This window comes from Festucalex cinctus, chromosome 3 (assembly GCF_051991245.1).
Source record: "Festucalex cinctus isolate MCC-2025b chromosome 3, RoL_Fcin_1.0, whole genome shotgun sequence".
Classification (NCBI taxonomy): domain Eukaryota; kingdom Metazoa; phylum Chordata; class Actinopteri; order Syngnathiformes; family Syngnathidae; genus Festucalex; species Festucalex cinctus.
Window position 1 is genome coordinate 15136940 of NC_135413.1, and position 144179 is coordinate 15281118.

At 40.2% G+C, this 144179-nt stretch overlaps 2 protein-coding genes and 1 long non-coding RNA gene across 5 annotated transcripts; 2 read left to right on the plus strand and 1 right to left on the minus strand.

Moving 5' to 3' along the window:
• Nucleotides 1–1065: 1065 nt before the first annotated feature.
• Nucleotides 1066–29507, minus strand: LOC144015732 (SITS-binding protein). Of its 3 annotated transcripts, XM_077516007.1 has the most exons (11): nucleotides 29157–29507; nucleotides 28429–28879; nucleotides 27004–27175; nucleotides 13787–13994; nucleotides 12448–12598; nucleotides 9417–9614; nucleotides 9040–9308; nucleotides 8831–8967; nucleotides 5726–5847; nucleotides 1906–2085; nucleotides 1066–1836 (listed from the first exon to the last, which is right to left on the minus strand). In XM_077516007.1, the coding sequence occupies exons 1-11, from the start codon at nucleotides 29159–29161 to the stop codon at nucleotides 1663–1665; spliced, it is 2067 nt and encodes a 688-aa protein (XP_077372133.1). In that variant the 5' UTR covers nucleotides 29162–29507; the 3' UTR covers nucleotides 1066–1662. The 3 variants fall into 3 exon arrangements, with proteins under 3 accessions (XP_077372133.1, XP_077372132.1, XP_077372134.1); XM_077516006.1 differs by having other exon boundaries at nucleotides 28429–29507; XM_077516008.1 differs by lacking the exon at nucleotides 1066–1836 and having other exon boundaries at nucleotides 1938–2085; nucleotides 8835–8967; nucleotides 28429–29507.
• Nucleotides 29508–35164: 5657 nt separating this feature from the next.
• On the plus strand, nucleotides 35165–85689 carry mrpl23 (mitochondrial ribosomal protein L23). The gene is made up of 5 exons (XM_077518018.1): nucleotides 35165–35321; nucleotides 36282–36404; nucleotides 49261–49343; nucleotides 57357–57430; nucleotides 83805–85689. Exons 1-5 carry the CDS (start codon nucleotides 35305–35307, stop codon nucleotides 83967–83969), a joined length of 462 nt encoding a protein of 153 aa, XP_077374144.1. The 5' UTR covers nucleotides 35165–35304; the 3' UTR covers nucleotides 83970–85689.
• Nucleotides 85690–134875: 49186 nt separating this feature from the next.
• LOC144016698 (uncharacterized) lies at nucleotides 134876–136928 on the plus strand. The gene is made up of 3 exons (XR_013282980.1): nucleotides 134876–135137; nucleotides 135551–135781; nucleotides 136053–136928. It is a non-coding gene; the product is annotated as an uncharacterized LOC144016698 (long non-coding RNA).
• The last annotated feature ends 7251 nt before the right edge of the window (nucleotides 136929–144179 follow it).

Here is a 144179-nt window from a genome sequence, read left to right on the forward strand (position 1 = left end):
GATCTCTAATAATATTGAGGCACTTACTTGTTAATGCACACACACATTGAGTTCCTCCACATATTGACTCACAAGCATATTACATTCCCCTTCATCTTACAATTAGCGTCGATTTTAAACATAGAAGGGCCAAAACATCCCTAATGAAAATGAAACACTTGCACTAAAAAAGTAGCCACCAGAGGGTGCTACAACTGCACAAATGGAAATCGACCTGACTTTTTTTTTTTTTTTTAACAGATGTCGCTTTTAAATATCGTGAACATGGTGACGACGATATTGTGGCAGTTTTAATATCACAATATCACAATATTGCCCTTGTCGTTACATCCCTAATATATACATACAATATATAAGGGTAGTACTCTTCATAACACACATTCCCACCTAATTTCTTCATTTTTATTTTTTCTGAATACTGTATTCTAATTTGTTGTGATGGTGAATCTTGAGTAAATGTGCAGTAAATCAATATTAATATGAGTTTCACTTTTGGAGCTGAACTTCTAAGATTAATCAAGTTTTCCATGTGAATGTAATTTAGTGAGATGCACCTGCAGAAAGTCTCTGTACAAAGTAGTATCTCAGTATGATACAGCTCAGTTCCACACCACCACAAAATGCAACCACGATAAACTGAGCATCATTTTCTTTTTCATGGCACACCATTTGATAGATGTCATTCAATTCGGGAAATGTACAGCAGAATTTGCGTTGTTTCATGCATTTCTGCTTTCCCACCGCTGTTATTAAGGGCCTCAACATAATATTGTGACTTATTATAAAATATGAAAGAGGGCTATGACAAGCCCTTGATGCAGCAAGTTAGTAATATCAGTGATATCACAATATCAGTGGCTTGGCCTCAGGTTCGTTTGGCCTACAGTACTACAGGACATTCAGATGTCAACAAAGTGAGACACTTTTATTTATATATATATATATATATATATATATATATATATACATATATATATATATATATATATATATATATATATATATATATATATATATATATATATATATATATATATATATAAATAATTAAGATTATGTGCCAAATCTGGCATGTCTATTGATTCCGAAATACAGTGGCAACTTGTGGGGTGAGGTCCATTCTTTCAAACATCATCCGTGTGGCCTAATAAGTTCAAGTAAAAGCCTTCTTTCATAATGTGTGAGCATGGATTGTGTCCGCACGAGCTAAAGTTCCCTCAATAGAGCCCATTCCAGCATCATATTCATTTCATTACACTTCATTTGGTCTTCTTGAGAGATTCAAATTCATTTTAAGTAAAAGGGCCTTGCTTTGCTGCTCCCGTTCAATAGACAGCAGCAGCTATTGCTTTATAAACTGTTACAAAAAAAGTATGTAAACGATCAGATCTCTAGTCTTTACATACAACGAAGCAGAAAAAAAAATCTAAATCATCCAAGAGGTAAAACTGATTAACGTTCTTCAAAAAAGGAAGAAAAATACACCCAAAGGAAAACAAAATTAGAAATCATGTAGAACTGTAAAGTGCAAGTATAAAGATATATTTTTACAAGTTGTCTCAATTCATGGCATTGAGGCAGGGTCAATGGTCTCTTGTGGAAAAAGTGCAAGTTTAAAACAGCACGTGTGTCAAAAATGACGGGAGACAGTAACAGTGTTACTCATCTTCGCCGTAAGAAGACACCCACCGCCTCCAAGGGCACAGGGTAGTCTTGCAGGAACGTCCCTCCATCAAACACCTGAGCGTTTTGGCTGTCCTGCCACTGGAAGCCCCCGTCAGGTAAGTAAATGTCCCTCCTCACTGCCCCCTTCTCCACCACTGGTGCCACCAGAACCTACAACGTGCACAAAAAAGCTCAGACGTTGGTTTAAACGCACTGCGCGAGATTCTGATGGAAGGTTACCTCGTCTCCGATGAGGAACTGGTCGTCAATGGTGAAGGTCGCCGGATCGTCTGGACTGAGCCACCACATGGGCCGATAGATGGGGCTTCCCGTCTCCTGCCACTCATCGGCGTACTTCTCTATGAGTGGTACCACATCCCTCTGGTGCTTTGTTATGTATATCCGGGTTAAGTTCAGCAACTGAATTAGAGGGAAAAACAAACAAACACATGATATAATGTTAGTATGAAAGCAAGTACACATTCCGTATCAAAAACACACGCATCAGAAAGAGAATGTTTTTTGAAATGGTTAATCCAAATAGTGTTTTTTCTAAAAATCAAAATGCCATCGAAGTTAGCAGTTTGTCACAAGTGTTGTAGTGTTATTAGGTACGTTAGCAACTTAGCAGCTGCTAATTAGGCCGCCAAGGAGGTCGAAAACTAGCGTTTATCCGTCAACTTTCCGCCCAAGAGCATTGACAGTCACTCTGATGAAAAGGACATAATATAGCCTACAGTATATGCGCGAGGTGGACATGTTGGATTGCCGATGAAGTGTCAGGAGGGTTTTTTCAATTTAGCGGCGCTGCTAATGTGGAATTACCCCATCAATCCAGATTTATTTCCCCTTTATGTGTGCTCAAAATGCCATCAAAGTTAGCAGTTTCACATAAATTTTAGCAGTGCTATTTAGGTACGTTAGCAACTTAGCAGCTGCTAAATTGGACGCGGCCGCCCTCATTTATACCGTAAAAAGTCTTCTTTATGGTGTTGGTCAGTTATTAAATTCAACTGTGTAATATCTATTAAACCGTAGCAGCACAAATGAACGAAACAAATTACTTGCCCCACATTTTGCGTGTGGTAACAGTTAGCATCTGCTGATTTAGCCACCATGAACAAAGTGCAACATTGGCTAGCATTGGTTCCGCTGCTGGTATCCTGAAACATGCGTGATCCTTTTTTTTTTTTTTTTTTTTTTGCCTCTTCTCGTGGCAGCTGGTCCACAACAGCTGTCAATCTTTGTTCAAGTGTGGTGTTTGCCGTTTACTCAAAGTGGCAGATGTGTTTTCTATCACGCCAAATGCTTGCGCTAACGGCCATTTTGGGACGCGTGACATCAATGTCAGGATCTCTATTGAGGTCCTCTTCCATGATGACATCCCAGACCTGATGTTAGATGAATGTTAGAGGCCATGTGCTTCTTCACCTTCCATTTAAGGATGCCCCACACATGCGCAATAGGGTTTATGTCTGGAGACATGCTAGGCCAGTGGTGATCCTTTACCCTCAGTCTCTTTAGCAAGGCAGAAGTCATCTAAGGAATACTGCCCGACAACCCATTCTCCAAGGACAAGGGATTATGCTCTGCTTCAGTATGTCAGTGTATTTTGGTATTTATGGTTTTCTCATTGACCTTTATCTCCCCAGTACCGGCAGCACCCATGAAGCATCAGATCACAATATTCCTACCACCATGCTTGATTGTAGGCACCTATTCTTCACTTGATTCTCACCACACATTCCTGACACCATCTGAATCAAATAAGCTTAACTTGAGTCTGGTCTCATCAGACCACAGTACCCGGTTCCAGTAATGTACGTCCTTAATCTACTTCTCTTTAGCAGAGTGCTGACAAGCTCTCTCTTCCGTCCGTCCATCCATCCATCCATCCATCCATCCATCCATCCATCCATCCATCCATCCATCCATCCATCCATCCATCCATCCATCCATCCATCTTCATACCACTTATCTGGAGCCTATTGCACTTGAATTTTGGTGAATGTCTCAGATTGAATCCCAGTTAGTCACAGAGCACCAGCTTTATGTAAAGCAACAATTATTTTTTGCTCGATGGATAGTCAAGCATGATATACAGGATGAGCCTTCTGTGAAATACCTCTTCTTGTATTTGTCCCACTGCGAAATGCAGGTTTTAATTTCCTGCTCCTCGATTATTGAACCCTCCCTGTTATTATCACACACACATCACTCGTGCTCGTCAGTATCGCCTACAGGTCTACATCCACTAGTGAGGAAATTATTACCTGAGTCAACATTGAATGGAGGCGGCACGGTAGTCGAGTGGTTAGCACGTCCGCTTCCCAGTTCTGAGGTCTCCGGTTCGAGTCCAGGCTCGGACCTTCCTGGGTGGAGTTTGCATGTTCTCCCCGTGCCCGCGTGGGTCTTCTCCGGGTACTCCGGTCTCCTCCCACATTCCAAAGACATGCATGGCAGGTTAATTGGGCGCTCGGAATTGTCCCTAGGTGTGCTTGTGAGTGTGGATGGTTGTTCGTCTCTGTGTGCCCTGCGATTGGTTGGCAACCAGTCCAGGGTGTCCCCCACCTACTGCCCAGAGCCAGCTGAGATAGGCGCCAGCAGCCCCCGCGACCCTTGTGAGGAATAAGCGGTCAAGAAAATGGATGGATGGATGGAACATTGAACGGAATTTAAAAGGATGGATGTCCTGGTCAGTTCCAGTTATTTGTTTGCCCCCCCCCAGATAATTCTGTTGGACTGCAAATATAAAACAATGCTTAATTGTACTTTTGTTTATTTGAACTTTGGCCCTTTTCAGGTTGTGGTTAAAATAAAACGATTTTATCAATGTGTGAATTTGTCACTTTGAGCACGAGACGTTCACACAGGCCTTCAGTGCTGACTTTGCGGTTTTGACAAGGTTCAAGTTGTTCTTCTCCCTCCATCTGGTTAATTTACTTGAGCATTCCATTAAGGGTCACATCGTCTACAGTATTCCATGACAAAAATAATAGCTGATGTGGCGTAAAAAAAAAAAAAAAAAAGGAGCCCATTTGTAGGAATGTGTTCTGCAAATAGGATGGAAGTTGGTTTTGTGTTGGTATGAGCTTTCACAACAGTTCATTTGAATTGTGTGACACCGTGAGTCGCACGCGATGTGCTCGGCATAAATTACTGCATGGAATGCCCACCAAAGAGCAGTGGTTTGTTCTCCTCTAAGATGTCTCCTCTGTCTCACCTCATCTAAACTTTATGAATTGAGAGCAGTGCGGAGGCCAAAATGGAAAACACTCACTAGCTTCCCAAAAGGTCTATTTTTATCTCTGACAGTGCAACACAAGTCACAACTAATATCATTTGCTGTCTCGCAGGGGAAAATAAACAAGTCGATTGTCACGATTGTCAAATACTCATGGAACTTTTAACTGGCACAATAAAACCATGTACTTTTCCAAGTGTTCTCCTTAAATTCATTATCATTCCTCCTCTGATGGCTCTCCAGAGTGTGAGAGCGCTATAAATCCAGGGCAGGCATTATAATTCAGAACAGATGGACCCCAAAACCGCAGGTGATGTTGGGAGATTGCCAGTCAATCACTCCAACTGCGTGCATGCGTCAGGAGGAAGACGTATCCGTCTCTTGACAAACAGTGAATGTTGTCTGTTCAGGACACTTGAACCCAGGTCTACATTGTGAGAAGTCATCAGATTCTGCAAGACATGTTTTGATGCCATGCAATGAACAGCATGAGGGATCAAATAGATAATTATCTCTCCTGCAAGGGGTCAAGCTCGTGTTTGGATGGGGCATCTTCTCGTGGGAACCAACCTGCACAGCAAAGGAGAGGCCATCGGCTCTCCACAAAATCAACATGATTCTTCACAATCAAATATGGATTATTATACCTATCATAACAAAAAGGGTTAATCTATGGTGATTATGCAGGTGTTGGATACCTATAAAGGGACAGTCCAAATGAGGATTGTTTGGTTCTGGGTGAGGACTGCCGTATGATATTATCATGAAAGTTAGTGCCTGGTTAATTTAACTGGAGAAAAAAAAAAGACATTTTACCCGGTCCTCTCCGCAGACCCATGGGGGTGTATGGAAGCTGATTACAGGAAGGAAGGACACAATTTCCAGCCAACGGATGTACAACTCCTCATCTGTGACCATGTCTCCAGATAGAGATCCACCTGTACGGACAAACATATGCAGGGGATTTTATCATGCACAGGACCTGTAAAGCTGATATTATTGCATGCATATAATATACTGTATACAATTCATTTGAACAGAAACAATTTTGGAAAAATCAGCATAATAAAAAGATCATTATAGACTACATGCATGATTTGATGAGCACGGAATGCCATTTTATTTTGGACTTTGTGCTGAGTAGTTCATTGGTTTTCTTTTTATTTATCTCACTATGAAGGGCTTATTGTTGATATCTAAATGTTTTACGTCTTTCCTGTCTGTATTCAGCCATTGTGAGGCATTCAATTCACTGGTCGTGCCAGCCATGCTATCAGCCCTTTAACCTGAGCAATTGTGCACTTGTGAATGAACCAAATGAACTGCACCAAAGTTGGAAAAACTTAAAATGGACATTACAGTCATCATGTAAAAAACAACTAACGCTCAGCACACAAAAAAATATTTTTAAAGTAGCACTAAGGAACTTTTCAACCTTAATAAAATATTTTCACAACTCTTTTGTTGAAACATCGTCTTAAAACTAATTAAAAGGTAACTCTGCCATGGCCTGAGAGGGTCTGTATCATTTTTACTGGCACTAAGCAACTTTGAGAAAGATTGTAGGAACACTGCCACACAAAAAAAACTACAAATGTGCTGACTGCTTTATGACACATGCCACTTCCCCGTTTCCCTATTCGTTACAAAGACGGAAGTCAATTTGAATGTCGACCCACAATTATTGCTTTCCTGGCAGAAGCTGCAAAACAATTGAAAAATTTTGTCTGAGGAGGCCAAAAAGAAAAAAGGAATCTGCCCCGATAAAAGGACAGTCAAGGATCAACATTGGCCTGGATTTCACTCAATGCGCAATGCGCTTGTCCTCATGGGAAATGTTGTCTGTCTTCCTTCAGGCATAACATTACCACTTTTGTCCATATAACAATGAAGAGTTTCACCCACATCAGATCAGCAGTCGTGCACGATCATAGGTAGGGGTGGGGAAAAAAAATCGATATCGCAATATATTGTTGCACTCTCTGTTGCAATAAATTATCGATACACTGACAGTAGATATCGATGTCATGTGTCCGGTTGTGCAGTGTTATAAGTGTTTATGCACTTTACAATGTTAAAAGTTAAAAGGCTAAGAGGCAGTGAGGCACAATGCAGAACTTTGTACATTGTACAAGTTTTGGCATTAAATAAATGCATAATTAGACATTTTCCTTTTTATGGGCATTTGTTTGGCTTTTTTCACTCACATATCGTGATATATTGTTAATTTTTTTTTGACAATATATCAAAAATCGTAGATATCGTGTATCGTGATATTATTGATATCGTGAGTCAAATATCGTCACAGTATCGAATCGTGGTTTACCCGTATCGTCCCACCCCTAATCATAGGTCACCTCAATGTTGTATCTGGACAGACCTCTGACAAGCAGAAACGTGCCATAGGGCATACAGGCTGCCGAAAAATACAAAGGAGTAATGAAAGTGATTGCCAAGGACCTATTGTGCAACACTCAATAGTTTGGGGTCTCACAAGGACGCACGGTCATGGGTGCAATGCGGTCTCCAGTTGTCCACGCCCCATGCACATCCCCGCCCCCCTCCCACCTTCACTAGCAGGCGTATTTTGATCATACCAAAACTAGAACTGCGTATGTGTCTAAGAATCATTGCTAATGTAGTCCTACTAGCCTGCGCTTGCTGGTTAATTGGGAGCATATTTACAATGTTACAATATGCGACCGAGGTAAATGCGACAGGCAGCTTCCAATAGCTGCCAGGACTGAGCAAAAAAGGTTGGAGAATGCCGAGCGCATTGACTAGTTTAGTGCCGTCAACCTGAGCTGTCAACCAAATAGCATTTAGCATCAGCTAAAGTAATAACACAACCACCGCGATTAAATTTGTTTTAACTAATTCCTGATGAAAATGTATAGTATACTTGATTTTTTTTTTAGCAAAATTATAGTGTCTGGGATTTTTTTTTTTTGAAAATGTGGTCACCCTAGGGTTAGCCCGCGTTTACACCGGATGCGGTTGCGGTGCGGTCGCGGTGCGTTCCCGCGACGCAAGCAATTAGATTCCATTCATTCCAATGGTGCAGTTTACACCGCTTGCGTGTGCGTTGCGTGTCGACTGCGTCTCAGCTGCGGCGTGCCGCAGCCCTTCCGCAAGATAGACCTATTTTCTATTTTTGCCGGACGCCGCAGCGGTAGGCCTCCGGCAAATGGCAAGCTAGCACAAAACACATCGAGCGGGACAGGAAGACCGACGCAGTTTCAACATAAATTTCCGGTTACCTTTCAAGATAAAACACTCGCCAGCTCCTATTTCGCAAGCATGCTAGCAAAACGTGATGTGGGCGTAGACGGGCCTGGAGTTAACGTGCGAGGTGCTCATTCACGGTTTAGACACCAGCGAACATGGACGAGGAGAGGTTTATATTGGAGGTAGAAAGCCACAAAATAATAAAAGTCCACCTCTCTTTCTGCTTCTCTGTTGAGCACAGACTTTCTGTGTGTTTGTCGTTGTTTTTAATGCCCCATGATCGCGCGCGGTCACACGAGACACGGCGTGAAGTGGTCGGCGACGGAGCTGCCGGACCGCAGCTGTGCGGAGCCGGTGTGGATTGGCCAAAAAATTGACGCGTCCGGAGCACGCAGTCAAGACGCACCGCACCGCACCGCAGCCGCACCGCACCCGCAACCGGTGTAAACCCAGGGTTAGGGTGATGCAGTACTTGGCATAAAGTGGTAGCTACATGATCAGCGCAAGGCCTTCTCTGCATGTCTGGGTTTCACACCTGTCACACAAATGTTAGTTGAGAGAGTCTACAGCTAACAAAGCCATGGATTGATGACTAGTGTGCCCACTTTGTACATTCCCTCTGGTAATTGTGCCCATTTTTCAAAAAATTTATTGACATAAATCAAACAAGTGACCTATAAGATGCATTATTACCTACTGCATCAGGTATGAGGAAGTTATATCCCAGCACAGTGTGGTGTAGAAGAGAGGGAATGATGCCCTTCAGGCCCATTGGGCTCCAGTCAGACTGTAGAGGGGTCATCCTGAGAAACACTGGTTTGTGGCTAGACCTGAGGAACAAACAGGGTTATAATAAGCAGAACTTCATGAAATAGCTTGCAAACAAATCTGACATAGTGCACCTTGTCCCCGCTGACATGATAGTGGAGTCTCCAATCCTGGCGGCCACGTCAGCCAGCAGGCTGATGTATGCGTCCCCACCTAGAGCCTCAGGTGGCCGCAGGGCTTGCTCCTCAAAGAGATTCCTCTCACCCCCCTCCAGCAGGATGTACTCCATTCCCAAATGGGCTTGAATGGATCCCACTCTGTCCAAGAACCAGCTCACCGCTCCTGGGTTTGTGACATTCAGCTTTACACAGAATTTCCCCCGCCACTGAGTCATCAAGGGGACCTTTCGAATGGAAACACATATCATCGACGGGCCTCAAGGAAGCTGAGAATAGCCGAGGATAAACAGCAATCACCGTAAACTTTTACGCGTACGCACGTTCCCACTCACCAGCTGTCCATGAGGCGCCGAGGGGAGGCTAAGCCAGAAGGCCTCGGTGCCATCCATGAGAGACGTATGGAACTGCGTGGTGTCCACGCTCAGGAAAGGGGACAGAGTGACGGAAATGTTAAGAAGCTTCACAAGTGGGAGGTCCCTGCTGATTCTCTTAGACGCCCCCCTCTTCCTGCTGTTGAGGTAGTCATGGTCCTATGGAGACATAAACACGTTAAGGATACAGAGGGATATTTAATGGACAAAAACATGTCTGCCTTGTGTATTTTCTGCAACAAATTTTGTTCATTCACAGAAGATTTTGAGAGGTCCATAAAGGTGTTCAGTTTGTTGTGGAAGAACCTCAACCTCATCAAAAACCTTTGGGTGAGCCAGACCCAAATGTCAAATCTTGGTGAAGTCTGACGTCACAAATGTTCTTCTGGATGAAAGGAAAACAAGTCTTGGGAGTCTTGCAGAAATTTTTCCTCAAATCGACCAAGCTGTTGTAGCTGCAGTTTATTTTCCATTTTCCAATAAATGTGAGGTATCAAAATACTTTTTTTTTGTGTTTTTTTGGTACTTTTGACTTTTGCCCGCAATCCGATGTTTGGTTCCATATTTGCATGTGTCTCACTTCGCATTGCAAGACTACGTCAAATAATCTCTGCCAGAACCATTTAACACCTACATTAATCCTTTGGAATGTTCATGTAATGTCAAATACTAATTCTAGATTACCTAATGGTGTGATTTAAGAACACAAAAGGCTAAAACCAAGTTGTGAAACAGCAATGGGAAGAAAAGAGACATTGAACATATTATGCAATAAACATTTTTTAGATTTTCTGCCACACTTTTGTTTCATAATTTGGATGTGCAAATGAATTTCTGTGCAAAAACTAAACCAATTGAGAACGAACTTTGCACACTTCAGTCATTAAATTTAGAAATGACGCAAAATAATTAAATGACCCACATTTTATCATGCCTGCAGTAATATAAAGTGTTTTTTTTCTCCATAAAACTGCTATGGAAAAGAACTGACCTGTGACTGATAATTTTGGAATACTAATAAAACTGGAGGGAAATAAAAGAATCATTGTTGCTTGTCCCATTGCAGTTGAATTATTTCCATCATCAACAGTGCGTACTTGGCTCACACTTTATGATAGGAACATAACTGTGTTTTATATCTTCAATGTACCAGAAAGGCATTTTCTTGTTGGTAGAGGAAATTATTTTAACCAAGCTAATGGATTATTCCTTTTCTATACTTTCATTCATTCACACCTCCTGAGCTGTCAACAGGCTCACATTCCAAGGTGGAGCGCGTGTGTTTGGTGAACTCAAGTGCTTTCATTGTCATATTGGGCTCTACTTCTCATGGCCAGAGTAAATCCAGCGAGGATCGTGGCATAACTGCGCGGAGGCAGGTTTGACTCGATGTTGGTAATTTCGCAGACAAGCGCAGGCTGAGCGGCGTTGCGGAAATGGTCACGGCCGACTTCACTCGTAGTCAACCAAAGCGGCTCCTTTCATTCCCTTTAAATGCAACGCACTAGTCATGTATAAGTCATGTAAAAGACATAGGTCTGCTCCCCAGTGGGATGAGTTAAGAAATACAATACGATGATTTTGATGTCTTGCTGTTCACTTCTGTATGAATGTAATACATTGTGGTACACCAGCTGTCTACTCTGTGCAAGATGTTAGATGTGATCTGACCAAATTGTCACTCTGCCAGCTGCGTATTCAAGATACGACTTCTACTGCGCTGGCCCAACTAACTTGGCGCAGACAGCTCTGGCAAAAGCGCAATGAACCCAGTGGTGATACAAAAGCCAGGATCCGCGGGCATTTGCACCAAGGTGCAGATGTATGTGCTGTCTGCGAAAACAAAACTCTAGGTTTTCCTGTTCTGAGGTCCCTGCACAGCACTGAGCTGGGGCGTCAGGTTCTCACCATTACGTAAAATTCTTTCCCAACCCGTGTTTCTGTTACATTCCCACTGAGCAGTCTGATTGTTATCACTTTTCTTTCTTTTTTTAATACCTGGTATTGCTTTTGATACACTGGATAGAGGTCCTGCTGATCTTGTTTTTAGGGAGTCTCGAAAAATATGCAGAGAATGAACACTTAGGGACGTAATACTGGGTGTATTTGTACAAACTAATAACCATCTAAAAAAAAAAAAAAAAAAGTAGTAGTAATTGTGAACAAATACTGCAAAATTCAGCTTGCTGGCAAGGTTTTATTGATTTTTTTTCTACATGGTTTTGAAAATACTGCACCATGCGTACAAAGCTGCTATTGTGGCCCATAGTTAGAAAATTGAAATTATTTGCAGCCCACTAGTTGGCGCTCGCTGCCCAAGGTTGGGCCATGGCCCAATGGTTAAGAATCACTGCACTATCTGACCATGAAAGCGCCACTGCCACCTACTGGAGCGGATGTGCAATTACACCTTATTCTTGTATGACAAAAATAAATGTTCCATTGCATTCCATAAACAACAACAAAGGGGAAACAAACACATTCCCAATGAGTAATGTTATGCTCTTCAAGTCACACTCTCGGATATAACGTGGCAAAGCCAATAACTGCACTCAAGACTCTGGCAAAAAACAGACCTCCCTCATCCTTGTTTCTTTGCCCGTCTCCATTTCTCTGAAAATTTACGATCTTTATATGACATGCTTGCAGTACCGCTTGGGAGATTATGTAATGTACAGTACAGCCGCAACATTAGTTGAAAGAGGCAAGACTAATTTTGCCCATTCAAGTGCAAAACCATTGTTGTCCAAAACAGTTTATGATCTTGAACACAATTGCTGAGTGGATAAAAAAAGGGCAAAATACATAGAAAAAGTCATTTCATTTCAGAGGAAAGAAAAATAATTAGAAATTGAACTACAAAAAAAACCGTTTTCCCCGCTCTATACATTTCTAGTTATGACTCATTCTCACAATTTAGTTTAACCCAGTGAAGATACGAGTCAAGCTGACAATATGTTTTGCACTATACTAGAGATAGAAGAGCATGTACCATTTCAGAGAGGAGGTTGGTGGAATGTTCATTAAGGCTTATGATTCCATCCCCGAGCTGGTGTCTTCTAAGACGATTGGAGAAGGTCCTCAGCTCCCTCTCCACCTTCGGTCCGGAATCCACATTGCTGAGGAGTTTCCAGGACGGTAGCCTGTGGGACACACAAAGGAATTAATCTGAGCATCTTGTACAGCATGAATTTTTGATGATGATGATGATGATGATGAAAGTGACAGACGAAAAAAAAGGGAATTAATCACTGAATGCAGTATTTTTGCAATTTCATTACAAATAACAATGGCAATTGTACGTATGACGTGTCGATGTTCAATGTGTTGTGCATTTATTGCTACCATCTGCCTTTGTTACCCATTGCACATAATCACATTTTGGGTATGTCAGCTGATGTCACTGGTTAAGCGCAGGGCTGCAGAGAGTCATGTGGGGCCCAACTTAAGGTAAACACAACAAATGCCTCGCAAACTTTTTGGCCTTATCCACTACACAATTTCCATCTCTGTGCTCAACCACATAGCCAAAATGATCTCATGCTGTTGACATGACTGAACTTGGAAAGGTTTGCATCTTCAGGCTTAATAGTCGACTAGCATTAGCGTTAGCCACACTTTGGTCAGATGCCTGTTACCTGCAAAAGTGGTCAAATGACAAATAGTTGGAGGATGTTTGCTATTGTCCACAATCTAGGTTCAGGTTCACTTTCAATTGTGTGACCTCATATGGCTGTAACTGGATTGGAGGAACAAACAATGGGAATAGGAAGGAGCGTGTCATGGCTTAGCTATTTCAAAAGCAGATCTGGCTTGTGTAGATTATCACTTTTTTTGTTTTGTTTCAATACTCTGTCGTTACAGCCCGAATATGAGGGGAGCTGTAATGTTGTAAATCTTGTCAGTTTATATGCTATACAGTTCTTATAGCAAATATATTCGATCACCACCCACTGAAAGGTGTACAGTATGTCACGACTGACCTAAATTAACAGAATTAGTAATCTCCTACCTAAATCATATTTCTCATGTTCCTCAATGTAGAAGCTCTTTATTGGAAATTTCCAATGCTGAAATAAACAAATCCTTCAAATTGAAGGTTTTTCCATTCAGTTTCTATAAATGTAACGGAACATTTCCAACCATTTGCATTTCTAACCGTACACCACTTAAACATTGAATGATGCTTCTTCATCTGCTATTGACTAGAACTATTTTTAATTCAAGTAGCAGCCTCACAAAATGGCTAAGCTTTGAGTTCTGATGGTCCACTCTATCAATCCATTGTTTTCTCTCTTTGCGAACGTCTCATCCTCTTCCAAAGCACTTACCACAGCGCCTTCATGTCGGGTATCTCCCGAGTGAACTGGGAGAGCTGCTGCATTGCTTCTTGGTGTACTGCCTTCACATTGTTGGCCACACAAACAGTGTACTGCAGCGGAAGAAGCGCCATACTGGGAAGTGACTGCAAGCAGAACTGTTGTCTGCTGTCCAGCCCCAGCTGCAGCGGGAGGACCGGAGACACCAGCACTGCAACACCTGCACGGCGGAAAACAGGAGAGAGTTTCATTAATTTATTGACTCTCACATTTTTTACAATCATTTTGATTCCACCCATCCATCCATTTCCTTGACCGCTTACTCCTCACAAGGGTCGCGGGGGGTGCTGGCGCCTATCTCAGCTGGCTCTGGGCAGTAGGCGGGGGACACCCTGGACTGGTTGCCAGCCAATCGCAGTCATATTGATTCACAAAACAAATTTTAAGATGTATTTTGAGGAACACAAGTGGAAGTATGACTTTGATGTGGAGGTCACTGATTGCAAACTCCTTCACTGTGTTGTGAGGAACACACTCTAGTGGTATACATTGTATGTGGTTTGATGAGTTTACCAAATGACATTTTGGCACCTTCTGGGGCTGTGGTGGCACTATAAACGAGGCGTTCTCAACTGGTAGTTCAAGAGCGCTGTTCTGGGTTGTAAACATTTCCATCTTATTAGGGCCACAGGTGAACAGGAGCAAATCGCATCTGACTTTGGGTGAGAGGCGAAGTACAGAAGGACATGTGGCCACACTGGCAGGTCAATTGCAATGCGCATATATAATGACAAACAATTAGGTTACATTATTAGCGTGGTGACATGAATATAATGTCGTTTATTGACAGTGAAAAGTTAAAAGTGGAAATAACGTCTATTTGCATCTGTGTTGTAGTTTTGATTGGGATATGGAAGTAACTGGCAGCTAATGTATGTAAACAATTTATCCTGAATGTTTCAGAAACCAGAAATTTCACCTTAGCCCAATTATTGACTGCATGTAAACATAGTCAATGACATACTGTAAGTTCTGGCGCGGGTACCAGATGTGATCGGGCTTCCAGATCGTGTCGGGTTCGCCTACCGATGACGTCAGGCTACAGGATTGGCTGGAAATTATCCAGCTGATGTCAAAACATTGGAAAGAAAATATTAATTAAATATGTAATTTAAAGGGATGCTTTTCTTATTTAGCCATTTTTGGCAGTCAAACATTAATATTTTGCCAATAATAAAATTTGACATTTCAATTATTTTTCATGTACAATTAGTACCTTTAAAAACACATTTTGCAACTTGCTGTCGACTGAAAATTATATCACAGGGGCTCAGGTAACCAATCACAGCTCAGCTTGTGTCACATGACCAAACCTAGAAAACAGGTCATCTGTGATTGGTTACCTGAGCCCTTATGATGTCATTTTCAGTCGACAGCAAGTTGCAAAATGTGTTTTTAAAGGTACTAATTGTACGTGAAAAATAATGAAAGCATCAAATTAATTATAGACAAAATATCAACTTTTTATTGCTATAATTGGTTAAATAAGTGAAGTATCTCTTTAAATAAAATGTATGGACTGAAATTGTAAAAACGTAAATAATAACTAATTAAGTATATAAAAACAGGATACTTTAAGATTGAATAATTAATTAACTAGATTGAATAAATAATTCATGAGGCAAAATAAAAATAAATGTAAAAGAATGGAGGTAAAATAGCACATAAATGTGAAAGTAAAACAAATATTGTTTAAAAACTACAAAAATAATTTATTGAGATGTGACAAATATTGTCAGTTTAGATTGATAATGTGTCCCTACTATCATTTTTGTGATGTATTCTGATTTGTGAACAGCTAAAAAATAAACCAAACCAAAGTGAACACATCTGACTCACGCATTTCTTTTAAGTCGCGCTGCTGTACTGACGTCATCGGTAGGCGCCACCGATACGATCTGGCAGCCCGATCACATCTGGTACCAACACCGGCATGTGTTCTATCACCTTGAACACTTCGGGCCAAATCCACAACGAATGCTGATTAATTTCTTTTCCTTCTTAATGTCCTTATTCCCAAATGATATTGCTCTAATTATATACCAGCCCAAACACGGCCACAAAGTTGGACAGCTGAATGCAGTTTGCACCTGATTTACCACACATGGCAATGCCGGATTTGTGCCAAGAATGACATGACAGAACAAAGGCAGTTAGGATGAGAAAGATGAAATGATCAGAACGCAAGAGCGGACCAGACAGAAAACAGTTTATGGACATAAGCGTTTTCCTCATGAAGCAACATTAAGATGTAGCGATGGAGAGGAATACAACATCATATATTCATCAATTTAATGTCGATAAACTAAAAAAATGTATGCGTGATTTTTAGATATTGATGTGGGTGTACCTAGAGATGTGCACATGGATTTTCATATTAGCATAATGGGAGTGTTAACGCAGCACGTGCAAGGGTTGATCGGTGCCGCCTAAAATCCACACAAACCTTTAGTGGATTTGGCCCTTGGTGCAGCTTTCCAGGGAGCATGTCAAATAAAAATTAAATAAGACTAAAAGAAATTGTGTCTGCAGATGAACGTGGCCTGCAAGGAATGTGTCTTTGGTCTCCAGTTACACTTCTAACCTGCTGCCGGAGGTTGGCGATACAAAAAAAAAAGAAAAAAAAAAAAAGGTCACAATCTTGTGGAAAAAAAATGAGCTCATGCTAAACAAAACCCCCACAATATTGTGCTTTTGTACATTACAGCAATGCATATAAACAACCTACAATCTCTAATAACAATTAAAATTGAGGCATTTACTTGCTAATGCAAGCACACATTGAGTTCCTCCACGTATTGACTCTTAACAAACATATTACGTTCTCCTTCATCTGACTATTAGCGTGGATTTTAAACATATACGGGCCAAAACATGCCTTGTGAAAATTACATTTCACTAAAAAGTAGCCACCAGAGGGTCCTAAAACCAGGATTATTATAGTTTTGGAACTTTTCATTTGAGTTAGTTTTGATTTCGTTGTAAGTTTTTTATTTTTTGTATTTTATTTTTTATTTTTATTTTGTTAGTTTAAATTTGTTTTCAGGGTGGTTCTGTTAGTTTTTATTAGTTTTAGTTATTTCATAAATGTTTCATTTTAGTTTAGCTTTAGTTAGCTTCAGTATTAGTTTTAGTTTGTTTTTTTTATGTGTATTGTGCACAATATTAAAATAAGACCATGGGAGCGACGTCATCTAAAGACACTTTTCTATTGGCTGCTTCTAGATGACGTCACTTCTGCGTGACACACTTTCAAACGTCCTTATTCTGGTTAATATCAGAATAAATCTACTTAAAATTAAAATTTTTGTTCAATAGAAAACAAAAATTTGTGTTCAAAAGAAAACAAAAATTGTTTTTAGAAGAAAAACGCTCTATTTCCGCGACGACAGCCAACATGCCGGACTACTGTCCTCTCGACCAACACTGGACCTGAACTCGTGTCACAGAACGCTGTCAGGGGTAAGTCAGTGCTGATCACACACACTGAAGGTGAGGATGAAATAGAGATTCATGTAAAAAAAATCCGAACGATCCCTTTCAATTCATCCCCAAAGGCTCATGCATTAAATTAATTGCCAAAGACTAAAATGAAGAACATTTTTGCTATAATTATAGTTCCCTTTGTAAATAGAAAATCTAGTTTCAGTTAGTTTTCATAAAAAAAAACAAAAACATTTTTGTTTTTATTTTATTTCATTAACGAAATTGTTTTTTGAATTTTAGTTTTTTGTTGTTGGCTAGAACTGCACAAACAGAAATCAACCTGACGTTTTTAACAGATGTGCCGCTTTTAATATCGTGACATGACGACGATATATTGTGGTAGTTTTAATATCGCAATATCTCGATATTGCTGATGTCATTACATCCCTAATCTTTTGTGGCTCTTTCTGTTCTCAGACAGCATCCACCAGATACCTAATCTGCGATTTCCACAATCTTGCCACAAGTAGCCAAAGCGGGATTTAGACTTTAGTTGTTAAACAGATTAAGATGTAAGAGTGTTTTCCGGAGTCGGCAGACCGTCTGAGAGCTTGGCTCACTTCTGCTGCCCTCTCTAGTTTCAATAGATGCACTGTTCTCAGGCAGGCAGGAACCAGGAGCAGGCAGCACACACTTTCTAATCCGATTCATAGTGTCACAGATCACACGGCGTGCAAAAAGGCGAGTGAGGAGCTTCGACCTCACTTGGGCTCCTCTCACATGTTTGCAACGGATAATGTCAAAGAGATACTTGTATCACGGAAGCTTCCTTCCTTTCCCACACAGGGTATCAGGTCACCATCTAACTCCTTGTCGCAGTTACTTCATACAGGTTGCGTTTGAGAAAACGACATCAAGTCAAAAGCTTTCCAAAGACGGAACTGTACGATCAAGTTGTAGCTGAGTGAAAAGTGGGCCAGTGGAGAAAACGTTACAGCTTTTATGGAAGGATGGAGGCGGAATGCAGGCAGTGGAAAAAGAGGCGACCGGCGTGCACCAGACACCCAGTAGCCTTGTGCAACGATGTGCAGCTACGGCACGCTGCGCCAGTGTGTTTTACCCGAGTGCACGCGAGGTGGAAAGTGTTTGCAAGCGCGGCTTCTTGAGTCATATTTAATTTTTATGGGAAATGACATTTGCGGGGCCTCACGGAAACTGGACAAGCTAATCAATAGGGGCTGTATAGTTCTTCCTTTTTTGACCACAAGACTCCAAAACATTGAAAGAACAGTATGGTGAGCGAGCGCCTATCAAGTCGTCAATCAAAAACAGCTACCACCTTGGATTTATGTTAGTGCAGTAGTGTGGATCACAAAATCACTAAAGTATCCCTCGATCACACACAGGAGTGGGACTCTGTTGGTTATTTAAAGAAAGGGAAGCGGGTTTGATCCTTGGGTTACAGCCAAGGTGGTGTGCCCCAAGAGTTTGAGGGGAAGCAAAAGGGGCGGGGGGCTATTTTTAGAACAATTCCTTAAACACTCCAAGCTTCCCTTGAATATTTTCCACCATCCCTCAGAAGAAAATCATACGCCTGACTGACTGTTTGCATGCCTTCAAATCTGCAGGTAATGATGGCAAAAGCCTCGTTTGGGGAACAACCAATTCATCTTTTCACACACAATTAAGAGATGTGGTCGCTCATTTCCTTTTTTTTTTTTTTTTTTTATCATAAAATGGCCTGTTCGCATGCTTGGCCCCATGCAGTTAAGGGGTCAACACAAATCTAACATGTCGTCTTGACCCTAAGACAGACTGCCGCCTGCCTCCCTTCTGCTTTGGACCAGATGGCCGACGCTGTTTTACCTTGTCGCAGGTCATTGCGTAGCGTGTAATGCACAACACATGTGTCCGCTTACAAACCAAACCGGACTGGGCTTATAAAATGCACTTTGAAATATGGGCGCACATGTGTGTGCTCAGCATGGATTCCCTTACAATGGAAACTTGGTCTTCATGCCTAACCTCAACAAATTGATGGCCCCATAACTTGGATAATGCTGCGAGTCTTACGTTTCCAAAGCCACTTATGGAAGAAATAGTGACACACATAATAGCATTATACTCGTCTCTGTTCCGATCATCAATCTCTTTTAATGTTCAAAGCGTGAGACTTTGGTTTCCTAATGCGGGATCACACAAGTATGTGATATAAGAACACTTTCCTTATCATCATTTTTTTCTTTCATTTGATCTTAGTTTATGATTTATCATGACGTTAATATAGCTTCTGCCTACAGCAATGTCTTACCTGGATTTTATTCTAAATGCCAGGTATGTTTTTCGAAAAGAAACAAAATTCAAAGTCCATTATTGCATACACATTTCTATATGAAGCGAAATGTATTCATTCATTCATTTATTTAGCTTATTATTAATAATGGAAACATTTTAATGGGCGTGTGGAAATTTTCTTACAGTAGCCTTCACATATCGGAGATGACAACTTGTGATGAACAAAGCATTGGCTGGCTAAATGAGTCATTCTTAAAGTGTTTTGCATCTCTTCAGTGGGCAGCTGCTCAGTGACCTTGTGAAAGACACGCAACACTTGCTTTGTCAGTTCGTCTTCTTGTCGGACTGCATTCTATTTGTCTTTATACAGTGCATTAAATATGTCCTAAGGCTTAAAGTTGAAAATTCCTGAAGTCACAACATTTCAAGTTTGACTAAACTTTTCTGGAAATATGTGCTTTGGGAACTTCCACATATCTCATGAGATGTCAGAGATGCCGTGGTCCCCTTACAATGAAATATAAATGACTATGATGCCACTGTCCTCATCACCCTGACAATTTTGACTTTTCAACATAATGAGATTCTCTGTGTTCTTCTGTATGTACTGTTGAAATTGTAAAGCCCCCCCCCCCCAAAAAAAACAAAAAAAACCACCAATATAAAAATCTTTTACAATGTTATGTTTTTTAATGTTCATTTGTACTGCATCAAACCACCCTCATTCACTTTGTTTGGAGGACGAGAGACGATGTATGATAGTAGTGAAGCTGACAGTCGACAAGCTTAGCTGATTAAAAGATATTAAAAGATATTTTCAGCGAATCACCAATAACCGACAATTGGCCAAAGTTGCTGTTAAATGGATGTTTTGAAATGTCAAATACCAATCCCATGCTTTTGATTGCTTTGCGAGCATCGTAGAACATTTCTGCTTTTACCTTGCTTCATGCTGTTCCAAGCTAAGATCAGGAGATGGTGGACATTTTAAAAACAACATACACATGACTTTGAAAAGATAGCTTCACATTTCTGTTGATAAAAGTCAGTAATTTAGTTTCAGTTGTTTGTTTACTGTTTCACTGTTTTTCGTGCTCCTTCAAAAAATGGCCGTTAATATGACATAAACATCAGTTAGTATTGATTCTGGTTTCACCAACTCGGAACGATATACCATAATATGTCTGGTTGGCCATAGTTTGGCTTAATATATACATTCACATAAATGGTGGCATTGCTATGTAGTGGCGACAACACTAAAATCCAGAGTCCCAATATCAATGATAGAGATGTCATGTATCGTTTGTGCGCCTATGTGCTTTAGAACATGAGAGTGCTTTGTCATGAGGTGCCATATTGAATGTACTGACCCTGTGACCAGTATGAGTGAGTATCAAAGTGATAATTAATTGAACACACCTGCTCCCCATTCACACCTGAGACCTTGTAACACAAACGAGTCACATAACACCAGGGAAGGAAAATGGCTAATTGCAACCAAATCTGGACATTGTGATACTTCTGGGTCCTTTTGTTGCCAGATGACAGATATTTATAATTGTGATTGGCTATTTTACCAGTGGACAGTACATTTACATACTTATACAAGCTGTACACTGTACACATGAGGGAAAGATCATCACCTGCCACCGTGGGTAAGCACATCCATCTGCAAGTTCTGAATTTGGGGGTTTGAATCAGGGCTCCCTGTGTACATTCCCAAATCATGCACATTAGGTTCATTGAAGACTAAATTATCCACAGGGTTGAATGTGAGTGTAGATGGTTGCTTGTGTGCCTGTGCTCTGCAAGTGGTTGGTGATTGTTCCAGTGTGTACCTCACGTCACCCAAAGTTAGCAGCGATAGGCTCGAGCAGAAATTGAGGACTTCCATTGTCTACCACAGACAGTCTGGAAGAACGAAGTTCAGGTGCTGTGTTGTTTTTTTTTTTTCAGGATCAGTGCAGAAGAAAGTGGAATTGACGATAAGAACGTTTGCTTACACCAACATATCGTACATGTTTTGGTGAGCTCACGATACATTCACACATTAAAAAAAAAAAAAAAAAAAAAAAACTAAAGAAACTGATCTCGGACTTGAAAAAAAAAAGACGTCTTGATCTGACTTAACACAACAATAAACACAGCATTCCCAAGCAAATGTTAGGAAATCCGCTTCTGTAATGCTGACATTTTTGTATTGGTGGATCTAAAAGTACTTACAGGGCTCGACACTGCGACCAATTCACTTGCAAATGCGGCCAACTGTACAGCCTGTGCTGGTGGAAAAATTAATCCAGTTGCACGGCACGAGTACATTTTAATTAGAGCTGTCAAACAATTACATCTTATAATTGTGATGAATCACAATGAATCGCTTAATTAAAAAGCCATTTTATGTTAGGTGCCTGTTAATTTAATTATTTCTACATTTAATGTTATGAGGTCGTCTTCAACATTTTTTAATCCATTGCACTCTCTCTTTTTCTAATCAGTTAATTACTTGCATAATTTTTAACATGAAAAACATTTATACCCCAATATTTTGACATTAACAAATTTTCTGAATGTTGTCCGCAAACATTTATTAAATGCTTTACTTTAAACCATATACAGGTAGTTATGTTTATTGCTCAAACACAACCTGCGCTACCTTTAACGTAACCATCCGATGTCAAGCTAAAGGATAATCTACGGTCAAAATTAAAAGTGTGATTATTCTGCATTAACACATGATTAATGCAATATTTTTTTGTGATTACTCAATGGGGACAATCAACGCTTTAACTTTGAAAACACTAGTTTAAATGAGTTGTGCAGCGGCTCATTGAGTCGGGGTCCGTATGCATCAAGCGCCACTATTCGGGTCGTACTTTGTCCGCTGAACCAACTTCAAAATAAAAGTCTTCCAAGTAATACGTTGACATCGATGTAATTGCCTTGATATTTGTATTTTGAAATTGAGCCATGCAGCATGTGGACGGCGTTGGGGCTCAAGGCGACCAGCTTGACTCGTTCTCACGCGACGGTCGACTTCCAACATCAACACAACGCCACCTCGAAATGATATTTATTGCCAATTAAGGACGCTAAGAAATTAATTTGTCTGTCCTTGGCTAATACAGCACAAGTCTCCGGCGTTAGCAACTAGCCGCTAACGGCTAACAGCGTTTGGCGAGCCTCACTTCAGCTGCATTGAAATACTGTTGGACATTTAAACTCACTCAGAAAAATTAACCGTTAAAATATGAACAATGTAGGCTTTCTATCAATCTATAAAAGCTGAAAGGTGGGTGTGAAATCACTGTTTGTTTGTTTGTTTGTTTGTTACTTAATTATAATCAATTGTCCAACTAGTCTTTTCTGTTTACAGTACCTAATTATCTACTCGCCTTAATTCTTATGACATTTACCATCAAAAATACTTTTACAATAGTCCCCTTTAACGAGGCATTAAACAAAACATTGAACAAAAACAATACTGAGTCAGTCATAGTATAGCAGTTTTATTTCATTTTTATCAGTTACCCGAGTTTATGCTCACATACTCATTGGATGATAAACACTGCGTCAGATAACCCAATACAAAGTAGTGTTGAAGGGCCAGATTTGACTGATAGGCAGGCTAAGAGGTGGACCCTCATCAATGAACTAACTAATATTCACAAAAGCAAAGCCTTTTTTCCATTGATTTTAAAGTAATATAAAATAGTTGACCGTTTTACTGCAGACAAAACTTGTTACAGGAAAATATTTTTCAGTTGTATACAGAGTCGCTCAATCTTTTTTTTTTTTTTTTTTTTTTTGTCGATGTAAATCTTCATGTCATCTGAAACTACGCTATGCAAATTGAAACTACACATTAGCCAATTCTTTCACGTTATATCTCTCCCAAAAAGGGTTAGACTACAACTTGTGTGGTGCGACCAACTGAAAAAAGGCTACCAGTGCAAAAGTTAGTGTAGAGCCTTGAATTACAGTACTATCAAACTTTACACTCGTTCTCTACTGCACAGCACCTCTCTCGTATCTCTGCTTTGCCCGTCCACTTGGACTTCACTTTACAGTATTGTGTCCCCTTCATTCGGTTTGCTGCCATTATTTGAGTCTGCTGCTCACTATTTTACATACTCTGCTATCTTTAGCTGATCCTCAAGTCACTTTATGGTTGTCAGGCACACTTTCTTCTTCCCTGCTGCATTGAAAATATCTTTCACAGTGACAACCTCGCCATTGGCGACAGGACTCACAGCAACACGGCGTCTCACATGTTCAGCGGAAGATATCAAATACAAAACTGACTCTGTTGGTTTTTCTCAATTAACAGCATTTCATTTGCACCCACTTGCTATGAATAAGATGTTTGTCTGTTTTTTACTGTTTCATTACCTGGAAAAAAACCAATTCTGTTTTATTATTATTATTATTATTATTATTATTACTTTTTATTATTATTATTGTTATTATTATTATTATTACACTTTCAATGTGTAGTATGAGCAATCAGTCTCAGGACAGCGTGTCCGTAACACTGAGCAGAGTGCCGGAAGATGAGTGATAGGAAATGGATGGATGTTCAATGAGTGGGTTTTTAATGGGCAGGTAATGCGGCAAAGGAGCAGAGGATGTAATATAATGGACTAATTGGTAGAAAGGTTGTTTTGAATGTTCCATCCATCCATCTTCTAGTTCAGCGTCATGGGTGAGCTGGAGACTATCCCAGAGCTCTGAGTTCGACAGACTCGGGTCAATTAGTGGAGCCCAGATTTCAAAGCAAATATGGTGAAGCAGCATTTAACTGTTACGCTGCTTTGCCAATGGAATACGCTGCCAGCAGGAGTCAAATAAACGTCAAGTGTGAATGCTTTTAAATCCAGGTAAAATAAATAAAAAAATAAATTAAAAAATGCAAAACACGTAAACATATAGGGACACTACATGTTCTGATGTGTCACACACTGACAGTGACAGTGTGTATAAACAATTTTTCCTCATGGACTGTATTATGCATGTGTCTGTACAGTACTATGGTGCAAATCATGAATGGTGGGGCACTGACAGTCAGATGTATAAATTTATGAGGCAAACAGAGTGTCATATAGACCATCAAATAGCTGCATGACATTAAAAACTGTTTTTAAAAAAATACATCAGCTTTAATTTCTTTTTGGGCAAACCTACATCCAATCCTTACAGGTAAAGAAAAAGAGACCTCTGAAGTTCCACTCGGGACTTTGAACTATGCATTATATCAGCAAATCTTGCAAGAGCTCAGCCTTAAAGGATTAACACTGCAAATGTGTTTTGTTTTATTTATTTATGTATTTATTTATTTATTTGTGGATTTAAAACTTATGTCAGTCTGTTTGAAGAAAAGCTGAAGGATATTATTGAAGAAGAATATTCCTTACATTAAGGAAACTCATATTTAAGGCAATATGATTCCCGCATGACTTCCACTGAAATTATTTTAACACTTGTGTGAAGATTTTGGTTTTTAAAAGTAGAAAAGTGGCAGTTAGGCCACTTGTCCAATCCTTACACCGTCTTCATTGAAGTTCCGAATGAAGATTTCGTTGTTTTATACTAAATGTAATTTAAATTTAGCATTGATTCAACTGAATTTGATCCTTTGAATGTTATTTTGCACTTTGACACCATTATGCGTAATTGTCTACTTTCAAATTGAGAATTTGTTTGGAATCAAAACCTAATTTTGAAGTCAGAGTTTGATTGATAGAACACGCCACATAACACTCACAAATAATAAACTATTTGAAGAAAATTCTCACGAACATATTGATGCCATTACTCTCTTATATCTGGAGCTACGCACTTTGTGTGCCTGCGAGTAGTTACTTGGTTACTAGTAGTGTTGTTCTGATACTGATACTGGTATCGGCAGAGGCGTTGATACTGCATTAAAACAGTGGTATCGGTGACTACTCACAAGTAACATGCCGATACCATTAATTCCAACACTAATATAGGATTTTGGATGCAGCATCTTGTGTCTTGCTCGTGCACGACATTCACTGATATGTGACATGCTCACTGCATGCCGATGTAAGATTTCCTGTTGGCCCTTGAATGCTCTGAACCAATGGCAGGACAGCTTTTTCATGTTGAGGAAAAAAAAAAACGTAGGTATCGATATGGTATCGATATCGGCCGATACTGCAAAGCTGGGTAACGGAATCGGTATCGGAGGCCAAAAAACGGTATCGGAACAACACTAGTTACTACATGGTTACATTCAAACAACTGTTAATGGGATGTTGTCTTGTCTTTATTCACGCTCTGCAAAGCTAAACTAAGAAACAAAGGATTAGAGGGTCGCACTCTTTAAAGTTGGAAAGGGGAGGTAAAGCATGTGACCCCTCGTTCAGTCTGTCACTGTATTACAAAACACCCCAACCATTTATGTGTGTGCATCATGTATGCTTTGCCTTCAGTGGTGAGTGTGCATATATGAAGCCAGGAAGGTTAACTCAAAGGATACATGTTTGTGTCTCTTTTTTTTAATTTTATTTTTTATTTTTTATTTTTTCTTGCTAAGGGATAAACCAATTTGCTGAGTTAACTTCACTGTGCATCAGTACATTGACAGAGGACTTGCGACTCACATGTCCGAAGCTGTTGCTGGACTACTATGCTCTCCAAAAAATTTGGAAACAAAGAAAAACATTCAAACAAAAATATCAACGACATGTTGACTATAGCAAAGCTTTAGTCGTTCAACCACTAATTCTCACCGATGTAAATTGCATTGAATCAACTACTTGAGATGGATAGATATCAATTCAGCCTTGATTGACGTCCATGAGCAGCAGTTTAACTGTGACAGTTGCATACATTTTTTTTTTTTTAACCACAATTATAAGTCACACGTGCACATTAAACAATTCATGTCCACTAGTGGCCCACATAACCCCCTCTTTACCACCAGGATAAAATTTAACACCTCTAAAATAAAAGGGCTCCCATCCAGCCTATTCTTTTAATAGAAACAAAAGGCAATTACCCCCATGTCTGTTAGAGTTGATTTAAGATGCAAATGGTTACTTGCTTGCTTCTCTTTGTGCTATAATTGCGAAATTAATAAACCAATATGCCACAGACAGGATTGTCTTTCAGTCTATTTATGGGCCACTTCCCCATCCAGTGGGTTATATTTTGGGCACGCTTTTTCCAGGAGCCACTTTTATTATTTATCTACACTTGCACACAAACAAGTTTATAATGAAGAGTGGGGGGAGTGGCGTAAACGTAAAATCCTCAGGGGGATTCCCTCACACCCTGGGACGCCACTGGGGACACTTTGTGTGGCCCCTGAAGTGGGGTCACATTTCCAAAGAGTACCATGATGCACAAAATACTGTGTCACTGTAAAGGTTAGAGGCCAACTACGCATAAACGTAAAATGACTTACATTTAGGAGCTCTTACCTGACGAGCCAAGAAAGTATCGCTCCAGAGCTGAACCGAAACCTGAGGGATTCTCTTTGAGGTCGCTGACAACAAAGGGCTGCATGGTGGCGTTTTGATCATTTATAGGCCACGTCTGACCATTGACACTGGCACCGCCGTACCAGGATACGTTCGTCATGGAGAAGCAGTCCTGAGAGAGGCCATAAAAGTTGTCATGTATGAAAACCAAAAGTATAAATTGGTTGCACTGTGTATATACAACCAAAGCCGTTTATTGTCAAATGAATACTTCAATGAAAATTAAACCGTATTATCTTTGGAAAGGTTTCTCCCCTGAGACAAAAACAACAAAAGCTCCGTTATATTGTTTAAGTCTGAGTCCTATTCAACACTTTTAGGAGGGACGCCAAGTGGTCACCTGAGTGGCACCCAGCAGGATTTTGCAAATTGTGTGTTTGGAAAGATTTTCTGAGCCCATGCAGTCACGCCACATGACTGGGAGTTATGGTGGGGACAGATTAACCTTGCCAAGTTTCCCAATAGTGAGGTGTGTTTGAGAATTAAGCAGAGGGAAATTACAGTATTGTCAAAAACTTAAATGCTTTCATACAGCATGCTTGAAATCTTTAATATAGAAGACTTGAAGCATATAACAATGGATTGTGGTTAATGAGACACCATTGCAAAATATGCTTTAAATTAACATAAATTATGATTGCTACATACATACATACATGATTTTACATACATACATACATACATACATACATACATACATACATGATTTGACATACTCTGCTAGAGAGGTATTCATTTAACAATAATAAACCCATAAGATACAATTTGCAGCGGTGGTTGTAGTTCAATTTCATATACGAATGTAAACAACACCAACAATAATAAGCACATTATTTATTAATTAATTAATTAATTAATTTATTTATTTATTATTTTTACAGCCCATTACAACTGAAAATTATCTTTTATGAACATTTTTTTTATTGATTGATTCTTATCAGATACAATAACGTTTTTCATCTTAAGAGCTAAATACGTTTTTTTTTTGTTTTGTTTTTCTGGAGACAAAACAAATATATGAAACGGCAAACATGAGTTAAAAAAAACAAAAAACAAAAAAACACCCAGCCCAGCCTGAACAGCGTTGTCATGCACCTGCATGAGGCTATGATTAGCCTAATCTCTGCATTTCTCTCCACTGGCACCTTGACTCAAAAGGTGCACCTAATATTTTGGCCAGTGAGTGGATTTATGTTGCATCATGCTGCAAATGACTGATTCAATAACTTCAGAAATAATTAGTTTCAGAAAAAACAAACAAACAAACAGAAAACAATATATTTTTTTTCAATGCTTTCACGTGAAATGAGGTGCGCAAATATCGCCTTGCTCTAATTCAAGACAAATGAGTGAGAGCAAGCCTACCTTGAGCTGCACATGGCACTGCACCGGCGTCCAGGTCATACTGTAGCATTCGGTCTCGGTGTCCTCATTCACATCCAGGGAGATTTTGATCTCAGCCACCGCGTCCCACGTGTAGCAGAACTCGGTCTTGTTGAGCCAGCACAAGTTCCTCACAAAGGGGACCTCCAGGTCAGGGTTCGCCACGTTCCCGACGTCTATCTCCACGTAGGTCTTGTCCTCCGTCAGGGTCTGGATGACCAGCGAGTGGGTTCTTCTCTCCCAGATCAGTCCGCTTAAAGTCCCCTTAAGGATCCAGTTCTTGTTGGGCTGGTCCACAACTTGCCAGTATATGATCCCAATGGTCATTACAAAGAAGACGGCCACCCCGAGACACGCTATCGCTCCTTTCCACGTCTCGTTCATCTCCTTCAAGCCCGTGTCCCATGTTACCTCTGGAATGGGGCTAGGGTTCCTATTTCGAGCGTGAGGCATGTTGTTTTTGAGATCAGCAAAAAAACAAACACCAAGAAATACTGCAGAAAGCTCTGTGCGCCAAACGACTCTGTTGCTGCTTCATCATGCCATCACGGTGTAAGTGTATTTATCTTTTTGAACTTTTCTTTTCTTATCTTATCTGCACACGTCCTGCACCGTGTGGCACTTTGTCAATTGCACCAGCAATAGAGACATGCCATGTGAAGAAATCGGTGTGGGTATAGCAAAACAGCAGGAATGGATAGTTGACTTACCACATAGCGACGCTGCTTTAAAAAGCTTGACTTTTCGATGTGCATTGGCCGCAGTAAAGTGTTGAGCTGCCCCAAGCGGAGTTTGGCAGCAGTACCCACGAATAGCCCCAAAGACGCGCTGTCGCTTGCCCCGCACTGTGTGACGTAACGCCGCGCTCTTTCTTCACATGAAAGGTGGAGAGAGGCAAACGGGGGGGAATCGGGAGGCTTTGCCAGAGTAGCGGAGCTTCCAGTGTGGGCGAAGCGGCCAAGGTCGACTCGGAAAGGGAGCGACCCCCCATGCGTGGTCGCGCACTATCCGTGCGCTCTGCGTGCGTAAAGAGTGTACAGTTCAACTTGCAAGCAACTGGAGACAGGGGCGCGTTCGTTTGCGTGCAGGTCACACGCAGGAGTCATGCGGGAATTGACACGTCTGGACACTTTCCAAACATTAGCCGTGCACATTTGATCTTGTGGCATTCTGCATTTTCTTGGAGAGCAGAGGAAGTTAGCTTGACAAAAACATGTCAGCGCTGAAATATTTTAGACTTGTGGCTCACCAGGCTCAGTCAATCAATTAGTAGGCTATAGCCTATATTGTGTCATTTGGTACAACAAATTACACGCCAAGTGGACGGAGTTTGAAGGTTTTGATTGATCAAAATTAACAATAGGCCTAATTATTGAGTGTTTGTGCAGTTGAATGAATTTGATTAAAAATATTATTTTAAATTTGAATAACATGACTAAAATCTATCTATCTATCTATCTATCTATCTATCTATCTATCTATCTATCTATCTATCTATCTATCTATCTATCTATCTATCTATCTATCTATCTATCTATCTATGCATTAAATATCTTTGTTCAAAGAGGATACACATAATATTTAAACAAAAGAGACCTCAGTCAGTCAAGGTAGTCAAAATGACAACGAAATGTACAGTACCTAATGACATAAGTGAACATTAAAATTGCACACAGCAAATGGAATGTCTGGGATGTGTTATGTAACATAAAAAAATGAGAGTCACCAAATATTAAAATTTTGACATGAAGCATTTAGGCTGAAAAATCATATTTACCAAAAATTTCTGAATGTATTCACAGAGCATTATCTTGTAATTAGTTTCATTTAATTGTAACACAGTAAATCAATTAAACATCAATCCAATCCATTTTCTGAACCGCAATTCCTCACGAGGGTAGCATGCCCACCTCAAAGTCCCGGGCTGTGGTTGTGAATGATTGTTCGTCTGTGTGTGCCCTGCGATTGGCTGGCAACCAGTTCAGGGTGTGCCCCGCCTACTGCCCGAAGACAGCTGGGACACGCTCCAGCAGCTATTGAAGTGAACTCATATTTTGTTTATGATCCATCAATGTACATTTTAGACATGAGAGTTGTCGTGTGATTATGGTTTTGTATTTGCAAGACACTTGAGGGCAACAATGTTGTTTATGTGTGCCCCCAAAGTGGGGGCTGACAGTGTGATTGGTCCAAGGTGGCAATCGTTGGCATTCGGACTGTCAACGTCCATTGTGTGTCTGGAGTCACAGTGTCAACATGGTGCCACTGAACCACACTTTGACACGTGCAACTCGACAATGTATGGGTGACTTAGATGTTTTGTGATTGGGCAGAATGCTTAGGCAGCATTCCAACAAAATGACAATCATTTGTTGCGATTTCCTCTCTATTTGTCACCAAACATGTCAGACTTCTCTTTGAATAATTAATTAATGTCACCGATAATAATAATAAAAAGTACGCATAAAAAAAGAGGAATCAGTCCTGAACTGTGCGTATCTTCTACCACTTAATTTTGTGTTGACAGTAGATGGACAAGGGCAAAATGATGGTGTGTGAAAGGAGGTTTCACCTACTCCGTTCCGATGTTTAGCTGTGCCCAAACATACAAACGTCACAACCTACATTATAATATGTGACACATTTTGTTTACAACATTCTTTAAGAGTATGTATTGTGCTAGTGCCCCAACACAATGAAGAGACATGGTGGCCACAAGACGCCCACATGTTAACAGCAAACAATCAGAGGAAAACTGTTTTCCATGTAAAGTGAAAGAGATAAGTGACCCGCTTGGAGCAGAGTGCAAACAGAATATTTTTTTTAATTAATTAATTAAATAGAAAACTGCCTGTTCAACATCACAGGAATTTCTGACCAACAAAAATAGCTTAAAAAAGGACATCCTGGCTATTTCCAACTCAGTTTATCTTAATCCTGTTATAAAAGGACATAAAAAAAACAAACATTTTTCTTTCTCGATGGGTGCTCCTGTAAGCCTCTGGCCAATAGTTTTCATACTGGTTCTGGGTTCGAATTTCTCTCTGTCTGGGTAATGCGATGTCATGTGGGCAGTGTGTACCCAAAAAAGGGAGTGTGCAGTCTCATTTTTCTGCCATGCGTGGCAGTAGCGATTCAAAATTCAATTTCCTGCATTGAGCAGCTTTAAGAAGTACAATGCAACTTATAAATGCTAAATATTGCACATTTGAACCATTTTGGGGGAGAGGGAAAATCCAATCGTTTGTCCTAAATTGCGCTAATTGCGTTGAAAAATGGTGTTCGAGAACGTTTTTTCATGTATTCCTATTGCAAAGAACTTTGTCACAATAGACACATTGAGCACCACTAGAGGGAGCCCAATAGTGGCACATGTGGCCCGGGCTCCATGTTTTCCTCGCAAAATATGTTGAAATTAGGGATGCATGATAATGCTATTTTCAACCGATACCGATAAACCAATAATTTAGAGGTGCCAATGTCATTGTTGCAAAATTAACTTGAATACAAATATGCTTTCAAGTCCTACTATAAGTGTCATGACTGGGTCATGCAAAGGTTATGTTTGGGTCATGACCGTGTGGTCAAGTGTCTGTTTTGAACTGATGTAACAGCATCTGGTTTCAACTGGTAAAACACTATGTGATGTCAGAAGCTATGTGATGTCAGGAGTCTTTAATCTCTTTATCTGGTCAACAGCCAATCAGATAATTCCATGTCAGTCCTGTTACGCACATGTCTAGCCACAACCAATCACATCGATTCACTGTCTATATAAGCTGTCTGAGAAATGTGTGTTTTGTCGGATTTACCTCTGTTCCTCTGTGCAACTCTTGTTGTTTCTTGTCTAGTCAAGTTTATTCCACTCCTCTCGATGTGAATAAATAGTTAAAATCTAATTTGTGTCTACGTTTTTTGGGATCCAACCTCAGCACATAACAATAAGTATAACACATACATTGAAACATTGTATAAACTTTGCACAATGTTTCAATGTATGTAAATGTCAATGTATGTATTGATATGAGCCACAACCACAACAGATGAACCAACGTGGCATGTCTGTAATTATTGCTGGATTTCTTTATCATCTGGTTTATCTGTAGGAAATCAAATTGCCGATAAATATCGGCAGATTTCTCTATTATCTGGTTTAACAGTTTAACATCAAATTGGCCAATAATTGCCGATTATTATCAGCCATCGATATTATCGTGCATCCCTAGTTGAAATGAAAATTTTGGATATGAAGAGTTGCGGAAAGCAAAAATGTTTTGGCTGGGTGAAATTTAATTACTGATATCTGCAAAACATTCAGTCAAACAGTCAAATGTTAAAAGGTATTGCTCAATACTGTCAGACTGTTGCTAAATTGAAAAACATTAGATGTATGCAGTATCTGATTTAGGACCACATGCGGAAGTGTTCCATGAATGAAAACATCAGATATCCTGCGTCTCATGTCTCAAATTGTACCACGTTTGCCTGCAGTGTGAATGTAGCCAAAGATGCTCTATTGTAGAGGCAAAGTGGCTTCAGGGGAATCGCTCAAACAGGAGGGCTCACTATTCACTGCAACCTTTCCATCTACATGTCTGGATCTTTCATTTATAACTTCCCTTTTTTTTCTCCACAGGAGATTCAATACCAACAATTTGTCTCCGGCTGCCTTTGAGATGGGAAATTTCCAAGCACCCACTCTCGGACTGTTTCCGTTGAGCCCCTCTGTCCAGTCACATAATAAACAGCCGCTTTCCAATGCCCCAGACCTGAACCTTCATTCCGGTGCTCTCACGTGCACACAGACTAGCGCTGTCAGTAAAGTTTTCATTTTTACACTTCCTTGGAGAACATTGCTATGGTAAATTGGAATGCGTACAAGCGGATTGAAGAACGCTTTCCCAATTACCCCACAGGATGTGTTTGCACTGTGTGCGTTTTAGGGCGTCACATACCCTGCCCTTTATCAGGCCATTAAACACGATATGACACCTGCAATACTGATCTCTCAGCAAATACATTTAAAATGGAAGCTCGTTCTAAAGTAAGAAGAGCAGCAGTCCGCTTACAGATTTTTGTAACGATCATATACAACACTATGTAGCTTTGTGGTCTGTTCAGCAAAAGTGAGCTTTAAGTCCCTGTGATATTTCTAAATTATTAACTCAATATAATTTAGCCATCTTAGTTCCACAGGAACGAAAGACGGTCTGTTTGCCCAGTTAGAGAAGAATGGACATTGGAAGTAACATCTAGATAGTGTAGTACAGATGACCATCGAAGGAGAAGTTGAAGAAAAGGGGAGTCTGGGGAGAGGCTGATAAAATCAAGATGTGGACAGAGGTTGGAATGAAAATGGCACGAGAGAATTCACGTGAGGGCCCACTGTTCTGAGAAGACAATGGCAAAACAACACCAGAAGCAGCACATGACCAATGAAAACCTTCCTTAATGGAGGTAAATAAGCCTGCTGACAACAAGCACTTTTTTTCTTCTTTTTTTTTTAACAAGTTATGTGGTGTAGTTGCACATAACATATCAACAAATCTATGGTCTGCCAGCTTGCCATTTCCAATAAATACAAATAATGAAGCTTCATACACATGTACTGGAATATTCAAATATCAGTTCACACCTTAGGAGAGTGAATAATTGGTCTGAAAATGTTCTATAATGATGTGACTGGCTGGAAGCCAAGCCAGGTTGTAACCCTCGCCTCACACAAGCCTAGTGATATCGCCTTGATGAAGTTTTGAACTATATTATCAAAAAACAATTAGCCTGTCACACCAAATAGAAGCGTGTGGTTTATTTTAAGGGGCCATTCCATTCGATGACATTTCAAGCATCTTCTATGAGAGAAGTTGAACAGAGTCTCCCTCTAGTGCTCCATCTTTAGGGTTACATGTACTGAGTGATAATGTAATGAAGCGTTATGTGCCAGTTGGAACGTTCCAACATGTTAACTGTTTTTAATAAAACATGACCTCAAATGTTCACCATTCGGGGCATCAGTAGCAAGTCCAAACTGAGTATCCAAAAATACACCGTGTTTTATGATATGATCATGTGAATAACAATTAATTGAAAAACGAATAAAATTGTAAAAAAAAAAAAAAAAAAAAAAAAAAAAATGCTTTTGAACACGAACATCAAATATAATGGACAAAAAAATGTCAAAATTATTTTAAATTTGGAAATGTAATCCTTGTAATTTGTAACATTTTGTGTTATCACTACATGCTCTAAGTTTGGCTTTGACCAGTAGGCATAAGCAGCTAACACAGCATATACTCGTGAGCAAAAATTTGCATTAGCATATTTGCAACCGTTGTTCTGAAATTAGAGTAATACTAGAATTACATTACTGTAGTATTTTAATGAATGTAAATGTCCTTATTCGTTGGTAAAGTAAATTATTTATTCAGCAGATTTCGTAAAAAAAAAGTGTACTGTTGATGGTTGAGCTGGATGAATGAAATTACACGACAGATAATTTCCTGATTTTCTTGAAAACACAACAAAAATAGTAAGATAAATGATCAGTTTTTAAAAAACGTTGGTGCCCAAATAAACTAGGGCCTCATAAATATCAGGATTTATCACACACTGTAACCACGACATTGTACACAAGGCAAATATCCAAACCCAGACAGCGGTACAGTCAGCTGGCCTTGGCGGAGGTAAACGCGTCACAACTTTGCAGCTTGGTGTTACCCAATGCGCCTGTGCAGATTGTTGCGCGTGCGCAGTGTATGTTCCCGGAAGTACGCGCACATGCCCTCCTGACACAACCTTGGAAAGACTACAAAACAACTACTTGACAAGCCTATGTAACACAACAAAACCATAACAACGATGTCAGTCAGACTAATGTAAGTTATCGCGTTTTATATACTTCTTATATATTTAATTGGGGAAACAAGCGCGCATACAGTCATTTTAGCTCACAAAGGTCTCCATCTCAAGCAGTAGGTGATTTATGAAGCTCGCATCAGCACCTTAAAGATTTAAAGAGTCCATTTCGGCTTTACCCATCCATCTGTGTTAATTTAGTGTTTTTGTGTGTCGCAAAACGGGGGTCGAGTATGATGATCGAATCTTAACTGCGTTTTCCAACATGACTGTCGCTTGTGTTATCTTGCTATGCTAAAAACAAGTAACATTATAAGGTAGAAGCGTCTGTGCTGTTGGTTACAATGACATGCACAAGACTGTGAATAAACTCTCATCTGTTGCTAATTTGATTAAAGGATGAGGTTGCCCCCAAAACTGCTGATGGCAAATAATTTAGTTGTCTCGCTTGCAAATTTGCCGTTAGTCTTAGAATCATTTGATTAATTACTGTAAAATGCGAGCCCTTTAAATTAAATCATGTCAAATGTTGAGTAGCATAGTTACTGTTTTGCAGAACATGTGTTACTCTCTACCTCGCTGTACCTTCAGCTTCAGCTCAGCTGATAGGAAGTGATCGCTACACAAGCGATATCTGCCACTATGAATAGGATTCTCCGTCTTGTTCTTCACCTTTTAATGACAGCTATGCATTGGTTCCTCTTTTGGTAGCCTGGAGAATGCTTGATCCTTCTTTTGCCTCTTTTTGTTGTGGCACTTGGTCCACAACAGCTGTCTCTCATTGTTAAAGTGTGGCGTTTTCCGTTTACTCAAAGTCGCTGACTTGTTTTCTATCTCTTCATTAATATATTGGGATGGACATTATTACTAATAGTCCATTTTTTTTTAAATTAATATGCACTAAATTAGCTAACATCAAAGTTTCCATCCATCCATCCATCCCACCAATCCTCATCGTTGACATTTTTATATTTTTGCAGATATCCTTTCTACCAGCTGGGTAACCCACAGCTGAGACTCTTCAGACCAAACTGGTTCTTTACACTGGTGAGGCCTGGAAGAGAACAGCCTCCTGACACTGTCCAGTTTCGCATCCCAATGGAGTAAGTCTTATACTACTTGCAGAGATCCATTACGTATGGCTACAAGTGTGTGTCTGTACACCCCTGCTCATTTCCTAGTTTTGCTCGGATGAGTTAGCTCAGTGATTCTTAATCATTGGGTTGGGCCGCGAGTGCCATCGAGTGGGCCACAAATTAATTTTAGTTTTGTAGCCCTGGGCCATGACGCAAGTAGACCTGGATGAGTGAGTTAGAGGCGTGCCGCTATGTCGTTTGACTTAAGCGTTTGACTCCTCCCACACGGCTTTTTCAAAATGGTTTAAACATGTTTTTTTCCCAACAAAATTTGCAGATTTAATGAGGCGCCATCTTGTGATGTAAAACTTGAGGCAATACAAAAAGGTATCTATGAATTACTTTATGCATAAATATGCAGAAGAATTAAATAGCTAATGAGCAAGAGGTGTTTATTTTTTTTAAATACTGTATTCATAAATAAGTCGATTGAGACTTTCTTCTTCTCAATTGTGTTCAGTTTTTCTAATTTGTTTTATATGACCATAAATGAGTATTCTGTTTGTGCCAATTGTTTTCCTTTTTTTGTGTTCTTATATTGTATATTTGATGCCTGTTTCTTCTTGTGCTACTTGTAAATAAGTACATTATTAATTTTATATAATTATGCCATAAATTGTGATTGTTTTTCTGTAAACTGCCTTACTGATTAGGCAAAATATCGTAACTCTAAATTGAGGGAGTATATTTTGATGTTTTGTTTTGTTTTTGTCCTCAGTTTGAGATTCTGTCATACGAGAAATATGTATAACCAAATAGCGGAAAATAAGGGGTAGGATTATTATAAGTTCTCTGAACTTCTACCTGCTCCTTTTGAGTACCACCATTGTATAACTTTTGTTGTAATTGTTTTGTTTTATTTTAACCTCTTACTCAAAAAAAAAAAAAAAAAAGAATCCTCCTCCAAATATACAAAACCATCGTACTACATGTAAAACACGCTGTTTCTTGCCACACAGTATCCCGTAATGCAACGCGCCAAACATAAACACATTCCACATAAACAATACCTCACACAGGATCCTCCAATACAGGGCTCCAACACACACGCAACTAGGGGTGTTAAAAAAAAATCGATTCGGCGATATATCGCGATACTACATCGCGCGATTCTCGAATCGATTCAATAATCGGCAGAATCGATTTTTTTTTTTTTTTTTTTTTTTTTTTTTTTTTTTTTAGGATTCACACCTTGAGCATGGAAGAATGTTATATGAATGGCACATTAAGCCTTAATATTTTTATTTTAATGCTGTTCAAATGTGAAACAGATTGCAAACTGTGTACAGTGGCTCACGGTTATAAGCCTCAAGTTTTAGATAAATATATTCATACAAATCTTACAGTGTACATGTACAAATTTACTGATAGTATTTTCTAAATTTGAATGGAAAAAAATCGCAACAATCGACTTATAAATTCGTATCGGGATTAATCGGTATCGAATCGTGACCATTCGTATCGGGATTAATCGGTATCGAATCGAATCGTGACCTGTGAATCGTGATACGAATCGAATCGTCAGGTACTAGGCAATTCACACCCCTACACGCAACCCTAATGACGATACACGATAAAAATGGTTGGGTTGATTTTTCTCAAGTTTTGTGTCACTCCTACATAACATAACATAACATAACATAACATAACATAACATAACATAACATAACATAAGGTGCCGATGATACATTGAAAACAGGTCCAGGGTCATGTTTTTCATATAGAACCTTAAAAGCATTACAATCTAAGAAAGAAACCTCAAATGCTGCAATCAATTGTCAAGTCAAGACTACTTTGTAAATATGTGTAAATAGTTGGATAGCGCAGTGAAACGCTTTCACACTTTAAGCCAAAATGTTGACATCAACTGTAGTTTGCATCATGGCCACAAGATGGTAGAACAACCTTAATAACAGAAGTCAGAAGCATCAGCCAGCCATCCAGAATTCTTTCAGTGTCTTTTGGTCCTCTTTATTGAGCTGTGTTGCAATGATGACTTATGAATGGCTGAGACAGGCAGTACAGTGGAAGATAAATTCAAAACTATTTATTTGGCTGTCCAACCGTCTGCCAGATGTCACACTTTTGTCACGTTTAGGCGCCAGTATTAACATCAACAGAGTGAAGGAACGCAAAATGTTATTGCTCATTCTCTAAAGCCCATATTCTTTGAATATGATATTCAGTAGGGATGGGTGAGTACCGATACCAGGTATCGGTATCGGGTCGATACCAGCCTTTTTTCAAGTACTTAAGTACTCGTGACGCAGACGAGTACAAGCGACCGATGGCAGAGGGGGAAGACGTTAAGTGAGTCCTCCTTGCCTGTAACTAGCGCTAGCTTGCAGCAGTTTTTCACCAAAACTTCACTAGTTTGCAAATACTTCAAAATTGTGAATCTTAAACTAAAAGAGCATTTTTGTGTTTTATTTTGAGCGTTAAGACTATTGAAGAGTGACTGTGCTGTTGTTGTTTTTTGTCAAAATTAAAGGAAATATATTTGTTTAAAAATATCTTTTAGTGATTTTTTTTTATTTGTCAAAATGTACTACTGGTATCGGCAGTTAGTATAGGTATCGATGAGTATTGAGGGTCTGAGTATCGGTATCGGTATCGGTATCGGTCTGAAAAAAAGTGGTGTCGAACAGCCCTAATATTCAGAATTTGACTTTACCCCAGTTGATTTCCCAAATGAATGATCAATTTTTAATCCAAAATCTGCATTCCAAATACAGTACCTTGTACCTTACTCATTTTGGGGGTATACTAAAAAATATAATGCAAAAATTCCAAAAGGAGTCCACAATTCATAACAGTTAATAAGTTCACTTGTAATTTTAGTAGCTGTAGACTGCAGTGAACATGTTTGTAAGTCGACCTGTGTGTACTGTGTGTGTGTGGTACTCCACAGGGCTAGTATGTCACACAGAGTCACACATTAATGTTTATCCAATTTGCTTGTCCAGTTTACGTCATCAAGGCATCACATCAAGCTATCTGTCCTCTTCTGTTTTTAAACACATTTTCTGATTTAATCAACATATTGCCATGTTACTGTATGTCATGAAATACAACAGAAGATTGTTGTTGTGATTACCTCTGTGAGCCAAGGTCACTGAGGTTAGCAGAACTGAGAGGTCTGAAGCCTGTGCTGGGGAGAAAAATAGAAGATTAAGACGGGTCTCTGGTGGGTTTTCGACTGTAATCTGTTCATCCAGGTGCTTGGCCTCCTACTAATGTGACTCTTGTCTCTTGTCTGCCGAATTCCAAGAATGCTTATATAATTTTGTGTGTGCGCGCGTGACTGTGCGTGTGCAATGTGCATGCGTGCGCGCACCAGGTGCACACAATTGTGTTTGTGTATCCTCATGAAGTAAATCACTGGAATTTGGAGAGAGGCTTGGCAAAAAAAGGTGTGTCATACACAATACAAAAGTTGGCTCACATTGAATTATTGATGGAAGAATGACCAGTTGTGATCAGTTCTCGCTATGGGAATCAGCTTTATGTGTAAACATGCAGTGCTTGCATAGACGTACATACGTACGTACATACATACATACATACATACATACATACACAGATACATACGTACGTACATACATAGATACATGCTGATCGAGGAGGGTGACCAAACGTCCTCTTTGGCCAGACATGTCCTCGGCATGGCTCAGTGGTAGAGTGGACGTCTCACAAGCCTGAGGTTGTGAGTTCAATCCCAGGCCATTGTGACCATGCCAAAGTATCCCTGAGCAAGATACAGAGCCTCCAGTTGCTTCTGATGCTGCATCATCAGTAGGTGAATGAGTAGTCAAAGTGTAAAGCGCTTTGTAAGGGGGGGAAAAAAAGACGCGACATAAGTGAAGTTCCATTACTGAACTTGGAAAGGTCTGCATCTTTAGGGTTAATAGTCAACTAGCATTAGCGTTAGCCACACTCTTTCACCTGAAAAAGTGGTCAAATGACACATAGTTGGAGGATGTTTGCTGAAGAAATTTCTCTTCAACAATCTCGGTTGAGTTTTCTTTTCATTTGTGTGACCTCATATGTATTTACCACCGTTTCACATCCTATGTTTGTGAGGTTTTTGGAAATTCATGAAAATAGACGCTTTTCATTGTTTTTCAATTGGCATATGTTGAGTTTGACTGACACTTTGCGCAACAAATGGGAAACGGAGTGCAATGGGTTGCTAACGTGACTGGTAGACTGTGGACTGTTCCCAAGTTGATGGTGAGGGATGTGGGGGGACATTAAAGATGGGTTTTGTGTTTACATGTTATTATTGTTTCGGTATATATTAAAAAGTATGTTATTTTTTTAAATAATAAAGTTCCACTTCCCGAAGGTTCAAATAAGGTGTCGAGCTGTGCTGGCAGCCCTGAGTTTCAGCTCACTGGTAGTGCTCCTTGCCCCCAAACCGAAGACGTCGTCGTTGTTGTTGTTGTTGTTGTTGTGGTGGTGGTGGTGAGGGTTCGATCCCCCTCACCCCCATTAAAAAAAGGGGGGGGGGGGGTAGAAAAGTGAAACTTAAAAAGTAAGTCTTAGTGCAAAAATGTAGAACATTGTGTAGAGAGTAAGACAAGCAAGACTTTTCTGCCAACACAGAAGAGGCATACCGTACATTACAATAGCTATAATGTATGGCGTCTGAGTAAACTTTGCGTATCACTGAAGTGTCTCGAGGCCGGATTGAGTGCTCAGTTTGTTTGTTTTTTTAAATATGGACACCATATACCACTAGAGTAACTTCTTAAGTCAGACACCACTGATATACAATTGAAAATGTACCATAAATTGACAGAAAAGATTAATCTGAAGTTGCACAACACATGTCGTGCATGCTATATGGTTTTTCAATACATTAGTTAACTTAATTTTACACTTGTGTTGCTGTTTTTAAAATATTTTTTTTAGTGTTCTATATCGGCACTTAAACTACCTCTATAGTTTATTAAGATTTTATGATGGAACTGAGTTTTTGAAAACGTTTAAAAAACAAAAAAAAACAACAACAAAAAACCCCCCCCAAAACAAAACAAAACAAAAAAAAACTTGAGTTTGACCAGCCTCCCAAGAATAAATTGTTCAATTGTGTCCAAAGTCTTTCTGTACGCATCATCAGATAGACAGATAGTAAATGACACATTAAATATCAATTCCAACGTATTTATGAGTTATTAAGTCATTGAAAGCTGTTGTAAGTTGTAATGCTGAACAGCTGTTAATGAGAAGTGGTAATATTGGTGTTCTCAGATATTTAACACAACGTGGCCTTTGTTTCAAAAGCGCTTTCACACCTTCACAGCAAATTTGAACTTATAAGTATGTTAAGGGGCTGCTTGTGAGGGGAAAAAAAAAAGTCTTAATTATTGACTCTCACTACTCTCTCTCCTTCTACATGATCCGTTTATATGCTATGCAATGTCCAGCTTGTTTTACTGTCTTGCATCAAATAATTCCAATGGATAATAAGTAAAACTTTATTTGGTTTTAAAAGGCTTTTTGTGTTATTGGCTAATAAATATGGCCAAAAATGTGAGGATTTAACCTATTTTAAGCATGCCTACTTAGAATAAGAAGCATGCATGTTAATTTATAAGGTAATTTTGTTGTTTTTTAAGGGGGTATTTATCCACTGGAAGCGCACTTAAAAAAACATAAAATCAACCTTCATCAAGTCTGAAAGCATTAAGCTTAATGTTCTCTGCACCTTTTGTCGGTTGACATGTTCATTATTTAGGGGGTAATGCAAAAATAGCTCAACTGATTCAATTTTTCCATTTTTTTTTTTTTTTTGATAGGTGACACAGATGCATGGCAAAAACATTAGATACATACTGTACACATGTTAATACATATTTACTGAGATGACCTTTCCACATTCCACCAGCAGGGGAATACCCTTCCATGTTTTGATTTGCCCTCCAATGTTCTTGATTATTTGCATTTTCATTAATTCTCTGTTGACTGTAGCTTTAACTTCTATTTTTTGGCCCTATCCTTTTTTCGTTCAGTCTGTTTTTTTCTTTTTCTTTTAATTTAAAATTTGTCTTTGGGTACTTTCTGTGCCAGATACCAGAGTTCTCCTACCAAAGTGATGTATTACTTTGTCTTTAGATTCACTTAAACCTTTGCTCTTGAAGGAACATCATCAAATTTCTAGGTTTCCTCCCACTACCCCTTATTCCCAATGTATTCCCCTCACCTGGCATGGATAAAGCCACAAACACACACACACACAACACAGAAAAACAATGCTGAACAGAATGTTCAGTCTACTGTACTTCTCAGTCACATTTTATGCAACTGTGCTGACTAATAACTATGAAACTAGACCATGCTGTGGTTTCTCACTGTAACCTGACTTGAGAAAACTGAGCCTTCCTAACAGCAGTCACTATTGTCTGGTAGCTGTACAGTACTGTACCTGTTGGATCAAACGATGCCGCTATCACCATGGTGTTCACTCTATGTTTGCGTGCTCCTCTTCCCGAATGCACGAGTGAAGTTGGAACTTGGAAACCCTTTTCACGCTAATTAACCTCTATGTATGTCATGGGAGTCAGTGAGCAGATTAATTAAAGAATGTAATGACTACTTCATGCTGACTTCATTTTTTTAGACTGACTCTTGATGGACACTGTCAGATCTCTTCACACTTGGCATACACATGAATTAATGTCAACAATATTTGCTGAAATCTTTTCCTCTTTTAGTGATGCACGATATGAAAAATTTCAACCGATACGATAACCGATAATTTCCTGCTTTGTATGGTCGATACCGATACCGATAACAGATACATTTGTTTTTTTGTATTTAATATAACCTTCATATAATCTGCAATTTGTTCATCCAGGAATGGAAAAACTGATGTTTTAGTAGCTCTGATTATGACAGCAAACAAATGTGTCTCTTTCAAATGTGTATTTTCTATATTAAATGGCTAACAGATAATTACACAAAATAAAAAGTTAGTTTTTAAATTAATGCAGAACTACAACTGGTTTATCTGGAAAAACAAAACATTAATGTATGTATGCATTATGCAATAGGAATGCATTTATTCTACCCTACGTGCAATAGTGCATGATGATGAGGTAGGTGAACGTTTGGTAAATATATATACATTAACATTTGTCAACCTTAATTTAAAAAAATTGAAATCAAGTAAATAGACAAAATTGGTATTGGAGCAACCCTTGTGGGTGCGTGGGTGGTTATGTTGTTTCTCGTGGTCCCGTGAGGGAAACACAGACTGGAAAATAATAAATAAATAAATAAATAAGCAAGCAAGCTGCTTAGATTCACGTGTTGTGTTGTGGCTTGGTTACAGCCGACGGTAACTGGCATTAAATAGTTCACTGCTTGGCTTGGCTTTAAAAGTTGAACATAAAATAGCACATCATACGCATCCTTGAAAACCCCCACCCCGTACTTACGTGTAGTGCATTGTTGTCAATCAAGCTGTGGCCACTTCAGAGGATGCAACGTGGCTTCAAATGTGCTATTAACTTGTAAAAAAAACAAAACCAGTCAGCTCCAAAAAAAAAAAAAAAAGTCTGCTTGTCTAGCGCTGTGAAAGCCATAACTTTGGCATTAATGACTTTAGGTTTGTTGTTGCTGCCTTACTGACTTCTTTAACTTAGCGCCGTTAGCCTAGCAACATTAGCTGCTCTAGCTGTGCCTCATTCAAGTTCGTTCAAAACGGCTCTGCTCCGCTTTCTCTCCTCTGTGCTTGCCAAAAGTCGTCTGGATGGTAATTGTCATTCCGTCTTTAGATTTTTTGCTGCTGGCTTGTTAGCTTAGCGCCGTTAGCCTAGCAACATTAGCTGCTGCCTCTGTGCCTCCATGAAATTTGTTTCGTTCAAAACGGATCTGCCATGATGATGGATTTTGAGGTGAACAAAAGCCTTCTTTCCCCCTCTTCGAATCCATGCTGAACATGTTTTGATCTTCTGCCATGGAGAAAAACCACCACACTGGTGAGGAGGACATGTTGATTGCTACGTGCTAGTCTATACAGTAGTGTGGGGCGGAACAAGCTTCGGTTAAGCCGTTTTTATTTTTTTATTTTTTTGAGATGCCGGTCTACAAAAGTGAGAGGCGTGATAGATGATGTAATCAGCACGACTTGGTGTATTGTTGGGTCCTCACGTTGCAAACAGTGTACAGACTTTAATAGATATATCGGACCTTTGTATCGGCTAAAATATAAATATCGGGCCGGTCAAAAATGACCTCATATTTTTCCATATCGGCCGATATTGTATCGGTCCGATAAATATCGTGCATCCCTACTCTTAATTGAACAGATAAATTAATCATCATTCAGTGTTGTAGTGATAGAAATACAGTTTACCGGTAATTAGTTCCTTGAGCATGTAACTCCAAGCACCTGTTCTTTTCTCGATGAAATGAATGGAAATACCATTAATTTATTCCATCCTCAACAACATACAGTTTGCTGCTATACAGGATGTGAATTTTGCAAATAAAAACTTACACTTAGATTAAAAATAAAATCAAATGTTATTTTTATTGTTTAATTAATAAAAATCCTTGTTTCAGGTCACTGGGATTAACCTGTAAAAAAGGCTCCACAAATTTAGAAAGTTGTTCCTCAAATGAAATGTGTTTCGCAAAACACCACAAAGAAAAAACAATATTTTGAGCCTTGCAATGAACAAATACCAAATTGTAGTGAGGTGTGATACAATTCAACAGAGACCCATCATAATTCATTTTGATTAATATGACATAAGGAATTGACAATGTAGGAAACAGCAGACATTAATACATAATCACTCGTATGGATGCACCAAAGCATTTTTTAGGATTCTTATTCAAATAAATGAGAAAAGGATTTTTTGATTTAGCCTCTGATGTGTACATGTTTTCTATGTGCATTTTTCTGCTTAGACGTGGCAGCAGCATGGAAACCTTCAGGTCGGAATTAAAATTGAATGCCTGATTTGGGACTCATTGCCAACTCATGCCCTTTGTTTAAGAGGAAGTATACTTGTTACCACAGGTATACTTGTCCTCACGTTGTGTTTTCTGACTTTGTACTTTATGCCAATATTTTTAAAGCCCTTTGAGATATATTAGAGTGCATCTTCGGCAGTTCGGTTTACGTTAAACTTGCCAAGATATAGTCCATCTCATTATTGTGACTTGTACTGTCCACGCTTTGATCTATTTCTTTTCTTTTGTCAGAGCAAACCCCAAACAATAAATGTTATCCTTCACACGCTGCTTTTATATTCTCAACTTCTCAGCTGTCCTTTCTCTTGTCAAGTCTCAGGTTCCTCAGTGGGTGTCCCTCTAGACAAAGTCCTCTATTATCAGCTTCATACTTAGCGTTGAGCAATTTCTGTGTACGTATTGTCTGTTAGATGGGAATGTTGAGCTAGTGAGTGTGCTTATCTCCACCTAAACCCGACAAGAGGGTGGAATGACAATGAGTAGCGGCTTATTTGGCCTTTCATCTGTGCAGGAAACAACTCTCCTGTTTCATTCTCAACACTGAACCACTGTGACGTGATTTGCTTTAATATTAGTGTGTTTGCATTTATGATATTGAATTTGACAGCGTATTTAGAGTTCACTTAAGTATGTTTGAGTTAGATGTTTACATTAACACATTATTCATTATTACAGAAATATGTAGTGACATGACTGAAATATCTAAGATGTCACTATCTACATACTTTTTTAATCTGAATATATTCAGAAAGTAGATTTCCAAATTGGTTATGCCACATCACATTTTGATATTCATTTAAAAGAGACTCATGATGACAATAACTGCCAGCAAGCTGAATTCTCGCGGTATTTGTGAGTTCACAAACTCCGGAGTATACATCTTGTACCGCTCCCGGTACTACATTTGTAGCCGACCTTTCTTAGGTCAGACCAATCAGGCGTTGTATAGGGCGGGATGAAACCAATAAGCGGCAATTGGGGGTGGTGGGGACAAACAGATGAATTGACGATGCAATTAATTTCTGTTCTCGCAGAATTGCTTACCATTTCCTTCTTGAATTTGAACAGCGAGATGCGCTTTGTGCATGTTTATCTGGTAAAGATGTTCGATGAATTTTATGTAGTAGTGTAGCGGTTATTTGATATCAGTATCAGTGGCTACTCAAGAGTTGACTATCAGCATTGGTATGAAAAAAACGTGGTATCGAGCATGCCTACTTCTAATCTAAATTTTGGCGTCCCGATTATGAATTGATATACGAGTTGATGATTGGGACTCAAAATGTCAGCACATATAAAATTCTAAAAAAAATAAAACAAATTTTGGGCATGATTTTTGTTGATTAGTAATAGTTTAAAATGTATGGAATTGTATTAAAATGTATGGAATTGTAATTGCTGCTTATAATTTGGCTTAATAGTAATATTTTGGAATTATTACAGTCCATGCCATATTTATACATGTATCAGCTTGTTAAAACAAGACAGTTTAATGCTTTATATAAATGGCAAATTAATAAGGAACCCAGTAAAGGTTAGCATGTAGGCATGGCCCTCCACAACTGTTCAGTTTCTCACGTGGCACCTAAGGAAAATTAATCTCCCAACCTTGGTCCTGTTTGGTCGGATTTGGCAGGCTATAGTCATCAAATGCCATTTATGCTATACTATGCCCTTTCACCTACCTTGTACTGTTGGAACACTGGTGTAATTAGACCACCTTGAACTACTTGGAACTGATACTCTTAATCTTCTTGGCTCAATGTAAGTCCACCCGTCCACCTTTTAGAAACACTCAGAAGATTGAAAGGTCACAGTAGTGGATGAATTTCATCTGGGATGTCTGTCAAAAGAATGCAGGTTAATCTGTATGTATGACAGAACCGTGGAACAAACAAAAAACAATCTACGCTAATTTCCCAAATACTGTTAAATAGTGTCACATGGCTGAGTGTCTGTATTTAATCAATGAGCTGTCTACTTTGCACTACCGAATATTCAGTATAAGAGCAACATAACCCTCATCCATCCATCCATTTTCTTGACCACTTATTCCTCATAAAGGTCGTGGGGATGCTGGAGCCTATCTCAGCTGGCTTTGGGCAATAGCGGGGTACACCCTGGACTGGTTGCCAGCCAATCGCAGGGCAAGCAACATAACCATTTTCCACAATATAAAACCGTTCCTAACTGTCTAACTCTCAATAACGCCCAATTCACACTGACTGCGGAACGGACGCGGTGCTTTGCCATCACGTGTGTTTTGTGAGCTGTCCGTGTCCGGAAATCTGCACCCGCCAGACCACAAGATCACGGGGGTTCACGCTGGAGAATTGAGTTCACGCGATAACAACCGTGGATATAGAGTCCTATTTGTAAACAATAGTCACGCTTGCCTGTTGTCACATCGATATGCATTTTAGGCATTATTTCTGGGTCTTCTACCATGGGTAAGTAGGTTTTGTGTCTAAATAGTGTTATTTTGCCATGTTTAATTTATTCTGAGCTCGTTTTTTGGTCTTTTAAATGTCCGACTCATGTCATGCTATGTTAGCCAGCTTTTCTCCCCCCAAAAAATGAGTTTGCAAACGGTTTTATTTTGAAATATACCGGATTTACCTTGATGCCGACGCCTGACTTCCTGTCTGGCTGGTGTGATTTCTTCAGCTTCATGAAAATCTTCATGCGGAATCCGAAAAAAATAGAGCACTTGCAGAAACCTTCCGCATCACCGCATCCGTTCCGCACCGCATACGCACCGCACTGCAGCTGGTGTGAATTTACATGCAGACTCGAATGCTTTCTATTCTTGCGCCGTCCGCACAGCTGCCGTGCAGAAAATGCACAGCGTCCGTTCCGCAGTCAGTGTGAATTGGGCATGACATGTTTATGACATACCGTGCTTGCGTAAAATACCCCCAGGATAAAGAATGTAAGTTTGAAAGAATGGTATGGTATCTTTTGTATGGCACATGCGGTGGGGTTCTTGAATCTGAATTGCAATGAGACATTTCATTGGCATGCCATATACAGTAGGCCATTTCAGTTGTCGGCCAAAATACAGTATGCCATTATAGTTGAAAAGGCAGATGTTGTCTTGAATGGAACACACATTACCTAATCATGAGTTTGAAGGAGTCTTTGTGTTCACAGAATCAATGTGTTTTTTTTGTTTTGGTTTCTTGCCTCACCTAATATTGTTCCAACATTTTAAGATATTGCGTTGTATACTTGTGAAATTCAGGCATACACATTATCCCACTCAATCAAAGAAGCGTGTAATGTGATAGAAGACGCCATATCCAAGGTACTTATGTTAGACCACAGCGTCACTATAAAGCACTTTGTCAGACGCATTTGGGAAGTGCTCTCTACCAGGCTAATCAAATTCACTAAATTGATTAGCAGTTAAAAGCCTTTCTTCCTCTGGTCAAAGCAGTACGTTTCAAATGTTGCCCAGTGGGCTAGCTGGAGCTTGAATGGTCCAGCAGCAGATTGGCTGGTGCCAGGCCTGCTTCCTGTATAGGATTTCACTGCGCTCGATCAATACACACAGAGAGCTAATTGGGTGAAGACTGACACTCAAATTTCTATTCTCTTGGCTTTTTATGCCACAAAGGGATAAATTCAGAATTATAGTGTGTTTGTTGTAGTGCTTTCTTTTCAGTTCTACATTTTAAGGAAGTATAAGTCACTGAGCCTCATTTATTTCTATCCAGAAACATAAACCTGTACCATTGCTAAAAATGCCTTGTATAACTCCAATTTTCTTCTCCCTCCCGGAATCTACCTGTGGGGTTTTCTCCCCTTTGTTGGACTGACGTGTGGTCAGAATGACAAAGTATGATGTCAGAAACTACCTGGAGAAGATATACAATGTTCCAGTGGGAGAGGTCCGCACCAGGATACAGTTTGGTGAGTGTCTTTCCACTTTGTCCAAGCCTAATACATCCCAGACATTTACATAACTAATTAAGTAGTTTTTTTTTTTTTTTGACATCATTCTGACAGTTTCAACACAGCACCTTACAACACAGCATATATTCATTACATGCAAAAAGAAAAAGGGCAGATGGGATGAAGCTGAAGTTTATTAATCCTCGTCCCCAGAATACATTTAAGACGCATAAATATCAAAATGTTGATTCATACATTGTTATAAAACACACTGCGGCACATCGTTGTCGTCGGTATTGATTATCTCAGTTTGAAAAGATATTCTACAAATATTGCATATGGTGAACATTTTGTTGTTGAAATGTGCATACCTCAAAATGAAACACCGTCCATCAGAGTGCCGTAAAGCGTACACTCACTATATTTCCGGTTGCACATGCGAGGAACCAGTTGGGCAAGTGGAACTGATGGCGTACTGACAGCCAGCTGACCGCGCTCTCTGGTCTGACGCATTGGGTTTTGTGTCGAGTGGTATGACGTCACAGACAGTCAAAGTGTGGTTGGAGATGTTCAGACTGAGACACAGCCTGTCCAAATCGGATATGAAACAAGCTCTCATGTGGTTTCAGTCCGTCTCACAGAATCTGATTTCATGTGCTATTCAGACTACAAAAAAAGCCATCCAGTTTCACTCCTAAAAATTGAATTTTGGCTGGCAGTATGAACAAGGCCTTTTTGTAATGAGTGATACTTTGGTTTTGACATTGATGGGAAACTAAAACTCTACTAAATGTTTATATTTAAAGACTCAGAACTGTTATTGGGATTACAGCTGTAGTAAACAAAAGCTGTATTTAAACAAAAATTAAAATACATATATTACACACAGGGCTCTTATTAACTTTTTTGATGACCAGCCAACGTGGCTGGTGACTCTCTAAAGTTAGCTAAACACAATTTCCAGTAGCCTTTTTTTTCCCCAGTGAAAATGTTCTCAGATTTTTTTTTTCTTTTTGAAGCCTCTTAACATAAAGAAACAACAGTATGTCTATGGTAGCATTGCTATTTTAAGAGATTGATGTAGGCCTAAGCTAGAGATATGCATTTCAGTTCTGGTGGCGATTGGTCGTAGTTAACACGTTAAGATTTATATAGTGGGCGACTGGGTGTCTATGGGTAGGAAGACTGAATGCCAATCCAAAATACTGTGGCGATTGTTTTTACATTTTCAGAGGTTGAACTCTGCATACGACTCTAACTTAGGCCTACATCAATGTCTTAAAATAACAATATGATCGGTTTGTTTACGATTGGTCGTATTTTTCTGAAATTAAGCCACATACGAGCTCCTCCCACCCTCCCCCACAGTCTCTCATAAGGTACGAAGGTAACCGCTAACTCTATTGGCCTAATTCATAGTAAGAATATAGAGAACCTTATTTAAGTATTATAGTCTGTTTTTAATGATGATGATGATGGCATGTGTTGCGTGTTTGTGTTTTTGTACGTGTGTTATAATCTTGGTATAAATTGATGAAGTTCACGGTGAGGGCTCGTTTGCTTGCAGCATCCCATCGATCAAAAACACAGATTCCCTCATAGGAGGTGGCGTAAAGTTAATCCAAGGAAAAAGGCTTGGAACAGCTTTGGGTTTCAGGTATCTGACATTTTAGCCCCAACACAAAATCCTTTGAGTTGAAATGCTACTCTAGACTTGCTGCCCTTTGCTGATAAAATGTGGTCTTTAATCCCACCGAAATCGCTCGAATCCACTTCAGTTTTAGTTCAGTGTCGCAGGGAAATGAATGAAATTAAAGGTAAGGCTGCTTTAAGAAGTTTAAAACGCAGGAAGAGCATCTCTGTACAGTAAATTTTTTGTCCGCAGAATTGTTCAGATGCTGTGAACGACACCGGAATTTGATGCGCACACCGATCACTTAACTTTCGTGTTTTGTGAAAAAGGTCTATGCCTCTCGCATTACCAGCCAAATTGGCTAGTAAATATTTATGACCACTCGCCCAAATGAATTTTAACATTTATTTGGTGGGTGTTAACTTCGAGCCCTAAAGTAATAGTATGTATAAGCTATAAACAGATAAAGCAGCTGAAATAAATATTGAACACGTTATAATTTTTGTGAGTGAATACATTTCCAAAGGTGCTATTTATATGAAATTTTCACCATATTTTGGCAACAATCAAATTAATCCATGCATGCAAAGAAAGAAGTAATGACATCAAAAAAATATTTGTGTGTAATAATGTGAAATGAAACAGGGAAAAAGTAATGAACATGTGAAGAAAGGGAAGTGCATAAAGGTATGGAAAACTAAGACACCTAAAAATTATCAATAATCAAACAACAATCCAGCTCCTTGTCAGTGCAAACGAATATCAGCTGGATCAATCTTAAATGATGGCTGCCAAGGTGTGAGCCAAGACACCTCTTGATGGGTAAGAGCAAAGAGCTGTCTCAAGGCTCCCGCAAACTAATTGTTGCCAAATATAGCGATGACCTTGGTTACAGGCGCATATGCTTCTGAATGTTTCTGCGCTTCTGAATGTTCCTGTGAGCATGGTTGGAGCGATAATTCGTCAGTTGAAAGCCAAGCAAACTACCATGAATTTGCCTCGACGAGGTGCTGCTTGTAAGATTTTTGACAGAGTGCAAAGAATAATCAGAAGAGTTGTCCAAGAGCCAAGAACCACTTGTGGAGAGTTTCAAAAAGACCTGGGGTCCATTTCACAAAGCAGGTTCAACAAACACTGAGTGAGACCAACCCTGAACAGGGAGTTGATAAACCCTGAGATAGGAAACTGCGTTTTCGGTTCCAGTACAGCTAATTTGAGCTCGTTTGATCAATGCAGAAAAGTTTCATCTGGACGGCACTGCCCTCTGCTTCCACGTTTTTACCCCTCTCAACTGGAAATCTTAATATAATGATATGGCAAGTTTGAACATGTCTTTAGAAAAAAGTGCAACACCGCAGCAGATGAGATGAAATGTATTAGAAAAAAAAAAACGGAGCGCAACACAATATATGCTGGGATGTGAGCGCATGACTATAGCTAGTAATGAATGATGCAAAAGGACGGATTAAGTTGTTTATGTAGATGATGGACTGTAATGTAAAACAGTACCATTCAAAAAGGTAACGTCTGGAAATGCCAGAACATCTATGCGCAGCCTGATAACCATTTCACCACGAATATATAATTCCCTGCGCCGTAATGCTGCCTGCACACTCTAAAAAGAGTCAGGTTTTAAAAATGGTTATTGCCTGCATGTAAACACAGTCATTGCTATTTTGTTGGAATTGTTCACATTTTAAATCTCGGTCCCCACCCTTATGGTTCCTCGCCCGCTGACCTGAAGAAGAAGCGACTGATGGAGAAGTGAGCAGTACTGCGCACACACGGTGCACCTGGTGCCGACCGATCCCAAGTGTAACTTGGTACATTGTAAACTAAATGAAGAGTCCCCTCAGTTCAACACTTAGAGCACAATAAGATGATACTGTGCAAAGAAGATGGCATGGGAAATACAAGTTAACGGAGCACTACAAGCCGCTTCAGCATACGCTGAGCTTCAGTGTCATCATCGGCTGAGTTAAACAATCAAATGCAACATCTATTGCTATTAAAAAATGGCTGGTGGAAATTATGGTTTGTTGGTAAGTTTAGAGAGTCGTCAGCCATATTGGCTGGTGATTAAAAAAGTTTATTTAGAAACCTGGTTACACCCATCCGGCTAGCTGAAGCTAGCGACATGAGACAAACCCCTATTCAGCCTCTTTATCCAGTGAAACGTGTGCTCGTCATTGGTTTTCCTTGTGTAATTGTAACTGTACTGTTCTTGTTGGGTTGTTTCAGTAACAAAAGTATTTTGGTCAAAAACTGAAAATGCACTTTTGGCCATTTCTGGAATCCATGATTTAGGAATGTGTACCGTCTGAAGGTGGTCTGACACAGCAGCGTAAAAGCCATCAAACCACCGTTAATTTTGCACCCTGAAAAATCTAGGCAATATTCTGGAAGGAACTGAGTCACCCTTGATTGTGTGGTTGTCCTTCTGGCACTTAGTCCCATCTTTTCAGAGAATTTCTCGGGCACCTCTAGGAATAGTCCTTGTTGATCCAAAGTTCTGCCATTTAAGAATTATAGAGCCCACTGTGCTCTTAGGAGCATGAGTAAGTACAGCAGATAATTATTTGTAACCTTGCCCAATTCTGTGCTTTGCCACAATACTGTCTCTGATGCAGTCTCTTGAACCCCATGGATTTTTTTTTAGATTATATACTTTGTCAGCCTTTCCAAGTCATGTCATTGAACACAGATGGATTTGCATCACATACATTACTAATGGTTTATACTGTATGTTTGCGTGTATATACTGTGTTTGTATATTAACAATTATTGGGAGAATGGAAGATCTATTCTAACATTGAATAAAATAAAAACAATATAAACTGATTCGAAATCCTCCCGTGTCATCGTCAATTGTGTCATTTATTTAATAAGTCATAAATGCTCGAATAAAATTCCAAGGCATGCTACGGGGCACATGTCACCCTCTCGTTTATATTCTGATACATTTCATCGGCTAAGAGACCAAGAATTGGTCAAAAAAAAAAAAAAAAAGACTTATCTGCTCTCCCGGCTTTCAAGGGAGAAGAGCACAGGCATTCACTGTAGAAACGCATCTGTTCGCTCCCGGCCTAAATGGGTTAATAATGAAAAAATAAATTGCACATTGAGGTCAATGTGCAATTTAAGGCACATTCCCTTCCTTTAAAAATGGAGACTGAATTACAACGTAGCCTTGGTCCAGAATATTGCAAAATAATTACTTACAAGCCCGGCTACTCCAGCCGGCAGATAGACACTCGTTGGTCATGCTAAAAGCTAGCCACTTACGTTGAAGACTTCTCCCGTACCATACAATGGCGGCATAATTAATTAGTGGTTTCTTAGCGCCTTAAATTAGCGATTGAACATGAGTTTGAGATAGTGCTGTGTTGATGTTGTTCAAACTACAATGTCAATCAACCACGATAAACAAACGTCTAGAAGGGAAGTCAAGCTAGCCATCACGCCATGACGTGGGCGAACTTCAAAGTAAAAGTGTACTAAGGCTATTTGCCGTCAATATATTTCTATATTTGGTAAACTTTATTTTGAATTTAGGCTTAGCGTGTTAAGTTGAGTATGTTTCAACTTCCTTGACATGTCAGAATGGTATCGTCTGTGAATGCGCACTTTGTTGTTGTTATTTTTGTTGGACCCATAATTTTAATGTTTACCCAAGTGTCAGCCAGAACCTTTCTGGGATTTTAAGACAGCCAATTGTCATTGTACTTTGGAATTGCAAATGTAAAGGATACTTGATTGCTTTGAATTCATTTGGACAGAATGTTTACTGGTAAAGGCTACTTTTATCACTATCCTGCGAACATGGAGGTCTCAGAGAAAGCGTTGCTGGGGTGGGTCCGCACCTAATGACGTCATAGAGTGAGCACCCGCTCGTTTTTTCGGGAAGGGCTGGTGCTTGGAGAGTAGAATGACCTAGATTTTCTCATAGAGGGGCGAATGGAGGAAAACACCACTTCGGTGATGCTTTTGGTGAGGAATTAGCATTTTAACATGGCTAAAAGCTCCAAAAAGTAGATTTTTTCACATTACTGTCCCTTTAAAGTTTGGCAAAAAGGAGAGCCCCTTGGGAGGTGTGTAGGCGAAAACAAGGGCTGGTGCATTTGCAGTGGTGGCAAGAGACGAAAGGGGCCTTTCGGGCCTCTGTGATCCTTATAGTGCGTCAGAGAAGGTATCACTGTCTAGTTGAGAGTTCCACTCCACTGGCAGCAGAAAGACAGGATGAAGCAAAAAAGAGTGAGGGGCGCAAACGACCCTTTCTTTCCTCTATGGGTAGCAGGGGTATTTTGGAAGGAGTTGCCATGGATACCCTTCTGGTTTGGGATTTGTAATGTGATATCTGGCTGCCAAACCACAATCTCTAAGTGGGAGAAAGTGGGAGTGGTTGCATTTCTATGAAAGCGTTGCCTCTGTTTCTGTATATGTTTGGAAAGGATTACCTGTAGTTGAAATGTTTCTCCAACATGCTTACGTGTGTCTTTGGATCCACTGGGTCGTTATTTTATTGTTTATGGAGAGACAGGTCAGTGTCTTGTAAAGGTAGTCATATTTCCCTGCGGATTTTCTCAGCAACGTGACCGCAAACACGCATAGAGCCACACACATCTTACCTCTGTCTCCCACTCACACAGGGACCTCAAGTTGGCTTGGAGAAGGGAGGGTTATTAGCATTTTACAACATTGCTTACGGCTTTCCCTGAGCATTGGGCTGCCATTCTCATGATTACTAGCTACATGTACCAAACACACACATACACACAAGTTGAATGTTTGTTTTTTTATGTTATAATATATAACGGTTACCTTGGCAACATCATTGACAACAACCGGCTTTTGACTTGACCAACAGCGAAGTTGTCAAAAGGATTTAAGCATTTTGATGACCTGGTCATTGGCATGTCATACATATTGGTAGATGAGTTACTCCTGAACTCTTTTTGTCCTCTGCTTACTGTACTAAGTTTATGAAAGAAATGACATTTTGAAATGACATTTTGATTTATGCATATGATGCAAGGCTGCCCGTCTGACAATTCTGCTCCCCGCCTTACCACACACACACAGACACGCATGCACACCCATGCACACTTTCACTCCCCAAGTCCCCCGTCCTCCCTCCACTTGGTGAGATCTGACAAGAAAGAACATGATGTCATTATGATCTCCAGCTGGGGAAGTGGTTACCAGCATTCCCTAGTTAACAAGATCACTATCTTGTTTTTCCACCTATATGCAAACTATGCTTGAGCAGAAAGTTAATCAACACATTGTCTTGTTATTCCGAGAAGCCTGGAAGAAAGCTTGATAATAATGGCTCTTGCCGTGCTTGTCACAATTTGACAAATTTTAAGCTAAGATTTTCACTAACTGCAAATGGATGTCGGCTTGAAATTTCTGTTATCGGTTTCCTTGACTACTAATAATCGGTATCGGCATCAGCCTTGAATAAACACATTGGTCTATCACTAAAAAATATAGTCTCCATTTCGTCTGATTTGGCATTTGTTTATTTAGCATCATGACTAAAGTATATAATGTATTGTGCTTTGTGATTGAGAGTTCATAGGTATTTGTTACAAGGGCTGCTATTGATTCAATTTCGATTCACAAGAGTTCAATTTGATTTAGATTTTTTTCCTGATTCGATTCACTTCAATTCAATCCAATATTGATTAATTCTAGAACATAAATTCTTCTTAAATATCAAGGACACAATAACAACTCCAGAAATATTAAATTCAAATTGAAATTTTACGCAGGCAGTAACTGCTCAAATGATTTATTAATTAAAGTAACACATGCTATAATCACTTCAGTGTTACACAAACATTGACATCAGCAACGATTAGATGAAAATATTGTGATAATTCTAATTAAATAATTGTAAATGTAAATTAAAACGATTCTGAATGTTTTAAATTCATGTGCACAGTAAATTTCAAGAAAGCAGTAAGCTACAACATAAGTTGGCCTTTAAAATTTTATTTGCTTATGAATTTATGGGAAAAAGCTGTATTAAAATAATCGATTCATGGTTTTATGAATAGATATCGGGCTTGAAAAGGAAAATCGATTTGATATCGATGAATCCATTTGTTACTAAAAAAATACCATATTTTTCATAGGAACCTAAACAATGGGTTTTCTGTAGCATGTATGCAAGAAAGATCAAATAATCACGGTTTCTTAGTCTGAATAACATAAATCTTGCTTGCAGTTCAGTTTTCTTTAAATGTATTTTAAAAGTCTGTTTTCAGTTGGCATTTTATCAGCGATTAGATTTTTCTTAAGTCATGTACATGTAATCACTGTCTCAATTCATCTTTGCATTCTGTAACGACTACACTTGTAAGTAATTCAAACTGTTCTTTATTTGCCAGGTTCCAACAAGAAGAGGAATCACCTTAACCAGAGGGTGAAGCAGCCTGACTATAAAGTAGCGTATGTTCAGCTGGTAAGAAGACATGTCAGCTTCTTCCCTGTCTGTGTGTTGTTTAGGGAGAATGAGCTCGTTGACACCTGTCTTGTTTACAGCAGTAAAAAGTTAATATTTTGTGCAGAATGAATGTGATAATTTCATTATTTTAATAATGATTTTATAATTTTGACTTTTTGTTGGGTAAAAAATGCATTGAAAAGGACCTTGAAAAAAATAATCACATATAATATCGGAATTCCAATTTTGGGGGGGAAAAAAATTGCAATTAGATTATTTTCCATAATCTTCTGTCCCGAAATGGATGATCATGAAAATAGTTAAATTGAACAATGTTGATGCATAATTGAAGCAAGCATGAATCTTTCAAAAGCAGACATCCTCTGTTCTGTCACATAAGAAGTACATAGTATGAAATTCCCAGCAGAGTTAAAAGCCGAGATCAGTGGTGTCCAAACTACGGCCCGCCGTCCATTTTTCAGTGGCCTGCGACATATGCTAAAAATGGCATTTGACTCAGTTCAAATAAAATAAACAAAACAAAAATGTTTGGAGATGGTCAAAATAAGAAGGGAGGGTATCTGCCATTAAAGGTTATTTCAGTTAACTAAAACTAATGAAACAAATACAACTAAAATTCAAAAAACAATATTGTTACCGAAATAAAATAAAAACGAAAATGCTTTTAAAAAAACGAAAACTAACTGAAACTACATTTTATGTTTACAAAACTAACTAAAACTAACTATAATTACAGCAAACATGTTCTTCCTTTTAGTCTTTGGTAATTAATTTAATGCATGAGCCTTTGGGGATGATTTTTAGTCGATTTATTTTGACATAAACTGGAATAATAATAACTTTCCAATAGTACTGTATATCCGCGTTCGTCACTTCCTCTTCTTGCCCTGTGCGCTGATTCACTAGCTAACAGCCAATCACAGTAATCAAATGCCACGACGCCGATTCAACATGGCGAATTTGTTGGAAACAAATTACATAGTCCAACTTGATCCTACTTTACTACTGTAATGTATATACTGATCAGACGGTGCGTGCCGTCGGCCCAACGCTGTGCGACTCCCGACGTCTGATTGGTGTATCTCGGCCTTAAGTGTTCCATGAAGGAACAGAAGGAACTTCCTTCTGTCTCACCCTTCAATGTGTGTCTCAGTCATTCATGTCCTAGGCCTAGAGGATGCGTTTGCCTTTTTAGTGTCAATTACTTTATAATTACAGTCGTGCTCACTTGATGGTGAACAACATCCATAAATGTCAAACTGGCAGGTTAAAATTGCTTAATCTTATAGATATACAGAGTCAATTTCTTTGGATAGTTTTCATAAAACATGCTTCCTTTTACATCCTCAGCTACCCCTTACATTCTCACTCTCACTTTCGCACGTGTGCACACGCACACACATGCATGCACATGCATAAAAAAATCTCTTTTGCAGCAGTTGGTACAAAACAAGTTTGTTCATAATTGACTCCACATGTGGGAGAATGTTCTGTAGGTCGCGATGCTCACACCGAGGCCCCCCATTTTACCCTCATCCTTCCCTCCATCAGCTAATATTGCAGCTGTCATGCATCCGCCCCCCCCCCCCCCCTCCTCCTCGTTCCCCCACCCCCCCTCTCCTTTCATTCCTTACTCTTGGTTTGTGGTTGAGGGGAGGCCTCCTGTTAGCGGAGTTCCGTGACGAACATTTTCCTCCGTCTAAGGGGGTGACCCAACTATTGGGTAAAGACCCTCTGCGCGTATTTGCTTGAGTGTTGGCTGTGTGTGCACATGCGTGCAGTGGGCATTGGAGTTAAATGAGGCCATGATGGAGTCATGCCAGATGGTGGAGGTCCAGAGACGGGGCAAAGTTATCAGGCAGGGGCTGTTTGTGTGTTAGAGAATGGAGGTGCTAGTGCTGGGATGGGCAAAAACAGTGCTTGAGCAATGAACTATCTTTTGTCAATCCGATTGTTTTTAGGTCTGGCTGCACTTCACAGGGACTGATGTGTCAGAGTGAAACTGGTTTCATGCATAGCTTATGGCTACGCTCGGAGGAACAGTTTTTGAAAAATCTTTGCAGTCAGCTCACACATTTCCGTCTGTTTGATTCTTCAAGAAAATCCAATTTGACGGTGCACTTTTTGACCCCATTTTCTTGTCAAATAGCTTTTTTTTTTTTTTTTTAGTGCTCTTTGAAAATGTTGTTTTATAATATCGATGTGACTCATTGTCAGGACTAGATTGCATTTATTTTATAAATCCTAGTTTAAAGGTGTTGATTGACTAACATATAGTATATAATTTATTTCTAAATTTTGTTTTGTGCATGTCTGACATTTCTCCTCTCATCACTGAAGAACATTCCTTTAGAGTTTGTTTACATCCATCCATCCATCCATCCATCTTCTTAACCGCTTGCTCCACACAAGGGTCGCAGGGGTGCTGGAGCCTATCCCAGCTGGCCTCAAGCAGTAGGCGGGGTACACCCTGAACTCGTTGCCAGCCAATCGCAGGAGTTTGTTTACATAAAACAAACAAACAAACAAACAAACAAAACGTGTTCTGTCAACTTTGAGTGTATTTTACATTTTGAATGTATGTCATAGTTTTCTTTCTGGAAAAGTATTCATGATAATCAATAGTACATGTAACAATTTTGGTTTGGCTCTCAAAGGGTCACCTGAGGTTGTTGCTTTGTCTGGATGAACTCAGAGCAGCAGTCACCAAAATGGTGCCCGCCGGGCACAGGGAAGCCCCCAAGAGACACATCATTCGCCCACCGGCCTGTTTTAGAAATTGCTGTATTCTATATACTGAATACACTATATTAGCATACTTTTGACCTTTTGACGTCTTTGGATTTGTGCTTTTTGCACAATTTTGTGTTAATCAATCTCCACTCTAAAACAGTTCCAGACAAACTTCTGTGAAAATTGTACCGTACCACCAGGCACTTATTCATGTGTTTCGTGACTACATTTCAGGAGAGCTCAGCGGTGAGCATGATTTCTCCGTTATTACTCTTCGTCCACCTCTACTTGGAGTAAGCAATACTTTGCAATGCTACTTATTTGTCACCTGGAGGCAAGGATTACTGACTTAGGAATGGCTCTTCCCTGTGGAAGGACAGTGTTTAGCCACGTGAGCCATCCAAACGCAGCTCGTGTGTAGCTGATGTGTAGCAACATAGCATAGAGCATTCCTGCTTTACTTACGGAGTAGCGGTAAATGCGTTTTTTTGTTTTTTTTTTGTTTTGTTTTGTTTTTTTAAACAGTCGAAGGAGGTTACATTTATGTTTGGTTTTTTACAGATTTTTTTTTCTCACTCTCCTTGGACTTGCAGCAGTATGCAAGTGCTGTACACTTTCCTGGTTGCCAGCTGCACCACTTAAGTGAGCTGAGTGATGAGAGTGCATGTAGAAAGATCCGGGAGAGTGATGCTCTGAATATATGAATGGGATGTTGGATGGCTCCCTGCATTTCTGAATGATTTCTGAATGATGAAATGCCAATCATCAGGTTCCCAAAGGAGGGTGAGATCATATACAGTGGGTATATAAAGTCTCAACACTATTGTTTAATTCCCATTTTTTGTTGATAAATCCTTCCAAAGATATTCCAATATAAATGAACCTATAAATGTAGTTCAACTCAACTAGAGAAGGCGATTTTTCGAGTAATTGCGTATTAAGGCTTGAAATGCTGTTTTAAAAAAAAAATATGGAAGCATGTCACATAATGTGGACTGCTTGAGAATCATATGGATTGATACGTAATGATGTTGAAGGGTATGAAATGATGTGAAATTAAAGTATACTGAATATAACGGAATTATATTGAATGATGCTTAATTATATTAAAGGGATAGTGCAGGATTTTTTACATGAATCTGTATGGCATCTGCACCTATAGTGGTGTGCAATCAGCACTGACTTACCCCAGACAGCGTCCTGTGACCTGAGATATGGTCCAGTTTAGATCGAGACAAAAGTAGACCGGCAAGTTGGCTGGGGTCACAGAAATGCGTTTTTCTTCTAAAAACAATGTCTGTTCAAAAGACCGCAAACTAGAAATAAGCCAGACTCCGCCTGGCCTATTTTTCTATCAAATAATAATATATAATTTTTTACCTTTTTATGTTGTATTTTGAAATTTTGATAATGAATGATTTTTTTTTTTTTTAATTTGGAACGGTTTGAATGGGTAAAAAAATATGCAAATTGGATTGGGGGGGGGGGGGGGGGGGTCTTATTTTTTTGCTTTTATTTTGCAATTTTGAAAATATATTTAGTGATAATGGATGAGCTGAGCAGGTTAAAGTTAAAAAATGGGGATGTTCGATGTAATGAAAAAATTAAAATCTTAATTTTTGGACTATTTTGAAATTGACAAAGAATTTTGTGTAGGGATGAGCTCAAGAGTTTGAAGTTGAATGGGTGAAAAAGAGAAAAACATTGAAGGGTAAAAAGCCCACAAAAATATATCATATCATTTTACCTTTTATTATAAAGTTTTGATAATGAATTATTGGTAGGGATAAGATGAACAGTAAAGCCACTCCTTCCAAGGAAGGGTGGGTTCTTCTCTCAACTGCTGTTTTGTCCACAACCAACAGTCAGGACTGGTCCCCCCCACTTGAAGGCTACCAGAAACCAATCTGTCTTGAATTTTCTCATTCTGCCACACCAGCTTTTGCTTCTTTCCTGCTAGGCGGGTGACATTCAGCCAGCATTTGTAGCTGGTGATCGGACTGCCAAGGTCTCTGCCTTTGGCTGCCACCCAGCTCATTTTGCATCCAATCCCATTAACCCCTCCCACAGACGGTAGGCTAACGTTGCCTCTTCGAGTTGTGCCCAGTCGGACTCCCTGGGTGCCACCGGCAACCCTGCGTTTGCCATCAAGCGCCACATCTGGATGAGGGAAATTTGTTTTACTTGTCACTGGGGTTCATTTGAGCTTTACTTTGTCTGGTCTCTTTCATCAGTACCCGTTTGTCCAGGGTGACCCTGCCAGAGGCATAAAGTCCCAAATAACTTTGCTTCTCAGAACACCCTTGCACCGCAAGAAGTTGACGGTGCATAGCGAGATCAGATGCACAGAGCATTTGATTTGCAATTAATACGATTTGGCTTCCTAATAGCACTGTCAATGGCATCATAAATTTTCTTTGGAGCCATTCTTATAGCTAACTTACTTTACATCCAACTGCAAAGATAGCTGAAATATGTGAGACACGAAGGTAAAGGCATTGAAGATGTATAGGAGAAAGCACAACTGTGCAATATTTCGGCGAAAATCTTGAAGCAAGGTTGGGTTTTATTGTGTCAACCTTTTCCTAAACAAGTATTTCAAACATTTTCTCTTCCTCTCCCTAATCAAGAGGTGCAGGTTTAGCTGACAGCCCCAACACGAGCCTCAAAATTGGTGATGAAATTTGTGTATGGAAAGGAATCTCAGACATTTTCCTCATGTTGTTTTCAGAGGAGGTCAAGAGGGGAGGAACCATGTTTTGTGTTCTCTGTGTGTTGGGCGGCGCACGGCACATCCAGGCACCTGTGGGATTACTTGCTGCCATGTTACAGAAATTCACACTAGTTCATATTTGCTTGACTGTTGTACTGCACCTAATTGAAAGCAAGCAGAGATGAGATGAACCAAGATGTGTGCCTATCCAGTCCATTGTATTGTAGTGAATCTCATCTTTATCACTCTTACTATCTATCTATCTATCTATCTATCTATCTATCTATCTATCTATCTATCTATCTATCTATCTCTCTCTCTCTCTCTCTCTCTCTCTCTCTCTCTCTCTCTCTCTCTCTATATATATATATATATATATATATATATATATATATATATATATATATATATATATATATATATATATATATATATATATATATATATATATATATATATATGCCTGTTTTCATTTGGTTTTGTTTTTTGGTAGGCCTTTGAATGCACTGGCCACTGTCTGCAGGGCCATAAACTGGAAGCGCCAAACAGATTCTTGTCTGACAAACATGGACCATAAAAAGGACCTGCAGTTGTACAATGGAAATATTTATTTCTTTGTCTTTCTATCATGTTTGAATGAGAAGCAACACAAAAATGGGAACGGAAACTGCCTTACTAAGTATAATAGGAGTGGGAACATGTTCTGACTGACACTAGATGGCAACATTTTGCCTCGTTCCTACAATAACCATTCTTCCGTGCATCCCATATTATTGCCTTTTTGCTGCCTCAAAGTAGATCCTCAGGGTTTTGTGTGGTGGTTGGGGTATGAGACTAATTCAAATTGGCAAATCTGAAATGTCTTGTTAAGGTGCAATCATTGCTGATTTCATGGTCTGTTGCCTAAATATAAATAAATAAATGTATTACTATTAACCCTTGAGACATCTTGGTGGGGGGTGATACAACAACAGCAACAACAATAACAAGGAAAACAAAGAATACAGTAATTGTATAGTGCAGCTACAAAAACACATTTTGGGTTTGATGGAGCAGCAAAGATTTAGTTTTTCCCGCCCAACTTTGACTATTTCATTGATGTGACTGATGTTGATGTTTTTCAATTGGAAACATCCACATTCAGTAAGTGGCCAACTCCTAAATATTATTCACAGTAGAATCTTCCCCTTGACCTTGAAAATCAAGAAGTCTTGTTAACAAAGGTGACTCACACTGAACACATGGACTTTTGAACCCCTTAACTGGGCCCCTTCAAAAACAAGACAAGGGGTTTTCCGTTCGGAAGAATGGATCGCTTTGCTTTTCTGAACCGTTGCATGGATGACAGCAGTTCTTGTGGCCTTCGTAAACAATTTCCTCAAGAATACAGTGCCACTCACTTGTTGATGAGTAACAGCAGACAATGCAAAGGTTTGGACACATAACTGTAGCCTTGTGCCGATGTGTTTATCTGGCTGGGAAGGTGGTGCAGGGAAAGGGGCGCAGGATGTGGGTGTCCAGCCACGATGCTTTCTGTTGCTCATCTCCGGTCTGAGTGAAGCTGCGGCTCTGTGGAGCAGCTGGCTCGACGGGGAAATGTTGCTTATCTGTGAGGAATTTTATTATTTTCAACTATTTGGATTGCTGTGGCTCCCACTCTCATTCCCTCCCTCTTCTTCCTTTTCACCTAGTCACGCAAACACAGGCTTTCCTCGCACAGCCCTCTCTGTCTGCCTGGCTGTCGCGCTGCTTCCTTCCCTTCCCTGGCCTGCCTCACCCTTGCTTATCACATCAATTAACATGTTTAACTTATGCCACTTTGCCCTCAACGCCCTCAACGCCCTCTGTGGTTGGCCCATTTTCACCCGTTAGATTGAGAACTAATTATTTCAAAGTGTGTTTTTTACAATTCTAATTATGTTGCCTTGTTTTTATTCTAATGTATACTGTGTTCCAAATACTTTTGCATGTAAAATTTTAAGTCACATAAATATTTCACTTATTTTTACTGTGAGTGTTTTTGCCTATCACTGGCGTGGGGTCGAAAACCTTGTCACAAATTTGGCAAATTTTATATTTTTAAAAAAATCTATTCTTTTAGTCAGACCATGGGTGTCATTTTTACACATTGTTGACCAATATAAAGTGTTGAAAACGGCTTGTTCTCTTTGATGGTGCAATGTTAATGGTTAAAAAAAAAAAAAGTGATGGTTTTGGCCCGATGCCAGCGATATGTTGTTTCTCTTACTCAGTCACTCATATAACCTCAGACAAATTTGAATGATTTCCCAGGTGAGCTTGATTAATGGAAAATTATTTACAGTGTTTGTTTCACAAAATTAAGTAAGTCATTATTTTTGGAGTAAAAGAATGAGCGCTCTGCTCATGAAAACCGCGGCGTATTCCAATGCAAAGTAATAAATACATACATTGAAAGAAAATACTATTACTCAATTGCGTGACATTCAGAGAGCAAATGAGTTGGTTCAGATTAAAGGGATTATATCACGGTATTTAAAGCCCTTCCGCACTTAACTATAGGCATATAATGATTAAATCTTACCTTTGACACCATAGCGGTGTAATTTTTTTTTAATGAAGTATTAGGTGTTTTGCTAGTTATTTTTCTAACGTGGAAGTAAAATGCCCGGTTCAGTAAAACTTTGCCTCTCCCCGTATGGTTGCCGCGCCCCCTCTCGTCCGAGCCGGCTGCTGCTGGAGCGCTGCCTTTGCTGCAAGCCATCAATTCCTCAATAAACATTTGAAACAAAACGGCTCCTTGCCGCAAAAATCGTAGTGGAGAAAGGGAGGAGAGGGAAAACATAGAGGAAAGAAGAAGAAGAAAAAAAAAGAAAAGTCTGAGTGGGTTGCGAACCGGGGACCTGCTGCTTACAGGGCGAGCACACTAACCACTACACCATTCATGCAGTTAGTGTAGTTTACACAAGTGTCAGCCTCTGAAACTTTCTGAGAATTTAAGACGGTCAATTGTCATTGCACTTTGGCAGTGCAAAACTGAAGGATAATTGTTTGCTTTGGACAGAAGGTTTACTGATTAAGGCTACTTCGGACTACGTGGGTCTGCACCTATTGACATCATAAAGTGAGTACCCGCTCATTTTCTCAGCTTGGGAGGGCCTGGTGCTTGGAGAGCAGAATGACGTAGAATTTCTCATAGCAGGTTGAATGGAGGAAAACACCACTTCAGTGATGTTTTTGGTGAGGAAATAGCATTTTAACATGTTACTGTCCCTTTAAAGGAACACAAGACATGAAAAACTAACCAGTTATTCTGTGAAATGGTTAATTTCAACTCTTCCCTGAAAAAAATGCCAATTTAGAGTGGGCTCAGAAATAAATGAACACTAAGTTTCAAGCAGTTTTAGTAACTTTTTACTATTTTTGATGGTTCAGATGGAATGAGTTCTAGATGACAAAGGCTGCAAGTGCTGAAGTGATGTCTTGGGCTGGAATAGTGGGATGTTATGTGTAGGCCTCTTTAGGGTGACTGTAAAATATTTGGTGTTTCTAACTGACCATTTACTGCCAAGGTATAAAAAGAAAAACTATACCTTCCTAGCTTTGACAAGCCACACCTATTTTCTGGAACGAAATAAATTGGTCAGGTCTGGTTTCAGAGAAGATATCTTATATCAAACAGAGACACTTATGACACCACAAATCATAAGTCATTCACTACTGTCTCTGTTCGAGTAGCCATGTTGAATTTACTCCGTATCCGCCCACCGCTACTGTTTTCTACTACATATGAATATTATAATATTTCGTATGTACGTCCGTGTGTTTTATAATCTTTCACACATACTTCCCGCTTTTATGACATCATTGTCTGCTCTTAGCTCTTTTCACTGCCTGATTGGTCAGGTTTGCCCCACCTCAGAAATGCGCTCGATGCCAACAGTGACCAGACTCATCTGCTGGTTCCAGCGATGAGTCTGGTTTCCAGGCTAATAATACCTTCCACAGTAAAAGTATCATCCTCTGACCTATCCTACCTATTGACAGGCTGTGAAGCATCCTTCAAGGAAGATCAATGAGGGTGGATGGCAGTATTCTGCCACACAGCAATTCTGGGAGGCAATTCTTGCATCTTCAAATAAGAAAGAGTCACAAACAATTCATGAATTTATAAATTCATTTGATAAGATAGTTGTTAAGGTGCTATTTGAACACGTGCTCTGATGTTAAACTGTAACTTGATCCTAAAAATCCTTTTTGATGGGGTTGATGTCGCCATTGAATTTTTCAAATAGCTTCTATTAAATGGCACATGACAGATTAATTTTTCAGATATTTTTTTAAACTGTTTAAGCATTACACTTTATTTTTGGTCTTTTTGGAGAAATTTTTTTAAAATCGTGTGGTGGGAACTGAAAATGGTGAAGTTCAGCAGTTTTAATAATAATTGAGTCTCATTGACTGAAAGAAAATGATAAAGGATGGAAAGTTTGGCATTTGTTGATCTTCTCAGTCATTGTTTAATCTTTATAGAAGTGCCTCACCCTTACATAATTATAAAGTACAAACCTTGTGACTAAATTATAACTGCATATTCCCTATTAATCAAAGTTTGGTCAGGCATTTCAGATTGTCATTGTTTTGAGTCCCTGCTTTCACTTTTCACTTACCATTCTAGTACTGTTTATCTTTGAGAGGAAGGAATGGGCCTATACTTTAATTAGTGTGTTTATATTTTGTAAATAAGTGTGTGGAAGCAAGCTGGTGCCGAGTCCAATAAACTTAGTTGCTTTTCCTGGCAATCAGGCTTTGCTGAAAGTGCTCATTTTCCTTTGTGCCGTCTGATTTGGGAAAACTCGCCGTATGTAGTTGTATGTAGGTTTCAGAAGAACTTCATGGAAAGCAAGCATAAATAATGAGAAACCGTCTTCACCGTGCACTTTGAAATGTCTACTGCAGAGCTTGTTTTGAATGGTTTCAGTTCTCACACCTATTTTACGACATCTGTGCTGTGATTTATTGTCATAGCCAATCACCAATAGCATTGGGGTGATATGGCCCAAAATGCACATCACGGTATAAATTGCATCTCTTCACGGTAACTATATATGTCATGATAAAATTAAGGGGAGGAAATATTTTGAATTCTATAATAATTGAATAAACCGGATGGATGTCTGAATAGGTTAGTTATGTGGTCTATTGGAGAAGCCAAATTGATAATAACAACAATAAGACAAATATGATTTAGTAGGGGTGTGAATTGCCTAGTACCTGACGATTCGATCCGTATCACGATTCATAGGTCACGATTCGATTCGATACCGATTAATCCCGATATGAATTTACAAGCCGATTTGTTGCTTTTTTTTTTTTACTCAAATTTGGAAAATACCATTCAGTAAACTTATACATGTAAACTGTAAGATTTGTATAGAAATGTATTATTTATTGATCTCAAACTTCAGTCTCAGAACTGTGAGCCACTGTATTTAACAAACAGGTTGTAACATTTTTCATGTTTGAACAGCATTGCAATAAAATATTAAGGCTTAATGTTCCATTAATATAACATTCTTCTCCATGCTTAAGGTGTGAAAGTTAGACGTTTTGCGGAATATTTTTCCATCAAAAAAGGATGTTAAAAAATCGATTCGACTGCCTATTGAATCGATTCGAGAATTTCGTGCTGTAGTATCGCGATATATTGCCGAATCGATTTTTTTTTAACACCCCTATGATTTAGGATACCACTTATTGCGCAAATCTCAAGTCGGAATCAAAAGTTAGCAGTCGCTGGTGCAGAATAGTGCATGCAAAAATTAATACTGCTCATATATTAAAAACAGTACAATTGGCTTTTAGTTTAGTTTTCTACAATTCATTCAAATATGTTTCTTTTGACACATGCTACATGTGGTGAATCATATTCGACGAACGTCATGCACCGAATCATATTCTGCATTCGTTGGCGGGTGGGTGTGCACGCTGGCCGGTAACATGCGGCGGTTAGCAGTCATTGGAGGGAGTGGCTAACCATGGCAGGGGGGAAAGAAAGGCCTGGCGGAACTGGAATGTTTATGCGGGGACAATGGTTGTGCAATACACTTGTAGACATCTTCTCAGACATACTATTTTTCTATTTCCTGCATATACTATTGCTGCTGAAATTATGTGAATTTTTATGGGACTGATTAAGGTTCTTATATTGCAAATAATTGATCTGTAATATGCTTTTGACATTATAGGCCCCCTCCTCTTAGCTGGCGTATGTGGTGACGTTTTATTTTTAGCAACCAAACAAAAATATCCAATAAGAGAAATGTGTTTTTCATTAGGTAGTATTAATTATATCCACCATAGAAGGTGAAAGACTTGTTGGCAATTCAAAGGTCCTTATCTCTTAATCCTCTGTTTTGATTTCTCCAAGTGATCCTTACTTTGCCTCTCATCCAGAAGCATCTTCTGGCATCTTCCTCACTTCCAGTTTCCCCTCATTCCCTTCACAAACGTGCATGCTCGTAACCTTTCTTGATTACCCCTGACCTCCTGACCTGTAATGACACAGCTGCCACTTTGATCAGCCAATCAGCATACGGCGCCACCCAGGTTCTGAGTTTGGCCGCCACTGGTCTGATAAAGCCCTCTGATAGGCCCCTGCTGATGTATTTCCTGTTTTGCTATGCGTCTTCGTTTTTTCTTTTCTCCACCAGCTGGCCATGCATTCCTGAGAGTGGGAGGGGGGCAGGAGCATTGCCTGAATGTTTACGTTGCATACGCTTGTAGGGGTGACTGTGTGTGTTTTTGTGCAGGGGTCTTAGTATGTTGTTGTGTGCGTGTGTGCTTGGTAGCCTAGATAGTTGGAGCTGGGGTGCTTGGCGGAGGTGAGTGAAATGGAGAGGGTGGGGCTGTTTACATGAGTAGTTGGGGAATAAATGGGGTACATTGTGGCGGTTGGGGGCGACATAGATGGAAGGGATAATGATAGTGAACAGCTGTTAATGTATGTGTTTATGTGTGCGTCACGGGAGTTCACAAGGTTGAGGTGTGAGTTATAAAAGTGGGCAGTTCATGACTGATTCACCGCTTGTTGTTCATCATGGGAATATTTGGTTGTGTTGTTCCTAGTTGTTGTTATCAGCCTTGTGTCCACTTCAACACCAGATGGATGTCAGCATCTTTGTGGGTGGTTGGGTGTGTATTTAGATGGTGATGATTCTCTTCCTGAGAGCTTCGTTACCAAGGTCCAAATGTAGCAGTAGCAGGCTGGGAGCAGACATGCCTGGGCATGAAAATGCACGTGTGCTTCCATTCATAGACACACACGCAACACATAAGCACATGCACAGTTTGTTACCAGGCAGAAGTATTCACTTATGTGTATTTATGTCTCACTGGACACACTGTGCAGTCTGTCTCTTCCTCGTACCTTATTCATACACCTGTTTGATTCTTGATCTTTGCCACATAAAGCATGCATGCATAAAACCTGAAGGTTCTAAGGACATTCATTTGTTTACAGAATGTGTATAACAGGTGAAACGGAAAAAAAAAATTATAGTCAATTGTAGTTATTAATTGCTGTAATGATTAATTACTAATGTAATTTTTATTCTGTCAATGATGTCATTGATATTTTCCTTGCACATTATAGCTGGCTGCAACCTTTTTATGGATCAATTTCATATATTGCTTGTAGAAGCAATATCTACCGAAATAGATAATAAAAAATTTACTGTTGGGATTTTTATGGATTTAAAAAAAGCTTTTGATACTATAGATCATTCTATATTAATGAATAAATTAAAGAAATATGGAATAAGAGGTTTAGCTTATAAGTGGATGAAAAGTTATTTGGAAAATAGATATCAGTATGTGCAGTTTAATAATGTACAATCAGAACACATGAAGATCACTCATGGAGTTCCCCAAGGGTCTGTGCTCGGCCCTAAATTATTTATACTGTATATAAACGATATTTGCTGTGTCTCAAAAACATTGAAAAGTGTTTTATTTGCTGATGATACAACTTTCTATTGTTCAGGAGAAAACCTGAAGCAGCTTCTGACTACTGTGGAGTATGAATTGAATATATTAAAAAAATGGTTTGATGTAAATAAATTATCATTGAATTTAAATAAAACCAAGTTCATAGTTTTTGGCACGAGACAAATCACTCATCAAGTCAAAATTATGGTGAATTCAATTGAAATAGAAAGGGTGAATGAAAATAAATTCCTTGGAATTATTATCGATGATAAATTATGTTGGAAGCCACACATAGAAACTGTTAAAAGGAAAATGTCAAAAATCATAGGGATACTCTATAAAAGTAAGGATGTTTTAAACATGAAATCATTATATATATTATATAGTTCATTATTATTACCATATTTGACCTATTGTGTGGAATTATGGGGAATGGCATATAAAACAAATACTAACACCGTTTTCAAATTGCAAAAGAAAGCTATAAGAATTATTAATGGATCAAAGTATACAGAGCCAACACATCCACTATTTATTAAATTAAATGCAATGAAATTTTATGACTTGGTGGATTTTAAAATAGCACAAATAATGTATAAAGTTTATAACAATTTACTCTGCCACAGTACTCAGAAGTTATTTGAAATTAGACACAGTCCTTATGATATAAGGGGTACAAGTGTGTACAAAAAACCCAAAACAAGAACAAATATTAAGCAAAGGTGTGTATCTGTAAAAGGTGTTGATCTGTGGAATCATTTGGAAATTGCTCTGAAAAATTGTGATTCAATGCTGGAGTTTAAAAAAATGTTTAAAAGTAAAGTTCAAAAAAATTATCTATGTCAAACCAGTATATGAAAAATGTACATGTGAGTATGTGTAAGTGATCCAGATAGGTATTATGGTATATGTTTAGTAAATTTATGTATATATGTTTTTGGTAAATGTGAATAGGTTAAGTGCACTTGTGTATATATATATATATAACTTGGGTTATATATATCATTTATTATTTTATTATTATTTTTAATAATCAGTAAATTAAAATTGTATTAATAATGAAATAAGTTTAAATATATTTAGTAAAAGGGGTAGGACTAGATAAGTTTTTAACTTCTTCCTACTCCCTTTTGAACATGTAAGTTATGATTAATTGAATGATTGTTATTGGGATTTTCTTCTCTTTTGATTGTTGTTGTTTTTTGTTTTATCTCTGCTGTTCATCTGTTTATATGTTCAAAAAAAAAAAAATAATATAAAAGTCATAGAAACAAAAACAAATCATTAAAAGGCAACTCACCATTACAATAAATGAATGTACTGTATTTGTAATTAGTTGGAGCCCTGCATATATTTTCTCTCTTCAATAAAGTGGCTCCTCTCATCTAGTGTTCCATCGCATACCATGTTGGAAGACAGGATTTCGTTGCCAGGCTAAAACAACAACAACAACAACAGCTCATGAGTCTTCTTCGCCTTAAAGGCCTCAGTATGCTTCTGCGAGAGGCTCGCACGGAGGCGTCACAGCGGAGCTCCGCTTGTGCGTTTGCCTTCCGACTTGTGCGCAATACACATCACAATACACATCTGTGTCTGCTGGAGTTTCAAACCAAGTCCCGCTGTCGCTATGGCTGGGCCGCCACAGAGTGGCGATTCCTCTGCATTTTATGACGGATTCAGGAAGTTCAATTTAATTCAGAAACACGAAACAAAGCCGGGGGGAGAGTAAGTTCATCACCGTGGCAATTAATTATTGCCAATTTGCACCGGTGTCAGACGTAAACTCGCCAAAACACAACAGCCATGCGCTTAGCGAACACAGTTTTTCTTTTTTTTTTCTTTTTTTAAGTTATTGTTGTTTTCCGCCTCTCGTCTCAGGCACATATCCACATGCACAGCCGTGGTCTCCGAGCAGGAAGTCGATTTGCGCCGCCAGTTGCCTTCACGGAAACTATCTGGGCGGGGGGCGGGGAGAGAGAGAGGAAAAAAAAAGAAGAAAAAACGCCATCGAACGGACCAATCAGAAGCGAGCTACGCCCCGCCGTCTACGGCGTTCAAGGATTGGCGACGTGTGCACAGCAGCCGGCCACGAGCGACGCGGCACTTAAAATTCATGTGATCTACGGCGGTCATCAACGCGAGAGCAAACGTGGAGGCATAAATTAGGCTTCAGACTACCGTACATTTCCTCGCCACTCTTATGAGGCGCTCCCCATAGTGGCCCGCCAAGTAATTGCTCAATAAGTAATGAACAATGTAGCTGTTATAGTGGCTGTATATTAACTACAAATATTGCGATACTTGCCTAAGAGTATCGATAATCTCTCGGGAGACAAAGTATCACGATTTATTGTGATATTGATATATATTGTCACACGCCTATTGAGGATGGACCTGCATATTTTTCATATTTTTCGAGTGACCATGGTACTGGTCTCATTTTTTTTTTTTTTTTTTTAAATCTTCTATTTTGGCTAGGCTGGAACAAATTAATGGCATTTCCATTCATTTCAGTGGGGAAAGATGATTTGACATACAATTGTTTTTAGTTTCAACTTCAAGCGTAGTTACGGCATACATTGAACTTGTATCAACAACAACAAATGAATGAAACGTGACCACATTTTACATACTGGGATTCTTAATTACAGACTCTCACTCAGTGATTTCACAGGTGGCAAATGTCTTAACTTTGGCCGTTGTCGCTCTGATTATTTATGTTTGAATTGTGTGTTTGACAAATTGGATGCCCTCGTGGCTTAAAAAACATCTATGCTAAGAATAATTTATGCAGTGGGTTTGATGAATTTGGTGAAGGTATTTTAAACAAAAACTAAACATTTGTATTCTCTGACACTAAGTTGCTTCCTTAAAACCCAGATTAGGCAGTCACTTACCGAGACAACGGAATCAGTATCAACAGAGTAATCTCATCTGACCTTTCCAGACCTCCCACTTCTACCCAGACTGTTTTGACACACTGGAACACCTCCAAATGACCTCACTAGTGATCATATTTGCTTCTGATGGTTACTGCAAACGTGAAAGAGGAAATATTTACGTCAGAACTAATTAGAATCACATTTTGTGAAGGGGACAAACTTCTCCACAAAATACCCCTCCGCCGCACGCACCCACACACTACCACCACCACCACTTCCTCATCTTCACATCTGTCCCTCACCCCACTGTTTTTGGATTGTAGGACTGAGGTCTGGAGAGAGGAGCAACAGTGAAGAAAGATTCTGAGTGTGGATGTGTTTCTCTTGTGTCATTGAGAAAGTAAGAGTGAATGTGTGGGCCACCCAGAGGCCTGGCTGCTGAAGCTGTTTACAGTCATCTAGCCACATCTCTCCAACTGTTGCATCTTCTTTCCTGCCTTTGCAATTTCTACTCGCCCAATTATTTTCTGTAATTGTAGATTTGAAAGAAAAACGGTATAATACGCAAATAAACTATAGATTGAAGGTCAACAGTGGCCTGTTTCAGAGATTGCAATATCATGGAATGTGTGCAAGGTAAACAGCAAACACTCATTCTCATTACGGGTGACCTGAATAAGTCGATACTGCAGATGTGTAACAGCTGAGAAAGAAAAAAGCACCAGAAATATAAATGTCAATCGTGAAGTGACAACTACTATCGCTACTACTACGACATGAATGAATAATATATTATTTATCAAATATATATTTTTAAATATAACGTGAACATGGCACTGTTGAGAAAAGTGGTGGTTTACAAAGTCAAATGATGATTGATTGCGGTCACTGCTTTTAGGTGACAGGCAACCACCCATTTATTTATTTACTTAATTAGTTTCTTAACCGCTTACCATAAACGATGTGAAAAAACAAAGTTGCTGTGAGGAAAGTTGGTTGGGGAAAATCTGGCCAGCTGTGGATCTGTTTTTGATATGTAATCACTACAAAGGGAAAACTGTTGACTCTTCTTCTGAACAGGTTGCCTATTGTGTTTCAATTTTCATTGTAATTAAAAGAAGTAAGACAGTTGTTGATGTCAGAGAGGTAGCATTTAATAGTAGGAAAGCCAAGGGCAACAGCATGTGGAAGTTTTTCTGGACACACCACAGTAATCAGCTGTAGTCAGCTACCTCTTTAATCTAGTGTAAGACATATCCATCATGACAACAAGTAAAGAACTGGAAACACATTTGTTAATTCTCAGCTTCTTGCCTGCCAAAATCTGTAGCCTTGCAAGATGACACGTTGCCAAAACTTTGTCCGATAAACAAGCTACTTGTGAGTCCATCTGACTTTGGTTTACTAGCTGCACTTTTTTTACTACTTGAGTATTGTGACCTTAAATGAACTAAAGAGAACATTAAAAGATGGTAGAAATTTCACCTGTGGTTAGGCCCGAGAAAGCTGACTTACAAATGTGTTTGCTCCTAATGCTGTCCATTTTTTTATGTGGCACTATTCTCTTAAAATGTTGGTCAGAAGTCAAAAATAAGAAACTATGTCTGTCTACATTTCATTTTCAGTTGTCACTTCTTCAAAAATTGCATGATGTGCTCTCAGTCAATACAAGATGAATATGTTTCATCCACACACGCCCGGACGCCCCTACACACACTCTGCCGACACTCACACAGACGTAGACACATGCATTGGTTGAGACCGGGGTCACCCCCAGTTCTAATCTCCGTAACCTCACCACTGTGGTGTCTTTCTGTAGTCTGCCAGACTTTCCTAGCGTGTGTTGAAAACTGGATTAAACCACAACTTGAATGCCTTGTCGCTCTCACTCACGCACAAACACAGCACATACCCGCACACTCCATCAGTTGTCGAATGTCTACTCTGGTATGATTCATCCCACCACACTGCCACCACGGCCACAAGACCCGCTGCCTCGAGAGATTTCGCACTCTGTTCGTCAACACCTCCGTTTCACTGTACAGATATGGTCATAGTTAAAGGCCTGACCACCAACATTTGGTTGCATTTATTGAATGAACTGCCTTGTGGATGCCATTTCTCCCAAGAGGCTTTTGGATTATCCTTCCTCTGCAATTGTTATAAAGTCAGTCGCATTGTCAGACTGATTAAAGCCTTTTTAAGACTCTTTGACCTCAGTGAGAGTTCCTCTATTCAGAAATTCGGTCATGTGCGGTCACCCAAGAAGCTGGAGTACACAACCCCACCCTTCATTCACTCCCGATTGAGACCAACAAGTGCTCGATTATTTTGAGACACCACAAAGGAAAGGTTGCTCTCAGACTATGACAAGTATTCTATTTTTTATATATTTGTTCTTATTATCTTTGATTATCTGAGCCAGGATGTCCCATTTTTACACATACGTTAGGGGTGATTTTGCATTTATATTCTATTGTGGATTTATTTATTTTTTTCTTGTTGAGGTCTGAAACATGTAGGTAATGTCATGGACATGCCCTCTAGCTGTTTTGAGATTAGCTGATACTGATGTTGCCTCTTTATGATTTTTTTTTTCTCAAAAGCAGCAGGTTGAATCAACCTTTTGTGCTCACAGGAGATAATTGTGCCAAAATGTTCTATTCAGACAAAAAAACAGAAACGAGACATGCACCTTCCTCTTTTTATCAAAGACATTTTAACACATCACGTCAGGACAACTATGTCCTCCATATTTCATACTTAAATCTTCGCCAATGAATAATAGAAGACTCACCCTGCTCACATTTTCCTCATATTGATTTCACATGCATTTCAAGGCTGCCGGACATGCACCTTTTTTTTTTTTTTTTTGCTGTTTTTTTGTTAAGGAAAAAATATTATACTTGAACGCACAAAAGCTTTTTTCCTCCAAAAGCTATTTTCGTACTTAATGGTCATGTTGTGGGAAATTAAAAGCAAAGGTCATATAGAACAAAGCTGTTCTTTGTGAGTGTCTTTCCATTTCTTTTCGCTTCTCATCTTTCTCTGTGTTTGCATGCTGGATTTCCCAAATGTTCAATTTCAAAACGACAACTTTGTCAATGTTTTACAAAGCACCTTTATGGCAGCTTCTTCATCACAGTTAGTATTTTGTTATTCATTGATCTGTTCTATCTTAATATATTATACATACATGGTGAAATGTGTTTGTATCATTTTAAAAGTACTTAAAGGCCTTTTTGAAAACAATGTGAAAAAATGTAGAATATGCTATAACATGCCTACGCCGTATTTTTAATAGTGCAAATGTCACTTATTGCTGCGATGTTCTGCAACGTGACACCACAATGTAAAGGGATTTAATATAGAGCAATGTTTGGAAACTAAAAGCACACATTTTTAATTTTAAATTGGGTGTAAATGTGTGGAGAAACACCTGTGATATGGTTCCCATCTTAACACTGAAAAACACGCGTCTTCGAGATCGGGACATCTGTTTGGTTTGGGCATCTGAGTACTTCGCTGTCAGAATAGCAGAGTTTGAATGCAGGCTCGTCTTAACTTTTTGCTTTGAACACTTATTCAATAAAAGGTACATTTATTGTTACTACTATGTGCAGCAAAGATAGTTTAAAATTACAGCTGGTCCTCTGACATGTGTCGTTTTAAGGTTACAAATGGCACACAATGAATTAGTTTGCACAGCAGTGGCATAAAAATATGTGGTCACTCAGTACACGGAGGCACAATCAACTTACTTTTTTCACTACATACTTGTAACTGTAATTATGACTTTACTACTAGGTTAGTGTAAATTGGTGATGGACAGTGGCTAGTTCCAACTTACAGCTATGTAGGAATTTGAGCCCAAATATCTTTACAATAGCCTTTTTATTTGACCATCAAACATCTTCTAATTAACACCATAGCTGTCCATAATGGGCACTCCTGCAAGCCTCTGGATTCGGGTTCAAAATTCCCGCCCTCTGTCTGCGGATGTGACACCACGCGTGCAGTGTGTATGTGACGAAAGGAGTGTGCACTTTCATTATTTGGCCACATGTGGCAGTAGCGATTCGAAATTCAATTTCCTGCATTGAGCACCTTTAAGCACGAATTTAGGTTACGTTGCTGCTCTAGGAATGGAATTCCATCATGAACTGAAAACGCCCTGTGCAGTGTCCATTGAAATATTTAAAGTGCATCCAAGGTTGAACTTGCGTTTATGTATAGAAAATCAATATTAATTTGACAAAGTGTGCATGAGAAATGTCCTTTTGGATAGCGATATAAAAAAGAGAGAGAGAGAGCGAGATCAGTGCCAATTTAAAAATTCTGCTGCTCTTTTCTTGGGCAGATTTGATCATATTCATTACTGTACAGTTATCAAGATCATCCTGTTTGCTAATAAGATGCTCTGGAAAGCACTTTGATAATGCAACACATGTATAAAATATGATACATATACTTTGTTTTCAAAGGATATGTTTTAGGAATGACTTATTTGTATTTTATGTTATCATGATTGTTCTAAACTTTTATGAAAGGGGATTGTGACAATTGGAAAACGCAGGTCCCAGTGCGACAGCAGTTGCTAACCACTGCTGTGTGTACGCTGAAGAGTTTTCAAATGACTCTTTCATGCGTGAAAACAAATGCCATCACCAGCTACTGGCCTGGCATGCTGTTCGTGTTTTCTAGCTCTTTATGCAGGACTTAGTTATCCCCTGAAAGTGATTTCCAATCAGATGATCGCCTTTCTTATCAGTATTGCACCAGTTTCTGTGAGAAATTCCCCCATCAAAGTCAGTAACTTATTCAAATCAATTCCAATCTATCCAAAACTTGGATTGTCCAATTTGAGATTGGAACCACAGTTTGTTCACTGATTGTTTTGAACATTTTGCCTGCATGCGCCATGACCCTGACTCACCGACACAAGTAGGACCACCATAAAGGCAGCGACCATACATTGGAAGTTGAGACCAACTTCTTTCCAGATGAGGCAAACTGTGGGTGTAATGGGTTGTTCATGTGCTAAAGAGAGGTACGGTTACATGTCTCGGAGTATAGGGGCCTCTTCCTAGTATTCCATGACGGCAGCTTGATTCAATTGAGAGCGTGGTGAAGATGATGGTAGGGTGAGGAAAACGCTCTGCCTTCAGTTTTCTCCATAAATCACTCACTTTACTCCCTCTCTTACTCACTCATTCATTCACTCTCTCACACGTGTGCACACGCACACTTTCTCGCGTTCACAGATATAGACAAGGCGGGAGAGGCAGACAGCCACACAGGACAGAATGTTTCCACTGGGAGGGCGAGGGGGGGGGACAGGTTAACTCGTGCTGTAATGTGATGAATGTTTTCAAATAGAATACAACCGATTTCTTTGAGAACCCCGCAGCAATATGTAATGTGTATGATTATGATTGTCCATCCATTAGAGGTGGGAATCTTGGGGCACCTCACGATTCGATTGCGATTACGATTCAGAGGCGACGATTCGATTATAAAACGATTATTGATTTCCCCCCAGGCAGCAGAAAAAAAACAATGTATTTTGGCGCTTTTAATGTTTCGTACATTAGTTACAAAAATAGTACAAAAGTCCTCTCAGGCCTAAATAAACTACTATTTCAGTATCAAGTTAACAGTTCAAAACAGTAAATAAAATACTCAAGTCCTCATTCTGTAACAACAGCTTTTAAGTATATTCAGTCTTCAACAGAATAAAACATAGCATTGAGCAAAAATATATTATTTTTATCCACTCAAAAGTGCACTGAGGTATAAATGAAAGACAATGTGAACTACTACTTCAATACAAATGCCTTAAAAAAAAAAGTGCTTTCCTGCTTTTTAAGTTGTGTAAAGATGAACATGTAAACATTAAAGTTTCTCAGAGGTACAAAAAAAAAACCCTCAAGTGCTTTTCTGCTTTTTAACTTGTGTAAACATGAACGTGTAAACATTAATGGGATCGTTCGGCTTTTTTAACATGAATCTCAATTTGATCCTCACCTCCCGTGTGTGCGATCAGCGCTGACTTCGGCGTTGGACGAGAGGAAAATAGTCCAGCAAGCTGGCTGGGGTCTCGGAAATAAAGCGTTTTTCTTCTAAAAACTATTTGTTTTCAAAAGCGTGATACATTTCCATCACAATACTCTTTTCTGAATAAAGTCAGACGCCATTACCGCCAGCCACTACTTTTCTGTTCGTTCGTTCGTATCACTGCGCGGCGCCCTGTAGAACGCTAACCGACGCACTGCAGCCAGCTAGCTGATACTTCCGCCTGAAGTTGTTTGCCTTTTCAGCAGGTCTGAACTCACGAAGAGGTGGGTTGGTCAGCTCAGCCATGCTTGTTGTTGTTTTGAATCTCGAGGCGTGAGTTGTGGATGTGTACTCTCGGTCCGTCCCAAAAAGCGTCCCGAAGACCGCGCGCGCTACTGCGTTTCAGTTCCGCGTACTTTTCGCTCGTTTCGCTTCCATTGGCATATTTATATAATCGGAATTTGGACATTTGTGAATCGTTCTCGATTGTTGCACGGCCGAATCGTGAATAATCTAAGAATCGGAAATTTTGCACACCTCTACCATCCATCCATCCATCCATTTTCTCTGCCGCTTGGCCTCATTTATGGTCATGGGTAAACTGGAGACTTTTTTTCCCAGCTGTCTTTGGTCCAGGGGCAGGGACAAAAACATATAGAACAAAAACACACTCACAATCACTTTTTTTTTTTTTTTTTTTTTTTTTGTACTATCAAATTAGTCTTCAATTTTCCTTAGCATGCACACTTTTGGGATGCGGGAAGAAGCTGGAGTATCCGAAAAAAAAGAAAAGAAAAAACAAAACTAGATTTGAACCACAGACTCCTTAACTTTGAGTGAGACATGCTACCCTCTGGTAAAATACCAGAGAAGGTTAAAAGGCAAACCACCTACAAGGCCTTTGCTAAAAAAAAAATAGACTTATAGTACATAAAAAATTACATCTGCCAACACGAAACATTAAACACTCGTTTGTATTGTTCTTGTTTGGTTTTAGTGTATGTACTATGTAATCCTTTCGAATGAGAATTTTATTGTGTGTTTGTTAACTATTGTTAATTACTTGTTATACTTTACTATTTGTGAATGCCTTATCTGGTAAATTACTAGTTTTAGGTATTTCTTCCAATTGTTTTTCTGTTGTTTCTCGTTTAATGTTTCTTCTGGCTAATACTGTCTTTTTAAACCACATTTTACCATGTTTTTGTGAAATTGCACTGTCCCCTTTCAAATAAACCAAACTCAGTCTCAAACCACACTTATTCCACCCGGCTGTTCTAGTTGTGGGAATGCTGAAGCATTCCCACATATGTTATTGTGATTTTTATTCTCCACACTTTTTTTTGCCACATAACTCCCACATAAAAATTCCAATTTACACTGTTCAAATTTCAATTAGCTGCAAAAATTGACGCCTCCCGGGGTATATATCGTCTGATTCCCCATTACTTACAGTACTCACACAATTTAACGTTTTCCCCATTCATTTTCAATGGGACAGACATTGAACTTTTTCTAAGTATCACTTTTTACGCCCACTTCCATACATATAACTTATCATCATTACCAGGTGTCTGATACTGCTCGGTGGCACAGTTGGTAAAGTGCATTGCCCAGTCACCAGGAGATCATAATTTCATAATTTATCTCTCAATTGACTTCATAAGCATTCCTGATGCATTCAAATCTTAGCATTCAGCATTCCCACGCAATTTCTCCAGAAATTGCACTTAGTCTAATATATAAATTATTAGGGGTGTGAATTGTCTAGTGCCCGACAATTCGATTCGTATCACGATTCATAGGTTATGATTCGATTCGATACCGATTAATCCTGATATGAATTTATGTCGATTGTTGTAATTTTTTATTTATTTATTTTTTTTACTCAAATTTAAAAAATACTAATTAGTAAACCTGCGATTGGCTGGCAACCAGTCCAGGGTGTCCCCCGCCTACTGCCCAAAGCCAGCTGAGATAGGCAATGGATGGATGGATGAATCAGTAAACTTGTACATGTACACTGTAAGATTTGTATGAAAATGTCTTATAACTGTGAGCCACTGTATTTAATCTGTTTCATGTTTGAACAGCATTGAAATAAAATATTAGAGCTTAATGTTCCATTAATATAACATTCTTCCACGCTTAAGGTGTGAACCATAACCCTAAGTAAGACGTTTTGTTGATTTTTTTTCCATTAAAAATGGATGTTTAAAAATCGATTCAGCCGCCTGTTAAATCGATTCGAGAATTGCGAGCTTTAATATCGCGATATATTGCCAAATCATTTTTTTAACACCCCTATAAATTATTGTATACCGTATGATGTTATTTATTCATATTGGGTTTTTAAACTTCAAAGTAGCCAGCAGTCAACCCATAATGGGAGCATTTTTTTTTTTTTTAAATGAAGACAGTGACAAGTAATTAAATAATAATAATAATAATAATAATAATAATAATAATAATAAACATTGTAGTAAGTAAGGTTCATTTGTATAGCGCCTTTCACAGACAGAAAGTCACAAAACGCTCCACAGGGTATTAACAAAATGTGCCAGCAATATAGTTTATTTCTTGAGTATTGCTTATATTATATCAGTGTTTCATCAGTGATTTGTCAGGTAAATAGACAGAGTAGGTGTTGGCAGTACTACGTAATCGACTACGAATGTAGGAATGTGTAAAATTGCTTTGCCAAAGGACTTCATTTTTAAGGTTGAACCCTAAACTTAAAAATAAAAAAAAAAGAGAAAAAAAAAACCACTTCACAAGCTAAAATAACACATTTTCTGTAGGACTGCTCGTTTTTCCGTCATGTTAAAGAACATCCACTGACTTCCAAAACATCCTGTTTTGCATGTGTGACCTGACATCACACATGAATTGATGATAGTTTATTATTTGGATTTCAACTTGAGTCACTGTTGTTCCTTTATCAAGTCACTGATAGCAGCTGAGGTAAACAAAACAACTGGTGCCTGTTAGTCTCATATCAGCTGAGAAGGGAACATGTATACAACATGTACTTGCACCTGGCCACATGCGTAATAATCCAGCGTAAATGAGAATACCAGTGAAAGTTCCCTCATCGCTCGTGCTCCCACTTTAAAAGGCTTTGGAAGCCCACCCCGCTCTGCCTCTTGGGAATCAAACCAAACTATGTGGTAATGAAAGGCTTGTCTCTCTCGGTATTTGGGGAGGCGGTGTTGGGGGGGGGGGGGGGTGAAATGGACAATCTAACATTCACATCAGAGTCGGCCCATTCTTTTATGCCTACTCACTGAACCCCAACTAAATACTTGACATATTTAAACGGAATATTTGATTCACAGTGCTGGCAATTTATTTCAAGATGTTGGATCTACAGGAGATAATTAAAGTGGATTTGTCAAGTGGAAGCTGCTGCTGGTGTGAACTACACTGTTTGCAGCCGTAGATCACCTTGGGGGATGGATTTATGATGATGAATGGGTTTTCACTGGATCCAAACAGTGATCACTGCTTACGATTTGGCTGTGAATGCAGCAGAGTCATTTCAGGACCGCAATAATCTGGCTCCAGTTGAAAGGCGCTGCCAGGTGTCCATTGGAGAGGATAAGAAGGAGACGGTGTTGGAAGTGTGCATGCTGCACCCACTGACCCGAGTGTGAGTGTGTATGCGTGTACTGTACTGCACAGCAGCCTGACAGACTGGTGGGCCAGCGATGCATTAGCCATGGCCAGAGATTGGTATGGAATAAATAATGGATACCATCCTTTACTTCTGAATAAATCAGGACCAGAGAAATGGAGAGAGACAGGAGATTACATCCAGCAGTGAGATGGCGAAATTGAAAGTAGGGCAGAGAACCGGAAGAATTATGTCGTGGGGTAAAACGTTGTCCTGCTTTCCAAATCTCACTTTTCATATCTGCATCCTGCATCATTAAAACATCTTTAGTTTCGATGCTTTTTGATGAGATCATTGTTGCTTTTCTTCAATAATTTCTTTGTTGTCGACTTTGCTTTTCAGGCTCAAGGCCAGACGTTCGCCTTCCCTGATTTATTCCTGGAGAAGACCAGCACGCCAGCAGAGGGTTCCATGGAAGAGATACAGGAGAAGTTCATGGAGGACGAAAAGCAGAGGCAGAAACCTGACCCGAGGAGAGGAGGGGTCACCGAGTGGTTCGGTCTCTGAGGCGGCTCACCGACTGGGAACTGTGCGTGTGGGCGAGTCGGCGGCTATTTCATCGAGGCAAATCACATTGAAGAAGCAACTTTTGGGATGCCATTTCGATTTCTGCATAGAAAGCGCGAAACGTCTGCATCTGTTCCTATGTCAGTGTGTGTTTGCGTGTTTCTGTGAGATATCAGCAACTGGAGCCAGAACAGAATCCCTGGAGGAGGCGAAAGGAACGGCCTCTCTTTCATGAAACTATCCCACCCTACAGAACCTCCATCACCTCACATGACCTCCTCCGAGGTTTTGTTTCTCCTGCCTCCTTTTGGGCCACATATTTTCTTAAAAAATAAAAAATAAAAATCATGTTTGCTACGAAATCTCATTTGAAGTGAAATATTGAAATAGTACATTAACACGAGTATCTGTGCAGGCTATTTTCATGTTATGTTTCATGTTAAATCAAATCAAAATCAAGTTATATTAATATTTGTACCATTATTGCTGCTCTTTGTAACAATTTTCCTCAAAATATCTTTACAATAGCCGTTTTATTTGGTTATTTATGACTGAAACATCTTCTAATTTAGATTAACATAACTGTTAAGTATGGATTTTCAGACTGGATTCGGGTTCGAATTCACCCTGAGATGTGACGTCATGGACACATTGTGTACATGGAGAAGGGTGTGTCCAGTTTTGAATGTTAATAAGCAGAGTTTCAATTAAAAAATAAGAATAATAAGCAGAGTTTCAATTAAAAAAATAAAATAAAGTGCTCAAAAGTTTCATTTTCGTCCACAAGGGGCAGTAGCGATTCAAAATTCAATTTTCTGCATTCAGCAGCTTTAATATTAAAATGTAAAGACAATAAAGCCCTCCTAAAACTTTTAAGACAAAGGTTTTACCTGTCATGACTTTTATAAAAGAATCCCTTGATGAGTGAAAATGATACCCTGGACTCAAGCATTGGGGGCAGTCTTACTGCATCTTCCCATAAAGCAGAAATCCCATTGAAAATGGACTTTTTAATGTCGTGATACAAATGATGGGTGTGTGGAGAATTGCCTTGCCCATCAAGGGGAAAGTTACACAACCAAGTAAATGTTTTGTTATCTACCCATTTTTGAAAATGTATGAGCGAGCTGTTCTGCACTTCTACCCCACTGTGCCAAAACACAGTTGCTCAGCCAGTGACCACTTTGACACGGCAGCACGAGTATGTCAAAGCCAAAAAGGTAAGCAGGCTGCAGTGTTAGCACAGATTAGCGTGAGGTTTTTGGCAACGTTCAGCTAGGTTGATGATGTTAAGGTGAGAGTAGTGAATTCTTTTGTGTGTGTGTAATTGTTCCTTTGATGTCTTGTACAATATTGCATGGCAGCAATATGGAAGTGTTTTTTCTTTTCTTCAGACCTTTGTGAGTTTCACCACAATTTCATTCCAGTCTGCCTTTGTCCATCTTACTTCCTCTTCCACATGTTGGTCTTCCTCTGACACGGCACTAACAGAAGTGGTGTGGTATCCCTTACAGCTTTGACTTGCAGCCAGTTGGAAGAGACCACCAGGACAACCCACATCCTTTTCTTTTTATGAGTTTGCCTCGGATTAATTGACCAATTTAGGTAAACAACGTTTGAGATGTTTCAGCAAAGCAACATCATGGAGTGTTTTATTATTTCGTTCTAGCACCTCTTGCCATGAGTTGAGAAAATCTGTCTAATTGTTACTGCTTGTTGCAATGAGAAGCAATAAACAGTCACTTGCACAAAAGTGGTGCGCTTGCTTTTCCTTGCTCTCCTCGCCTCATCTCCCATGACTGCTGCACTCAACAAGCGGCTGTCCGAGTTTCTGCTCGCCACACGAGCTGGCCCGCACACGTGCCAACGTGGTTTGGTAGCTGTTTTGACAAAGTAATGATCTGTGATTGAATCGGGCCACTGGAGGAGTGAGCTCTCTTACGGTAAAAAGGGTCCATAAAGGGGAGGGACCGCTCCCAGGCCCGCTCAGAACGGCCATTATGCCTGCGGGCCAAGGTTACAGTAAGTGTCCCCCAGCCGTGACCACAAAATGCTGGCTCATACAAAAGGTCCAGTCCACGACCCACAGCGAGCCAACTCTGCTATCACTAAGGAGAATGTCAATATTGATCCTGCTGGCCCATTGTGTGCTGCCTGGAACCGCTAACCCCCTGCGCTGCTTTAAAGTGGGCTGATTTCAACAGTGCAATCTGCTTATTACTCAGCTATTCCGTCTGCCCGACTTGTATACTTGCTTTGTGCTGCCCCCATTTAAAAAAATAAATAAATTATTGTTTTTTTTTTCCCTATCCGCTTTTCATCTTGAATTTCCAATTGTTTCAATGTATAAAAGCCTATTAAGAGTTTTGCAACAATCCATGCATAATATGTGTAAGTGCAACTTTGGCATTTATTTATTAGTCCACATGTTGCAAGGGTTAGTTTTGAGTAATGAACACAAATAGATCAGATGGTTGATGCTGACCTCGTTAAAGGCGCAGTCTGCCGGATTCACTAAGGAAAATGCACTTTTTAAATACAGGATGTACACACTTTAACTTTCTCTCAGTCTACACATTTGTGTTTATGTTAATATTTGGTGGTGATTTTGTCCTTTTTTTTTTTTTTTTTTTCTACTTTCATTTTAAATGTAGGAGTGAGAACACGTAGTATTGGCTAGAATTAGAATAATCTCTGTAGTTTGAAACTGTCCCGAGTTGTCCTAAATGAATGTTTACTGATTGTGTTTTGTGATTTTCAGTGGTGTAAAATTGGATTGCCTCATTTTTCTCACAGGTGCTAATCTGTTGATCATTGGTCACCCAATTGACTCTGAACACATTTGGATGATGACACACGGAGAAAACGATGATTTGAACCTTGTTTTTCAGAGCGTTGTCAGACACTCGGTTGATGAGATCACTGCTGCTCCCACTGATGAGTAAGTTGGTGAACAAATTCAAACTGAGGCTGCAGGAGGTGTTAAACAATTGAGTGACTCACTGGAAGCCGAGACTTGCTAGAGTCTTTCTTAACGGCCTGATTTCTGTTTTTAATTTGAGGGAAAGCTTGCAGTTCCATAATGATGTTAAAATAATGATATGCTCACATTTTTACACCTGATCATCCGGATTCACTTGGACTGTAATAATCAGTACAGTACAATATGTTTTTCAAAAGTAAATAATTTCATATTTTGAATATTATGATGTGGAAATTCAATCAAAATGTCATAGTTTTCTGGTTGTGAATAAACCAGATGACAGGTAATCTTGCCAGAAAAGAACATGGGGGTCGACCACTAAATGCAACATTGACCACCAAATCTATATAGCAGGAAAATTGACATTTATATGTCATGTTCTCCCAACATTTACGAGACAGCTTTATGCAGTCACAGTCAGCATCATTTACCGCTGCCATAGTCCATGCTTGTCTTCAAGCAGACTGAGTCATCAAACTGTTGCGCAGGCCTGGCCAAGACCCGAATGCTGACAAATACAAATTGACTAACCTTCACAGGTGAACTTGATTTGACATTGTCAAAAGATTTAAACGCACACCCAACTGTTCATTGTTTTTCTTCTCTAACAAGCAGGTGAATGAACATGGGTGGAGGGGGTCTGGAATGTATCACAGTGTTTAATCCATGAATTGGTGGATAGATATCCTGATACATGTGTTATGGAAACAATCTTCATCAAGAGATGTAGATGGACTGGAAAGTGTCACAGAAAGGCATAGAAGTGGACGACCTGAGAAAATCAATATCTCCGTTGTAAGTTTTGACATTCAGCTCCTTGTTAGAGAACAGCAGGTTGTACAGAAACAATGAACAATTGTGTGTGCATTCAGATTTTTTGAGAGGGTTACACTAAGTTCACCGAAGGCTCCAGTCCTGAAATTAACCTGATAGCCCAATATCCCATTTTGTGAGCAGTTTGCCATTCTTCTGCTGATTTTTATGACATAGAGCCATCAAATACACTGTCAGAATGAGTGTGCTGCTATGAAATGGTGATTCAGTGATGACATGGTAATAATGTCATGACTTAATGCATACGCTGATGTCATCCCGAAACAGCCCACTGGTCCCAAGGGACATACTGTATTTGCATTTCATCGGGCAGTTTCTATTAATTTATCATGCTCTGTATAATTAACCAATATATTTTTAGGAAGCCATATGCATCACTAAAAGACCGTAAAGCCATGGAATTTTGGAAAATGGTAACTGATCAAATTGAAACTCAAATCTATTTCACGTCTCGCTTAGAATGAGTGTGCTGTTATCATTATTATTTTAATGTACTGGAATTCCTCTGAATTACTAACAAGCTATGATTCGGCAATGATGTGACAATGATGTTATGAATCAATATCCAAAGTGTCAATGTCATTTTAATGCTTAACCATTTACCAATATAGGATCTTAACTTAAAATTGCATCTGATTACATTTTTTTATGTTCATTTAAATCTAGCTGGAAAAGTGCATTTTCTAATTTCAGAACTTTTTTTTTTTTTTTCTTGCAAGAGTACAGACAGAGAGCTCTATTTTCATGCTCCTAGCACGGCGAGCATTCAAACTCTGCATGGAGGCGGCCTAGACAAAGATGAGCAAATAGAGCACACCTTGGGCATGAAAAGTTTTGTGGGAACCTTTGCCCGGTTCTTTTACCTTTAATGCTAATAGTAATGACCAGAAGACTGTATATTCTCAGTTGAACTATTTACTGGATGCCAGAAAGATCGAGTCCATAGCTGTGGAGCCTTTTTCTCTTAATGTGGAAGAAGGTCTAATTTATCAAAATGGTTTCTACTCTTACATGCTTCCAGCAGGTGTAAATTTTGGTTAACTTTTAGCTATCGTCATGTGCACCGGACACAGGTCAAAGACAGTACTCACGTTATACCGGAATGCCCATCATGGCAAATTCCCTCACGAGGCTTGCAATGGCACAAAAATCAAGATGTGCCAAATTTTACGCTCGACTGCAACTGCACCGTCAATGAATATAGAGCCCAGAAAGTCAAGGATGGGCCAATAACATTTACTCTGATAAGCATCCCATCAGATCACTATGATGTCATTTGTTTACTGCTCATAGGTGGCATATTTGCATATGTTGAAAACGTGAACAGCTCTTCTGCATTTTCGGCCTGCAGAAAATTAATTATTTATTATTTCTGAAGTAGTAGCAATTTGTTGTCTTATATAGTTTTATATACATTAGCTGGCTGCTTTTGTAATTTCCCCAGTAGACTGTAGCAATAATGTTATTCAGAGTGGATGAATGATACAGGGTGACATGAAGACCTGCAACTCTTAATCTTACTTTAACAATGTTGTGGTTTGAAGTGACAGCTGTGTTGAGAACCTGGCTTACATCCAAAAGGTACTGTGTTCCTCAAAAGTGCCTCCTTGCAAAGTGTGCCGTTGCAATTCATTGAAATGACCTTCTTATGGACAGACCAGACTCACTGCAAGCATCAGCAAGAAGCTCCTTCATTATAATGTGAGGCAATTTGTGTTGATAAGCACCTTGCTATTTAGTGAGCTCTGAAGAGAAAGGTCATTGTGGATACAGACTGTGGTGTGGCGGTGTAGATGCAAAACTAAGACAAACGTGACAGGCCCTTTGACTTTGAGGTTTTATATACATGGCATATACTACGTGAGGCTTGTACAGTATGTATAATGCAGAGAATTCTGTGCATCAGCAAGAGATAGCTTCGATCCTTCCTCAGCAATTACTTGCAGGAAACAAAACATAAAGTGGATTATGATTTATTTTTTATTTTTTTTAAATACAGTATTTAAAGTTGTGCCATCAGTAGAGTAACCACAACAAGCTATAGGGACGAATTGATGTGTCAAACCAGGTCCAGAAGATAAAAAGCCTGCCACAGTTTGGCTTTAGCCACAGCACAGGTGCTTCTACTCAGCTGGGAGGTAAACGAGCTCTCCTGTTCTGGACCTGGATTTGACACCTCTGGTTCCCACAGAGCAGCGAGGATACAGTACAGTGCGGGTTTGTTTGCTTCATTTGTACTGCACATGTTGCTGCTGTGTGTTTTAAAGATGCAGTTGTATGTTTATAAGTAACAGCTATGCTAATTTCCATTAGCCCTTCTTTTGTGTTTCAATATTAAGCTAGTGGACATTCGTTACTTTTGTACGTGTTTGAATGAACATTTTGGTGTTAAAATACACGTTTGAATCTTGTTTTTTGGGTCAGTATTACAGTAAACTTCACCTCCGAGTGAAGTGTGCAAGCAAGAGAGTGAAAGGAAGGAAAACTTGAAAAAGTGTGTTTTAATACGTTCTAATATGATGTAATCAGTTGAAATGTGTTTAATGTGTGTGGGAGGGGTACAAAATAAAACATGTTTTTAGGATCTCTCATCTACTGTATCACAGATTTGCAGCTATTGCGGGTGGATCTGGAACGTATCCCCCACGATAAATGGGGACTCACTACCGTGGGAGGCCAAGAAAAGTGACAGTAAAACAGACAAAGGGCACATCAAGCTTTAAACTGGAAGCTGTCCAGCAGCTCAGGACTGCCAGGATTAAGTGAGATTCTGGTCTTACGCCACAGAGTCCAGAAAGGTCTGTTAAGAAATGGTCTCTATGGAACTATCACACAAGGATTCCTGCAACAGATGGTATGGACCCCACTGATTCTTGATTTAAACCCCGTCCATTCAAACAGGATAGACATGTCATCTAAACAGACACAACTGAAGCACTTAGCTGAGAACAACCTGCCTGCCAAGGACTTAAAAAAATAAAATAAAATAAAAAAGTGTCCAAAACAGAGGAACTGGTGCTCTTTTACAGGACACCCAAAACAAATAAGTCTGACAACACTTGTAAATGTATTTTTAAGTACCTCCAAAGTTGTATGCCTTCAAGACACAATTTACAATGTAGTGTTCAGTTTGGAGTTCAAACATCATCAATCCTTCCCGAGGAGAAAAAAACAATAGAGTTGTTTCTTCTTCTTGTGAGACTTCAACACAGTGAGCATCTCAGGCAGGATTCCTCAGTAAGCACAGTCCAGTCCAGACCTGGGCCTAAAAGCCTTTCTTTATGGACCCGGAGTTATTATTGGGCCGTGTGAGGTATGCTTGCAATTTTAACTAGCACTTCTTTTGAAGATTTATGATCGTCTTTTCTGGTCATTACTGTGGTCCTCCGGGGTCACTAACCTTCGAGAAACTGCGAGCTACTTAGAAAGGGCTACAAATTTAATGCACACTTGTAAAAGAAATGTGCTCAAATGACCTTTAATTATATATTGTTAATAATCATTTATGATATTCATTTGGTTAAAGGTAGAATAAATTTCAACGTATACTTCATTTCTATAAATCACTACAAGTGTTTACATTTTCAGATGCCTTTTACATTACAAGAAAATGGCAATGTCCAATCACAGGTGAGCTATTTTTAGAACAAACTCACAGGCTACTCATATGCTTCTTGTCTGGTGACCTGGTGCCCGCAGGTAGCATTTTGGTGACCCCTGCCATAGTATAATATATGTCGGCCTTGTCAACAGAAAGAGTTTCAACACCCACCTCCGACAGAGCTTCTCCCTTGTCCCGGGCGAGGTGGGGGACATTGAGTCCAAATGGGCCATGTTCCACGCCTCCATTGTTGAGGCGGCCGATCGGAGCTCTGGCCGTAAGGAGGTCGGTGCCTGTCGCGGCGGCAATCCTCGAACCCACTAGTGGACACCAGCGGTAAGGGATACCGTCAAGCTGAAGAAGGAGTCCTATCGGGCCTTTTTGGCCTGTGGGACTCCAGAGGCAGCTGACAGGTACCGGCTGGCCAAGCGGAACGCGGCTTCGGCGGTTGCTGAGGCAAAAACTCGGACATGGGAGGAGTTCGGTGAGGCCATGGAAAACGAGTTCCGGATGGCTTCGAGGAAATTCTGGTCCACCATCCGGCTTCTCAGGAGAGGAAAGCAGTGCACCATTAACACTGCATAGTGGCGATGGGGTGCTGCTGACCTCGACTCGGGACGTCGTGAATCGGTGGGGGGAATACTTCGAAGACCTCAATTCCACCGACACGTCTTCCTTTGAGGAAGCAGAGTCTGGGGACTCTGAGGTGGGCTCTCCTATCTCTGGGGTCGAAGTCACTGAGGTGGTTGGAAAGCAAGCTCCTCGGTGACAGGGCCACGGGGGTGGATGAGATCCGCCCGGAGTTCCTAAAGACTCTGGATGTTGTGGGGCTGTCGTGGTTGACACGCCTCTACAACATCGCGTGGACATCGGGGACAGTGCCTCTGGATTGGCAGACCGGGGTGGTGGTCCCCCTTTTTAAGAAGGGTGTGTTCCATCTATAGAGGGATCACACTCCTCAGCCTCCCTGGTAAGGTCAATTCAGGGGTGCTGGAGAGGAGGGTCCGTCGGGAAGTCGAATCTCGGATTCAGGAGGAGCAGTGTGGTTTTCGTCCTGGCCATGGAACAGTGCGTGGGAGTTCGCTCAACCAGTCCACATGTGTTTTGAGATCCTGCCCCAAGTGGAGGAGTTTAAGTATCTTGGTGTCTTGTTCACGAATAAGGGTAGGATGGATCGGGAGACCGACAGGCGGATCGGTGCAGCGTCTGCAGTGATGCGGGCTCTGTATCGGTCCGTCGTGGTGAAGAGAGAGCTGAGCCAAAAGGCAATGCTCTCGATTTACCGGGCACTCTAGGTTCCAACCCTCACCTATGGTCACGAGCTGTGGGCCGTGACCGAAAGAACAAGATCCCGGATACAAGCGGCCGAAATGAGTTTCCTCTGCAGGGTGTCCGGGCTCTCCCTTAGAGAAGCTCGGTCATCCGGGAGGGACTCAGAGTCGAGCCGCTGCTCCTCGGCGTTGAGAGGAGCCAGTTGAGGTGGCTCGGGCATCTGGTTCGGATGCCTCCTGGACGCCTCCCTAGGGAGGTGTTCCGGGCATGTCCCACTGGCGGGAGGCCCCAGGGACGACCCAGGACATGCTGGAGAGACTATGTCTCTCGGATGGCCTGGGAACGCCTTGGGATCCTGCCGGAGGAGCTGGTTGAAGTGGCTGGGGAGAGAGAAGTCTGGGTTTCCCTCCTAAAGCTGCTGCCCCCGTGACCCGACCTCGAATAAGCGGTAGTAAATGGATGGATGGATGGCTGGATGGATGGATGGAGGGAGGAAAGTTTGTCAGCTGATTAGTGACTGTGCAGAACTTACCACTCATTGCCTGGCATATTTCTGTTGTAAAAAAAAAAAAAAAAAGGCCAGTCAGGCTACGCAAAACTGTGCAAATATATTGAATGGATGCAAAGAAAGTAATGGTTGTGATGGAGAAAGGGAAGAGGCTGAAGTTTGAGTGAAAAAGAGATGACATCACTGTGAAAATGCTGAGCTGGATTTAAGGGCTCCTGGCTGAAAGAGGTCCACTCCCGCCTCTCACTCTCATGAGATGTACAGTGCAGGTCGTGTTCTCATCCGTACATGGTTGGTTAATGGAAGGGAGGTTGAATATTTTAAACAGACCCTCCACTCTTCTACTTTTGCCTCCCTACTCATCTCTCATCCTTTCCTCTGTTCACTTGTGCATTAGTCAAGTGCGCACATGACCCTGTTTCTACTACTGCACTTCACATTTGAAACCTGCATGACATCATACTGTATTTTTGAGGTGTTTTATTCTGTGATGCTGGTTGATCTCCAACATGTCAGATATTGAAAACAATTGTGGAACAGGAAACAAAGGTATGTCATGGTCAAAATTGCAGAAAATACACAAGCAGTTAACGTGCTTTAATATGTAAAAATAAGTTCAGCATGAAAATGACAAATGGTGAGGGTGCCTCAAGTCTTTTTGCACACCAATCTTAGGACAATTTTGTCCATTCTTCTTCACAGAACCTCTCAAGCTCCATCAGGGGCTTTGGCTGGGCCACTCAAGGACATTCTCAGAGTTGTCCTGAAGGCACACCTTCATTGTCTTGACTGTGCGCTGAGGGTCGTCATCCAATTGGAAGGTAAGTCTTCGGCTGTCTCTGGATATTGCTGCATTCAACTTTCCCTCAATCCTGACTAGTCTCCCAGTTCCTACTGCTGAAAAACATCGCTACACCATGATGCTGCTGATGGTATTGGTCTGGTTTCCTCCAAACATGACACCTGGCATAAAGTTCCATCTTTGTTTCATCAGACCACAGAATTTTCTTTCTCGTGGTCTGAGAGTCATTCAGGCGCCTTTTAAAAAGGTAACAATTTTGATTTAACTCTCATACTGGATCAAATTAATGTATATAAGTAAAGATGACTTGACTTGATTTGACTTGGTGCTAATGTTGTGGCTGCTGTATATTGACATGCTTTTTATTTATTGATTGATTTTTATTTATTTATGTATTTATATAAATGTAATAAAAATAAGTTAAATAAATATTTTTTGTATTATTTATTTATTTAATTTATTTTATTATATAAATAACTAAATAAATAAATAAAAAACAATTTCACAGTGATGTCATCAAATAAATAAATGTTTATTTATTTAACTTTTTATTATTTTTTATTTTATATGAATAAATAAATAATTAAATAACATAATAAAATTCATTATTATTATTATTATTTTTTTTAAATAATAGTATTCATGCTTTACGCTAGCCTGAAGACGAGCGCATCATCTACACTACATTGTCACAATTCAACTCCAACTGACTGTAAAAATTGCGCACACTCATGGAAATACAATTACAGTGCTGACCATCATCTTGTACAGAAGCATACTCCCACACACTAACACTTGCGCTCACTAAGACAACCAGGATAGCCTGCTGAGGATTCTGAAGGCCTCTTTTGGACTAGCGCCATACACATTCCTCCTTCCCCAGGTTGCCATTGGTTCATCACAGCTCAGCCAGTGCACTCTGTCACCCCATAAGTGAGTGTGTGGGTGCGCGTGTGTACCTTAATGCGGCCCCACAGTGACCATACAATACATATACAGTCTTACTGTACTCACATCTATACACTTATTGGCTGTGAGCCAGGAGCAACAAGTGAGGAAGGACACACTGGAATGAATGTAGGCTGCCTATTTATTGTTACTTGGAGTACAAAGAAGCAGTGCGTTTCGCCATGAAAAACTATTCAAATGTGTTCAGTTTTGGAGCGCAAGAAGTGCAAATCTGTTGTTGACATTGCAATTGTACATGTCAGCTATTGAATGACATTTGCTCCACCTCAACCAGCTGTAAAATTAAGATATTAGGCTCCTTGTACGGAAGGAATTGGACCTGTTTCCGTAGTTGGGACTGATCTGGTGCTACTACCTTTTGTTTGACTTTTTTTTTTTCACCACTGTTGGAGCAGCATGAAATATCTTCTGGCTTCTAATTTATTCAAATATGGTTTGTAGTTCTGGGTAATTAACCACAAGTACTAAGGCTGAACCTGTACAAAAAAAAAGAAAAAAAAATACATCTGGACTGGCATTTGTGCATTGTTTGTCATACCATCCGCAAAATGCACACATATGCAGAAGCTTGCGCAACACACTCATAATACAAGCAGCATAAAGTCTGGATTAAAAAAAAAAAAGCTCATCTTAACTCTTTGACTGCCAAAAACGTTGAATAACGATTAGTAAAATCACGATGTATGCTGCCATAAACGTGAAATGACGTCATCTACGTTTTTTGTTTTTCGTCAAAGTGCAGCGCTACCTGGTCAATGCGTTGTGGAATCAAAAACAGCACCTAACTATGGCCAGCAGATGGCAGCATTGTGTCTCTTTTCAATGGGGTGCTGGTGTATGGAATTACAATGAAATGTGACGGAATCTGGTGAATGCTCGTAATCGGCGAAATGGCACTGTGGGGGTTGTTTTGTTGTTGTTTTTTTTCATAACGTGTGGCAGTGAAAGAGTTAATTTACTAGATATGTGTGCCTTGCTTATAGTGTATGTCTATCTCATGCATTGATTTGCATTTGCCAGCTGACAGTCAAACAGGGTTGACACCGTTTTTGCATGCTGCAATTATATATAAAAAGCACAATGACAGAAAAACCTCATCATTGTTGACAATTCTAAACACTGCTTTTTACTTAGGTGTCTTCCTACTTACTACTATGAATGTGTTCAGCAAAGTTCTAGAACTTCTAGGTACGAGTTCCTTTTTTGTTTCTTGAAACCATGACTGTGGATTGTATGACAAACAATATAACTTCTCAGCCTTGTTTACTTGCTATGGCAGTAGCGGTTATAGTTGTAAGATTGTAGCATACTTAACTGCATGTAAATATAAAATTAGTTAAACATTGTTTTTGACAATTAGCCCTGATCACGACAATAAATTCCTCTCTCTAACTTCCCTATGCCTTTTCATCAATGATGGAGAGTCAGCCATTATTTTTGCTGTGGCATGAAAATGGGTTGAACATGTCTATCCTTCCAGTAATTCTAAAACCTGATTCATGTGTTGGTGATAAGAATTTATTTTAGTAGTAGTTATAGGCTTTTTTTTTTTTTTTTTGTCCTAAAAGCTTTTTAATCCAGCATGCAAAAAAATCCTATTGATCTCTGCAGCATTATATTTAAGTCAACCACCATATTCATCAATGCATTACTCCTCTAGCATATGGCTGTTACTTTTCCCTTCCAGTTGTTTGATATTTGCATTTTACGCAACTTAATAACAGCAATATAACTGTAAGAAGAGGTCGGCGCTGGCCTGATGTAAGAGCATAATGTGTGTGCGTGCCTTCACAGACGAAAAGAGCAAGACTCAATGGTTCAAATGGGTTCAATTATCATAACAGAATAGCAGAAATCAACTGTGGCCTGACCACCCATCTGGGTTGCAGCGAACATAGCCTGCATGGTCTGGAGTATGAAGATGCTCAAGGGATCACACATGCACGCACAAACACACACATGCACTTTCAAAGCCTGTGGAGCCCTCGCGAGTGGAATTGTACTGGCTGGAGACATTGCCAAGTCAATAACAGAATTATCCCTGATGCAGAACTTCCTGGAAGTGCTGCCTGGTCTCAGCACTTCATGTAACCGTGTAGTGCGCCAGCTACTGCCTGGCTGAATGGTGGGCTGGATGGGGATCAGGGGGTCTATCACTTCTCGGTATCTGCCTGTGACGTAGTCCAACTTAAAACATCATAATCAGTCTCCAAAGTTTGGGTGAATTATTTTTGCCGTGAGCAATGAAATGGTGCGTACTTTGACATGAGTCCTTTTTTTTCATCACACGCAATCCAAATCTCTTTGTATCACAAGCAGAGCCTCAAGGTCAGTGATCCCATGTCCAAAGTGACTAACAGGATGTTTCTTCAGGGATTCTTTGAGATTTGCAGGCATCACTGTTATTGCCAAATTGTACCAATGCGATCACAATAAACAACCTTTACCAAAATATTCATGTGCTCATACTGGGCGGCACGGTGTATGAGTGGTTAGCACGTCCGCCTCCCAGTACTGAGGACGCAGAATCGTGTCCAGGCTCTGGCCTTCCTGGGTGGAGTTTGCATGTTCTCCCCGTGCCTGCGTGGTTCTTCTCCGGGTACTCCGGTCTCCTCCCACATTCCAAAGACGCATGGCAGGTTAATTGGGCGTTCCGAATTGTCCCTGGGCGGGCTTGTGAGTGTGGATGGTTGTTCGTCTCTGTGTGCGTCTGTCTGCGATTGGCTGGCAACCAGTCCAGGGTGTCCCCTGCCTAATGCCCAGAGCCAGCTGAGATAGGCTCCAGCACCCCCCGCGACCCTTGTGAGGTGTAAGCGGTTCAGAAAATGAATGGATGGACTTCCTGGTTAATGGAGGATGGCAAAAAGACAGGTGGTGTCATTAGGATTCTGGCAAGTGGACAGGATGACCTATTGACCTTTATCTAGATCACCATCACACTGTTAAAATGTATATTATTTGCAGACGATACCACTTTATTTTATGCCGGGGAAAATTTTTGTATAAAGTACTGTCTACAAATAATAGAAAGTTTAAGAATATTATGAAATGGTTTAATGCCATGAGACTCTTTGTAAAACCTGATTTATGATTTTTAGTTGTAGAAATATAGCTGTTGAAGCAACAATAAGTGCAAGGCAAAGAAATAGAAAGGACTCATTGAAATTAAGTTTCTAAGTATTATTATGATTGAAGAACATTTAATTAACATGGAAAAAGCATATAAATTATGTCAAATCTAAAGTATCCCAACCAGTAGCCCTTTTACATAAGGTTAAAGAATCATTGAATAATAATGCTTTGTTATTGTTATATAATTCACTGATTGTTCCATACCTGACCTATTGCAATCAAGTGTGGGGGTGTGCTGGCAAAACCAACATCGAACCCAGTAACATGCTATTCATGTCTTTTACGGATGTGGATACAGAGACCACACGGAGCTAATATTTATACAGTACAACTAAAAACTTTCAAATTCAATGAATTGATGGAGTTTCACCAATGATTTATTAAGCCCATGAAAATGAGTACAAATGTAGAAGAACAGATATTTTTTCCAAACCTAAATACAGAACGAAACCAATAGAATGATTTATTTCAACTCAAGGTGTCGTTTGTTGAGCAATCTAGATTATAAAACTAAATCTTCTCAGTCTATATTTAAAAAATGTATAAAAGCTGGATTTACTGGAGAAAAAAATATATATAGCATGAGGTCATGCTGTTGAATTATTTTGTTGAATTGTTACTTTAAAAAGAGTCTTGACTGCTTGCTGTCATTCATTTTGTGTTGATCAGGGGCAGGTAGAGATCAGAAATTTAACTTTTTTCTGTCCCCTTTCATTTCTTTTTTTGAAAGGGTGAAATAATGTTTTGAATTGAAAAAAAAAAAAAAGAACTCGAATTGGTTTCTCTCCTCGACCCATAAGCCACTCACTCCTCTTGTGGAAATATTTCAGAATTTGTTGGCTAACTCAGCAAAATGATTGATGTGAAAATCAGCAGAGCGCGTGGTGGCCCGAGACTTTTGGTTGTTCTTGCTAGTTTAATAAAATCGAATTGTATGTTCCTTGCACTTGTCATTTGCATATTCACTGAAGCATGAAATAAGAGTGACTTGGAACTTGAAAAGTTGAAATGGTGAAAGAGTGATTTGGAAGTGTCAAGCACCATTTTGAAGGATTTCTCGGGATGGATGGAGCAAGACAACTGGTCTAACTTATCTTTGGTTTAAATGGCTTCTGGTCTCCTGCCTTCCATTTTATTTGGCTGCCAACCCTCAGCTGCACACACCACTTACGTCAGAGAATCCCACTTTTATACAACTCGTAGCCAACCCAATGACAGAAGTGCTCACTCAGCCAAAAATAGATCAGTCTTTTCTGGCCTAATTTCAACGAGCATGACCGGACGTTTGTGACCTGGATTTATTTGACGACTTTCAACGGGTGGCCATCGGGGCTTGATTAGAACGGTCTGGCGCGCTCGTTGGCCCCATTTCAACAACCCGGAGTCAACTAGCATGACCTTGATTTGACTGCTTGGCTGCCATTAATGCGGCCTGTCTTCAGCAGATAGAGCCCGACTTGTATGGCCCGAGTCGACCAGATGGAGCCCCAACTTTTTTTTTTGGCCACGGCTTGTAAGACAGGGCTCAACTAGTGTGGCCTTGGCGAATGCGGGGGCCTCTGGGTGATTAAGGATGTGTTTGTTTCCCAGGCAGCAAGCAGGCAAGGTGGCGACATTGCTCCCGCGCAGCCAAGGACTTAGTGTCGGGATAGAGAGCGCCAAAACAAACTTCTGTGATTGCCTCCCATATGCCCTTCTGACCTTTGTGTTTCAATTGCCAGGCAAAGTGGAGGAAAAGGGCGAAAGGGAGAGGGAAGAGGTGGTTTGGGAGATCTGAGAGGGGGAAAGGATGGGGGTACTGCAACTTGTGGTTTGGGTTTGAGATGAAAGGTGGGCTCAAGGGCAGCAGAAGTCGGCACAGAAGGCTGTCTCATGACCTTTGGATTTGTTGCTTTTATTGATTTGTGTCTTGTCCTTTCAAAATAGTGAGACAGTCATCATTGTCACTAAAAGTATTGCACAAAAAGTTACAAAACTGATTTCCACAAAACTTTGCAGAGGACTGTCGCATGCTTCACATTTTTGTGATGATGTGGATAAGGATGCAACTAAAAGTGTGTATGTCATCCATCCCGTACAATCATGATCTGCTTCTGATCATGGGTCATTTTTAGGGATGTTCAACCCATTTTTTGTCATACTGTTACCAATATCAATACTCAAGTTGAGTAGTTGTCAATACTGATACCAAGTATCAATCAAACATCCCTAATTTTAATAAAGAATCCCCTCCCCCACCAACTGAAAAAAAACAAAAACAATGACAGATCATTTAAAAAAAGACTTTTTTAAATCCCATTACAGCATTTTTCTTTAAAATTGCATGAAATTATTGTCAATTTTCCATTCTCTAATTTTCAATGGCTAGTTCCTCAATGTAAAACAGCCACAAGAGGATGGTTGATACTGGTATCGGCTGCCATTGCGAGTACCAATACCTTGAAATAAGGCCTGGTATTGGTCCAATTCCAATACCAGGTGTTTTTTTTATTTTATTTTTTTAAAGAGCTATCAAACAATTCTTTTTTTTTTTTTTTTTAAATCAGATTAATCACATCTTAGAATTAATTATGATTAATTGAGCGGTGTGGCTCAGTGGTATGGTGGTCATCTCCCAACCCAGAGGTTGTGGGTTCGATCCCATGCCATTGTGACCATGTGGAAGTATCCTTGAGCAAGATACTGAATCCCCAATTGCTCCTGATGCTGCGTCATCAGTAGGTGAATGGGTAGTCAAAATGTAAAGCGCTTTGAGGGCCTTATAGGTGGAAAAGCGCTATATAAATGAAGTGCCATTTGCCAATTAATCACTTAATTGAAAAAGCCTTTTCATCAACATTTTTCCCCACCAAATTTGAAGAGCACCTGTTTTATGTTAATTCTTTCTACATTTAATGTTATGAGGATGTTTCACTTTTTTTTTTTTTTTATCCACTGCACGCTCTTATCTCCCTCTTCTTCTAATCAGTTAATTAATGGCATAATTTAAAAAGGGGGGAAATTAACCCAATATTTTGACTAGAACAACTATTCCGACTGTCAAATGCAAACATTTATGGCATGCTTTACTTTAATGCATGCAGTTATGTTATTTGCTCAAATACAACCTGCACTACCTTGAACGTAACCATCCGCTGTCAAGCTAAAGGATCATCTGCAGTCAAAATTAATAGTGTGATGTAGGCCTACATGACTTATGCGATCATTTTTTTGTGATTAATCAATGAGTTAACGCTTTAACTTTGACAGCACTTTTTTTTTTGTGGATGAAAGTTCAAGATGGCAATAAAGGAAAGATGAAGTAAGAGAAACGGAGTGTAGTGAAACAGAGTTCTGTCATCTGAGAGGTAGTGTGCTTCGGGTTAGGTTGTGGTCGAAGCCTTGAGAGAGCGATGGGGGACGCGGTAACGGTGGGTGGGGGCACAGGGGGCGAGCGAGGCAGCGCATACCCGCAGCATTCAAATGGAGCTCCCATTGGGAGGTTTTACGCTTCAAAATGGTTTCCTGTGACGTGGATTGTGTGTTTGATTTGAGCTTTGAAGGGTTTGTGTTATTCTCGGGAGGGGAGAATCTAGCACGCTCTCATTTCCGCACTACCAACAGCCAGCAAAAAGTTGGCAAGGCGAAACAGGGGATTGTAAAGACAGACTTCTCTCTCCCTCCTCGTAAGAACCACATTTTTTCTGTCTCTCGTTTTTTTCCCATGTTTTTTCTGCTGAGCCTGCTCCAGGACTTGCTCTGCATATTGATGGATTGTTAGTAATAATTGGACCTGCCTAGGCCCTTGTACACGTACCGCTTTCCAGGGCTGCCTGATTTTCCTCTCATCATAAAATGTTTGGGAACCTCTCCAAACATGTACAATACAGCTCGAGCGCATGTTCATGCTGTCAGACTCCACAGGGGAGCAGAGGCAGCAGTGAGAAGTGACGCCTGGCCAGGAGTGAATGAATGACTGTGGTCGATAAGAGAATGCAGACGAGAAGTGCGGGGGTCATGGCAGAGGGAGGGTAGGCGCATACGCTGAGGCAGCGGGAAGCCACCTTTAAGCCCATGACAACAAGTCATACAAACCACCAGAGAGCTTACTCTTCTGCCAACTACTGTATTTGACAGTGCCAAGAAAATGACAAAAATCAGCGGTGGATGTGTTTGTGTTAGGGGAAAATCTGTGGAACCCCAACTCACTTTCATGCTCAGCACTTTTTCCTTTCTTTCGCCTTCATTTTCCCTCTCTCTTTTTCCTTTGCTCCCTCTCACATACCCCCCGTCTTTATTTTCTCACTGTAAATACTGTACTATATGTCTTCTGCTCGTGTATGAGGACAATTATTGTAACAGCGTGTCTAGTGTGTGGCGCTCATGGAAACCGCTAACTCCTGTAGGCCAATTTTCTCCATGATTTATGTAAATAGCTTTCATGGAATGAATGGGCTTTCCCAGAATGTAGGGGTGTCGAGAGGTCGAAGGGGTTCCACTGACGTCCCAATACTTGAAGCCACCCCCCCCCCCCCCGTCTATCACTAACTCCTTTGTTGTCCATGGAACGGAACCTTTTGCTTCAGTGAAGGTAACCAACGAATATCCAGTGCGCATTACAAATTGTTTTGAATTTGTTCTAGTTTGCGCCTGGCTTTCTTTCCATTAAAATGGTTTGTTTCGTTGAAATCTTGTTGATGTTGTCAAATAAAGGAATTTTCTGTATCTCAACAGTACACGCAACTGTGAACATGCCTTACTTGGTTCACAAGTTACCATGATCAAACTGCAATGGAAGTTTTGACAAACACGTCTTATCTTGCACAGAAACACTAAAAGGATTTCAGCTTACGCACAATTAAATGACACTTGTAATTACTGTACACCTCAGCTTGTGTTTATGTTTTCAAATATGATCATGTTGAAAAATTACTCAATTTTCATTGCCGTTCGAAGAAGAGCACATAAATCAAAAAAAGTGAATGAGAGCAGCAGAACCACTGAAGTCACACTAAATTTGAATTTACCAAAATGTCCCATAAAATTACATACAGTAGATTCCAAACCACCGTCACGCATGTCTTTAGCAAATTTTGCAAGACTCAGCGTCTAAAAGATTAACTCCACACACGTGTTTTGATTTTTCTTTGGCTTTTGCGTGATGTCGCGACAGTTCACCATGGTCAACATGTCACAGTTGAGGATACTAAAATGGTACATGGAACGTTGCCTTGAGGCAGTTTGACCTTAAATGTTACATATCTTTTCATTCCAAATCAAAGTGGAGGATTTCCGTCATTTTGGAAAAGATTGTGGTTGACCTTAAGATGCCTCATTGACCCCGGATTTCGAATTTCACACCTGTGAATGAGAGTAATTTACTTTGATTAACATTAAAAACAACATCTTGGTGGGTAAACTGAAAATGTTTCCACTAAGCAGAATACAGGAACACATCATGGCTGTTGTTGCATTGATTAAATACCAAGCTGCACTTTGTAACAATTTGCCCAAAAATATCTTTACAATAGCCTTTTTATTTGATCACTTATTACCGTTTTTTTTATTATTATTATTATTATTATTATTATTAGTATATTAACATTTTAGCATTTCAGACAGGTTTGGGGTTTGAATTTCCCGCCCTTTGTCTGCGGATGTGACGTCAGGTGAGCATTGTGCATTGAAGAAGGGAAAATGCAGTTTCACTCTTCAGCCACATGTGACAGTAGCGATTTGAAATTCAGTTTCCTGTGTTCAGTAGCATTCAGTTGATTTTTAAAACTCTAGAAAATGTCTAAAGTCAGTCGTAACCCACAAACTGGGAGAGCATGTTTGTTTTCAAGGTTTCTCCTGATCATAATGCAGAAATAAAAATGCTAATGTTTAAGCTGGATTCAAGTTTTTTTTTGTGTGTTTTTTTTTGTCGCTGCGTCTTCTGGGTGGATCATCTTAACGATTGTTTCTCGATCTGGTCAATCAATCTGTGTAACGACGTGGCGCGTGCTCGTTCCTGGCCGCGCATGCGCACTTCGAGTGTTTGTAGCATGTAGCTAGCTTCGTGTAGTGAACTTCGGATTCGCCCATTCATCGTCGTAGCTCCACGAGCTGACCGCGTACTTTGAAAATGGCTGAGAGCCGCAAGAGGACATCCGTGTGAAGCGAGGCCGGCTGCAGAGGCTGATGAAGATGATGATGAAGATGAGCTCGGACGTTAGCGACATTTGAGAGGTGTTCCCCCCCCAGACGAGCCGGAGAGCTGGTAGGATGGTCTTCCGCATGCGCAGTTTTTTAAATGTCACAAACAGATGTTTAGCTTCCACTTTTTGAGAAAATCATTGAATCCACCTTTAACAGACACCCAGCAAACGTGAGGAAAATACCAAACAAATTGAAACACACTGGGCGTCATTGAACAATGTCTTTTCTCCCTCATGTGTAGAATTAGAAAAGTGACGAGATAAGATTCCAATGACTAATTTTACCTGCGTTCTTTCTGGATGGGTCAACATTAAAGTACAATTGTGCTGATCATGAGCTACATAGCTAAATGCTGAGATCATGCACAAGAGACGGTGCCAGGTGCACTTTGGAAAGTTCCACCCAAAAGATGAGAGAGAAAAATAGACAACAATCTAACCATCTGGGAGGGACCATCTTCAAGTACATTTTGGAATTTCAGGTCTTGCTGGAATGAAGTATCCAGTGTGGGCTCTGGGGAACAATCCAACAACTCCAGGACGAGCCCAGCGTCTATCATGTTACGCTCCTGTGAAAACTAACACTGACATCATTAGCTTTCAAAGATGACATCTTATTTTTGTTAGAATCTATATACACAGTTTCAAGTTGTCTATGTAGAGCTGCGGAGCACACATTAGAATGGAATGAATTCTTGACTAATAATGACGACTGTGTTAGCCTTCCTCAAGCCCAACAAGACCTAAATGCCAAAAAGTAGGCCAAAAAAACTCCCCCCAAAATCAACTCCTCCTTGGCAGCATTTCCATTATCATCAATGGTAATGAATTAGGAGTTGAGAACATTCAGATTCTTCCATTCGATTAAAATCATATTTAAAAACTAAACGATTGATTAATTGATTGCTGATTTACCTCATAATTCATTTTTGAAATATGAAATGCCCATCTGTAATTGTTATCAGTGTAATGTGGATTTTAAACATTTGTCTTGGATTTGTGGTTTACTAAATGTAATTCGTTCATCTTTCAGAACATTTGCACATTTGCCAATAAATAAGCAAAGCCAATAAAAAATGGATCAACATATTAGATGGTTACTGAACATGTTTGACTCGGCCGGCGGTAGGCAACCATGGTCCTTGAGAGCCGCAGTCATGCGTGTTTTAGATGTCTCCCTCATCCAACACAGGTGATTCAAATGATCAGCTCATCAGGAATCTCTGGAGAAATCTGATAACAATCCTCACCTGTGTTGACAGAGGGAGACATCTAAAACATGCAATGCTGCAGCTCTCGAGGACCAGGGTTGCCTACCTTAAACTAGGGTGACCAGTGACAGTCACAACCTTGAGTTTTGTGTCCCTAGTCCCGGTGGATTTCGCCAGCACCATTGTTTTGTCCCACTTTTACACAGCGTCAATCTTGGCATCAGGATTTTTCCAGTAAGCAAGCCAATTGTTTGGGACATGTGTATGACAAATCACACGGTTGCCGTCGCGAGCCATATGACAAACCCATTCAAAACGGTTAATTTCCTTCCTATGTACAGCCATTTACATTTGCGGCACAACCGAACTTGAACAACCTCCTGCTTCCGTATCTAAGAATCATGGGAAATGAAAAGAAAAGAACGCTGGCCGTTTCTGATGGCACATTTGTTTTCATTTAAAAACATGAAAAACACACTTTTCTGCTTTTTGATTTTCAATTTTATGAACATTTTTTATTTTTTTTTGCTTGCATTCACGGACTGATAGCTGTGCACAAGAAAGCAAGTACTGTACTGTACTCACATTTGGCCCTTGAGGTGCATTCAATGACCAGCCACACAGTAGGACATCTCAAACATCCAGAGAAATAATCAATGCGTATGTGTAAAAACACTTTATAATTGATTTGATGCACCAAATTCAGAACAGCCGGATGTCAACTCAAGTTATAGGGATTCCATTTTTTTTTTCAGGGGTTGCCACAACACATGGACAGGTTGGATAATGGTGAGTGCATCAACCAAGATAGCATCTATCATTATAACATAACTATCAGTCACCAAATTTGCTCGTGATTGAATTTATTATTTCTGGTGAGCATTTATTGTATATTTGATTTTCAGCTAAATTCTAGTGTCGTGGTTTTTAATTTAGAAAATCTGGTCACCGCATGTTTGACAAAGGTTATTGTAAATAATGTGGAATGCTAACTTATCAGCCTACCACACACTATAATTCATTTAATCATGTCTTGCTAAAAAGTGCCATTTTAAAGTCATGTTCGACTTGTCCTTTAAATCTTACCTTGTGTGTGAATATGAGGTAGATATCTTTTGCGTCTCAGTTTGACTTGACTTTCTCCGTAAGGTACCTTGCGGTGGTTGATGACGCACGGCAAGAAACAAGCTGAGATGGTTGTCTGACAACGACTCGCTGCCTGAGGAAAGACAAAGAAAAAGCCCGTACGCTTGGTGATCTCCCACCCCGCCCTTTAGCAAATTGGCTCTTGATTGTCCACAGGCATCATTGTTGGTGCTCCCCTGTACCAATAAAGCACAGCACAGAGAAATGCACAGGCCCTCCAGGTCTTATTATTGCACTTTTTTTTTTTTTTTTTGGCAGGGACTCCCGCTCACAGCATGAAAAACAACAATAACAACATCAGCCCACCGCTCTGGGTCCTGGACCCAAGTCAGATAGAGCGAGAGGGGGAGAGAGAGAGACAGAATGCCCATTTAATGTTGCATACTGCAGATCCAATCTGACTCTTATGTAGTACTCTGAAGTGAAAACTTTGGAAATATCACCTTTTTTTGTGTTACTACTCAAACGTATGCCAGTAGCATATGTACTTGACTGTTTGCAAGGAGCTACTTCTGTCCTCAGAAAGTGGGTCTCCATTGCAGAAAGAGATTCCTGGGTCTCCTGAAGACAAACAAAAGGGAGGGAATCCACCCAAGTTTCTAAACAATTTATTGAAGGAGTTTATATAAAGACCACGCAACATCCCAGTGCAAGCTAGCTGTAATTAAAAAGTTTGCTATGTGCTTGATGTCTTCAACAACAGATCCATCTTGCCTTGTCGTGTTGTGATCATAGCCTGTTTTGCTTTTACCCTTGCAGCCCTTCTGTCCTCACTTGTTTTCCCTGTAACATAATAACCGGGTGTGCATGTGTGTGTGTGAGAGTGAAAGATCACTCTATTGGATTGACATCTTGAGAAGGCCTCCAATCACCGACTAAATTATGACTCATAAGGGCTCCCATTGTTTCTTTGGGCATTCATTCATTCAACAGTACACATCATTTTGAACCAACAGTTATTGGTGACAATGGGTTTGCCCAATAAATGTTTCACTGTGTATATCACTTTCCAGTTACCCAAATGCAGTGTGCAACTCCATAATTTCATTATCGATCCGTAACAGTCAAGTGCAAGGGCTCTATCCATAGGTAGTAGGGATGTAACGATAAGGGCAATATCGTGATATTAAAACAATATTTAAAAGGCATATGCTATGTCTTGTAAGTGACCCTGAACAGGATAAGCTGTATTGAAAAAAAAAAAAATCAATTCCATCTTTTAGGATGACCTTTTCTTTTCCACACAATTGTTTCTAAAGCCAAAAGGGAGAATTAACCTTTCCAAAAGAACTCTGAGATGGATAAAAGGAGCTGGAGGCTATAGGCGGGTTCAGGTGACTCAGCTTTCCCTTTCCCCCTGGAAGCTGAAACATGGGAGCTGCGGGTTTGAGCCCCCTAAAGTTTTATTAGAACACAGGCTTTTTAACAGGAGGGAAAAACAATGTCATAGCGGCTTCCTGCACCGGAGTGTTCCCCAGCAGTAAATATAACCGGGATTGGGTTATAATGATATCAGGTGAATGTAGTATAATTACATAAATATTTGTTTTCTCCCCACAATTACCCATAGACCAATCTTGTGCAGAGGATGTATAATAGAAGTATCAAATGTTATTGTACTTTCTCACTGAATAAGTGAATGGATAGCTGCCGCTCACACTACATCCGAAACTGTCCAGAATCCCGGCTGACTTTGACAACCCCATTGTTTTGCCTCCCTTCTACGCAGGTCCCGTCCTCGCGTCCCGCTTTTGTTTTCAGTCCAGTCAGCACGGCACTTGTTTGGGCCACGTGTGTGTTCATCACACAGTTGACGTAACGATTCATACAACTAATCTAACTACATGTAATAGCTAACAGGCGTGTTTTTCTTTAAACAGGAATGAGAACTACTTCTGTATCATATGCTGCGTTCGTGGAAAGTGGGAAGTCAGATTTTTCGGACTTCAAACCAGGAAATGTGTACGGGAACCCCCGCTTGAACTAAGAAATCCCTCTAGCAAGGTCAGGGATTAAAAAAAAAAAAAAAAAAAAGGAACCCGACTTCACCTACCAACGTTAATGTAAGGTCACTCTACAATGGCAACCCCAATGGAAACACAATTTACTCGAGTATAAAACTAGACATAACTTCACATAGCACAACGTATGCCACAATCTCCCTGCATGAAAATTATGCGGTGAACTACTGCACTGTATGGTATGCTTATGAAACTAGATAAATACATGATTGAACCAAAATTCCAAAAAGACAAATTTGCTGCAGGTCCAAATGTGTTTTGAGGAACAAAAACAAAAAACAACAATTTATCACCATCCACCATTTTGGTAGTTTACTTTCACCTCGAATGCTTTTTTTTCAGGTGGGAACTGGGAAAATCCAACTTCCGACCTTCCACGAATGCAGCATAAGCATCTTGGGAAATACTAGCTACTAGCTTAATGCTGCGGTCGCTGGTCAGACCCAATGCAAGCCGAGTATTTCTGGCAGGATAGATCCTTGAGGTACAGCACTGCCAGCTTTAAATAGCTTCTGGACTGAGCAAAAAAAAAAAAAAAAAAAAGTTGGATAATGGTAAGCATTATTGTCATTCAAATTAGATTTAGCATTAGATGACGTATTAGCTCAACCAGATTGACGAGCAATTACATTTTTATTTTTTTTTATAAATAGTTGCATGTTGTAGTGTCCTGGTTTTAATTTGAAAAATCTGGTCAACCTATAACTATGTGTGCTTACTTTAGGGCCTGTTTTAATGCACAACATTATTGTCCACAAAGGCTTCGAGGAAACTGACGCATTCAATTTTCTTAGAAGTTCCTTCTTTTCTATTCATGCATGATCCCATAGCTTTTGGTGGTGTTGTAGTCATGCGTATAGGCTATGACCTACGCAGCGCAGTTAGCAAGCCACATTTATGATACATTACAAAGAAGCTCTGTCAGCTCAGCACTATGAATCAGAAGGCAGCACAGCTGAACATGTGACAGTAGTAGTAAAAACAAACAGAATTTCTCCACTCTGGAAAAATCAAACACTATGAAAATGGCAGTGATGGGAACTGATCCATGTTAAGTTTCCAAACTGTGTTGTGGTTGGTGACCAAGGAAAATGGCAACGGGGTAAAATAACATATCTGTAGTGAGATGGTGACCAGCCAACGGTTTACTGCATGTACTGCACGTGTGAGGTTTGGGAACACAGGTGCTTGTGTGTGAGAACATGATGTATATAATGGTTTTTACGGCATGTTTGCTCATTAAGTGTATGCGTGTAGTGTATCTTACTGGGAATCACTTCCATTTATGATATCCTCCATCTGCAATTACTGTACATAAAGGCAATGAAGCAGACATGAAACATTACGCAATACTTTGCCGGTTCATTAACCTGCAGATGTATGATTTGTTTTGCAAATTGGTGACAGGACACGGTGCCCTGATTGAGCACACATAAACAGCTAAGCAAATGAATGGATAGCGTGTGTGCATTTCCTCTCAACCATATGCAATGGATCACCCGCACTCCACCTCATGTGATTGTTTTGGATTAAATGGACTGTGCTCCAGCCGGGCTGAAGGGGGTAGGTTATTTGTGTATTGTTGTGTTTGCACCGGTTCATGTGTGTATTCAGACCACTGTGGATTATCTCATCAATGAAACTCCCAATCGGCAGCATGCTGATATTCTGCCGTCATGAATCATTTTGTGCGTACATTTGTGTATGACTAATACAGGAAGTGAGCCGATGCACATCATCATTCATTCATTGTGTGTTTGTCCAGGCCAAATGCATATGTGCCGCCCTGGGCGTATATTGCCATTACTAAATAAAACGACATAACATGAGCATGGAGAGGTCTAATAAATTCTCGGCAGATGATAAGTGCTAAACTGTGCTCTCTAAAGAGGCAACACTTAAAAACAACATTAGCATTTGGCTACATTAAATAAGCATGATGTCAAGGATGATCTCCCACTGAGCAACCCTGAACAGTCCTGAAAGAAAAAGTCCTATCCAGGATTATGATACAACAGTGGTGCTGAAGATTTAACATTATAGGGGAAGTCAACCCCAGAATTTTCTATTCAGCCCAACTAGTGTAAACAATCCACCCCTTTATTTATTTATTTATTTATTATCTCAGGCAGCCATTTTGCCATGTCGACTGAAAATGTCAGCAGTTTCCCAGGGCTTCAATCACAGCTCATCCATTTTCTGAAATTGAGCAGAGTCCTGAGCAACTGTGGTACCATTTTCAGTGGACAGCAAGCGGCAAAATGGCCGTACCGGGAGATGGGTAAAAATGGGTGGATTTTGCTACTAATATTCAACAACCAGAATATTAATCAGAATGCTGTGTTTAGACTAGTGGGGGCACATAGCTACAACATGTTATTGTCAAGGCATTTTTTGGGTTGACTTCCCTTTTAAGGAATTTTAGAGTACCAGAACAGCAGGATCTTGTCTAGATAGTCTAATTCCAAGGAATTACACAAGTTACACAACCTCCCATGGACTCCTTGGAAAGTGACCTCATCTCTGTCTACCTCACTAATAAGTGTCTTATCATCTAGGAACGCCTTTACTCATAACAAAGTCACTTCAATCCACCCACAGGCCTGTCGAATTTTCATTTGCTCTGCTTCTGTCTTGAAATTGACTTGTACTGTTCAGCCTGTGATGACCTTTTGTGTTTGACAAGAACCGATTTAAAGACCAAAGTAAGTGAAGGATCACTTACTCCATATTTCCAGTTAACCAAAGGGAAAATGCAACATGATTAGAAAAGGTTTTGGTTTATAGTGGCCCAACACTTGATTATTGTAGTAAGGGTGATAACGAGTTCACCTTTTAAAACTGTACTGGCTGATACCATTAAAGACTCATGCAATTATTTCCGTTTTTGTCTCCCCTAATGAAAAAGTAATTTTCCAAGACAGTTGCTGACTTTATTGGTGAGATGCCAAAGTAGGCAGCATGTTGGTGTGGCAGTTGGAAAAAAAGAATATTGTGAGGGCTACAGTGATAATCCAAAACAATTCTTCCAGATACTATAACTAAACTCCATGTTTAGAAGAAGCACCTTTGAGAACACTGTCTGAGGGACAAGCTTTTGTTTCCGTAAAGGTACGAGTGTGCTATGTTTCCTAAATGGCTGGAAATGGCTCAAAAAGCGAGTCATCAGTTAGAAACACCTCAAGCTGTGCTACCAGCTTGCAGTGATGTGGAGGAAACAAAATATACCTGTCATCCTGGGAGCGGACCCGTCGGCTTGGACGGGCCTTGGGGGTTCGTGCCCGCCCTGACATTGAGTTGTGCCCGCCCTGGCTGTTTTAAGATGCCTCATCAACCAGCCATTCTTCTAACCTTGCTCTCGCAAGATGAATTCTAGCGGTATTTGTGAGTTCACAAACTCCGGAGAATACATCTTGTACCGAGCCCGTTGATTTCCAGTGTTCGGACCAATCACAGAGCGACATTGTGTTTGGGGCGTGACATGCAACTGTGACGAAACCAGGAAGCCATCGCCGACGGTGGGGCAAATAGACAAACCTAACATGGACGAATGGACGTTGCAATTAATTCTGTTCTCGCAGAATTACTCACCGTTTCCTTGTTTAATGAAACAGCAAGAGGCGCTTCGTGCATTTCTAGCTGGTAAAATGTTTGTGCTTTTCCTCCCCTTCGACAAGAACGAAGACATTTTCATCCGTGGCCGTGATTGGTTAAAAGAAATGTGTAGAATGATGCATCATCATCCAATTAGCTTCAATTATTGTACAGAGTGTCCCGCCTTTCCCGAGCAAATTACCATTGAGCGGTACCAGATGGATATTGCAGAGAACTCCCTTGAGAGAAGCGCAATATCAATCGGCTTATTGCCAGGTTACTATTCTTCCCATCAGTCACATTAACTTGCACCTTCTGTTTCAAGTTGTTGTGTGCTGAAGGGTTGGATCCCAAAGCGCAGACGCAAATAAGATTGTATCTATTTATTTACATTGAGAGGCAGAAAAACAAAGAGAGCTGCACACAGGACAGTGAGCAATAATCCGGCAACCACACACATTTCTCAGACCCTTATATAGACAGTCAATCAATCTCATTGTTTGTGGCTAGACATGTGAGTACCAGTACTGACATGGAATTCTCTGATTGGCTGTTGACCCCGTAACACGATTACAGATTCTTCACATCATATACATCACATAATATTACAGATCGTCCTAGACATCACATAGCATTAAAGATTCCTGACATCACATAGTCCAGACTTCATATAGCCTAAAACTAGTTGAAACTGGATGCTGTTACATCAATACCAAAACAGACACGTAACGGGTCGTGAACTCTGGAGCACGGTCATGAACTCTACTCAAACTTAACCCAGGCGTGACCCCAGACATGAGACAAGGCCCAAACATTACTCCTGCATGACTCAAGTCATGACACAAGTAAACCATGGTGTGCCAGCCAACCACATACCTCCTTTCAAGTTTGGCTTTGATTGACAGCTAAGGCTAGCCAATGACAATTGGGATTGGGAGGGGCTTGGTGGGGTTATGCTGCATTCGAGGATGGTCGTAAGTCGTATATGTCCTAGTTGTTTTTTCCCAGTTCCGACCTGAAAGCATTCGAGGCGAAGGTAAACAACCAAAATGGCGCATAGTGGTACATTGTTTTTTGTAATTTTTTTTATTTTGGCTCTTAAAACTCATTTTGACCTCCATCAAACTTGCCTTCTCGTAATTTTGCTTCATTTATTGTTTTTATCTTGTTTCGTAAGCATTCCATACAGTTCAGTAGTTCACCGTATAATTTCATGCAGGGAGATATCGGCATACTGTCACGTATGTTGCGTTACGTGAAGTTATGTCGAATATATATGAATGAAGAAAGCTCTCTAGTTTTTTACCGAATTGTGTTTTAGCATTCACGATATGTGTTTCCATAGGGGTTGCCATTGTAGCGTGACGTCACATTGAAGTTGGTAGGTGGTGGTCGGAAGGGCCGTAGGCACACACTGGCAGCCACACTTCTGTCAGCCTGCCCCAGGGTAGCTGTGGCTACCTAAGTAGCTCACCGCCACCAGAGTGTGAATGTGCGAGTGCACGAATAATGTATGCATTGTGAAGCGTCTTTGAATGTGCAAAAACGCGCTATATGAATCTGATGCATTATTATTATTATTATTTTTATTATCTCCTCATTCTGATACCAATCTATGTTAGCTCCTCATCCACCATGGCAGCCAGATTTTGTTAGATATGTGCATGTTTTTGCGTATGTGTGTGTGTGTGCCTGTTGGAAAATGTAAGTTGTGGGAAGTAGTGTTCAAGTGGATCTGAGTGTTTAGGAAGTTGCCATTAGGACACAAAGCAGATACATCTGAGGTGCACTAATGACCTTAAATGGTTGTGTGTTTGGCAAAACTCAAGGGACATATGTATACATACAAATACATGGATAGTTCTTCAAAACAGATTTTTACAAGGTTTATAGTAGTGTGTATGTTGGCGACTCGTGGAGGTTTTGGGAGCTGTGTGTCCTCATTTTAACTTTAATGTAGGGTGGACCATCTGTCATTGCACTTCCATTAATCAAATACGCACATTCGTACCGAGATTATTTTCAGTGCGGTACTTCCGTTATGTAACCAAGAGGAAATTTGGCACGTGAAAATCTTTGTTGAAATAATGACTGTTTTATGGTCTAATGGGTGAAAGACACATTTGGCTTGAGTTGTATGAGACACATTATACTGTATAGACAAACGTATTTGGCCACCTGATCACTGAACCCACAGAGAGTGAAACGGGAAGAAAATGTGGCGTTCATCCCAACACTCTCCTCTACTTGGAAGACCTTTCTTGGAATGTGTCTGTGGAAATTTGCCTCCATTTATACAGAAAAAACATTTGTAAGGTCAAATAGATGGCTCATCCAAGCATGTACTTTCAGTACTGTATAGACCTTGCTTTGCACACTGAGGCGCAGTCACGGTGGAATAGAAAAAGGTCTCGTAACTGTTTCCAACATGTAATCTTATATTGGTTGACTAATCCACTCATTAAGAAACGGGTCTGAAATCAACAGTTTAGCTATATAATGTACTTTAGTGACAGTATCTATGTATCGTATCTTAGGTACAGTAGAAGTTGATCACGCTCTAATCTGTCTGGCTAGCCTCAAATTTGTTCCGCTTGTAAAGGCAAATTTCACAGATGAATTGTTTTTTGTTGTTGTTGTTGTTGTTGTTTTTCAAACAGTCCTTGTTTCAGCTCCTTCAACTTTTGGATTATGTGTTACCAAGAAAAACAATCCAAGGAAAAAGTAAAACACACACACCGGTAGTCTTTCAAGTAAGTTTTGTGAGGTACGCTGACGTACCACGCTATATTCTCACCTTATGTGATGTCACGTTCAATTGTATTGTTGACTGTGCAGATTGAAAAAGTTTCGTGTTCTCGATTTTACCAAAAGCATTGAGATATGCAGACGATGGGTATATATGGAGGTGTACAACCTAAAGTAATTTTTTTCCCCCCCAATGGAACTGTTCCATTGGTCCCAGAATGCAAATGGTCTTGCCCAACCATTCCCAATATCATACGTCAGTCTCCATGAAGCAGAAAGTAACTGTTGGACACACACAAACATGACACTTGACAAATTTTCCGCTGAAACAGTGCCCCGCCCCCCCAATAAGCTGAATAGAATTTCTCACACTCTCCCTCATGTTCATCAGGCCATCTGAGCATGCTGGAGGTCAGACTTGTAATGCAGCAGGATCTGCCTGTAACTTCCTGTTGCCTTTGCATAGGATTTCCATTTTGCAGACATATATTTGGGTTAGGGGTGGCTCAGTGGTCAGAAGCCCACGTTGGAACCAGCTGCATCCTCCTTCCGCACTTGCATCCTGGGCAAGCTTTTCAGGTTATGACAATGAAACCAACTTGCCTTTGCTTTGATGTGCTTTTCTTAGTAAGTGGTTTAAACATATACACACATATTCTTGTGTTGTGATGGTTTATCAGCGATTCCCCCCCCCAGAAAGCGGAGTTGTCTCCATCTTGAAATCCTTTTCTAGCGCTAAGGTGAGGGGAGGTGTTGTCTTTTCCATAAGCTCGTGTGGTTCATGACTCTGGATTGTCACATACTTAGAATAGAGTAAGCCATCAAACGCAACTCAGCTGCCAAAGCTAAGTATGAAGTTTCTTTTCATGGCTGCTGTTGCTGGGCTCATGCCACTGTAGCGCGTAAAACATTAACTTCACTACTTGCAGCAGCCTGGTCAACTTATAAAACACCCTCCTCATATTGTCAATGGCCTGTATTCAGAACTTCGAAGTCCCTGCACCTCATCTTGCTGTTATTGAATTGCTTCTTTCTGAATGTAATTGTGAGCATTTGAAATGTTTTCCAACTCCGATTGACTATAAAGCAATCATTGTGATGTGTCCTTTGGCTACATCCCAAGTCCAACATTAGTGCCTGTTGTCCCCCAATTTCCAGCTATTCCCGTCTTTCCACAAATGATCAAGAACAGAAGGAAAATGCCAGAAAAAAAAAATAAAAAATCGAACACAAAATGTAAATGTTTAAACTTTTCCATTCAATTTCCAAATTGGCCAAGACTGGCACGGGGCTGAGAAACAACAGCAGTCCTGACTAAGTCTCGTCTAAATGGTTCCCAGTTGCAGTGTTTTGGTGTAAGCCTTGACATTCAAATAATGAACAGCCCCTGTGTTACACAGGCACACGCACACGCACGCAAGCAGCCTTCGGCATGGAGACATCACGGCCGCAGGGGACACCCTCAGGAAAAAACACATCTTTCTCTCCTTGTGGAGCGGCCAGTGTGACTGGATAGTGGCAGGGGTGCTGGAAGTTGGGCTTGTTTTTACAGGAACCACATGTTTTGGGGATGACTGGTGACTGCGGAGGATCTGTTAACGGAGCTCCCTTCTGACGGCAGCCTCCAGTGGCCACATCAGGACCCAGTGACTTGTACTTTCCCTGATAAAGTGCTTGTTTTTCCCCTGGAAGCTCATGGAATTTAGGCCCCCTCCCCTTACCAGCAAGCTGAGCTGTACGATCTAAGCTGCGGCCCCCCCATTTCCCTTCCCTTCATGAGCTCTCAATAACTCATAAATACTTTCATGGGACCCCATAAGCCATACATTACCAGAACATCGCAAGCACGTATGAACTCAGCAGAGGTTAAACTCTACTTTTTCTTGCCTCTGTAGCCTTTTTTTTGATAGGCCTTTAGTATTTTTTTTCTTTTTTAATGAGGATTAGCACATGTTGAAATTCTTGTTGTTATACACATACACTGTAATGCATTGAATTAGAAATGAGGGGGGGGAAAAACTTGCGCAACATGAGCTATGAAACGTGATACCATAAAGGAAACCCGTCGAATTTGGCTTTATTACTACGTTATAGGCTAGCGGAAAATGTTTCCATATTCCGAACATATTTTGGGGGTGAATAAATTGACCGCAATCCCTTAAACACTGCAATACTTTTGGTGGTATGGCTAGTCAGTATTATCTGCTATGGAAGTAATGCTGATGGGAAGTCAACAATGATTCTTTGTTGTGGTTAAATACCTTGAAATCTGAAGGAAAGTATGTGAGGTGTTTTCATTGATTTTTGGCTAATATATATCTAAATTGCACCCACTTTTTTCCATAATGGGAGAAATGAGAAAAGGCATTTCAATAGATATCATCTGGTGAATATATCTGACAATTAATTTAATCCAGGTTTCCCCATATTGATAGATATCAGCATTTTTTATGTTTGGTATTAGGGATGTAACACTTAGGGCAATATCGTGATATCGTGATATTGAAACTGCCACAATATCGTCGTCGTCATGTTTACAATATTTAAAAGAAACACATCTGTTAAAAAAGTCAGGTTGATTTCCATTTGTGCAGCTCTAGCACCCTCTAGTGGCTAGTTCATTAGTGCAATTTAATTTTCATTAGGGCTGTTTTGGCCTTCTATGTTTAAAATCTATGCTAATTGTCAGATAAAAGGGAACCTAATTTGCTTGTGAAGCGATCAATGTGTGCTTACATTAGCAAGTGCCTCAATATTGTTATTAGAGATTGTAGGTGGTTTATATGCATTGCTGTTATGTACAAAAGCACAATATTGTGCTTTTTTTTTAGTATGAGCTCTATTTTTCTTACAATATTGTGATGCTTTTTATATATTGCCAACTCCCCCACAATATCGTGATAATTATTGTATTGTGACGTTCATATTGTGATAATATCGTATTGTGATGTTTGGATCCCAATTTAGTATGCAAAGGTCTACCATTTTCAGCTATCAGTGAGAATGAAACAAGTGTACATTTTATTTGATTTATGGTTGAGTTGTCCAACATATAACACCCTAGATTATGTCATTTGTGGACGGTCCCTAACATAGACGTTAAGAGACATACATAATCTAGCTCTGATATTGCATATCACTGGTGTGGGGCCGAAAACTCATAAGTCACATTTTGGTAAAATTCATATTACTGTATTCCCTAAATCTATACTAGCAGCCAGTCCATATGTCTGGGTGCTGTTTTTTGTAATTTTGTAATAATCGACCAATCAAAAGTGTTGAAAATGTTTTGCTGTCTTTTATGATGTAATGTCGGTACTTCATGTCCCGGGACGTCTTGAGGACTGCGTGGGTGCACTAGGTCCTCACAACTGTGTGTTTCTCCTTTTGTAAATCTGCAGATATACCTTAAGTGTCTTATCAGGCAGGAGCAAGTCGGCCGTATCAGCCCGGACACAGAAGGCCTTGCCAGGAGGCCTTAGCTCCCCTGGCGGCTTCCCCCAGAGGTTCCCTGCTCGGCACTCATGGGCTACTGTTGGTGGATACGGTATCTATGCATGGCAGGCCTGGGAAAAGGGAATGAGTCAGCTGTGGGGAAAGAAAGAAAGAAAGAAAGAAAGAAAGAAAGGGAAAGACAGACAGACAAGGTTTCAGATAAAGTAGGAACAGAGAGTCAGAAAATGTGTGGAATCAAAGGAGGGATTGAGTAAAGGAGGCTCGTTCAGGGGGAGAGGCAGTTCTCCCTTTCCCCCTTGTTTTTGACGGGCTAGTTGATGTATTTTCTTTGCCTTCTTTTTTTTTTTTTTTTTTTTTTTACGCAGGCAGTGGAGACTGGATTTCCCGAGTGAAACCACCTGGTGTGTTGCCCTCCCTTCCTACCCCATTTTCCACCCATATATGCACTCAATGACCATCTCTATCCCTGGCTGCATGCCAGGTCACCTTGGCAACCCCGCCCCCGTTACAATACGAGAGGAAATATTTTGCCCATTTTTATTATCGCTTTATTTGCTGCTGACTGCGCTCTTTGCTAATGTCTCTGTGTGTGTTCAAATGTGTTTGTATTTTGCTCGACTTTCCCTGTATCCATTTTTGAGGCTTGGAGCTTAACGTACTGTGTGTTCCCCTGCTCAGCACAGTGCCAGAGAACGCAGAGAGTGTGCAGCTTGCTTTAAGTGGAACTTTAAGAGTCGCACAACATGCAGCTGGTCTTTATTACTTCCCCTTCGGTTCATTGAAGCATAATTACATTCTGACTTCATCCCAACCTTAGTATGACCTCTGCTCTCCTGTCAAGACACACTGGCTGCCCCCCACACGCAAACGCGCACACAATCATATATGTCTGGCAGTGCACAAAAAAGTTTTGCACATTTTGTGCATGCACGTGAACGTGAAATGCGAGCGTGCTCGCGGACAGGCGACAGTATCCCGTCTACAAACAGACAGACATTTCGCCTCTGTCTGAGCTGAGATCATACCGCCCAATATAATAGTGTAAGTGAGCCCAAACACAAATTGGGCTCCTGCTGGAAAACTCGAGTCCATGCAAAGTCTTGAGTGCGTGTGGGTGTGTGTGTGCGGGTCTCTGTGGGTGTGTGCGGCTTGCCGGATGGAATTGAGCCCCGGCGACCCCTTTCTTCCCTGCCTCTGTTTTTCCTGCCGTCCGCCGCTCTAATTGGAAACGGTCGCCAATCAGTCACAAACGATGACTCTTTACTGTCACTTTTCCATCCTCCGCCTCTTCTTTGTGTTTTCCTCGCCACTGTTCTTTTCTCAAAGGAGCGGGAGCTTTCTCTTTTTCCCCGCTGTTTGGTGGGGTGATGTTATGGGTTTTCCAGTCATTCGTCGGTGTTGTTTTTTCCTTATTTCCTAATTATCAGACAGGGTTTTCCTCACATCAAAACAGCTGAGCCGTGTTCTTCAGTAGACCAACGCTAAGCAACCCCTCGCCTGCAACTGTAACCCAGGTGTAGTTTTATGTCATGTTGGGTTATTGTCTAAAGGAAACATTCATTATAATGCATTTATTTTATTTACTATGTAATTTTGTCTTTTTTGTACGATGCCCATATATGGTTGCGTTGTCGCATTTTGATATTTTCACGACATGCTCGTGTTTATAACCTCCGCCTTATATTCATATTTTCTTGTTAGGTGAGCAATAATGTGAAAAAAATATATGTTGTTAGTATTGCCATATAACCTACGTAACACATCCATCCATCCATCCATCCATTTTCTTGACCGCTTATTCCTCACAAGGGTCGCGGGGGGTGCTGGCGCCCATCTCAGCTGGCTCTGGGCAGTAGGCGGGGGACACCCTGGACTGGTTGCCAACCAATCGCAGGGCACACAGAGACGAACAACCATCCACACTCACACTCACAAGCACACCTAGGGACAATTCGGAGCGCCCAATTAACCTGCCATGCATGTTTTTGGAATGTGGGAGGAGACCGGAGTACCCGGAGAAGACCCATGCGGGCACGGGGAGAACATGCAAACTCCACCCAGGAAGGTCCGAGCCTGGACTCGAACCGGAGACCTCAGAACTGGGAAGCGGACGTGCTAACCACTCGACTACCGTGCCGCCCCCTACGTAACACAGTTACGTTGAATTGTGTACAATTGTGTTTAAATGAGAATTAGCGACTAGCGATGCTGGTAGCTAATTAGAGCTATGCTAGCGGGCTCTTTACTTTGCATGTATACTATGTGTTGTTTTCTTTTATGATACCGCAGTATTTCATTGTTTGTATATTTTCTGTTGATATCATATTCAATAGGTTGTATTTGTATTAGCATGCTTCATGATAGCACTTGTGAAGTAGCGCAGACCAGAAGGAGAGGCTATCGTGCAGTGAGCGTCTCGTGCTCCATGCTCATGCTGTATAACCTTCGCTTTCTATTCATATTTTCTTGTTAGTGTCATACTGTCATGGAAGTCGTGGCTGCTGCGGAGTGGAGAGATCCTTGAGGAAGAGAGCTGTAGGAGTTACGAATCCGTGCTCATTCACTCCACTTCAAGCAATCATTTACATCTACACAGACGTATAGATATCAGTTCACATCAACACACCTACAGCACATAATAAGAGCTCTTGTCTGTCTTTTATTGGTTACACAACAACTAACCTAAGGTGGGAACGTTGAATTGAGGTTACTAAAGGTTGCGCTGAACCGCGCGGTTGTTTTTGTTACCTTAAAACAACATGCCGCACAAGCAGGCTAAGTGGGTGTCGGGTTCTCTGGTGCGGCAAAGTAGTTGGACATGGGACTGAGGGTACATCGGGGTTGTTTATGGGGTGATGTTGCACTGGGTGGGCTTGTTAAATATCATTAGGGCCTCCTGACGTCACCTGTCGAGTGTTTGGGAAACACAAAATGTCCCTGTGATGTAGCGATGCCACGCAACTCAGCTAACAGCAAATATTTACCAGTACAAAGCCGCGTTGCTGGCAAAGCCAAGACGGCACCCGAGCCAAGTAATCTGCTTGATTATTCTCGGTTTATTCCATAACAGCCATTACAAAGATGTTCCCCCCTTCATCATTTAGTTGGAGGAAAAAACAGACATGTGACTACACTACTGTATGTAAAGTAAGACATATGTGTTCTGTGCCGCGCGCTGACATCACGCGGCTTCTTGTGTTTCCAGAAAGTAACGTCACTCGGTGTTATGAGATCATTATCATACATGGCAGAGATGTGGGGGTACCCTGCCACTGTTCCAATATATCCATCAGGGTTTTCCTCCGTTTGGAAATGAGGTCACTTTTCAAATGGCAACATGAGTCAAACATTAAACCAGCTTGGGTCAACTGCAGGAATATCACCCGCTCTGAAATCACTTACCAGCGGTACAAAAGAGTGAGTGTGTAAGTTAAAATAAGGTCCAAATAAAACAGTTGTGAGAGTGTGGAATGGAAAAGCCTCTGTGAGTGATGTCAGATGCATTTTACACAGGACTGCCTTGGAAGGTCATTGCTTCAGTCATGGAACACACTTGAAGCTCCAAAAAACATTTTAGCACCTCTTCCCCTTCTCAATTTACATTTGGAATTGGAAAGACTTCCGTTACCTTCCTTTTTTGTTGTTATTTTACCTATGCAGGATTCATATTCATGATGCTCTCTTGTGGCCTCCTCCACTTGACGTCTCTGTGAAGATGCTTCTTACCATGTCGGTGTCCACTGCACGCATGTCCAAATTTAGCCTGTCACGGTTGGCTGATCATTTTTGATGGCGCTTTGTTACTGCTGCTGGTTACTATCAGAGGGGAGCAAAGCCACCTTGGGCTGCTAAATGCATCTGTCGTCACTACTGAATGCTGCCTCTTGCTTGTGTTATCTTTTTCTAACCTCTTTGCTTCTTCTATTTCAAGCTACTTACGGCAGCCAAGGCCCATTACTGGGAGAGAGTGTAAAGGCAGATTTATATGTCTGCGTCAGGATGTTGCAGGAGCTCTGGCGCTATTGTGCCTCTAGTCATGCGCAAGCGAGAGACCACGCAGGGTTTATTCTTTTAGACCAGGGGTTCCCAAAAGAAAATTCATCAATGTTTTTTAAAGGGGTCAACTTTGGCCCTATACTTAAAGAATTTCTTTTTGCGTATCGATCAATACATTCTTAAGGTATAGAATCACAATACATGGAAAACGTATTTACGCAAATATACATCACTTCTGCTTTTAACGTTACAGTTTTTCTACCACTCTAATAAAGTAGTCTGTTTCCTGCTTCCTCCAAAAGTGTAATACTTTGCTGCGTCGTTTGTTTTTGTTTTGTTTGTGTGCGTATTCCCACAGGGTTGCGCTCCAGATGCACGGATTATACATGTGCATATATATATGTGTGTGTATTTTTCCCATAGAGAGAAAATAACGTGAAAACGCTGTGGAGAAATCAATGTATTCACGTTAGTCTTGATATAAGTGGCAAAGTAAGAAGGCCACTGCACATACAAGTAGTTCCTGTCCTCAAAAGAGCGAACAGAGCATGTGCAGAACACAAACTAATGCCTCATTTAGTCAACGTATTCCGACTGCGTTTATATGAAGTATTTGGGTTACAAAAGAAGTAACCCGGGTGTATTATTCAGGGGATTTAAAAAACAGAATTAGAGCATATATATATATATATATATATATATATATATATATATATATATATATATATATATATATTCCATCCGGTGGTCATATAACTAAGTTATAGTCAGTAAAACCAATATAAAATTTGATCGACGTTGATTTGCACACTATTTACTGATGCTCCATGGTGGTGGGACAGCTTGCTTGACTTGTCTTCACAACACTCTGGTTTGCCTTTTTGCAGTTTTTATTGCCTGCGACATTCGGACTGTCTCAGAAAATTAGAATATTGTGATAAAGTCCATTATTTTCTGTAATGCAATTAAATAAGCAAAAATGCCATACATTCTGGATTCATTACAAATCAACTGAAATATTGCAAGTCCTTTATTATTTTAATATTGCTGATTATGGCTTACAGCTTAAGAAATCTCAAATATCTCAAAACATTAGAATATTTCCTCAGATCAAGTTAAAAAAAACAAAACAAAACCCATAATCAGCAATATTAAAACAATAAAAGGCTTGCAATATTTCAGTTGATTTGTAATGAATCCAGAATGTATGGCATTTTTGCTTATTTAATTGCATTACAGAAAATAATATTCTAATTTTCTGAGACAGTCCTGTAGTTGCTACCAACATCAAAACAATGTCCCCAAATCATATTCAATATAGATAATTTAAGACGTGTTTAAGAAACCACTAGTTCATTGGGCTGTCACTGTATGAAATGGCACGTACAGTATTAGCAGCTAGCAGCTAGCAACGAGTGCCTGGCTGGCAACAGTAAGTAGTCCGACAGCTATTGCTTGGGTTTCTTTCTTTAGCTCTTTTTCAATGTTGTGGACATCGGCTAGTTTGTAATTCACTCTAAATGTTTAAAGGAAGATGATGTACATTAAATTGCAGTTTGAGGTCTTTTTAATTCTTTAAAAAGCAATACAAGACACTCTAAATACTACTTTGTCTTCATTTATTTTATAAAACAGTATTGCCCTTTAAAAAAATAAAATAAAATCAACTCAAAATGTCAAATATCCTAAGGTATCCTGCATTATATTGCACTTGACATTTTTACATGACAAGACGTTTTCTTAATCTTTTTTTTTTTTTTTTGCCAATCGACGAATCAATCCAATCCATGACTCAAATTCATGATCCTATCCAAAACAAACAATTTTTTTGATCCGTTGCACCACTAGCCAGTATACTAAAAGTAAACTTTAAACGTATATTACTTTGTGGTTTTAAACAAGCCTACTAATAACTCAGTAGAAAAAACAACAACATCATTTTAGTTTGTGTAATCATTGAGAACTAAAAGAAAACACCCTATTTTGAGAAGCTTCATAGTTGACTGGCGTCACAATATCCAGATGAGGGTGTGTACATGTTTGAGGGAAATTTACAGCTTTCCCTATGAAACTGATTTATAAACCTTCACTAAATTTGACAGATTTATCAATTCAAAATTACGACTCACTGTAGTTAATGTGTTAAATTTTCCGAAGTTAAGACTCCTCTTACACCAACTATTTGTGGCAATAAAATTTGACATTAACCTGCACATTTCCTGCAAGTGTCAAAGGCTACCAACCTGCCTGAGCACGTGGGTGAGCGTCGGACAGGCTGCAGGTTGAGGGGCTGTGCGGTGAAAAGCACTTCAATGCAAACTGAATGGGCCATTATGTAAGTGCTTACAACATTGAGAAATTATGTAAATGGATTCGTTGCTACACAACAATTATGCTTCCCCTGTCAAAACATAAACAAGATTTCACAAATGACCAAATGTTCACAATGTTGAAATATGATGAATATAATATGTCCAAGTTTTCCCCTATCCTATGAACAGTGAAAATAACCCTGAAATGAAAATTTCTGGCTTGAACTCCCATTGATTAGGTTGTTTGAAAGATGTGTCAAAAGTTCAAGTAATTCTCAAGTAGTCCGGTTGTGAGTTGGACTTCTTGTTGGGTTTCGACTGTTCGAGGTGACGCGGCGGGGAGGTCCAGCTGTGAGCTATCAATGAACACGGCGTTATCCCACCTCAGGCACCCCTGATGCGTCACTGGCTGTTTGAACTTCGCAGGCTGTTTTTATTTGGTTATGCATCTAAATCATCAGGGGTCAAATAAACTGCTCTGGTGGAGGTAAACAGCCTGAGGGATAGGCTTTTTCCTCTAGGGGCCTCCGGCCGCTGAGCTTCACACATACACACATACGCACGCATACGCGCGCACACGCATACGCGCGCACACGCACAGCCTCCAATCTGGGTGCTGATCGACGCGCTCGCGCCCATTTGGCACTTATCGTACTCAAATGCGTGTTCATCCGCAAACCTACTCGGCAGCTCGGGATGAGCAACAGAGAAAGCGAGCGGATCAAAGCCGGTGAGTGGGATGGATCCTCTGAAATGAATAGTGCTGGGGGATATTGCTTTAACCTTTGTCCAAAGCACTGTGCTCAGGGACCTCCCTGTTTGTTTTAATGGCCCCGAGTTGGGAAGATTCTCTGTAGCCGTGGAAAGGATCCAGACGAGCAAGACAATCACTACCTTTAAGTGGGTGTCTCGTGTCACCAGAGGTCAGTCATTTACACACTGTCTGCATCTACTGCTGTGGCTATTTTAAGGTATTATCTCCAGTAGAATTTAAGATCCTCGAAATCCCCCTCGAAAACATTGCATTCAGATATTTGTAGGAACTAGGTCGGCAGTGCGGTAGTGGGATGTAAACAAAGTATCAATACTTTGTTACTGCACAATCACATAACTCATTCACTGCAGTTGATAGCTATTTATGTCTGAAATATTTATACTTTTAAGCACCGTATTTTCCGCACTATAAGGTGCACCGCATTATAAGGCGCACCTTCAATGAATGACATATTTTAAAACTTTTTCCACATATAAGGCGCACCACATTACAAGGCACACCTTCAATGAATGACATACGGTATTTTAAAACTTTCCATATATAAGGCGCTACAGTTGAGGTTGGGGTTACGTTATGCATCCATTAGATGGTGCTGCACTAAAGGGAATGTCAACAAAGCAGTCAGATAGGTCAGTCAAACTTTATGAATAGATTACAAACCAGCTTTCTGACAACTCAATTAACTCCCAAAATGAATAAACAGCTGTTTTATTATTTTCTCTGAGGTAAAGTATTAGTATTAGCTAGCGATCCAAGATGGCGGGATCTTCTGCGCATGCGCGTCACCGATCGTGCAGGGTCACCGACAACGTCTTGACAGCGAGACCTGTTGCGGCTCAATATTGATCCATATATAAGGCGCACCGGATTATAAGGCGCATGGTCAGCTTTTCAAAAAAATTGAAGGCTTTTAGGTGCACCTTATAGTGCGGAAAACACTGTATTTATTTTTCTGATGACTTTTTACTTTTACTCCCTACATTTGGAAAATATCTATGCTTATTATTTCCTCCTTGATTAAAATATGTTTATGTTTTTTCAACCTCCATATATCGGGACATACCATAAAAAACAAAACAAAAACAAACAAAAAATGTAGAGTAAATATTCTAACTATGGTGGAGCTCTAGATTGATTGAGATTGTGGGGATGAAGAAGAAGAAAAACAAAACAAAACAGGGAGAGTGGCAACATGGGGGCAATAAACCAGGGAGCGACGATGACAATACTGTAAATTTAGATACTACATTCCACATCTATGGCCTTATATTTTGAAGTTGATGGCATTGTCTTAAGTTGAACTAGTACTTCTGATTCTACCAGACTTTTTTTCTTTTCTTTTTTTCACACCCTACTCGTGTTTCCATTCAATTCAAAATTTGTATTTCATTCTCTGCGATTGGCTGGCGACCAGTTGTGCCCCGCCTGCTGCCCAAAACGCCCCCCCCCCCCCCCCCGATACGTAACGAAAAACAAAAAACCTCAAGTAGAGCGTGTGAGTACTAGTGTCACCTCTGCCATAGTGTAGAAGATTGATTAGCAAGAAGTTTCAGGTTGGCTTCAGGGTTGCAATATTCATTATTCTCCCTATGCTTGTCCTTCACCACATACAGTATTTGCTGGTGGGAGTGAATGTCTGTCTCCTTCGGTCTATTGTTACATAGCAATATGAATTGGTTCCGTTTTGTTGGTACTGGTCTTCATAGTTACAACATGGTTCACTTGGGTGTAGATAAACACTCTGCTCTCCATTGATTTGCTCATCAGAAACTGTCACGTTTTACTACAATGCTATGAAGGTATGCACTACTACATTCAAAGCCATTTGTGTGTAATGTCAGCACACTGTTCTGTAATGTGTCACGTTTATCTTCACGCTTGAAAGGCCAATTACACCTTACTGCAGTATGACGCCACGCTATTCATATAGCTGACACCGCATCACACCAACACTCCCAGCAGGGGACACTCAAAACATCCGGATTTACAATTCTTGGTTGCACAATCTCTCAAAGACGGAACAGTGGGCACAGTCTCCAGCAATCAGCCAGATTTGCTACAGAGGGCTGGTAAAATTTGTTTGTTTCTGTAATTCTAACTCAATTGTAAATGATATTGTGTTAGCCGAGCTTCGTGGTGATGGACTGCAACATATTACGTAAACATTTTGTTTACGTTGCTGCATTAGGACCAGAATTCCATTGTAATGTCACATGAGACCCCTTTAATTGAAATACAGCATTAGCGTCAATGATTGTGTTACATAGCTATTTTACATGTCCACCTTATTCCGAATTATGAACAGGTGTTCTGACAAACCAGCATACCCGTCGAAGTAGCATACCTCACACATCTGCGCACGCGCTACGCATGCGCAGTAGGCAATTACGTCATCACGCTGTCGAACTCGTCGGAGCAGCATACCTTGGCTGACAAGTAAGTAAATGTATGCAATAACTGATTATTTAGAACTGCATTTTACTTCGTTTTGTAATTATTTTATATAGTGAAAGTATTTTATTCAGAGAGTAAGTTTTGTTCCGCAGTTAGCGTCGTGGATCACTGTGCGTTATTATTATGGCACAGCGGCAGTTAGATGCTTGTACTGTACTACACTTATTCAAAAACAATTTTGGGGCTTCACTAATGTGTTTTTTCTTCTTATTTTAAGGTGCAATGTGAATTCTGTCTGCGGTGGATACATGCTGAATGTGCAGAATAACGTTTTTAAGTGTAAAAAAAAAATGCAACTTAAATTGCTGACTTGCTACAGCCATCGTAGTTTGGAATCTTTTGAGACGTAGGTTGTGTAGTTTTTGTCACTTGATGTTTTTGTACTTTTAGCAAACTGGCAACGTGTATTGTAGTTTGTACATAAAATATGTTTCATAGTCCTCCTGCATCGGTTTTCATTTTGAATTCAACAATAAAGCTCATTGTTTTCGAGTCTTCTCAAATGTTTCTTTCAAAATTAAGCAATGGTGTTCCAACTGGCAAATTCTCTCACAGCCTGCAAAATCTGTTCAATTAAATCTAGACAATTTTCTGTCATGTAGACAACTATCATACATAATGGTATCGCTGGAGCCAATACAGTATTTTGTTGTTTATAATGTTGCCTTTTACATTAATTAGAAATGACAATTGTGTCACCTAGTGGGCAGTTCGTGTGCAAGTCATTATAATGTGCATTCAGCCTCAGTTTGGTGAGGAAACTCATCCGCGCCTGCATATGGTTTTTGTTTGATTTATTGACAACAGTTTGTTTTGATATATAAAAATGTTTTCGTATGACGACCCTGTGCACATAAGCCTACACCTGAACGCAGCAGTCAGCAAAATGAACACAACGGAATGAGACGCGAAGACTTAAATCATCTAAAAATACAGAAATTCATGCAAATCGTTTGTGGGAGCGCGTTGGCATATTGTCCTCTGAAGTTTTAATGTGGCTCTATAGTTGGCCTTATTTTTTCTTGACTAGTAAACTAAGGCAACAATGTGCTGTGGTTGCCCATTTCAGCCATCAAAACAACATACCGATGTTACAATCAGCCGTCAGAACAGCATGCTCGTGTTAAAACTAACTATACATATGCTTCTTTGGTAGCTCTAGTGTTTTAAATATGCATCTGTGTTTAGCCTAATTGCAGTGTATTATTATCATTTAAGGGATCGTCGTAACGTAGGAATGCTATTCTGACTACGTATGCTAGCCCGATAGAGGCAGCCGTCAGATCAGCATACGGGTATGCTGATCCGACGAGGTATGCTGATCCGACAGAACACCGGATTTCCGGAATGAATCAAACATTTTGCTTGCATGGAAACTGTAGGCTACATGTTTATTGCTTTCTATGACATTTACAGACTTTACCAATGTGGGAATGCCACTTATTGCAGCTTTAGCTTCCTTCTAATGTGCAGGGTAGTAGGACGACATAAAAAAAGAGGCCAGCAACAATGTACTTGCATTTATTTTACGAACTGCTGCTTCTAATGTGAGGCAATGAGCAAGCTCAAAACGTCTGAGGTGAATCAGTAACTACAGAATAATAAAGTTGTTCACATTTTTTAAAAGACGTTGGACATAGTCCTTTTTTTTTTTTTTTTTTTTTAGCTAAAAGCAGACGTAGTAGCCACTCCAATTCCCACTGCATGTTTACTACGTTACCGGTCGAGGCAGTCCAACGCTTGATGTAAACAGTCTTCGCCACTTGATGTCATAAAATGCAATCAGTCTGAACAACAACTTATGCGAGCATCTCTACTTCGCTTTCTACTTCAATCCCTGCAAACCTCTCCCAAGGCACTCACTACAGTTTAATGGCAAATGCTTGCCGTCCATAATACAAACAAAATATCGCTGCCACCATTCTAATCATCTCAGAGGTTTCATAATAAATTGTTGCCTTCCATACATAGAAAAATCGTGGCGTGCTCTATGTCCACAAAATGAAATGACTCGAGGTTGGCTGATGAGATGTTTCAAATGAAGATTCTCAGTGACATCTGGAACATGGCCAGTTATAGTCTAGACTCTTGTTCATCTGCAACTGTCGCTCGGTGTATGTACTGTAACCGTCGTTATTCAAATTTTGCTTGCAACGCGAAGCAAAAGTCGACCAAGTAACGACTTGTAACCTGAACAACTTGTAAGTCGGGGTACTCGAAAGTTAAAGGGCCGTTGTACTAGCAGCCCTTGTGGCGGGTGTTCTTATTGACATCTTTTTGCTCTCTTGAACACACAAGGAGCACGGTGCTGAACATTCATCATGATGAGCGTGCCTTTAGTGGGTACTGTACAAAATAAAATTAAAATGTTGAACTGCTGCCTTTTTCAATGGTCAGTGTGATATTCTTGGCAACGTGAGGCCGTTTGACAATTCGCTGAGGCAGATGTAAGAAAGTGTTTTATTTCAAGGGTAGATCAAAAGTCCCTTCACGCTGCGTCTACCCACATCTAGGATTATATTAGGATTTATTTGTGTTGGGCCGATCCACTTCACAGGGAGGCCCGGCCATCAACAAATCCTCTCCACCACTCCCTGTTTTGATCGAAATCTGCACATGAATCTGGATTCTGGATGCACATCAAACTGCTCAGGTCTGTTATGCACTTATCACAGTGGGCGCAGCTCTGTTCTTCACCGGCGTTGAAAGGTCCCATTGTATTGCGTTGGAGCCGGCCGCTGGCAGATGTTGGCTAGTTATGGCCGATGCTTCCTCTCCTCTCATCACCGTCTGTGTCACTGCCCTCCCATTCAGGCCACTGGAAGGATGTTGTGAAAGCACACGATTGCACATGCACGCACGCAAGCCTGCTATCGTTTGCCGGACCAGATGCTTCATTTGGAGTGATTTCATGTTTTGAATGGGAGTAAGCAATATTCCGGCTTCCTCTCACGTCTTTGCTCAGAATCTTCTCACAAGCACTGCTCATCGTCGAAAACCTTGACAGTGTTTCAAGCTTTTTTTTTTTTCACGTCATAAACAGCAGCTGACCCCTGTAGCGTAAAAAAAAAAAAAAATGGAGGCAAGGAATAGGACGGCGGGTGGGGGTGTTAGCGAGAGTGGGTGGTTGGAAAAACAAGCTGTAAGTGCAGCAAAGGCCAATTTTTTTTTGACTCGCGCAGAGTTCTCTCTCACCGTCGTACTAATAATCAGCCTGTTCCCTGCCCCTTTCTGCTGGGCCTCCCTCCATCAGTACACGCACAGCTGCACTGCAGCACCCATCAGGCAGGCTGGGGCCAGGCGGGGCCGCAAAGGGAAGAACGAGAGCGCATTTAAGCAAAGGCCCATCCTGGATGTGGACAGACGTATAGTGAGAAGATAAAATACTGCTCCTTGATGACAAGGAGAGGTGCCATTTTATGATCTGCAAATACAGTCGGTATATCAGTATGCACCCCCCCTCCCCCCATCCCTTCTGTTTTGGAGTAGACAGTTCATGCGGTTATGACTTTGATGTTGGTTTCGCCTGGGTGGGAGTTGATTTGTGGCTGACGTTTCCCTTAGCTCCATCGCGCACATTAAAGAAGACACCCTGCATATGAATAGCAGAACATCATTCATATCTCCTATTAGCCTCTCGAGGCATCGTACGAGATGTGTGGAAGTTTTGAACTCATCCTTCTCCTTGGGGTTTGTAACAAATAATTAGATGGAGCCCATTTTGCTGCTTGAGATAAAAAATGGCACATTTTCCTGTTTGTGGGGCAGCATGGCTCAGTGGTAGAGTGGTGACCTCCCATCCGTGAGGTTGTGGGTTCGATCCACACCCCAGGTGACCATGTCGAAGTGTCTTTAAGCAAGACCCTGGACCCCGGTTTTCTCCCAGTGGACCGGGCAGTGACCTGCATGGCGGCAGCCAACCACTGGTGTATGAATGTGTGTGAATGGGTGAATGTGAGGCTGTGCAAAGCATTTGGGCAGCTTATTGTGTAGATAAAGTGCTTTTAAAAAAGCAGTCCATTTACCATTTTTTGCTAGAGCAAATGTAGTTTACCGTGTTTGGGAATTTGGTAGACCACCGTGCACCTCACAGGTGTCATGTCTCAGTTTTGGGGGGTTGAGTTTAGTTTAGTTTTGGGTGTTTATGTTGTCTTTTGTCCGGTTTTGTCTCCCCTAGTCTCGTCATAGTTAACCTCGTCCACCTGTGTGTGTTGCCTCTCACCGTATGTGTTGCTAATGGGTGCCCACTGCCTGCTGTGTTTCCCAGGTGTGTCTTGTTAGTGTCTCGTTACTGTTGTATTTAGTGAGTGGTGTTTGTTCATGCGTTGTGGGAGCATTGTCTTGTCTTGTCTTGTCCTGTCCTGTCTAGTTGAGATGTGCTAAGCCATGCTAGTAGTGTCAAACTAAAGGGTCTCCACGTTTCCTCAAGTATCCACGATTACTCAAGTCTCAAGTCTCCACATCTCCTACAGTCTCCACGTCTACCGCAGTCTCCACGTTTACTCCAGTCTGCACGTCAATCCAAGTCTGTCCACATCAACTCAAGTCTGTCCACGTCAACTCAAGCCTGTCCACGTCAACTCAAGTCTGTCCACGTCAATCCAAGTCTCCACGTTCTGCTAAGCTATGCCATGCCAAGTCTATCCACGTCATGCCAAGTCTGTCCACATCATGCCCAGTCTGCTCACGTCCTGTCCAGTCATTTATTTAGTCATTAAAAGTAAAGCTCCATATATTGTCCTTCTTTTTGTCTCCCTGCCATGTTTCTCTGCTATTGGCTCCATGTCCCCACCATCCACTCCATCCTCGCTCCACACCATAACAACAGGCGCATATTAGGCAGGGTGTTGTGCTGTTGGCAGTGATGTTACTGACTGTTATCTTGGGATTTTTCGTCACAGTTCTCACAATGTTTCTGTCATTAAGGGCTCTTGATACCCTTGGCTGACCTGTTTGATGTCTGTTGTTCAGTACAGCAGTAGTCTCTTTCTTTCTTTCTTTCTTTCTTTCTTTCTTTGCTTTTCTACCATAAAATGTTCCCTTGTCTAAGGCTGCGTTCAGACTGCAGGCATATCCGACTCCAATTGGATTCCTCCTCAATAATAATAATAATGGACACTATATAGTAGTATCATACTATTTTTTCAAAAAGTGTTTATTAGTTGTAGATGCTACTACGGGCATCATATTTACTTCCATCTGCTGTGATCATAGTGCATCGTGCTTCAGTTTGATAAAGCTGCTCTTGAAAGTTGAAAACCACTTAAAGCAAGAGTTAAAACTGGTTGACTGCCCTATGGCGGCTTGATAACTTAACTTTCAGGAGGAAATGAGAGAGAGACAAGCTCACAACAGGAGCTGGAACAACCACATTTCCTAATTATTAATATTGGTTTTCAAAGAAATCTAAACACTCTCAGAGGATAAAGAAGAAGGGGGTAGGAAGCAGGTAGATTATCTCCACCTATATTTTTTTTTTTTGGTTCGACTAACCTGTCAACGTGTGAGAGATGGATGAAAAAAAAAAAAACAGAAGGGGCCTTAGTTATATTTACAAATATAAGCTGAATGAAACACTATCTTTATAGCGGGGTTACAGCAAGAACTTGAACTGCCGCTTTGGCTGTAGCTAAAAAAACATCCTCAGCTCTGAGCATGTCGTTTTCATTCAGACTCTTGTTTTCTTTCAGTTAAAAGCGAGCTGCCCTGCCCAGCTGGCTAGTGGTGGACACACAGTCACACAATGTCCAGCCACTTGCAAAACACACTGCAACACACATATGCCCTGCATGTCTTTAAGACAGGTCCCAAGTGCACCGCAAATAACGTCATGCAGAAGGAGATACCGGTGTAGTAGTAAATAGCAGTCGAGAGGTGTTTCAACAATAACAGTGCTCTGAAATCAGAGGGATAACAACAAGATTTCCCTCAGTGAGGGGATGTTTTTCTCACCGGCCCATTGAGAAACACTATTGTAGTGATGGGATAAGTTGTCGCATTAAGCCAGTTGTGTACAACCCGGAGGTCCATCTTGCATCAATTAAAAGCTCCGAGGTGTATGGTTTTGATTAGGGGGTCTTAGCAAAACCAAGTTGATTCCTTTCTTAATGAAAACCACCAGAGACAGACTGAGCAGTACTAAAAAGTGTTTAACAAAGAATAATAGGTGAACAGGGAAGGTATCCTGCTCTCGCTCATCCTCTTCCCCCCACCGTTTATTTCATTGACATGCCAGAGAGGGACTCCAAACTTGGAGGGCTGCAAAGGGTGGTTGAGGTGAAGGGTTAAAGAAATCAATCTACTAAAAATGCTCTACATTTTTATTACTGGATCTCTCTTCCTACTTGTGTTTGCCATCCTGTGTGTTACAATTCTGGAGAGCCGTGATTCCCTTCTAAGGGGCTCGACACACGGGAGGTGACGTCGCTTGCTTTCCCTTCATTTCCTATGAAAGCAAGGCGACAAGGCGAAAGTCGCCTTCCTCCCTCCCCCTCGGCGACACTCGACATTCGTGCATGTGAAAAATTGCGTGCGTACACGCGTAGGTCCGCAACTCGATACTAGAAAGTTGAAACATGTTCAACTTTTGTCTATTCGCAGAGGCTGTCGCTGAGGCTTCAACCAATCAGCGACGATTTAATTGTCGAGCCAATGAACGCAGGGCATGCTAGACAGTGCGATACACGGCAAAATGGGAGGATCTAATTTTAGCAGTGTCTGACCATCCAGTTTTATTTGATACTTCACGCAATGATTTCCGTGACGTGGACAGGACACTTAGCAACAAAAGTTCAGTTAATTCCAGTAATACATTGTGAATCTTCATCCTCGAACTATGTAGTGCAGTCCGTTTGCAATGATTCCCTCCAATTCAATAGGTCGCTTGCACATGTCGTCACTTCCGCCTCGGATTTCTCGTAGTCGCCATGCTGGGTGGCCTCCATTTACGTAGCGATTCGGTCTAACACGTATCTATCACGTTTGTTTTCTGCGTTTAAAATGGTACATTGTTGCTACATCGTTGGCTGTTCGAACAAAGCCAAGGGGGAAAATGGTCGGTCTTTTTTCCGAATTCCGAAAATAATTAGGAACCAGGGCCTGGAGACAGAGGAGTGCGGACTCCGGAGGGAAGTCGTTACTTTGGGCTCGTGTGTGCAGCGATCACTTTGTGAGCGGTAAGCTTGTTTACCTTTATTTTATGCATGAGGATTAATAACGTTTCGACCGCCCATATATGGGCAAGTTGCTTATGTTTTGGATTCATGAGCAAGCAAGTTCGGTAGTACAAGCTGGCTAGCGGACGTTAGCCGAAAGCTAACATCGAACATTTTCACCCAAGTAGTGCCAGTGCAAAGTGTTTACTGCTGAAATTGGATTGATTAGTCTTGGGCTTTTAATGCCGATAACATGTTTTTTGGTGGCAAAATGTAAACTTGGAAAAAAAAGAGACAGAAGGGGCTGATGCAAGAAAACAGACCCCCGGTAGCCTACACATCATGCTAAAGAACTTATTCACGGCCACCCTACTGCGGTAAAATAACCAGTCTTTCCATATTTTATTTGTTTATATATTTGTTTATTTTAACAGGTCGCCCTGCGCCCGTTTTTCTGTCCAATCATCCCGACTGGGCTCCAACATCAAAGTTGGGTCCCAAGTTACAACATCTATGTCTCAGCCCAGTCGGTGCCAAGATATGAACGTGCACAGGAGAGACAAGCAAAGAAAAGACGACTCGAAGTGGCAGAGATTGTTGCAGTTATGCAGCCAGATGGCTCCAGTAACCTGTACCCTCAAGTACTGCTGACATCATTGACTCTGGTATGCCACTCAGAATTCATTACATGATATATTGTATGCATGAGTGAATGTATGTGTTTGTTTGTGTGTGTACACGCACCTTATATTTTAGAGACATTTGGAAGTGTTTATAGAAATAAGTATTTGCCTGTAGCAATGTTCATACATTAAAAAATGCAACAAAATGTGTACATTTCTTTTACACTGACAAAAAAACTATACTACTTTACTATATTAAACCTATTACTGGTACCGTATTTTTTTGTGATTTTTTATTTATTTTTTTCTTTAGGGATCTCATGCCACACCGACTTGATTGCCAATGACATGATGGAAACGAAGGCGAGCATCAAAGCATTGGAGGAGGACAACATGCGACTGTTTGTTTGGCGCTAATAAAGGCAGCGTTTATACAAATTCTATTGTTGGGTTTGTTTACAAAGCTATACATAATACAAATGACAGGATTTGACTCAATGTGCAATATGGTCCCTCTTAAAGTAATGGCATAAATCTCTATTATTTCTAAAAGCACAAAAAATGAAGTGAATAATGATTAGATGTAGTAATTTCAGGGTTAAAAATTGAACTGTTAATTAATGTAGTTTATTTTAGCACAGGTGCCTACCATCCTGAGATGACGGTATGATGTAATGTTGATGGGGTACGCAATGACTTTCATTATGCTATGTACAGAGGAAAAAGTTGCTCTCTTTTAAATTTGTTTAATGTAAGACAAGTACCAGTACTGTGTTACAGTTTTCCCAATAATCCTTGTTTCACACTTGTCACAAAACCACTGTCCTTTTGGCAGTCTAGATTGGCACACTTCAAGTGATATCATTTGATTTTACAATCTGCTGCAGCACAAAAAACTACTTTATTCCGCATCTTTGAAGTACATGAGCAAGTGGTAGGTGACAGCGGCTGAGCAGGAACACTGGAAGTCCACTGCTGATCTAGTAAATGCTCTCCCGAGCAGTTCAGGTAAGGAGGGGATTTTGGGAAAAAAAACACTCTGGCTTTTCCAACTGGCCAAAACGAGCGATCTGGGTGGACTCGCTCAATCACACTTTGTCCACACCACAAAGTCGCAGAAGTCCGTCCAGTTAAACTCATCTGTGCCTGAATCTGAAAATATTACAAACATTGTAATGAAAATATGAAACATAGAATTAAATAAGAAACAACAAAAAGTAAAGCCATACATACCTGGTAATAATATTGGTGTTGTCGTGACAAGTGATGGGAATTGTTGCCATCTGGCACCAGACAGAAATTGGGTGTTGTGACAGCCTCCTTAACCGTGAGATCATAAGAAAAGCGGTCAGTATGCTCAGTAGTTACCATGAACACGTTTTATTGTACTGGAAACTGAAACTAAAAATACGTCCTCTGAGAGTGGTTAACCTTAACCATTTAGAATAAGTTGATTAAGTAACATGTAACCAGTGAAAGGGTAGCATTAAATTTAATTAAGCCACGGGGAGGCTGTGCATAGTTATTTTTTTATTCTTATACGCTCTGCCATATTTGCCTGTTATAAAATTGTTAGAAAAACCACATCAGGTAAACCTAGCTGTGCATGTAAACACAATGATAACAGGAAGCCTGAGAACAAATCAACATTTTTGTGTGCAGAATTACCAACACCATGTGGTTTACTTACGTGCAACAGCAACCGTTTCTTCTGATGCGATGTTAAAGTTTACACTCTGTATCCACCCGCTTACAAAATAATTGTAAGCCTCCAGGGATTTGTTGGCGTGTTATGGAGCATGTTGTCAACACGAGGTAGGGAAAGATGTCCAGAGAAGTCACATTTGGCCAGCAAGCTTTCTCCGTCAAAAAAAAAATCACCCTTGGTCAGGACGTAATTAGGATCAATCCCGCCACACAGACACCTTCTGCCTGTATCGTTGTTTTTGATCTTCCGGTAAATCGTGAAAATACTGCGAAAATTACATCAGGTTGATAAGCTCTACCGTGTAACTCGCGAGTGTACCTTGTGAACCGGCGGACACCCAATATGGCGCCCGAAGGAAAAACTCCCATGATGCATTACGATGTGCAAGCGACCTATAGCCAATCAAATCTGTTGTCAACAAGCCGCGCTAGAGGGTGACGTCAGACGCTGTCGCAACTGCTTGTCGCTTCCCGTGCGGCGACAAGTACCTCGCCGCCTCCCGTGTGTGCAGTTTGACATGGGCCAAACTTTAATTGTCTGTAGTGATTTGACACTGAACCGTCACTACCATCGCATTTATTACCTCTTGACTGGTGGTGGGTTTTTGTTTGTTTGTTTTTTTCTTTGTTTACATGTTATGTGACCCTCTCACTTGAAATATATATGTTGATTTATTGTGACCACGGGAACTGAATTAAAAGAATTGGGCTTCATCATTCCCCATAATGTGACAACACTACTGAGAGTAAACCAAGAGGGAACACTGTGACCAGTTAACACTGACCTCTGCTGCTGCCTTCATCACAAAATATTCCAACAGCCAGACAACGTCTTGGTCCCTCGACTGTTCCTATAAATGTGCTGGTCACCAAGAGTGCAGGAATGCGACTGCCGCTGTAAACAAGCAAAAACGTTTAGATGGGGAAGAATTAGGATCAGCATAACACAGGGCGTTTCTGAAGATGATGTGCAACTCAGCTGGTGACGCAGCATTCACCTTCTTTCATCTGAGCCATTTTCTTATCTTTGTCTATCCCTCAATGCGTCATCCCTGTGATCAGGTCCTCGATGGAGCAGCATATCTGTGTGTCATCCTCCTGCGATTCAAAGCAGAGGAAGAGGCCAACAGTAAAATATAGCCGAGAGGACTGGTTGTCTCCATCTGATAAAGTTTAAGGCATCTTCATAAGATTATGCAAGACTTCTATTGAGGAAGCAGTTGTGAAGAGCCGTTACTCATTAGCTTTTAAACATTTATCATCATTTTCAGGTGTACCTATTGTTATTACCAGTAACTACCTGCTGTCTTTACTAGTCTGTGCTCAAATAAGCAATAGAATTCCAGATGTGCAGACATTAATCATAAATTATGGAGCTTTGCTTTTGCTCTCCAAAAAAAAAAAAAAGAGCAGTAATGTATATCTGGCTCTAAGGCTTGCAAAAGTCCCCTGAACGATTACAAAAGAGGTCAATTCGGGTGGGAGTGAAATGTTGCCGTTTACATGAGTTAAACTCAAGTGTCATAAAGCTTCCTGGCTGCTGTTAAAAAAATAAATAAAAAAAATCACTGATTGCTGTTTGTCAGAAAATTCCCTCATATAACGGCTCCTTGCTTAAATATGAGGTAAGACATGCATGGGAACAAGACTGCATTGGATTGGACAATTTGTTCTGTCCTGCAAATCTTCTGGCTATTTCATGTGGATTCTTTTTTTTTTTTTTTTTTTTTTTTTTTTTTTTTTTTTTTTTTTTAAAGAGTAGGGGTTCTGAATAGTTTCACTTCTTTGGCTTATTATGGTCATGATTGCTTACAAAAGGAGCATCCTCAAAAGGCTAAGCTGTTCCCAATGAAGGATGGGGTGAAGTTCACCACTTTGTGAACAACTGCGTATAAGCAAATGGACCAACAATTTAAGTGTTTTACAATGTACAGTTGCATGGAACTTGGGGATTTTTTTTTTCATCAAAGATCCATAGTATCATCAAAAGAATCAATCTGGAGAGATCTCTGCGCCTTGGATGCCTCAGAGGGCACTAAATTAACATTAATCATCATTGTGTAAAGGATTATTGCCTGGCCTGAACATTTGAGAAAATCATTGTCAGTTAACACAGTTCGTTGCTACATCCAAGTTAAAACTACCATGTAAGCATTATTTTTTCACTCACTTACTCACTCACTCACTCACTCACAGAAGCTTACATGTGTGAATGAGTGAGTGAAAAAAAAAAACTGTGCGTGCTGTCAAACTGTCGCGGGAGAGATCACGACAAATTTGCCCGACCAGCCCCCGCTCTGCGATTGGCTGGAGGGGTGTAAACACTGTCTTTCCACAGTAACGTCCCGCTGTTTACAAAACAAACACAAAATGGCAGAATACAGGCTGGGGGGTGGGGCTTTAGGACAAAAATCACCACCAAACATTAACATAAGCCCAGATGTGTAGACTGAGAAAGAGTTAAAGTGTGTACATCCTGTATTTAAAAAGTGCATTTTCCTCAGTAAAAACGGCAGACCGGGCCTTTAATGAGAAGTCAACCCAGAAATTGTTCTTGATAATTATATGTTCTACACAGCCCCACTAGTCTAAACTGATTTATATTGTGTTTGTGGAATATGAATTAAGCAGCAAAATATAACCGTTTTTATCCATTTCAGGGGGCAGCCATTTTGCTACTTGTTCTTGACTGACTAAAAATGACATCGCTGTTTTTCATGGCTCAGGTAACTATCAATCACGGCTCAGCTTGAAAACGTCACATGACCAAGACCAGAAAACAGGTGAGCTGTGATCAGTCATTACCTGAAAGCTGAGAAATTGTGCTCTCAATTTCAGCTGACAGCCAAGTGGCAAAATGCGCAACCCCTGAGATCGATAAATGGGTTGGATTTTGCTGCTTATTGTCACGATGTGGCGGTGTTGGAGGCAGGACCCAAATGCAGGGGGCAACAAAAACAGGGCAAGGCAGGGATGCAAGTAAAAAAGGGATTTAATTAACAAAAAATGTAAACAAGGGACTATGGAAAAAATTAACAAGATCAAAAACAAACACAAGGCATGGCATGGCATGGAAAACAGGGACATGAACATGAACAGGCACAATGACTCCACAAGAACCGAACGGAAAACAGGTGACTAAATACACACAGGCTAATTGACAATGACGAGACACAGCTGGGCAAGACACAAGTGGCAAGGGAAGCTGATTGGTGGATACACTGGGAAGGGAAGACACACTCAGGTGGACGTGGTTTGACATAACGGGACAAGGGAAGAGACAAGGAACACATGACAAACAACCAAAAACACCAAAAGAAAACAAAATCCCACCCCCCACAAAACCAAAACATGACACTTATTCCACAAACAAAAATGTTAATCAGAATGCCGTGTTTAGACTCGTGGGGCCACATAGTCATAATGTAAAGAAAAAAAATGGGAAAAAAATTGTACATCAATGTCCATCTGAAAATTTTAATCAACTCCTCATCAGGCGTGCTTCGTATATAAGCATCACTACCTCACTATTTGCCGCACATAGCATGTTAGAAGAAGAAAAAAAAATGGAAAAAAGGAGCAGCCTCCTTCAACATTGATGGAGAGGATACTGTAGATTACGTAGCATTGGGGACAAATATTTGCCTTGTTGCGCAACAATATACATTTAGAAAATGTGAAGTCTCGTGACATAACAGCTTCTATAATTTAGTGCTGATTCTGTGTCTGAGCTTTCTCTGGCTACCACCCTCAAAGTACCTTTTTTTATGACCACACCATTCATTGCTGGAAGGCTAAACATAAATCTGACTGCTTTATCGGACTCACAGGGCAGCTAGAAGAGGAACGCTGCGGGTAGCCCTGGAGAAATAAATAATCAAGACTAATAGTTGAGCAAAGGTATGCAAGCAGGTTTTTGGAGCCTTTTTTTTTATTTCCCCTTTTGCAGACGAGTGACAGCGGCTTGCACTGGAAGAATAAAGAATTGATTTGGCATGCAGATGAATACCGCTGGGCTCCAGGGGACGGGAGAAAGGTTCCTGATGAAATATTGAAGAAGACTGGAGATGGGACCAGAGCATGTCCGTGTCCTGCCTCCACTGCTACTGCAGCAGCCAACAATGTGCGTGCTCTGTTGAGGAATTCAGCTCGACAGCTAAGGTGAGCGGGTTCCTGGGAGAGTGTGTCCAAGTCTGTGTCCAATAGCACATGGCTATCTGTGTTTTTAAGAGGGGTGTGTGTTGAAAATCTGACTTCAATCCAGAGGAGGGAGATGTGAAAAAGAGTCAACTTAATCCCATGCACAGCTGCGATGCATATTCAATGATATACTACAGTGGATATATAAAGCCCCTTTGCCCATTGCCAGTTTATTTTATTTTATTTTTTAATATATATATATATATATATACGGATAAAAAAAAATGGGCATTTAATTTAGCAAAGAAGCTACATGAGAAGCTGGAATGCTTGACTAGGGCCACGCCATGACGCTACCCTCAACTTGGTCCTCAGTGTGTTATTTTTAATAAACAGTATTCCCTCACTTTTCATTGCTGATACATTCTAAGTAACCCAGCAGTAGGGGTAGATTTATATTTTTAATTCTTAAAAAATATATATACATTTTAATTTATATTGGCAGTGATCTACACCTCTATTAAGCCATTACACTGCAGCCCACACACATTGCCACACTTGAAAAACACTTGTTACACTTAAACGTTTAAAATGAAAAATGTAGAATATAAACCGAGCTGCTTATTATGGGCTGCGCTCATAAATTAATGTGAGGAGATGTGTACTCCTCACCCCTTGGAAGCACATTAGGGCAAGGATGACAAAATGTTGGATAACAACTAGGGATGTAACACTTAGGGCAATATCGTGATATCGTGATATTGAAACTGCCACAATATCGTTGTCGTCATGTTCACAATATTTAAAAGAAACACATCTGTTAAAAAAAGTCAGGTTGATTTCCATTTGTGCAGCTCTAGCACCCTCTAGTGGCTAGTTCATTAGTGCAATTAAATTTTCATTAGGGCTGTTTTGGCCTTCTATGTTTAAAATCTATGCTAATTGTCAGATAAAAGGGAACCTAATTTGCTTGTGAAGCGATCAATGTGTGCTTACATTAGCAAGTAAGTGCCTCAATATAGTTAGAGATTATGGTGGTTTATAGGCATTCCTGTTATGTATAAAAGCACTATTTTGCTTTTTCTTAGTATGAGCTCTTTTTTCTTACAATATTGTGATGCTTTTTATATATTGCCAACTCCCCCACAATATCGTGATAATTATCGTACCGTGACGTTCATATCGTGATAATATCGTATCATGATGTTTGGATATCGTTACATCCCTAATAACAACTATGTCCAAGGTTTTCTTTTTTTAATCTTAAAGTGACTTACCTTAACTGGAAACCGGTTATGAATATCACAAATGAAAATCCGTGATAGAGTGAATTTCAGACACTTTTTATATATGCTCTAATTTTCCATAGTCAGGCTAATTAATTTAAAATGGAGGTTGCAGTGGTAAAACTGCTAGCAAGATTTGATAGTAGCCTCAACTTCACTAATCCTAAGAGAAATTGTAGTCAAACAAACCATAAACATGATGATGAACTTAGCTAACCAATAGTTAAAAAAAATGCTGCTTAGGTATAAGAGTTTGTTGTTTTGTACCATCGTGATATTTTTTTTTTCCTCGCATATGACGATAAAAAAAAAAGTGTATGTATATATATACACACAGCCACACAGCGGAAACATCCGATAAGATTATCTATGGAACCATTACAATAATCAGAGCGTCTTTACAATCGGGAGGGGCTCAAATTGTGCTAATAATCCTGTTGTGTGTGCTTTATTTTGGGAGCAAATTTATTTAAATTCAGCATATATTTAAAAATAAATAAATAAATAAAAAATAAATAAATAAATAAATAAAAGTAATCCATGACTTTGTAATTTTCTAGGTAGAGTAATTGAGTTGAAATAGTTCAGACTGAGATGATGGCAACTGAGATCAAGATAAAAATCCAATTAAGAGGTTATTTATCCATTTGTCTCATGTTTGAATGCTAGCACAAACCCAATTAAAAGACATTCACATGCTAACGCAGAGACCTTGAGCTCCATAATTGTCTGTAATTGCTCGTGAAGATCCCCATATCAACAGTGGCGCATGCAATAGCACGAACTGGGAAAACAGAATCACAGGCAGCAAAGGCATGAAGATGAAACGCACAGGGATAGTGGATGTGTTTGTTTGGGTCATTAGGAATTCATGGTGACCCAGTGAGCCACAACATTGTATCAGCAGAAAGGCCAAGGCTCTTGCAAGCTGCGTTAACTGTGCAAGTCTGTGTAGGGCCAATTGGCCTGCACTGCTTGCTATCCCCCACTTCCTAGAATCACAACAATCGCTTGCATGCACTGCCTCGCCCCGCCATACAGGAGGTAACGTGAGGGCAAGTGGATACCGATGGCCGTAATTTGTATTTGTTGTGAAAGCGGGACCGTGTTAATTCACTACTGGGTCTTAATTATTAAAATGGTCTCGACTTTGTTAATTAACAATTGAATGTTGTGCAACTTGAGGTGGAAAATGGCGTGAACGGTCTAATGTTATTTGTTTGTTTGTGAGGTCATATAGGCCTGTGGGGTTGAATATCCATCCATCCATTTTCTTGACCGCTTATTCCTCACAAGGGTCGCGGGGG

Excerpts from the sequence above, each read along its gene's own strand:
- LOC144015732 (XM_077516006.1), bottom strand. The coding sequence starts at position 28,899 with ATGCCTCACGCTCGAAATAGGAACCCTAGCCCCATTCCAGAGGTAACA. Across the intron at positions 5,848-8,830 it reads CCTCATACCTGATGCAGTAG|GTGGATCTCTATCTGGAGAC; the intron begins GTAATAATGCAT and ends TTGTCCGTACAG. Across the intron at positions 2,086-5,725 it reads GGGTCTGCGGAGAGGACCGG|TTGCTGAACTTAACCCGGAT; the intron begins GTAAAATGTCTT and ends CCTCTAATTCAG.
- mrpl23 (XM_077518018.1), top strand. Across the intron at positions 36,405-49,260 it reads CAGTTTCGCATCCCAATGGA|AATGACAAAGTATGATGTCA; the intron begins GTAAGTCTTATA and ends ACGTGTGGTCAG. Across the intron at positions 57,431-83,804 it reads AAGTAGCGTATGTTCAGCTG|GCTCAAGGCCAGACGTTCGC; the intron begins GTAAGAAGACAT and ends TTTGCTTTTCAG.